This window comes from Alosa pseudoharengus, unplaced genomic scaffold (genome assembly GCF_046254945.1).
Source record: "Alosa pseudoharengus isolate Yale_2024_CS ecotype anadromous, Long Island Sound unplaced genomic scaffold, YU_APseudo_1.1 YU_APseudo_1.1_scf_17, whole genome shotgun sequence".
Classification (NCBI taxonomy): domain Eukaryota; kingdom Metazoa; phylum Chordata; class Actinopteri; order Clupeiformes; family Clupeidae; genus Alosa; species Alosa pseudoharengus.
In genome coordinates this window covers 18,645,791-18,765,278 of record NW_027468640.1, presented here as the reverse complement: position 1 = coordinate 18,765,278, position 119,488 = coordinate 18,645,791, and the positions used below count along the sequence as shown (strand labels likewise).

Sequence of the window (119,488 nt, the reverse complement as noted above, 5' to 3'; positions counted from 1 at the left end):
TGTGTAAAATGTGAATAAAAACAGAATGTAATAATCTGCAAATCTCTTAAACTCATATTTAGTTGCAAAAAGGACACAGACAACATATCAAATGTTAAAAATGACAAATTTGACTATTTCATGGAAAATATCTGTTAATTTTGGATTTGACACCAGTAACATGTTTAAAAAATTGGGACGGGGGTAATAAAATGCTGTAAAAGTTGTGTAATAATAAAGAAAACAAAATGAGTAATGTTTGAAAACTAATTAGGGTAACTGGCAATACGATTGGGTATGAAAAAGAGCATCCCAGATGGCACTGCATCAACACCACACATGTTTCCAGACCTGTCATTGTATGGGCTTAGGAAAACCTCTGATAACCATTGTCTATGTGTACAATTTGATACTCTATTCAAAAACTGCAGCCAAAATTGTATTGAGACATGATACAGAAAATACCACCATCTTATCTGGGGCTGAGCTTGTTTAACCCCGTATAACATGTAAATTATCTGTTTACATGTTATATTCTTTTTTGTAAATATTAATTTCATTATTTATATTTTTAAGAATGAAGAGGCCTTCTGCCTTTATTGGGACTTTTTATTTGAAAATGGGCTACTGTGAGACTGTATGTAGGCCTAGTGTATGTCTGCTAACTTTGTTTAGTGGTCACCATGACTTCTTTGTCATGTTTCTCATATTGTCATGCAGGATATATTTTTATTAGTTCAAAATACCCTCTTCAAACATTATATTGTGTTCAAGTTGTGATGGAAATTGGTTGTATGTTATGTTAAGAAAATAGGTGTAAATGCCAAAGGTGTCCAAAGGCTGTTAATTCAAAATAAAAACATAACTTGAACAAATTGTAACAATATACTGTGATGCGAGAATACTATAATGGGCAAAATATTTTATTACATTTAACATTTTTAGCACTGCCCTCTACTGGCCAGTTAGGGGCTGTGCTCTTCATATTCTTTTTTAGGATTTAGTAACAATCCACAGAGCCCACAACAGCTTCAGGGATATTTAGCTGGGACATTTATTTAGCAGCAATTCAGTTTTTCAATTTAAAAGCAGACCATGTGACACCTGGGTAGGGTTACTTTTGTATTGACCTGATGTTTTTTTTTGTGTCCTTAGTTGAGCTTCATTCAGATACAAGTATTGAGAAAAGGGGTGTTAACAAATACATTATTACTCATAATCTTTAACAACAAATTACTAAAATCACTGTTTGACAACGCCAAAGTATGACAGTACAACTCCTGCTGTAATGATAAAGACAGAGGAGACATAAAAAACTGCAAGATTGTTTTTTTTTGCAAACAAACACATTTTTAAGGGTTATTCAGAACATCACAATTATGCTGTGTCAGTGTGCACCAGCTAGTCAATGTCTTAGCATCACTTGACATCACAGTTAATCAGTGTGAAGAAAAAATGCCTAACCATTTTTCAAATTCATTTTTTTTCAACATCTTATGATCTTTTTTCATCTATTTCATCTAGCCTATTACATATATTTTTTGTCTTGTACTGAGATATCTGTTTTTTATATACTGCCTATGGTGTAATGTGGCATTTCTAATCGTTTAATAATCCGGACTGATGACTGAGACCTAACGCTATAGGCTACCCTACTACGTACATGGTGGGAGGAAAACTATCCCATTTGGTGAACGCACCTGACAACACTCAACCAGTCAGTCAGCATTTTTTGCGCTCAGGTGGAATAGGGACAGACGCATTCAAACAGGAAAGCCTACTAGGTAAGGGTCAATCAGCTGTGTATCGGTGTAGAGGCAGAGTTAATCACGGCAGGTCTAACAAGAAAAGGCTACAGTACGTGCATCAATCTAAAAAGAGAAGAAATACAAGACTTTTAATTTGCGGACATCACAATCAAAGGAAACAAACGCGGTTGGTAACTTAAATGTTTTTGTTGAGTAGCCTACTATGATGTTCATGTTACCTTTTCTAATTAGTAGCCTACAATTGACGGTCAATTTCACCAGGCGTTTGACCAACCTCTGGACGTTCTATTTGTTCATTTACCCATGCTATCACTTGATTTCTGACCATCTCCTTCACGCTTTCTGGTCTTATTTATAATTTCACGTGAGTAATGGCAATTGATAACGACAATGTTATTTGAGAAAACTTTAATATAACATCATGTGTGCCTGTTAGCGACTAATGAAGCCATTCCAGCGTTTCCAATACCTTGGACAAACATATAGGCTACTAGGTCTACTGAACGAACGGACACATTTTTCTGATGCCCTCCTCTTGTTGTGAAACTTATCCTACTTGTTTTGTGTGTGTACCTTGTCAAACCAGTGACACATTCCAAAAGTTTCTGTAAATTTACAGCCAGATTCCAACATTATTCACCGGTTTCCTTTAATAAACAGGACTTTCAGGTCATTAGTAAGACAAATATGTAAAATCAGGCTCCAACGCTGTTATTTACCACGCCCGTAATGTTTATTCTTGAACACACGTACTTCCTGTTATCTATTAACGTTACCTTCGTTCTGGTGATGGGATGCTATCTGCTGAGAGAAGAAGACGATATGTTGGATATTTTTTACAGTATATGGTTGGAATCATACCCAAACCCATCGAAAGCCATCAACACAATAAGGTGAGTTTATCTGTCATCTTTGACCAGAAATACAACGTTTGAAAGCACACTGGTCGTGTTTATATTAAGTTGTATGATACAACATCTCTGAATGTTAACGTTACCCTGCTGAAACGAAGTTAGTAACTTAGCAGTGCTATTCAGCTAGCCAAGACCGCGCTTTCGCCCTTCTTAAGCCATGCGTTATCGTTATCACTTGTCGATCAAATTTTACGATTCTTCATTGCAATCTGAAGCCATCTAAATGTATTGGTATGCGTAGTTTTTGAAAGTTTAACTCGCGTGATTTACCTGCTATAACACGTGCTTGCTAGCAGCTAGCTAAGTCTGCTTAGCATCATCAGTTTAATAAACCAGTGGCCAAATAAACAATATGGCACAAACGGATCAGTGTTGACTGCTGCTTTCAGTGTTTACTTGTATGCATGGATTTCGCCCGTGCTGGTAATTACTTAAAGTTGTGTTAAGTCCTTCAGTTTAGAAAGCTAATGCTAATTAGTAGCCTAGCTAGCTCTCCATAGCAGAGGTGGTTGCATGACACGCGTATGGTATTCCTCCTGAGTTCATTTGAGCATTGGCATGCAACAGGAAGATGTTTACATGTCAGATATGTGGGCATCAGTCCACTGCGTCTATTTATGTAAGCCATACCTAAATTCATGACGATATACCCAATATAGACCTTCCATGCTGTGTTCCAGATTGCCAAATGAAATTTAAGAGACATGCAGGTCTTGAATTTCCCCTGGGGATCAATACAGTATCTATCTATCGCTATCTATCTATCTATTTATCTATCTAGGTCTTTAGACGCACATATATAGAAACCATAAACAATGTGGTTTTGATAAGACAGACACAATTTCAAAAGCAAGCACCCTCACTTTGCACACACATACACACATTCCTCACACAAACATCTTTATCACACCCGCCTCATCACTTCTAATCATTCAACGGAAGACACACACACACACCTTTCATACTCACCTTGCAGACAACTCACATTCACTCACTCCTTACATACTGAGAGTATTGGATTCAGAACTTATTATTATTTTTCATGACATGAAGAAATCAGTTAAATCATATATCTAATCATGTACCTGCTTATTTGGATCTGACTAACTTTAATGAAACAAGTGTATAATCATTTATATTTTATATAGTGACATTATTTGATTAAATGTTCCAGCCATAAAGGCTGAAAAAGGGGGACTGAGAGAAAGTGGAACACACACACACTCACAGAGATTACATTCACTTTCTCACTCACACACACACACACACACACCATGAAGAGTTGTTGAGTGCCTTTCTTTTCTTTTGCTAAGGGATGTGCGACTGTAGCTGATGAGTCTTCCAAGCCTACCTGTGACGCCTCGCCTGATATTACTAGGTATGTTTGTTTTCATTCACTAGAGTAATAATTAGGGTTGGGTATCGTTTCAATTTGAACGATTCCGATTCCAATTCCGATTTCTTATTTCGATTCCGGTTCCTAACGATTCTCGATTCCGATTTTTTTTAAAGGCAGGGTCAAAAAAAGTTTAGGATATTTTAAATGAGCTAGCTAACCAACGGTCTTTCTCAGGGTATCTGCACATTTTCCAAGTGCAAATTTAAAGACTTTTAAAGACCTTTTCAAGACATCTAAATGAAAATTAAGACTATACCACGGCAAAAAGATATATAAGACTGTTTAATGCAATAGTTTTTTTTTTCCTACTAATTTTAACCCCCACCCCATTTTGGATGTCTACAGAAGTTACCAAAAATATTTTGGCGAAAGAAAATAATTGTGTGTGAATTACCTTCACAGCTATAAATGCCCAATTTTAGGGTCTGGACTGCTTGCTTTTGAAGCTGGCTGTACTGTACATATTTGGTTTTGCTTACTGCTGAGGCTGTTCTTCACCTGTGTCTGTAGTAGCCTAGGGCTACTTGCCAAAGACATGTGCACTGGACTGGATTCCCTTAAATATTTTTTTCAAAGTTAACTAAGCTATTTACATATTTTAATAAGCCTACTTTATATAATTTACTATGTGCATCTATTGTCCATATGCAGCACAGCAAATTAAAGTTAATCCACTACTTTACATTTTGCATACCAGTTGTATCTAAACCAACCAAAGCTTGACTGAAACATTGTAAAACCATTGACTTGTTTTAAATTAATTAAGAGACAGGTCCTCTTCGCATGATCCTGCTGAAAACTGCTGGTTTCATCTCAAGCACGCACGTTATGAACGCACGTATTTTTATGTAGCAGTCGCCGACATTCAAAGCATATGCGGTTATATTTCACAACTTTTGCTAAGTAGGCCTAGCCTACTGGGAAACGCTGGCAAGCAAGCTGCTGGCAGATATTACAGGTAGGCTATTATAACTTAAGACAGATATTTTCTTCCCTAGGCTAGGCCAGCAACACACGCTGGAAAGATGCAAACAGATCAACTTAACATACCGGTATACAGTATTTCCTCCTGATTGCGAAGCACTGCACATAATTTCACCAGCAGTCTTCGCGTCCATAGTTTGTGAAACGATGCTGCGTCCGAGCAAAGACTTTAGATGCCAAGCGCAACTCCAAAAAGGAGAACAAATAAACGTCCGGCTTGAGGCTGCGCCGGACGCCGGACAGGGCTTTTAAAATCCATATGTCCGGCCTAAATTCGAACATATGGCCAACCTATCGCTAACTGGCTTACCAACTCTTTCTCCCGCTCATTCTACCGTAGGCTCCCTCATTCCACGTAGGCTACCCTGTCTATCTCTCAGGCCTCAGCTACACCACGAAAACGCCAGGCATATTATTTTGTACATAGGCCTACTGTATTATTACCGTTTTCACACCTTTAACCAAACCCGTGAAAAACATCTTCACTCTGCAACCACTACACTTCCTCCCGTAGCCTAATAGCCTATCACGTATACAATTGCGTTTTAAATACACGAAACTGGATGGAGACATCACTCGCTCTCTTGCACTCGCTGGCGGTCCCATACGCACATTTAATACCTCTCTTTCGAAAATTCAGTTGTAGCCTATTTAAGACTTTTTAAGGATCCTCGGGAACCCTGCTTTCTGAATGAAATAGTCTGACCTTCTCCATGAATTTTAATTCTATTAACTATGCGCTTCTTCGTTGGTGTTCAGACGTTTCTTCTTCCTGTCGGCAGACTGGGAATCGAAAGTAGGAATCGAAATTTAAACTTTTGAACGATTCCGGGAAAATCGCAAAGATAGTCCCGGTTCCAACCAATACTCGATATTCGATACCCAAGCCTAGTAATAATGATTAACATATACATATTTAAATCAACTTTTGAACACTAAATGTTTTTTTTCTGTATTGAATTTTGTTTGGACAAAATCCTAAAAGGAATCTAATCATAGTTGACATGTGGATCTATATCTTCAATTGAATATGATAAATTCTTTTTTTCAGGTGAACGACAAGGTAATCATCAAAAGTGGATGGTCAGCATTGAATCCTTAATCGTTTGTGAAGGGTCCAACCTCGCCACATTTCTAACAGGCCTTGCGACATGTTTCTCCACCTTCTACATTCTGAATCTGCAATATCAGGAGGAGGCAGCGTGCACCCTTGAATTCATCCAGAGGTAAGTTCATGTCACACTTTCGAACCAGAATTTGTTTTATGTGTGGTATGTATTGGGGGGGTTATGTAGTAGTCTACTATGTAGTTATAAGCACTACTATGCAGGATTACACCCTCTGAAGAGAGCAATCATGTATAGTACTGCTGTAATAACCACAGAACACTATACTTCTACTTCATACAACTGATTAAATCAAATATAAATGCAGTTACAGTAAGTAATAAATGTCAGTTAATTTCATTGTGAGAAAGTGCACTCAAAAAAATATCTTGTTGGATTTAATTAAAAATGTTTTGTCAAGTGGTTCCACGAAACTGTATTAAATAACTCTAAAGATACTATATTCTTTACAATTGACTCAAATAAATAACATTAACTGAACAAGAGCGAATAAAGTAGATGGTAAGTAATTGAATTCCTTTATTTTTATTTAGTGTTCTTACATTGAACCAACTTAATATGGCTGTGTTCAACCAACTTAATCCTGTTATGTTCAATTAATTCAGCATTCTTACATTGACTCAACTTAATACTGTCCTGTTCAATCAGTCACATTGTTATGTTCAATTAATTTAAGTTAAAAAGATATCTAGCACACATCCACATTAAGTTACGTTTAAGTGATAGTTACGTGGAACCACACTTGACAAAACTTTCTTATAGACAAGTGCTATTTCAAGAAGAAGTCCTTGTATATGGGTCTAGAGGCATTTCTTAGTAAAAGTTGGGAACAGGACTTTTTATCATAATTAACATGTGCTGAATCCAACTAGCCCTGTTCCCAAGCTGAATTTTGAGTTTTTGACCATCTAATTAGCATAAACAAAATGGCTGCCAAAATGGCGATTTTGGGCACTTTCTTCAGACGGGCATCATTATACCATGTACATAAATTAATATTGTTCACATCTGTGCATCTCAGAAATCTCTTGTGGGCAATAAATATAAAGTAAAGGCTATGAAAAAAATAAAAATGCAAAAAAAAAACCCCATTATGCTAATTAGCATTTTTATCACCTTATTATACTCTTGACTATGTTTACGGTCCTCTTTGGCAAAGAGTGTGGCCTGACTTCATTGGTAAACATCTTCTTCGTGGTGGGGACACATGTTTGGAGTTTAAAATCATTGGAGTTCCTTTGAACTAATCACGAACAACCGTAGAAATATCAGTAGAATATCGCTATGTTTAAGTGTAATAAAGTGTGTACATTTATAAATATAAATAGAATACTATGGGTGGGATAGGGGCAAAATGTTCGCCTCCTTGTTGTCCCTGTGAAAGTTGCCATCGACATGGACACCTCAACAGGCACAGGTAAGGAGGCACCGGGGGGGGGGGGGGGGGGGCGTTGATGGAGGGGTGTGAGGAACCAGTGATGCGCTGAGCAGTTTTCACCATCCTCTGCCGCTCTTTCCAGTCGGAGGCAGAGCAGTTGCCATACCATACTGTGACACAGTTGGTGAGGATGCTCTCAATGGTGCAGCGGTAGAGGTTTAGAAGTTCACTAGGATCTGAGGAGAGAGGTTGTGTTCTTTAGTCTCCTCAGGAAGAAGAGATGCTGGTGAGCCTTCTTGATCAAGGTAGAGGTGTTGAGGGTCCAAGAGAGGTCCACAGAGATGTGGACACCCAGAAACATGAACTGGTGACATGCTCCACCTCAGTCCTGTTGATGAGGATGGGGCTTGTGTGTTAGCTTTTGACTTCCTGAAGTCCACAATGAGGTCTTTGGTCCTCTTGGTGCTCCGCGATGTTAGGTGCTGGACCGCCTCCCTGCAGGCTGTCTCATTATTGTTGCTGATGAGAGCAATCACCGTAGTGTTGTCTGCAAACTTGACAATGGTGTTAGAGCCATGTACAGATGCAGTTGTAGGTGAAGAGCGAGTAAAGGAGGGCTCAGCACACGCCAGTGTTCAGGGTGAAGGTTGAGTGGGTGATGTTATCTAATCTAACAGACTGCGGTCTGTTGGTTAGGAAGTCCAGAATCTAGTTTCAGAGGGAGGTATTGATGTCCAGTTCACTGAGTTTGGTGATCAGTTTGGAGGGGATAATGGTGTTGAATGCTGAACTGAAGTCAATGAACAGCATTCTCACATAGTTGTTGCTATTGTCAAGGAGGGACAGGGCAGAGTGAATTGCCATAAAGATGGCATCCTCTGTTCTGGCAAATTCTCTTGAAGCATTCTATACTGCAAACAAAATCTACCTCTGGGTACAATTAAAGTAACTTAAACTTGAACTAGTTATAAAGTTATTCATCTAGCTATTAATTCACAGGACATGCAATCATTTTACTAACACAAATGTTATGAAGATATATGGGTGACACTTTATGGTAAAGGTACATGAATTATCATGAATTAATGCATTAATTAATTCATGATTTATGCATTACTTCATTTCTTTATATCCTATGAATCATCAGGAATTGACATGAATTCATATACTCTCATTCATGATGACCTCATGTATGAACAACACATCAACTAAAGCATTAGGTGTGATGGGTATATCATTATGATTTATGATTTCTTAAGCATGATCATCATGATTACATGAATTTTAGGAAAATTGCTCATGCATTTATCATGTCTGTGGCCCCTCAAATAAAGTAGTGAATAATGACATGTGTTTAGAGAACTCCAAAGTTGTGTTCAAATCAGAATTTGAGCAGTGATGACCACATTTTTGGCAGAAAAATAAAGTCATGATCATGGTTTATACATCATAATTCATAATGATTTGCCCACCGTACCTAATACTTTAGTAATGTATTCATGTATGAGGTCACAAATGACAAACTATGAACTCAGTAAATTCCTGATGATTAATTAGATATTAATGAATGAATACATAAATCATGAATTAATTAATGTACCCTTACTGTAAAGTATTACCGAAATGGGTAAAGGTCTGTGTAACTTACTCCGAGACTACATACATTACCAACCCAATTCGCTTCAATTATGTAAATGTGATGTAAATAAGGTTTTATGGCCAAGTATACTTGGGTATACAAGGAATTTGGTCTCTGCATGTATCCCATCCGTGAATTAGTGAACACACAGGTCACACATTGAAGCACACATTAACCTGGAGCAGTGAGCTGCCTTGCTACAGTGATGCTCGGTGAGCAGTGAGGAGTTAGGTGCCTTGCTCAGGGGCACTTCAGCCGTGGATGTGGGCATGGGAGACTAGTGCTTAACCTTTCCACCACCCACATTTTTCCTACTGGTCGGGGATCGAACCGGCAACCCTCTGGTTTCAAACCCGAAGACCTAACCAGTAGGCCACAATTTTAAACTTTACATTTCATCACTACACATCTTTCTTGACCCTCAGAAAACATAAGTCTCATTCGTCAAATACCGTGTGCCTGCTCAGTTATAACATTTTAACAATTACATTTTTCAAAGGTTTTTTCAGGTAATTAACATGGGCATAATACTAGATTTTTTTTCTTTTTTTCACAGCCTGTATCCTTGATCTATTGGCCAAGGAAGATTTCTGTGAACAATATGAATGAATTTACATGGTATAATGACATCCGCCCAATGAAAGTGCCCAAAATCGCCATTTTGGCAACCATTTTGTTTATGCTAATTCGATGGTCATACACTCAAAATTCAGCTTGGGAACAGGGCTAGTTGGATTCAGCACACCTTAATTATGTTAAAAAGTCCTGTTCCCAACTTTTACTAAAAAATGCCTCTAGGAAGCACATATCTCAAAAATATCACCTGTCTATTAAGTAAACTCATCCTAAACACAAAGTTCTTAAGTAAATCCAAAGTAAACAAGTTGAGTTTGTTCTGCATAACATTTCTAAATAAAATAAAATGTCTAAAATTGAACAAATGTGTTGAAATAGCAAACAGACACACGGTCTTAAAAACAAATCTGCATTTATTTAGCAGCAACCTTTGTCTCCATTCTCATCAATCCATCAGGGACATTTTTTAGTAAAATAGAAATGCAATGAACAGAAAAATATCTCTGCTAAACACGGCATGTTTAGTTTTGTTACATTGTTAGTGATTCAACTATAATGTCTACATCTTCTAGTGGAGGCATTGGCACCCTCATGTTTGATTACAAAGATCCCGATGGTGGTTTTCTCCATCTGGCTCTGGGCATCAGTCCGCGTCCTTTACCAAAGACCAAAAAAAAAAAAAACATTTAATTGATGACTTTTCAAACAAAAGTATATGTTTTCAGATATGTTTGAATTCAGTGGATTAACCTTACATCTCCCACCTCCTTTAAATGAAAGCAATGGTTCTGAGTGAATTTCACCCATAAGTAAATTAACCCCACTAATAATGTCCGGAATATTACCAAACTTCTACAGTAGTACAAAAAGGGTCTGTACTCATTAAACGAGGCATTGTAAAGTTTGTAAGTAGCCTACACCAGGAGTTTATTTAAATAACACTTGCCTGATGGCTTCTACTCTCTGCTGCTACAGCTACATCGACATCACTTCCGTGATTTGTGAAAAGCCCGTAAAAGTCCTTTGGAAAACTCACAAGTGTAAGGGAAAAGCTAGTGAATTCAACACTCCATAGTCATATATTGATAACTGGATGATATTTGAAATTGTATTTTCAGGTCATTAAGTGTTGACCTGAAAATACAAGCATTTGTAAAACTTATGCATCGCTTTCTTCCAGGACTTTTACGGGCTTTTCCCAAATCACGAAGTGACGTCGATGTAGCGTTGCAGTAGGTGTTGTTTATGAGTACAGACCTTTTTTGTACTACTATAGAAGTTTGGTAATATTCCGGACATTATTAGTGGGGTAACTTACGAGATACACTTCTGGTTCCAAAAGTGCTAACGCTAAGCCATTGGGCTGAAACATAGACTGATAGCACGAAAAGATTCTGGGGGTGTGTTTGGCTCGTGGTCATCGTGCAAATGACCCTAGGGTTAAATTCACTCCGAACCATTGCTTTAGACTCTCTGCTCTACAAAATCCCTCTAACGTCTATGATTTGAACTCAAAAGCTAGTTAACCAAAGATTAAAACTTTGGGTGACATTTTACCAACACAGACTAGGAAGCTTTGTCTGTAAAGGGTATATGCGTGGTCAGTGACAAACAGACCAATGGTGACTTGTTCTGCTGTAACATGCATTCTGCTTTAACATGCATATAGACAGACTTAACAAAACATTACAAGCCCCGAAACATGAACAAGGAAATGTCCATGGGTACTAAAATAATATAAGAAGCCATATTCATTCATACCCATCTTGCCACTAGACGTACCACTGCTACTCTCGCTGCTGTAATGCTTTACTGTTTTTTTGATATTCATTTTCACTTACCAGGTATTCCTTTATGAGTTTCTTAGAGCCTTCATTTAAGTACACAAGTGCTTTAAGGTTGCAAGCTCTCAACAAGCCAATGGTATGATTCTGCAAAATAGGGAAATATGACTGAACACTACTTTACTTACATTTACAAATCTTAATGTTTACCATGCCTTACCATGCAACCCCCAATGTTAACTTTGAGATTAGGGGATTGGGATTTTGGAATGCAATTCCTGTTACTGGTCCATGGATAAATTTACCTTGAAAATCAATGTGTTTCAAAAAACTCTCAATACATTGGAAATGCATTATAAGAACATATCCTGTTCAAGAGGGAGGTGGGACATGTGGCAATGCATGTTTAATCATAGCGGACATAAACTTTCAGAAAATGTTAGTCTTTCCACTTGATTTGCCTGGTGAATCAGGTGAAAAGCCTGATTAACTTCATAGCTGAAGAAATTTAGCAAAATCAATGTCTAAGCCACTGCTAATAGTTGGGAAATTACGGTAATGCATTTCCAATGTATTGAGATTTTTGGAACGCACTGATCTTCAATGTAAATCTTTTCATGGGGTTGAAACAGGCAGTGCACCCCAAATATGTCAATGTTAACTTTCAAATTCATGTCATGTCAGCAAGGTAAGACCTTTCAAAAAAAGTTAGCAGGTGCATGGTAAGGTAGCTCATGGCCTAATATTGGATCACAGGTTTTCAAAGTGGGAGGCACAAAACAACTTCTCACTAACCTGGTCAATGGCAGCCATGATCGCCTCCCTTCCTACGCACACACAGCAGACAGCCTGGAGCAGATTATGTCGAGTTCTGACATTCTGACAACGTTATGAGGGGAGAGGAGATAGAAAGAACAACTAACAATACAACCCAGCATTTGTAAATACAGAAAGAATTACAATTAGCATATGGTATGGGTGTCTGCGACCAAAGTGACCATGAGCTTACCTGTAATACTTCAATAAATGAGCCCTTGATGACACTCCGGTCTTGGGCTCTTTGCACTGCCACATAAAGGCCTGTGGGGAGAAAGAGAAAGTATATCAAACTCAACAAATTTACACTAAAATGTGTAAAACTATAATAATATTAGATCACAGAATCAATTGAGAATTTTAATAGAATTGAACTAGGAAGAAAACCTTTAACTAGAAATGCAATTCCAAGGAATTACCAGTGCATGAAAATGCTAAAGTTGTGATGTAAAATATCATGTATAGTTAAAACAGATAATAAAGAGATGGTTACTACGGTGATGCTAGGATAGACATGGTGGTTGCATAGCTTAATAAAAGTTGATAGTTTAAAAGTAGACTGTTTAAAAGTTGAATGTAGATAGTTTAAAAGTTGTTGATAGACAGCTAGTTTAATAGATAGTTTAATGATAGTTTAAAAGTAGACCGTTTAAAAGTTGAAGGTAAATAGTTTAAAAGTTGTTGACAGACTGGAAGTTGAATGAATGTTGATATTCAAATAGTTTAATGGCTGTGCATAGGTAGATATTTGACGATAACTGAAAGTTGGAATGGCTCTAATGTTCGCTAGCAGTTATGCTAAGATTTTTAACTATGCTAACCATGCTACTTGGCTAATGTTTTATAGCAGTGCTAGCATGCTAACTACGCTAACCATGTTACTTAGTTAACCTAGCTAATAATTTAACAGTTTTGCTAAAAATGCTAATTAACATGCTAACATGCTAGCATGCTAACTATGTTAACCATGTGACTTAGCTAATCATTTTTAGTAGTTTTGTTAAAAATGTTAATTAGCATGCTAACATGCTAGCATGCGAACTATGTTAACCATGTGACTTAGCTAACTTAGCTAATCATTTTTAGTAATTTTGTTAAAAATGCTAACTAGCATGTTAACATGCTAGCATGCTAACTTGCTAACTTGCTAGCATGTTAACTATGTTAACCATGCTAACTAGCTACAGTGGGTAGGAGTCATAGTTGATGACAAGTAACAGTTATCATGGCTAAACAGTTAAGTTCAGTAGTTTAAAGGGTTAAATTGTTTAACAGTGAAATATTGTAGTGAGGACTTTTATTTTGAAACAGTTTTTGGCAGAGGAAGCAGTTTAACAGGATGTGTAGTCTTAATAGGGCCAGTTTGTATGCTTAAAGCCTGAGACTGGCAGTTGAGATCCAGGTGGCCTGAACACCTGCCATAGGATTCTAATTGCTTAATGGCCGTATTATGATGTCATAATCGGCAATGTTAAGTCTATGGGGATTTTTAAAATTTTTCTTTAATAGTTTAAAAAGTATAAAAGTTTCAAAGTTGAAAAGATATAGCAACCCGATCTGTTTGAAGACCTACGTTACAAAGTTTGAATGACGTTTCTAAGTTAAACTGTTCAAGAGAAATTGCGTCTAGAAAAAGTGGTAAGCGGAATAATAATAATAATAATAAGTTGCCTAGGAAGAACAGTACAGTGCATTTTCATGCACTGTAATTAGATTGGCTTGTTTGTGATTTAATTAGTTACTTGTTTGTGATTAACACATCATTCAAACATTGAAGAGTAGGCAGCCTCTAGCATGAAAAATGTAAAATTATTTACCTCCCGAATATAGTGGTTGACAACAAATGTGTGTGCTTAAAATGGACAAGTTTCCATGCAAGAATAGCAGTTAAATACATGAAGTCGTCCTGACCTTGGCACTTCTATGAACATTCAATTGTGTTTTATATGAAATAACCCCATCAAGGCACCACCCCTGTCTATCTTCAGTAGGGAGTAAAACTAACCTGGGAAACATGATAGAATTCTAGCCTGTGATGACTTAGCTCGCCAGCCACCATGACAGATTTGGTAGCTAGCATTAGCTGCTCGAGTTTAATAACACATTTACACTTACACATAAGATCTACTAAAATGATTATTTAAGTTGTTTTTACGACAAACTCGCTAAACTCAAAACAAAAAACACTATGAACAGCAACAAATACCTACCTTGCAATTACAGGATCCAAAAATGTTCCGTGAGCAAGCAAGGAAAAAATGGCGGACCTTCACTTTCTCAACCGTCTCTGGCGGAGTCCTCACCATGGTCCTCATAAATTGCGAAATAATGCTACGGCAACCATAGAGGGACAAATTTCCTAATCTAATGCGTTTTGTTCAAGAAACTTGTGTAGATCCAATGCAAACATGTTAAGTTAATCTGCAAACACACATTATTGATTTGAAATAACACAACTAACTCAATTTCACCTTACAAACCTAATTTTGTTCTGTAAATCCTACAAAAAGAGGATTGATTAAGATGAACAATAGTGAGATTCATTTTTTTGAGTGTGTTAACGTTACAAATTCACATCCGATTCATTCACTTTGGCACAATTTTCATCTACATGAATCCTAGTGTACCCTATCAGTTTTTGTAACTCTCTCTCTCTCTCTCTCTCTCTCTCTCTCTCTCTCTCTCTCTCTCTCTCTCTCTCTCCAGAAAAAAGGCCCAGAAGAAGCCTAAGAACAATCACTAATAAGTAAAGTGAATGTTACTTGATTTCTCATGAATGTAACTTGATTTCCTCCGATTATCATTTATACTCATCTCTGTACTTTAAATTCTTCTGGACATAATCTGTCAGTTTATTCATTCTCACATGTACACAAGCCCAATGCGATGCAATGGTATTGATAAATATCTGTGATAATTATTCTGTATCTTATTTGATTTTGAAATAGTACTACTGTAGATAACATGTCTACATTTTACATACATATGTGATACACAAGCCTAATGCGATGTTTTTATTTTCCATGATAATTCTTTTGTACCTTATTCCCGATTTTTGAAATACAACTAGATCTTGTGTCTGCATTTTACATTCATACGTGATACACGAGGCTAATGCGATGTTTTTGTTTTCATGATCATTCTTCTGTACCTTATTCCTTGTTTTTTGAAATACGATTTTCAAAATACTACTAGATAGCGTGTCTACATTTTAAACAGGCCTAATGCAATGTTTTTGTTTTCAATTGTAATTCCTCTGTGTCTTATTGCCTGTTCTTTGAAATCTGATTTTCAAAATACTACTATGTATCTACACTACATTCATACATGATACACGAGCCTAATGCGATGTTTTTTATTTTCCATGATAATTCTTCTGTGTCTTATTCCCTGATCCTGAAATACGATTATAGTCAGTCTACATTTTCCTAAATTACTATTTACTATTATCTTGCTTCATGTCCCTTCATCTTCATCTTTCAAAAAGATTACTTTACTGTTAGACTGTCAAGTGCTGTGAAATAAAATATCTGTTAAACTACAAATAAGTAACTGATGTGAAAACAACATGGATTTTTATCTTTAAAATGTTGATTTGAGAGTGGATGAACTCAATATATGGCACTCGTTTCCTGTAATTGTAAAAAAATAAAGACCTGTTGTGTAACTAACGTGAAGATCTCATTTTTTTCTTGTTACCCAACATGAAAATTATGTTATATACTTAACAGGAATTTAATGTTATGGTAGTCTGCCGTTAAACAACGGGAAGCTCCTGGAAATTCTGCCAGTTGTTTCTTGTTAATTTTACATCAACTTAATGTTAAACCAGGGCACCGTTAAATAACAGGAACTTCCTGGAAACTCTGCTGCCAGTTGATTCCTGTTTTTTTACAGGAACATTTCTTACAGTAATGCAATGTCATGCAATGTCAGACAGCGTTGATGACTGACAAATTAGGATCCCTGCTAAATCAGGGTTGACCACTGAAAGCCTGAAATGTTTTTGCAGTGAGTTTTGTCTAGAACTGCCTCTCCCACTTCTAATGTGACTGAATGGAAACTTAAGAAAAACTGAATCGTGTGTTATTGTCTCTCTTTTATTCTTCATGAAGTTTGAAACAAAAGGCATGCTGAAGTCAGTTTCACAAAGTACACCCACCAACCAGTATGAGGTATGAGCTATTTCTCTTACACACACACTCACACTCACTCTCTCTCTCTTTCACATCTTCAAACACAGCCAACTTTGAATCCGATGTTTATGTAAATGACTCCAGGGGCCTGTACTACGAAGCGGGGTTACTGGCTTATCTGGGTAACTTCGAGAGTAACTTGATCACGTGTGGCGTAACTTCCCGATTAACCCGTACTACGAAAGGTGGATAGGTTTTAACCGAGGTATGCTGCCATGGCAATTTACGCTGCTTCTCAAACCTGCTCCGAGCAGGTTATGTTCTTGGTTAACCCGAGGTTTCCGTTAACCACACCCTTTATAAGTACCACCCCTCCACTAACAATTTCTCCCGAGACATGTCGGCGTACCTGGATGATCCATACGACATTGGATCGCAAATCGTGAGGGACTCTCTTCGCAGGGCGAGGGGTTTTAGAGACCGCCAGAAAATATATAGGCCTATAGCCTACCCGGACGATATTCTCTATGAAGATATAGATTGTCAGCCGAGGGAATTCGTTATCTTTGTCAGATGATCTAGGAAGACGTTTCATAGCAATGCCCGTACGTGGACATTCATGTATTCCATTGGTGATGCTGAACATCTGAGCAAGAATAGCCTACTGTATGTCCGAAAATAAATCGGACATAGGCCTACAGTATGCTGAACATCTGAGCAAGAATAAATCGGACATATAGTAGGCCTAATAAATTAAAATCACCATTTTAACAAACGTATTGCATTGAATGTCATATTACTGTACCCTGCACATAAAGGCTACACATTTCCACAGCACCAGAATCCGACCGAATGCCTCCCTCAACCCCTTCCACAATCGGCCTTCCACTATTATTTGCGATGGCCAACTCCTCTGCTACTGTAAAACCCACAAATGGTGCCTTACAGTAGTGTTCAAAGACACCTTTTTCTTGTTAGCTGTAAAACAGAGGCCAAGTGAATGCTATAAGCATAGGCCTACATGTTTTAATAATTAAGAAATATTAATGCAAGCTATGACTATATAAACCACTATTCTGAATAATGTGTTTGTGTTTCATTTTCACCTACTGCCATGTGCGTTTGGCAATGGTGTTGCATCTGAAATGTTCACAGGATTAGGCATAGCCTACACTAAATCAGTCAATGGGGCTACTTAAACATTCAATTATCCTTATTACTGTAATCTATATGCCCACTTCTAAATTGTGTTGCATCTGTAGGCATTTCTATGAACTCAAAATAAATAAGCAATTTAATTATTTAAACTCATTAAATACATTCCGCAAGCTATTTATCCTCCGTATTTGAAGAACATGTTGACATAAAACTTTACTTTTAGGCTACCCGATCTGCAATACGTGGCCAACAGCCTTGCCTTGCTTTGTTCACTGCCGACGTATTTGATTTTTGTCGTAGAGTGGGTTTTAATTCCTCATAACTTGTCATAATAATTGTGCATTCCTCATCCGTAAAATAAGGTGAACGCGTCATCACTGAAAGTGGTGATTTGCGCTGCAACCCGCCCCTTTTATGTGAACACGCACAAACTCCAATGAGGTTAACCCCGGCTCAACAAATCAACTTCATAATCAGCGTCGTAGTACCGATTAACACCACTAAAGATAACCAGGTTTTGTCAACCCCGGTTTAACGAAGTAACCCTGGGTTACATCTGGGTAGGTTAAGCTTCCTTCGTAGTACAGGCCCAAGGTCAGTAGTTAGACTACTACCTGCAAGGTGACAACCCTATGAGCAATGCTGATGCATTTAAAGGTAATTTAAAGTCAGTAATTAAAGTCATACCCACGTTGATGGTGATGGTAATTCTAAACTATGAAGGACTGAGTATAAATGTTAGGCTACTCAGTAAGTTCCAAGGTCATACCCATGTTGATGATTTCTAAATCGTAAAGGACGGAGTATAAACATTGCCGCTCTTCGATGTGTTTAGGACAATGATTTGCTCATTGATTTCTTCACTCCACTTGACGTTGTGGAGGCGAGTCACGGACCACAGGTGACAGAAATGACTTTCTTTATGGCACTGAGTCACCCCCAGGATTGCTGTCATACATGCACACCTAACTCTTTGCTGTATGATCTGGCTAGTTGCTAAGCTGATCTGATTATCTTATTTTTAAAATATTTAATTCACATTATGGGTTGCAGCATTAGGATAATAATAATACCACTCACGTTTTGCTCTCAATCACATGCAATCTGAATACGTGTCCTGCTGCCCTGGATTGAGAGGCAGCATGCTGCTAGTTAGACTTGTATTGTCTTGCATTTCTATTCAGGTTGGGGCTGGAGGGAATTGAGGCTGGAGATGGGTAGAAACAGGTCAGGAGCAGCAGGACATGTATTAATATTGAATATTGTGCAGCATAACTGTGTTAACATTACACAATTAGCAGAGTTTCCGCTAGAAAAAAAATGGTGCCGGTGTTACATGGCAACTGGCTCCCATGTTAACTGGCTGCATTGATGACGTTTCATGATTGATGACGAGTCTTTGACAGATGTGGCCGCTTGCAGATTTGTCACTTTCTGATATACTAGAGACGCACACAAATATGTATGACATGTTTAAAAGTCAAAATTGTATGTAGTACTACATGCATTGGACCATGAATATGCCACCCAAAAAACAAACACCTAAATTAACTCCACATGGGTATCGAACCACGAATAAATTGACCTGTTTTCTTGGTAATGGCGTCTATCCACTTGCGCCACGAACCAGCTGACGGCACTCACAGAAATTGACTTCAGTTGTATGATTTAAAAGAAGTCAGCTAACGTTATTAATTGTAACAAGTTAACATAGCTGTTCATGTTATCTGGCTACCATGTTATCATGCTACCGTTGCCCAAGCCAATTAGTAGGCCTTCAAATTATCATGGTTAAGTTTTACAAACGTTTCACTGAGGCTAGGCTGTGGCCGCCCCTACCTGAAGTGTCTGTAGAGCCACATGAACGTCAGCAAATAAATTAAATTAAAATGTGTTGCCTAATTGTGTATCCTTCTGTCCAGCCAATTCTTTTAAGAATTCAGTTCATGAAACACAGGCATTAAAACGCACACTGCAATGGGCAGGAGAAGTCTATAATGTGTCCATATTGTAACAAACTGCACAGTTGCAGTTACACACATACACACACTGCACAGCATCATGGGAGCACAGTCATGAACAGCTAGGCTCAGATCATTACACAGCCCCCTGAGACTTAGTCCATGTCCCCTTGACTCAAGTCTTACCCTACGTCAGTCCATGAGCCTGACTGGGACGTGGCGCTGGCGTTGTGGGCGCCCCGCTGTCACGGCGGTGACTTCCGGTGAAGGCTGCACGGTGACCGGTGTTAGAGCCACAGCTCCATTGTCACCAAGTTCCACAGAGTCAGTGTCAGAGTCTCCACGACCCTCAGCTGAGGCCAGGGGTCGATACGGGGCCAGTCGATCACGGTGGAGAGCCACAACTCTCCGACGCTTAATCAGTCTCACACGATAGACCACATCAGACAGCTTCTCTAAGACATCGCACGGCCCGACCCACTGGCTAGTGAGTTTCGGGGAGATGCCTTTCTTTCTCTCCGGGCAGTACACCCAAAATTTATCGCCGGACTGGAACTCCTGGCCGCGACAGCGCGTATCGTAAGCTCGCTTTTGACGTATTCCAGCTTCACTCATAGCCTGCCTGGCCAGCTCGTGTACTCCTTTCAGTCTCTCGCGTAGCAGCTTGTAGTATTCCAGCCCTGGCTTACCTCCAATCTCCGCTTCCGGAGGCGAACCGAACACCAAGTCCACTGGCGTGCGTAGCTCTCGTCCGAACATCAGAGCTGCCGGTGTGCATTTCGTTGACTCTTGCACCGCTGTGCGATATGCCCAGAGCACCAGGGGCAAGTGTAAGTCCCAGTCCTTTTGTCGGCGGTCGGCCAATATGGCCAGCTGCACTGCTAGAGTCCGATTAAACCGTTCCACCAGCCCGTCGCTTTGTGGATGCAGAGGTGTCGTTCTCGTTTTCCGGATGCCCATGCGCTGGCAAACCTCAGCAAACACCTCCACCTCGAAATTCCGCCCTTGGTCGCTGTGGAGCTCTTCCGGTGCCCCGAACCGGCAGAACATCTCGGTGACCAGTCTGTCCGCTGTCGTGTGGGCGCTCTGATCTGGCACCGCATACGCCTCCGGCCACTTGGTGAAATAGTCCATGGCCACGAGCACGTAGCGATTTCCCCGCTGTGACTGGCAGTGGGCCCATGACATCGACGGCTACCCGCTCCATGGGAGCCCCGACTTCGTATTGCTGCAGCGGAGCGTGCGAGCGTCGCGTGGGGCCCTTCTTCGCTGTGCAGGCGTCACAGCAGTGAACATGCAGTTCAACGTCCAGCCTGCATCCCGGCCAATAGAAGTGGCCTCTCAGCCAACGAAGAGTCTTTGCAATGCCGAAATGAGCCGCCCCTACTGCCCCATGCACATGTTCCAGTACACAGGCTCGTAATCCAGCAGGAACCAGCAACTGGAAAATGTCAGATTGTCTATCGGGAGCTCGCCAGTGTCTATACAACAGTCCTTGACGTGCTACTAATCCCGGCCACTGTGAATAAATCGCTTTGGTCTCTGGATCGAGTGCTGATACGTCAGTCCATGGCGGTCGCTGACCGGCTTCGATCCATGACCACACTCGGCCGAGCGTGGCGTCCTCCGATTGCGCCTTCCGGATCTCCTCCCTTGACATCACGTCCACCGGCGACTGCGCGTCCGTGGCCCCAGCTGCCGCTCTGCAGTGCTGCGTTGGGCTGAGGTGCGTTGTCTCCGGTCTCTCGATCACTGTAGCTGGTAGCGGAAGGCGGCGAGACGACCTCGGGGTGCTGCTGGCGAGCATTGACTCTCTCGCTGGCGTGAAGCTGGCGAGCGGTGGCTCTCTTGATGGCGCGGCGCTGGCGAGCATTGAGTCTCTCGATGGCGTGCTGCTGACAAGCGTTGGCTCCCTCACTGGCGTGCTGTTGGCGAGCGTTGACCCTCTCGTTGGCGCGACGCTGGCTAGCGTTGAAAACAGCGACTCTCTCTCTCTGCCAGGAGTGATGCAGCCTGTAGCCGACGAGCGGGCTCCGGTTGAGCCGCGGCCAGGCTCCTCTCCTCCCTCCGGTGGCAGTGTTGCCACTGGTCTGCTGCACACGGACGCCTGGACAGGGCGTCCGCGTTGCCATGAAGGCGACCGGTGTCGAATCTCCATGTCGTAGTCCTGGAGCGCCTCCAACCAGCGAGCCAGCTGGCCCTCTGGTTTTTTGAAGTTCAGCAGCCAGGTGAGCGACGCGTGGTCCGTTCTCAGCAGGAACCGTTTGCCGTAGAGGTAGGTTCGGAAATGGCGCACTGCCACCACCACAGCCAACAGTTCTCTGCGGGTCACGCAGTAATTCTTCTCCGCTCGGTCCAGTGAGCGGCTGAAGTATGCGACCACTTGCTCGCTCTGCTCGCCTGCTTGTGAGAGGACGGCGCCGACGCCCACGTCGCTGGCGTCTGTGTCCAGGATAAATGGCAGTCGAGGGTCAGGTAAAGCGAGCACTGGGGCCTCACATAGCGCTCTCCGCAGCCGCCAGAATGCCGCGTCGCACTCCCGTGTCCACTCGAAGAGCTGGCCCTCTGGTCAATCGATGCAGCGGGCTGGCGACTAGCAAAGTCCCGAATGAAGCGCCGGTAATATGACGCCAGGCCCAGGAAGCTCCGCAGCTCAGCACCGTCGCGTGGAACAGGCCAACGTCTCACCATCTCCACCTTAGCTGGGTCGGTGGCCACTCCGGCAGCCCCCACGACATGGCCCAGGAACCCGGTTTGCCTCCGGAACAGGTGGCACTTTTTCGGGTGCAGTTTGAGCCCAGCACCTCGTATGGCGTCGAACACCTTCTCCAGATGTCCTATGGCACCGGTGAAGTCCGTTGCATGACACAGGATGTCGTCCAGGTAAACCACGCAGCATGTTCGTGGAATGCCTGCCAGGACACGCTCCATCAGCCGCTCGAAGTTCGCTGGCCCGTTGCATAGGCCGAACGGAAGTACCCGGAACTGCCACAGCCCTTGCCCGATGGTGAACGCTGGCTTGGCCGAGCTTCCGGGGCTAGCTCAATCTGCCAGTAGCCACTGCGCAAGTCCAGCGAGCTAAACCAGCAGGAGCCGGCAATGCTGTCCAGCGCATCGTCAATGCGGGAGAGCGGGTAGGAGTCTTTCCGGGTTACCTGGTTGAGGCGCCTGTAGTCAACACAGAACCGCCACGAGCCGTCCTTCTTCCGGACGAGTACAGCTGGCGCAGCCCAGGGACTACTGCTTGGTTCTATTACTCCTGCCGCGGCCATTTCCTTGATCTTTTCTTCAGCTGCTTGTCGTTTGACGAACGGTAAGCGATGAGGTTGAAGTCGGATGGGCCGGGCATTTCCGGTGTCGATATCGTGTTGGACCAGGCTCGTTCGGGTGCAGTCCTCATCTCTTGCGGCAAAGATGTCTGTGTATGCTGCTAGTAGCCTCCGCACCTGGCTACCCTGTGCTTCACTCAGCCCCTCACAGCTACGAGTGCAGAGTTCATTTACGGCTTGCTTTGTCTCTACAGAGGGTGGACTCAGCAAGCGGACCTGGATGAGACCTGTTGTTTTCGCGGGCTTGAGTTTCGCGGGCTTGTGTGGGGAAGGGCGGTGACTCAGCAAGCGGACCTGGATGAGACCAGTCCATAGCCAGGGAGGTAGTGAAACTTGAAGGTGGCATCCCTCCCGCCGTGCCACCCCCCTCTAGTTTGACTGTGGCGCGCGCGTGAGGGGTGCTGGGGCGGGACAGTACCTTGCGATGTGCCCCGGTTCGCCACACCGGTAGCATCCGTCTCCGCTGGCTGGCCTCTTCCACTCGCGTGGGCGGCGTTGTGGTGGCTGTGCTGTGGTCTGTCGCGTCGTCTCCAACTCCTCCCCGTCTTCCTCCATCGATGTCTGGCGTACGCAATGCCTCGACTACGTTGTGTGGAAGATGTTTTCCACCCGTTCGGCCTCCACGAGCGCCACGGCCAGCGAGCTGGGGGCGCTCTAGCGAAGGTGTTCTCTCAGCCGCTCTGGGTGGATGCCTCGCACAAACGCTTCCAGTGCCATTTCTTCATGTAGACTCTGGCTGTACGTTGGGTTGCCCAGTCTCTCGCCCTTGTGGCGCCGTCTGGAAGCGAGTTGTTCTCGAGCATCGCTGGTGAAGATCCTCTGGCCGAATCGTCGTTGCAGAGCGGCTTTGATTGCAGTCCAGGTTGCTTGCTCTGCCGGTGGCAGGTCTTCTAATACTTGTAGCGCTCCCCCCTCCAGGGCCAACGCCACCTGTACGCCCGTTCTCTCCGCCGACCAGCCATTCAGCTCGGCTGCCAGCCGGACCTGCACCAGGTATGTCGCCAGCGGCCTCTCACCATTGTAGCAGGGCAATTTGGCGTTGGAGCGCCCTTCTGCCGCCATCGCACCGGGGACCAGCCGATTTCCATCGCTCCCGTGTGGAGCGGGTTCCAGTGGCGGGATGCTGCCATCAGCCCGGTTCGTCTCCTCCTGTGGCCGGGGGCGGGCTTCTTCGTTACGGTCACGCTGCAGGCTGGCTCCGTCTGCTGGGCCCAGCAGGTGGCCATGGGCGAGCGCACTGTCGAAGAGCCGTCTTGGCAGGAAACTCATCATCGCCGGGGTATCGGTCGCAGCTTTCTCCTCCCGTCCAGTAGGGGTCGGCATCCCACTTCTGACACCAATGTAACAAACTGCACAGTTGTCTCAGAATGGTTTTTATTGGTTACGCACCAAAACACACTAACACATAATTCCGGGCCAGACCTGGCCCTTATGCTCCAGCACTAAACATCTATATGAGGCTGTATCTAAAACACACACCAATCAACCCTAGTTATGAACACTGTAACCAGCTGCAAACCTAAACACAACAGACAGGACATACAACATTGTCAACCCACATGGTTTAGAACATGAACATTACACACATACACACACTGCACAGCATCATGGGAGCACAATCATGAACAGCTAGGCTCAGATCATTACAATATTTTAGACAAACTGCGCACAGGGAGAGTCAAAACTCTTAGGCTTATAGGCTATTAACGTTAATGTTGCTGACATGTAAACATGGGTTTGATGTTTTTTTTTATACTTTATTTCCCAATTCACAAGTTGGTGCTTCTCCTGTGACGCAACAGGTTAATGCCTATACATTGCTTTTTCACACAGTCGACATGGGTTCAATCCTTCTTATCACACGTTTATTTTTTTATTATTTTTTTTTATTATTTTTTATTTATTTTTAGACCAGCAACGCTTCCTCAATTTAGGCTACAGATACTAGGTGGCCACAGAGAGCCTGACCAGCTGTCAGTGAAATGTTTGAAAACTTAACCATGATACTTTGAAGACCTACTGGCTTGGGCAACTGCTGTAGCAAGACAACACCATCAGCCGTGTTAACTTGCTACAATCATCAGCTGACTTCTTCTAATTGTATAGACTAAGTCAAGTAAATTTCACTATGACTTATCAGCGGATTCGTGGCGCAAGTACGTAGATGAATGGTTATCATGTAGAAGGTTTCATTTAGGAAGCAGGTTCGATACCCATGTGGAGTTATTATTTGGGTATTTATTTTTTTGGTGGCATAGTCATGGTCCAGTGTATGTAGCGTACTACAGACAATTTTGACATTTAAATATGTCATGCATATTTGTATTTGTTCGTCTCCAGTTTCCATCAGAAAGTGACAAATCTGCAAGCGGCCACATCTGTCAAAGAAACGTCATCACTCGTGAAACGTCAACAACACAGCCAGTTAACATGGGTGCCAGTTGCCATGTAACACCGGTCAAAGTGAACGGCAGAGGTTTCGTTTTCCGGACATTTTGATGATATGCCGGTCAAATATCCTATTATCCCTTCTTAATTAGTCAAATTGAGGAAAACTGGAGACAGGCTATGTAGCTTAAACAATGACATAATCAGGCTGTATAGAATGCAACATGTTCATTAGCCTAACTTAAACATGCCTAACAAGATGTAGCCAGTATCTTTTCATGGACAGCAAGAGTCCGCTTCGTTCGTTGTTTTAAAAAGGCTACGTTGTTTGTTGCTGCTACCCACAGGGATGGATTACTGCACGGGCCTACCGGGCCCAGGCCCAGGGGCCCAAGGGGTCAGGGGGCCCTGAAGCCCAAGCCTTTGCATGGAATCATTGCCTCAATATCAACAAATCAGGATGTAGGCTATGAATCTGATTTAAATTTAGTATTGGCCATCCCCAAAATGCACAAGAATACAGGAAATCACATCAAACAAATTAAAAAAATTCTGGGGGAGGACCCCCAAACCCCCCCTCCCACATATACGACAATAAGTGGGGGGCCCTTAATACATCTGGGCCCAGGGGCCCGAAAGTTCATAATCCGCCCATGGCTACCCACGTTATCTCCAGTGGTGACTGTTTAACTTAAACGCGCACACACAAGAATGAGCGCTCACACCAATACCCCATTAATGCTATGCCTCTTTATTTGATAACAGTACATTAAGAAATGTTTCCTATTCTGGGAAATGTTTAGTTTCTTTTTCTTTCGGCCGCGGTTCAATGATACCGTTTAATTGTGCCAGAAATTATCCGCGGACCAGTAATCGCCTCGTCGAGGAGGCCCTAACCCTGCAGATCATAGACAGAGAACGCATAGGCCTACTGTATTCTTTGGGTAAAGAACACTTTGCATGTCCAGTGTGTACACGGAGAAAGACAGTGTCTTGGAGCGGCCGCACCCCCGCAACTCCACTTCCAATGTCACTGATTCCGACAGATACGCCCGACACTTCTGCTTTTTATCTGGTGGTGGTGGAGTTGACCGGACATCTGAGGCTTCAGACGTTACCAATTTATCATCATCCATCGCGTCTGGCCTCAGAAAAAACGTTTAAGGCTAGTCTGCCTGGGCCTGCATGTTTGAACCGCCTCACTCATTTGTTCGTTGTTTAACATGGGGGCAGTTCCAGCGTTATGGATGTGACTAATATTGGACTCATATTGGTAAACAAAATGCCTTAGAGTGGGGGCAAAATTAGTATCAGTGAATTAACTTGCATAACTTTTAATGTAACCTCTGTCCTCTGAATACTGAGAAATCCTCAAATTTCATATAATCAATTTCATCCTAAGAATACAAGGCATTTTATCAGCGTTATGGATGTGACATGAAATGGACACACTTTTGTGAGAGATTACAGGTTTTCTTCAAACTCTGTGAATTTTGAAGGAAACTGCCGAAACTATGATATTTGAAGATGAAGATTTTAGCAACAGTTCTATTTGCGTATGCACAACTTTTTTTTTCCATGGTAAGGATGACCTTTGCATGGAATTGCCCATGGACGTTTTAAGCGTGCACTTCCTATTTGAAATGCAGCATAGGCTATATGCGTGTTGTTTGATAGCTTACTTTTCAAACGGTAGAGCCTGTTCATTTAAAAACATAGCCAGAGGACGTATAATATAGGCTTACATATTAAGGGTTATTCTCAAATTCAGATTGTGTTAGGGGACGGGATTATTAGCCAATTTCAATCGGACAATTTGACCGGAGAGATTTAATTTTGTCGGACATTTTTTTTTTTTTTAGGCCAATGTCCGGTAATTACCGGACAACGGAAACCCCGAATTAGGACCTTTTATGATTATGTTTCTATCACTCACTCGCTCACTCACTCACTGGCTCCCTCACACACTCACTCACTTCCTCACTACCCCCCGCTCTCTCCTTCTTTCCCTCTGTTGCTATTCTTTGCTACTGTAATGATGCAACTGTACATCACAGGAGGACTAAGATGGATAGATAGATAGATACTTTATTGATCCCCAGGGGAAATTCAAGGTCTCAGCAGCATACAGACAACACAAACACATTCTTTAACAGCAGAAAGAGTAATTAAAGTATATAATATAAAAACACAACTATGCAATAAGGACAGTAGAAGATAAAGAATATGCTAAATATACTAAAATACTAATTATACTAACTAACACTTAATCTAAATCAATTCTAAAAACAGTATCCACATAGTGATTAATCAATCAGAGGCGCTTGCAATGACTGAGGCAGCCTGTGATTCTCTGCATAGTAAGGTATGGTAAGGTGCTCTAAGGTGCTCTGTGTGAATGAGTGTCATGGTGGTAGTGCAATGGTGATAGTGCAAATGAGTAAGTCCAACAATGCAGAAATAAAGTAAAGTAAAGTCTATATATCTATATATTTAACTATTTAAAGAAAATGTATAAGTGTGGCCACAGTTCGGCAGTGGCATGGAGGGGGGGGTTATGCATATGTGCTAATGTGCTAATATAGCACGCAAACAGTGAGGCTTGAAGATGTAAGGGAAAGTATGGTAACGTATATTTGTAAACAAGACAGAAAAGACAAAATCTTTCATATATTCCCCATTTACTGTACAGAACGTCATATTAATTGGACTGAATATGACTGGTTGATGATTGGCTGAGATGGTAGAGGAATAATGAATCTAATAAGGTAACAAACACCTGAATATCTGCAGACAGTAGCAAGACTACAAAATGACCAGAGTGTCATTGTACATGCAAACTTTAGAAGCTAATTATTTTAATAGACCAGTATTTTTTGCATTTCTTGAAGGTCATCAGGAATACTGGAACTTTATAGAGGTGCTCTGTACTAGGTACAGATTAGCTACAGAATTAATTAAAACCAATGTCCTCCTGGTGGAACTTGCACCTAAAGCTATAGTTCACAGTACACACCGTACTGCCATAACTTATGCCGTAACAATTCCAATAGGCCTACACGTGTTATGTGCATACAGTATATATGAATAGGCACATCTATATCTACAATAGCAAATCTATTTTAGTCTACCAAACATAAGGCAACATCAGTAGGTCCACAGATGGAAATCTCAGGCATACCTCTATGCCATAGCTTTAACTGACTCCATGTGGGGTATCTCTTTCTTCTTCAGCATGTGGGCACAGGTGTCCAGGACTCCCCTTTTGGCTCAACCACTGGAAACCCCTTCACTGCAGCCATGAATGTATGTTACCCATGAGTGACCGATTACAATGATTTCCATTTGCGTTTCCAATGATTTCACGTTTGGCAGCATGTAGGCCTAATATAAAATACAGTAAGAGTAAATTTATCAGGCATCAATAAAATACACTGTATAATGATGAGTGAGAAATATGGATGTCATTGGAGTAGAGTATTTGATCTATTCAATGTGTCATCTCAAGTAGAGCTGTTTACCTTTTGTGATATATTTAACATTCTCTAAGCAGATGTAGCAAACAAATTCACATAATCCATGCCGTAACCCACATAGTTCAGGGGGAACCTTCTGTCTCATATGGTTCCATATGCATTCCAGAATCTGTCAAGTGTGAACACAGATATGTTCCAGAGAGAGCCCTTCAATCAGAACACGGATATCTTCCAGTCCAGTACAGACATCTTCACAACTCCCTCATCCAATTGGGATACAGATGTCTTCCGGCCCCCATCACCCTTTGGGAACACAGACATTTTCCAGACAGCCTCATCCAATGGAAATGTATCGGCTCTCTCCTCATCACCACCCACCAGTCCTCATGTTAACCTCTTCCCACCACTCTCATACAATGTGGGGGGAACTGACACAGCTATGAAGCCCTCCAAACCACCATTTGAGATTTACCAAAGTCCACCATCCACACAAGAAGTGGACATCTTCAAGAAGCCAAAACCAGAAGTCCCTCAGAGACCAAAAACTCTTAAAATTCATCTTAGAAACGGCACCTCTTTCAGCCAAAGGACACCATCCCCTTTGTCTTCCACGTCTGCAGATCAGAAGGCCTCACCTGCGTTGGACATCAGCTGGCAAAATGTGCTCCAAGCCACCCCTACTGGAACATCAGACGAGTACCAGACACCGCCCTCCGCTAGAGACGACCTATTTAGCTCCTTCCTAAACAACCCCCATGACCTCTCCTCGGCTACTTCCTCCTCTGTGACCTCTGACCTCTTCAAGACTCCGTCCACCAGTTTTGCCGGTCAGTCGACACACTCTTCTCAGGCCCACTCCTTGGTCCAGTCCTCGCACACACCTGGCAACCCCTTTTATCCCCTCCCCAACGGGAGAGCTGTCACTGCGATGGCGGAGGCTGCTGAGGGAACGGTGTCCGCAGACCGAAAATTGAACCTCCTTCTCATAACCCCAGAGGGCACTGAACACAACGTCCTTCAAAACAGTCCCTCGGATGTGACAAACAAGGCATTTTCCTCCTCTCCCTTTCAAGAAACTGAAGCATCCACAAGCACGCCGTCTGAGTTCTCCAGGGTAAAAAAAAAGATAGAAATATTGAAAGTATTTAAAGCAAAGTTGCAAGGTCTGTTTTGTGATATGTTTAATAACATGTGATGGTTTTCGTAGCCCAAGCCTTTACCAAGAGTTCCTCCTAGAGCACATCCAAGAACCAGGGTCCCCATTAACACCGTAAATCAGGTAAGCACCAGGCCAGTCGGATGTCTCACATTAATGTTAATATAAAGCTGTCTTCAATCATGTGTATTGTATACTGACAGTGTAACTAGAGTGGACAGTTGCAATAGATTGTAACAAAACTAGTCTATTGTGTTGAGTAGAGCCAAGATTAATTGAAGACTGTGTGACCACATGTAAACTACTGCCAATCAAACTGCTGGCTTTGTTGATTTCCCCTGGTATATTTACCCTGCTCAGTTACATTGTTAGGAAGTACTTGGGGCCCAGTTTGTCAGCATAGGACATTTAATCTGGGAGTTTAAAGGTCTTGCTCACAGTTGGCTTGGACAGACATGAGTGACAGTTGAAATTTGAAACTGCAGACTTGTGGTTACGGTTGTGGTTCTCATTCTTGTGACTGGGTGTGCTGTGGTTTTATAGGAAACTGCCTCACCGGTGGAAGAGGAATCCTCAGATGTGAACATTGTGTTCACAGGCGAGGTGAGTAATATATGTGTGTGCGTGTGTGGGTGTGTTTCTTTTTTGTTTCGGTCAGTAACTGTAACTGTCTAATTTACAGGAGAGGTGTGTAGAGGACTGGCCAGAGGACAGCCCACAACTCTCCTCCAACTGGAAACCAGTAAGTGTGTGACACTTGACACAATAGGCACACATCTTTAAGGAAGAGTTTTTTATTATTATTAATTATTAGTATTATTATGGTTGCCTTACCATGCTTGCCTTAGACTAGTCTTCATAGACTTAACTTAATTCTCTGTGTTTGAGGCTTTGAAAAATGGTAGTCTAAAGCTCTCTTTTAGCTATCGTCTAGATACTGTATATGCTAACTGGAATAACCCACATCCAGTTAATTATGCTCGGCTAGGCTTACTGGGTCACTGTCACTGGGTACTACATACACATAGAGGAAAAGGTAACAGATCAACAGATCTAACCGATAAAAGGCAAATAAGATATTTTTTCCAGAAAGCTGGCCTGTCCGTTTAAGAGTTTGATTCTTCAGATAGAAGTGAATAGTTTTTGTGAATGGTAATGAACTGATTTTCTTTCGCGTTCAATTACAGTCTGGCACACTAAGACTGAGGAGGGAGTCCATCGTGGTGAGTCGACTACACTTCACAGCATAGCAATGGCCTACTCACTCTCATATAATAGAAATTTTGGTCTTTATCTGAAGCAGATCTTAGAGACCTTGCATTCAACCACATCATGGCAACAAAATGTTTGGAATGTTTGATCAGGGCTCTTAACATTACTCAGGTCACAAGTGCTGATGAATAATAGCCTGGCGGGCCATCCTATATCATTGAAATGTATAGTCTGGAATCGAGCCATTCACCTCGCTTAATCCAAGGGGCGGGCAGAGAATTGTCTTTCAAACTGCCTAGGCATGCAATAGGCCAGCGCTACGACCATATCCGTATCCGATCCGCATAACGGCAAATACATCCTTCTTTGAAAGGAATGACTTGCGTGCATTGTGTTGGACTTGTGCTCAACTTTCAAAGAGAAGCACAAGTCCAACTCCTCCAAAGTTGACGCCAATGCCGATTCAAACAACCGCTCTCCGTTCGCCATAGCCACCTTCCTTGTTGTTCACCGTCGCAGGACTGTCGTCATCCTGTTAAGCCCGCCTTAAGACTCTCTAACAAAATAGAGCACTGTGATTGGATGACGTCCACGGCGTCAGCCAATAGAAATCCCTATGGTTTGATACTAGACAGGCTGAGCAAATTAATTTGCCGTCGCTCGGGTGCGTCTAGATTTCTAGGCTAGATGAATAACACTTATAAAACCTAAACTATAAAGCCAAACATGCATCTACATGTATGCACAAATTTCAGCATGCTCTTCATTTATTACTAAGAAGTGGAAGTCAGTTTGTGGTGTTGCTATTGTGGAGTGGGCTTTAACTTGTCGCAAATGGGCATGCTAAAACTCCCTCACTTTTCATATTGTTGTCCTGCAAAGGAAAAGGAGAATGAAAGCAATGGAGGAGACAAAAGTGGGAAGAAATCCTTGGTAAGTAACTCTTCGCTAATCTGTCAGTGCAGACCTAACTGCAGACCTTACTCTCCTGTTTCTTCATTTCACTTATCTTTTTTTATTATTATTATTTCTCAGAGAAAGTTGGCATTGTCGATTTCAACTCGAAGACGATCAAAAGTGAGTGACATTATGCTGAAAATATTCGTATCACTCCGTATGAATGTATGAAACGATAAACAAACAATACACTCTTCCCCTTCCAACCTCCAGGATAAACTGCTAGATGATGTAAAACATGGAGACAGTCACATGTCTCACCAGCGATCTGAGGTATTCTTTCCTTCCTCTTAACGTGTGTGTGTGTGTGTGTGTGTGTGTGTGTGTGTGTGTGACTGACTAATCTCCAAATCTACATTGTTGACATGTTTTCCAGCTGCAGTCAGATACCGATTCCTCTATTCAGGTAAAAGTCATGTGATGTCACAGTGTGGTCACATTTGTAATTGACAACTAATGCTACCCATACATCAGAAGACTTTGACACAATTTGGGAAAGTTTCTTGAAAGAAGTCTTTTAACTAATTCCTGTTATTATGGAAGCATACTGTATATGTTACATAATTGAAATGGCAATGCAATTGTTAATTTGCCATTCAGTAAGACATTACATTATGCAATTGACAATTCATTATGCAATTTAATCATGCAATTTGATAATACTTTGTACAAAGTGTACTTTAATATGCAAAGGGGCTATGAAATCCTCAATGAAATCCTCAATTCAATTTGAATTGTTTCGATTAAAAAACAAGATAAAGTTGGATTGAAATGTATTCCATTTTGCCATGGTACTTAATTCACATAATTAAGTACCATGTACTTAAGTACTTAAGACACATAATTCAAATGTCAATTCATTTCACAATTTGATGTTCAATGTGGGCTTGCGTGTTAATATATTTGGCAAAAGTGACAATGCCACCCTAAAACCATTCAGGATTACTTTGGAAAAAGTAGAATTAAAGGGGTTCTAAGCAATGTTACGTGATTTCTAAGCTAAAACATTTTTTGTCACATACATCAAACATCACCTCACCATCCGCTAGCTGCCTGTGCTCTGAATACATTGTAAAAAACGCGGCCTCTGTGGACAGCCTAGGCTCTAAGAACAGCAACAAAAACAACTTTGTCCAGCCTGCACCATAAAAACATAACAAATTGTTCCAGACAATCACCAATAAGATGCGCGTTTAGCAGATTTTGAATTGCACAGGAGGGAGGGGGAGAGAGTAGCGAGCTAGCTCTCTGATTTGTTTGAACGTCAACACAAGTGACGTTACCCATCATCGCTTAGAGCACCTTTAACATTTTTACACAGTTTTTGATGCATTTATTGAAATGGAAATTAAATCGTGCCCCCTGTGATTGCATTGCACTTTGCCACGCTCTTTGTGTTGCAAAATTGAAATGGCATTTCGATCGGCAAAAGACATTGCAATCTGTCAGCCCTCACATCAAGGCGGGATCTACGTCAGGTCTTTGTTATTCGATACAGATCGATTGGTCAGTCCTCTCATCAAGGCGGGTCTACCTTAATCACGTCACTTATCGGACAGATAGGTGTCTGATGCCAGTGGTATGTTAGCAAGCAAACACCCCAAAGTGCTGATTTCAAAACATTACTGACAAATAGACACTTTACAAACGGGTAACCCTGTCATTGTAACCAAAATGTGTCTGGGTTTATTTGCCAAGCTTATATCTGTGAACTAGCATGTTGCTACTCTCCACAGTAGGCTGCTTGAAGCAGCTGGCTATCAACACAGGGCGAGTTGATCAATCACAGTCCTTGCAAATGAATGGTCAATTACATAATGCAATTTCTTATTGAATTGCAAATTGCATTGCCTTTTGAATAACACTACATATATGCTCCTATACGATACGCCATTCAAGTTTTACTCAAAAGACTACAATCTCTCAATAATCTTTCCCAAATCTTGTCTAAGTCTTCTGGTGTAAGGATGGCTTAACTCAACTAACTAATGTGTGTTTTCTGTAGGAGGGGCCCCTGATAGATGTCTTTTCATCAGATAATGGTGAACAGAGTCAGGGGGAAGAATCAAAATCGGTAGGCTGTTTACAGTTGTTTATCGAAGTTTATGTATTTCTGGTCATATGTCATGTTTCTGTTTCAAAAACAATACAACATTATCGGTATTATGCGTGACTACCGGTATTATACATATGACTTCATGTATTCCTTTATTTTTCCCTGCCAGGCCAAGAAATCGAAGTTTAAAGGTTCTAAGGTTTTTCGTAGAAAGTCAAAGGTGTGTGTGTGTGTGTGTGTGTGTGTGTGTGCATCCTGCCAGAAATATGAATGCATCTGTGTGCAAGATCATAGTACCCAGATTACTTGTTGTGTCTCTCTTTTTGACAGAAGTTGATTGTTGGTCAGAACACAACTGAAAACCTCTCAGCATTAGAATTATATGAGGTGCAGTATATCCTACATGATACTATGATAACAGTTCAGTGTGTAAAACATGTCTGATGGAAACACAGTGTAAAGCCTTAGCTAATGTCACCGTTTCTCTTTCAGGGGCCTCTTGAAGAAAATACAGTAAGTGTGTTTTTTATTGAGGCACATTTCTCTCTTGAAGATTACTTTTTTATGTATATTTTTAAGTTTAAGAAAACAGTATATTAATTACTGAAACTGAACATAAATATTATCTTAATAAGTTAAGTTTAGCTTCCTTGTCTTAAATAAAACCTCCTGTGCCTATGCATGCCCACGGAAACTTATTTCTCTCAAACTCCCCAATTTTTCACAAGTCACATGGTATCCATAATTTACATTGACTGCTATCCTGTTGGAACAGTCTTAAAGAATAGATCCAAATGGCATTTATATTTTTGTTCAATGAACATTAAAAGTATTTACTGTTCTTTACCAGGAGATCGCTCAAGATGAAACAAAGGTGACACCGGACTTTCCATCCCAGAAGAAGAAGGTTCTTAAGAAAAGACTGTCAAATTTGAATTGTCATTCTATTAAGGTAAAGGACCGTTGTGATCTTTAATGTTCAGATTCAGATTTTCAGTTGTGAGTGAACTTGAAAAACACTATATTAAAAAGTCCAATGACACTGTTAGGATATGGTTGTATGTGTTTGTAAACTCTCTTGTTACAAAGGATAAACAAGTTCATCATCTGAACACATATGACCATTTAGTGCATAACTATTTAGTGCTACTTTAATTGGATTGGACTCATTTATTAGATAGAATACTAATCTTAAGAACAAATATAGTATGACTTGAATTGAGCCACCAGCTTGAAGTACAGGATTTGGGATATATTAACAAAGATTCAGAAATATTGTTTCATTTCCCAAATAAGATGACAGAAATGTGTGTGTGTGTGTATGTATATACATAATTGTTGTTATTATTATTATCATTATTATTATTATTATTGTTAATAATAATATTATTAATATTATTATTGTTTTTTAAGAAACAGGGAGTTCTTCTCAATGAAGTCCCAGCTTCGTATCCACATAAATCTGCATGGCCTCAGGTATGGCATATTATGGGCTGGGGCAATGTCCATATTACCATAGCATCTTTTCATATGATCATAGGGATGTTTTCTGCATGTACTTTCTATCATTCATGTCCTCATACCGATTACATTCTGTCATTATTTTGTCTCCTGTACCTCCTTTCAGGAAGGAAGGTTTCAGGAAGAGCAAAATGCCAGTGTGCCCAAAGAAATATTCATGACTCACAATGGCCATTCAAAGGTACCAAACTCAATGAATAGTACAGGAAACTTGAAATAGAAACTTTCCTTTTGGATTCTCTTACTAAGTGTAGTGCTTAACAGGACACTCAACTTCATACGAATTGGATCATGATCAAGGACCGGAACTATCCGTTTTAGAATGACCTGTATATTATCCTAACTTCATTTTGGCATATATGTATATGTATGTACCACTCATGTATTTTTTTAGGACTTTTCTGAGGAGGACCACCCAAAAAGTGATGGTTTGCATCATGATGAAGATGAGGAGAAGGAAGTGCATGGCAAAAAGAAGGTAGACCATGTATGTTAACAATAGTCTGCTCATTTGAAGAAAGTTTACAATGGTCTGCTCATTTGAAGAAAGCTTACAAACGGTATTTTTGTTTTCCACAGAAGAAATCACTCAAAATCATGGTTCCACATTTGACTTGGAAAGACTATACGGTATTTTGTTATGTTTGTGTCTTTGCCAGTTGTGTTTTTAGTGTGTGTGTGTGTGTGTGTGATCTCTGTCTATGTCTATGATCTATGTTTGGTGTTGCTGCTGTTGTTTGGAGTTGCTGTTGTGTTTGCGTTGTTAATTGCATTGTCATTTGTTGTTGTGTTTTCATTCTCATATACAGAATAATAATCACCCATATGGCGCCTCCTCAGGATCACCTAGCAGGGACTATTACCCGCAAGAGGGTGCAAAGGTAAAGAAGCCTCACTTGACTTGCTAGTGACATGTGTATGTGTGTGCGTATACAGTATGTGCTTTATTGCGTAAAAGAAATTCACTAATTTACTTGCTACTTCCACTATTTACTTTTTCACAGTTCTTTTCTCCCTAGCTGTTGTGCTACTTGCATTTTGTGTGTGTGTCTGTATGTGTCTGTATGTGTCTGTGTGTGTCGGTGTGTGTGTGCGCCTAAGGGGCTGAGCTAGCACGTAGTAGCCAGTAGCCTGCAAAGTTATGGGTTCAATTCCTGTTTTCCTCCGTTGTGCCCTTGAGGCCCTTAACCCTGAGCTGCTCCGGGGACAATGGCCCCTGGAATATACAGTAATTGACATATGCAAGTCAGTTAGGATTGTACTGGAATATACAGTAATTAACATATGCAAGTCAGTTAGGACTGTACTGGAATATACAGTAATTGACATATGCAAGTCAGTTAGGACTGTACTGGAATATAATTAACATATGCAAGTCAGTTAGGACAAATTTTCTGTGTGTGTGTGTTTAAACATACAGGGTTTAGGATATGAATCACCTGAAGCAATGACGAGTGATTACTACCCATCAGCTACAACAAAGGTAAAAGAGGTGTGTGTGTGTGTGTGTGTGTGTGTGTGTGTACCACAGCTTGAGATACCTCACCAAGTGCAAGAGCTGCACCCGCTTTAGACAAAGCACATATTATTATAGTGTAGTAAGCATCAGAGAAAACAATACAAACTTTTTTGGCACTCCTATGGGCATTAAGTCAAAACATCTGCCAAGCAAAGCCTTAGTTGATTTTGGTAACATGAATAATTCTTTATTAGACCAAATTAGGATGCTACAACAAACACTGTTACAAAACAATGGCAAGCGAATACATGGGAACCCCTTTCTCCTGCTGGACTACAAAGAAAAAAGGTGCTGTTAATTAATCCTTACTCACTACATATTTTACTTTTCTTTTTTTTTCCTGTCCAAGGATCGAGACATGTTCCTGACAGTAGGAGAAGAGCGACCAGAGTTCACTTCTATGGTTAGTCACACACACACACACACACACACACCATACACACACCATACACACACACACACACACACACCATACACACACACACACACACACACACACACACACACACACACAAACACAGAGAGAGAGAGACATCTATGTATCCACTCAGAATGTGTTATTCTCCTTTTTTGTCATACAAATGACCTTTATTGCCTTTTCAGGGAAACCCTGCTTCTTTAAAGGGAGACTATGGAGCCATGTCTAGCCCAAGATACAAGGTACAGACAATAAATCATGTACAGTTCACAGTTGGGTTTAAAGATTATGTTTGATTCTTCTTCCTTGTCCATCTTTGCGTCCACCCATCTTATGTAAACCCATCTCTTATAGGAGGACTATCCTCACCCAAGCATTACACATAAAGGCTCAGACCTCTTCACGGCTGTTGACAAACATGGTGAACACACTAATAAAAAAGAGGATTGTAAACCGGTATGTTATTGCTTTTAATGTATTTCTAACCAAAATAGCTAGAATGTGAAGAAGGGAATATACTGTATGGAATGCATAGGATACATTTATATATGAATTTGAATCCATATATAAATGAAAGCACAGTCAAATTTCTATTTAATTCGCAGTACTATGCACTGTTACAATATGTTGCAATAGGTGCTGTTACAATATGTTGCAGTGTTTAAAATATCTTTGTTCCTTGTTTCAGAAAAAATCCTCAAAATTTACTGTTAAACCTCGTCAGAAATCAAAGGTCAGTTCTCCCTCTTTTTTCTTGTGGTTCATAATTTTTTTGGGGGTAGTAAAGTACCAAAGACACAAGGTAAAACTATTTACAACAGGGGAAAGTAAACTCATCAGATGATATTCTAGCAAAACAAAAGAATTATGAGATCAACAGTACTCAAAATACAAACACTTTCTTGTTCTCCTTCATTTTCTTGTACAATGTTCCAGGAATTGCTGGTGTCAGGTTTTGCTGAGTGTAGAGAATTTAGTAGATCTTTTTTTTTCCCCAGAAAGTCGATTGGAGTTCATGGGTAGTTGTTGGCCAATGTTTTAGGAAAGTTATTTTTGGCATCCTGCATGGTACACTGTTGACTAATGCTGTTGACTAAAGATCTAAAGAATGATCATAATTTAATACACATATACAGTACGTTACATGATATGTGGATGATATTGTCTGTGATACAAAATCACAGAAAATTACAATTTGAGGGTATTCCCATGAACATGTGAAAGACAAAAAGAATACATGTATCCAACCATGATTTACATATGAAGGAGGTTTATTATTAGTCAAAACATTTTTGTTCCATGTAGGCGACTGTTCAGGAAATCTAGGGGAGTTGTCCACAAGTCAGTTCTTGTCCTAATCAAGTTTTCCCAGTGTCATTTCCCATTCTTGGAAAATTGTTTGTTTGTGGTTGTTGCTCAGCTGTGTATTGTCTATTGTATTTTTTTCTCCTAGGATAACTTATTTGAGGAAGGAACAAAGCGGAAGTCAGGACCCTCAGAATCAGGTTATCAACCATCACCTCAATTTAAGGTGCATTTTTGACTATCTTTAACACTTACCTATATTTTGTTTGTTTGCATGCTCACAGCACTATGCATAGATAAATAGTTCTCCTCATCTCTGGTTGCAGTTGGACCCGATGGAAGACGAGTTTTTTCGAGGCGATGCAGATGTTTTCCAGGAGGGACGATGCGGAGGAGAAGACAAGTGGAGGACAGGGGACTATGAACCAGTATGTCCTCTGTGCACATCTCTGGCAGTCAATCACTCACTCTTATTCATTCGCTCACAATGAATAACTCACTCACTCTCACTTAGTCAACACTAACTCACTCACTCAACTTACTCAACTCACTCCACTCACTGTTCTGTTGTTTCATATTCTGTTCCGTTTGGTGGTTAGGAATTTCTAGAGGATGACTTCCCAGAAAAGTGCACTGTTCAGGAAGAGGAGGATGAACAAAATGAGAGAGAACCTGGCAAAGGCAGAAAGGTATAGCCCCCCCCCCCCCTTTCAGAAGACGTTATGTAAGGGATAATGTATAGAACGCCGGTCATTATTGGGAAAATAAGTCCCTTCAGGGCGAAGCAAGACCCCTCCGTTGGTGCGTCGGGGTCCGGTTCGCCCTGTCGGGCCTTATTTTCCCAATAATGACCGGCGTTCTATACATTATCCCGCTTATTATACGGCTACTTGCCCAAAAGAAAAAATAAACTCCACGATATGTCTCTTTACACTTATTTGTTACCGTTTCGTCGTGGCTTTTGCTGAGAAACAAATAGTTCGCAACACACGCTGAACTTAAATCAAACATTCTTTAGAACACACACTTTCACTTTTGAATAAAGTTCCAATGCAAGAAGTGAGCGGACTACTTGCGGAGTGATATGAAAAACTTAAATCAGCAGCACAAAACCCGTTGCCATTGACAGCGGTAATTATATGTTTGCAGCGGTAATTACATGAAAATATTTTACCGTAGAACATTGGGAAATCCCATTCAAGTCAATGGAGCGTTCTACTAGCATTGTGAAGAGCCGTATAATAATTCATTATATAGACATTATACGTTTTCAATTATGTTTCCTAATATTAACCTATCCCCACTTCTGTTTCACAACAATAGAAGTCAAGAAAGATGTCAATTCCACACTTGACTCAGAAAGACCAGAGGGTAAGTCGTTATCTTTGTGTATGTAAAATATGTGACCACTTCTTATTTTTGTGTGTTTCAGTTATCCTTTTGTATTGCATCATTGCATGTCCCAGACCATCTTTTTGACTGTTCTATAAGCCTGCACAAATATATTCTTGCAGAATTGTTTCATACTGATTTTTTTTTTCAGTAGTGGGGGTATAGTACCCTCTCCAATTCTGTTTTCTTGACTGTGTGTGTGTGTGTGTGTGTGTGTTTTACCTGAGTACAGAGGAAAGCCCAGCAGTATGAATATGAAGATCCCCCTGGAGCAACAAGCAGTGACTACTATATGTCAGATGCAGCAAAGGTAAAAAAAAGAAGAGGAACAGAAAAACTATGGGAATGTCTTAACCCCAGTAACTGTGAGGTGATGATAGATGCGCAAGAGACATCCAACACATACACAAGTATATTCCTGATACTTATTTATGCTTTCTTACACAACACCTGAAATAGAACCACCTAGGGCCATAGTGGTGGAAAAACCGGTTCTGTTGGTGGGTGATTTAGAATGTGAGATCAGACCAAACTATGCAATGAGACTTATGGAAGACCATAATCTAGAAAACAATTTGAAAACCACACTCTTACGCATCAGCTCTTCAAAAAGTATTTATTGGAACATGTCTTTAAACGTACGTGTTTTGGCCCTAGGCCATCATCGTGTTGTTTGGCCTAGGGCCGAATGTTTGAAAATATGGTCCAAGAAAGACTTTCAAGAGCTAATGCGTCAGAGTGTGGTTTTCAACTTTGTTTACAATCTTTTTCGAGCTCGCACCCTAAGAGGGAATTTTATTTTGGAGTTGAGCGTACCTGTTCCTATGTACACCATAACCTAGAGACGTCCTAAAAAATTTAAGGCTACTCCCAGAACCAATGAAACACACACAGTCATTCGTAGCAATTCAAGAAAAACAAGTAAGCATATTTTTGTTTCTCTCTCATCTTGTTCATCACCTATCTAGTCTGTTTATTCCCTGCCAAAAATAAACTTGTGACTGACATGCACAGTCATTATAGTTTATCTAGCTTTATTTTCTCCTCTCCCATCCAACTAAGGCTGTTTATTCTCTGCCAACACATGTCCCCCCGAACCTGTAAGGCTGGTTTAGTCTTTTCCTGTTTCATAACTGAAATGTCAGCCCTCACATACCACAGGACAAATGAGGAAGCGGCTGGTTAAAAAAAAAACATCAGAGTCCGCCCTCTTGTGGGGAGCCTGTGCGGTGTCTCGCAAAGTGTCTGTGAGAGTAGAGTATAATGATAGGTTTGGTGTTGCTTGATCTGGTGATCTTAATGTCTGCATATAAAGATTGTGCCGATGCTACCACAAACATGACACACAATGCACATGTGCAAAAGTTAGCATGAGTCAATGAAACATTAGCATCAGCAATGGGTTGCAAGTTGGAATATACACAACTCCAACACATTTTTAGAGGGTTGTAAAAATTTGCCTTACAGTACTTCAATTCTAAACCATGTTAGCATAATAGTTATTCATGCTCAATTACCCTCTGCACTGTTTTCTTTCTTTCTTTCTTTCTTTCTTTCTTTCTTTCTATCTGTCCATCTGTCAGGCGGATTGGACAGCATCTCAGATGGACGTGAGGAGAACATGTGCAGAAGAGGAAGACGAGGAGGGACTGGAAGTGCTGCCTGAGGAAGATGAGGGGGTGGGATGCTTTTTATGTTTGTGCAACATGTCTTAAGTCATCATCTCTGATATTAAAAGTTTATTATTAGTCAGAAGATTTTTGTTCAGGAAATCTCGAGGAGCTGTCCGTAGGATATTCCATGTCATTTCCATTAAATGGAGGAGCCAGTTCTTGCCCTAGTCAAGTTTTTTCAGTGTCAGAAAGCACTCAAGTCAAGTCAACTCAAGAATATTAACTGTGCAAAGCATGATGACACAAAAGGATTTGTTCATTTATACAATGGACTGGCAACCGTTACCGTGGTTATATGAAAGTTAGATATTGCACCAGTTGGTAATAAATTGCTCATGACATTGTTGAAACTATGAACTATGAAGTTAAGTGTTAATGCTGATGTAATATAAGCATTAAGTCAGCTATATGTTTTATACAGGACACTGACAGCCTGATGGAGTGGTGGAATACAGTTGAAAGTGAGTGTCTGTCTCTCTTTCACTTGCGCTCTCTCTCTCTCTCTCTCTCTCTCTCTCTCTCTCTCTCTCTCTCTCTCTCTCTCTCTCTCTCTCTCTCTCTCTCTCTCTCTCTCTCTCTCTCTCTCTCAAACACACACACACACAGCCACACATATTCCCTCTGTGACATTGTTGCTGTACACACGTTCCTCATTAACCTTGTCTGCCATGTGTTCTGCAGTGTGGGATGAAATACCTTCAGATGAAGAAAGCACTTTGAAGGAGGAAGAGACAAAGTAAGATGAGCCTCCCGATTATTCCTATTTTTTAATTCAAAAATTGTTTGTACTGATTGAATGTGCTTCATTTACGTCCGGTATTAATTTGAGTTGTTTGGCCTCCCACTCTTACTTTTGCTATTTTGGTCTATATCTGACATCTGATATCATTTTATTTTCTCATTATTTTCTTTCTTTTTCTTTCTCCCTTTCTCCCTCCCTCCCTCAGGTCCTTCACCCAGACAGCAGACCGGGTGCACCGGGGCCTGCGCGTCTTCAATAAGGTGTTCATGGAGCAGGCCGAGGTGCTCTACCAGCACGTGCTCATCCTGCACGCCATCGCCGACGACCTGAGCAGCTTCCACCGCCGTGCCAAGGTGGGCAGCATCACCGGCGGCACCACCATGGCCGTGGGCGGCGCGGCGGCCATCGCCGGCCTGGCACTGGCACCGCTGACCTTCGGCGCATCGCTGGTGGTGTCTGCTGTGGGCCTGGGCGTGGTGACGGCGGGCGGCATCACCTCTGCGTCGGCGGCCCTCTCGGACAAGCTCAACGATGTGCAAGACCGCAAGAAGATCGAGCTGGTGGCCAACGACTACCTGACGCGGCTGAGCGAAGTCGGCCACTGCCTAGGCTACGTGCGCGAGGGCATGCGTCGGCTATCGCGCCACCCACTCCTGCGCCGCAACAACTACTACGCCAGCAGCGACTGGGAGGTGCGCCGCGCGCTCCAGATGGTAAGCCTGGTGCGCGAGCCTGCTGACCGGGCCGCTGATGTGGCCGAGCGCGGTACCGCCGCCCTCTCGAGCCTCTTTAAGCACATGGACCGCTTCTTCGTGGACCGCAGCGGCAAGCAGGAGCTGCGCAAGGCCTGCAAGAAAGAGGCTACGGGGCAGGTGCACTCGGTGGCCACCGTTCTGCAGGAGGGGCTGGTGGAGCTCAACTCCATCCGGGAACAGATGCTGGATGCCTATGGCAACATCTGAAAAGACTACACATCCCACAATCCCACTGTGGAAGTATGTAGTTGTTCCAACATCAAAAAAATATATATTGCAAAATGTTCTTGGGACACAGAATGTTGATATGAATGATAATGTATTGAATTGTCTGGCAGTGTCATGTTAATGAATAACAGGTCACATAATTACTTTAAGTAAGCTATGATCTGTAGACCTAGAAGAAGAATTGTAAGGGAGAGAGATTGAACAATATAACAAGTTACAACCAAAGAATATACAAGGATTCACATTCAGAAAAAAAAAAAAACTCTTGGGAAGTTTTTGGTGATATTTTAAAACCTTTCTTTTGTTAATTCATTATCTTATCTCTGTAAATGTGTAATGGATTCTATATTGGCTGATTTGAGCTTTTTAAAATAATTGTGTGTGTGTTCGCATATATGTGAGCAGTGTTTTTCTTGATATGTTTAGATAATAATGTATTGTAAAATGTTCAAATAATAAAACACAGGTAATTCAATTTTGCTTGGTTTATCATTCTTAATTCTACACACACACACATGGAAACTACAGGGAATTGGTTGTTTAATTTATAGGCGAACTTGTCCCTTTCTGTAATAGATGTTTGCTGTATTTTTCCAAATAAACAATACAAGAAACTGTTTATGTGACCTCATGGAGTCAAGTAGGTCAGACAACACTATCTAGACACACCCACATCTCAGGTGCAAGCAGAGAATCTGAGCGGCAGAAGAGGAGGGATTTCCTATTCGTATTCTCAACCAGAAGCAGTGACTTATTCCCTGTGGGCATGTAGAGTTAGCCCAAGTTCCTGTATTTGGTTTCGGTCGCTCTCTCCCTCAGAGAGAACATATTTCATCCAACACCGTAGTCTGCTGAATCGTAGCCAAAACTGCGCATTGCTGTCCTAGATGTAGCCTAAATTTCCAAATCTTGTCTTATTTGGACTTTCTGAAGTGAGACTGTAAAAGTTTCGCCACTCAACAGGTAACGCTGTAAGTGCTTAAAGCTTTACAGAGATATCGTACTTTCGGGAGAACAGGACCTAAAACCCTTACGTAAGGTTCTCTGTTCTCCATAAAGGTAAGCTTTTTGATTCTAACGCAAGGTTGTAGAAGAAAGTTAAATCCAAGTTGTTCCTCTGCTGTGCTTTTTCACAGCCAAACAACCATGAACGCTAACGTTACCTTCTTTAAAAGTCAGAACGCTTACAGCCCGACAGCTGTATAGGCCTACCCATAACGTAGCTAAGCCTACCTATTTATTATAACCTTAACAGGAAAGCAAGACCTATTGTGAGAACATATTTTGTCACGCCTTTTTTATGTGGGTGAATAACTTTCCGATTGTTTGTACCCTACAAGCCTATTTGATGCCTTGTCATGTGATTGAATACCTGTAGAGGGCATGGCTTCACCACCAAAACAGCTGAAGGGGAGGGGGGGGGGGGGTTGCATTGGCATTTATTAAATAACAGTAGGCCTAGACTGTGTTTTTCTACTGGAAAACCTAGCCTATTCATGAAACATGGGTTTTAATTGTGTCTTATTAAAGCTGATACATTTTCCATCTCAATGATGTGGTGGATTATACATGGCCTACCTTTGGCTTTGATGAGTTGGCAAACTACAGCATTAAACTTAGCATATTGAATGCATCTTTAACCACATGATGGCGCTCAAAGACCGATTAAATAGGTCTTTGGTGGTAATAAATGTTGCTGTAGGTGTATGTAAAAAAAAAAAACTTGCCTATGAATATTGACACATTTCCCCCTCATCTATGCACAGTTTTAGTCTTATTTTCTTATACGTTATTTGAGTGTGTTTGTAATAATTAGTGTGTGGGTAGTGTCGTTCATAATGCAGAGAGAAAATACAACTCCCTTGGTTCCTCCAAGGCCTACCAAAGACGTAAGTCCATACCCATTGTACAGGTTGCAAATTTGATCTGGGTCGGTCTGTGTGAGTGTGTTTGGACACTGAAGTTTGTTTTAACTTTTCGCCAACAGGAGCTTGATAATCCCGTCAAACACAGCCTGGGAATGGATCCGGATATTGAATACAAGACAGAAGTAATTACTCCATCCTGAAATCCAGTTTCTCCCATGGTTTCTGGTTTTCTGTGCTTGATTCCTTTATCTCCATGTGATTCCCTTGCCTCTTGTATCCTCCCTCCTCTCCACTCCTACCTCCTCTCTCATCGCCCCACCATACCCACCGTTTCATTGAGTCAACTGACTGAAATGCTGTCTCCCCAGCACACAATTTTGTCCACTGCTTATCTTGATTATTTGTTAAGTAAAGTAGAATACAATTTACATGGTATGTCAAGCAATACACATTTACACACCCTACAAGCATAAAGCAGGGCTCTAAACGTACATGTTTTTATTGTCTTTCCAACATGGCTGCTTGACCTTCACAGTGGTACTACCCGCTGAATAACAACGAAGGAAGTAGTGAGCTTGCTCCAAAAAAGGTATTCTTAAGTACTAACCTCATAATATTTATTTGATTAAATTATTTTATGTTTTATAAATGTGTTCTCCTCCTTTGACAATGGCATGTGTAACAGAAAGGGTGTGTCCTGTAAAAGGGTTTTACCCTCCAGTATATCAGGCATGACAACTTTTCACATTGTTATGTTCTTTTATCATCCTCATTGCACATTCCAATAAACATTATCACGGTCCACATTACGTATGTGTTTGTAGCTGGTGGTAGGTATGAGTATGTGGCATTAAAGTGGCCGCATTCTTGGACATCTTGTGTCTGTACTGAATTGCACAATGGATAATGATCTGTGTGTGTGCGTGCGTGTGTGTGGTGTGTGCGTATTTGCTAGAAAACAGGTATGATGGGGATGATGCAGAAAGTCAACCCATTCAAATCCTCCTCACAGGTAACCAATCATCATCCTTTCTCTCTGTACACATTTTACACATGAAACAAGACTCATTTAAATGGCAAAGGTCTTTTATATAACACACAACACTCATTTAATCACTTAGGCCTACAGTATTGTGCTACTGACTACTCATACACTATCCCACTTTTGCTTCTTCAAAACCTTGTTGTCATCCTCATCCTCCTCTTCCGCCTGCTTGTCCTTGTGCTCACCCCTCTTACTCTCACTTACCTCTGTCCAATGCTCGCTTTCATTGTAATCAAAATCAAAAGTATACGTGTTGCTTATTTACTGTGTTTTAACATATCAATGTGGAAAGAATATTGGCACAATAGTGTAGCACTCTAGATACTAATGAGATGTTTGCAGAGTGTGTTGTTAAACAGCTAAACTATGTGCAAAGTTGTATTTACTGTCTTTTTTCGTCACACCTTCCATAAAACATGGACAAAAATAACCTCTCATCAACTCATCAGACAAAAATGATGATGAAAATGCAAATTCAGAGAAATGTCGTGTAGATACATCAGTTTGTAATGCTTTTGCTCATTGCTTGTGTCCTGTATTTGGTGCCTGTGTCATTAAGAGCTCCTCGGCAATGGAGGCTACAGCGGTGACTGCAGAGGGACAAGGCCCAGATACTAAACAGGTCAGCCATGTGGCCTCCTCCACCTTGTGTCAGTGGCATGCAAGAGTGGAGAGATGGTTTTGGAATGTGTATCTGAGAGAAACATCTCTTTTTCTAAGTCTCTATCTAACTCATCATCTCCCTCTCTCGGTCTCTGTCTCCCTGATCTCTCTCTTCATTATTCTATCACTCACTCTTACTGTGTGTGTGTGTGTGTGTGTGTGTGTGTGTGTGTGTGTGTGTGTGTGTGAGAGAGAATGAATGCACTGACATCTGATATTTTTGTTTTGCATGTTGTGTTGCAGAATCCTGGAATGTTTGTGGGACAGAAAGTCAACCTCTTCAAGTCATCCGCAGAAGTATGTGTTCCAGACTCAGTCTTATCGCCTGAGATATCAATCATTGTGATAGCTGTGTATAATTTAAAATGCTTAGCTATTCAGTTTCTGCAGTGTGCTATGATATGCTTTAATTTTCTCCACAGACGAGAAAGGCCGAACCCTTGCCTAACAATGTAGAGGATCGGACAACAGACAAGGTGTGTGTGTGTGAGAGTGAGAGTGTGTGTGTGTGTGCATGAGAGTGAGAGTGTGTGTGTGTGTGCGTGTGTGCGTGTGTGTGTGTGTGAGTGAGTGTGAGAGAGAGAGTGTGTGTGTGTGTGTGTGTGTGTGTGTGTGTGTGTATGTGTGGGAGTGAGTGCTTGCGTGTGTGCATAATATGTATGCACGCTCCTTTTCATAATGACACAAATGATGTCATTCATTTAATGACACGAATGATTGGCTGTGTCAATACTCAGTCAATGCGGTCTTTCAGAAGACTTTTTATCATGATCCACATTCATAATCCACCAATGATTAACACAGATCACATTACTGTACCGTCAGAAACATGACTCAGTATTCCCTCATACTGGGGCATGCACATAAAAATGGTACCAGCAGTAGGTCCACATATTATCACCTAAGCATAAACTAGGTCTGTCTGACCTGTCCAGTTTTTTGCAGTATATTATAATACTATATAATTGCTTAGTACAAAATAATAATGGTATATTTATTTGAATAATAAAGTTGATAAGTAATGATAATGAAAGTATAAAATAAAAATTCAGATAGGACTTGTAACAATATGTAGCACACACAGTTAGTCAATGTATAGGCAGCAAGTTGCATATTACATATCAACCCTTAAATCTAGAACTCCAGAACTATCACTCTTAAAAGCGCTAATCCAGTCATGTCACAACTGAACTTGGGACTTCCAACTTTGAAATTGACACACAGACAGATTTTATAGTGACATATAAAACAGAACATGTACTTGTTCCATGCACATAAGTTTCTTCCTTTTTTTATTATGACCGCCGCGCAGTGAGGCGGCGGTCATATACTGTAGGTTTAGTCAGAGTTTTTTTCTTCTGTTTTTTCAGTGATTTTGAGTCAACGATTCCCGAGAGACTGAAATGCCGGAGTGCACAAAACTTGTTTTGGGCATGTAGCCTCACAAGGATGACACAGAACCATTGTTTTACGTTTTGATCCGTGTCCGCCCTCCCCCCCCCATGCACAAATGCACACATGCACACACTCAATTGCAGACACAAAAGTTTCAAGAGTAGGGCATGGAGTAGGACATGGAGACAAATTGACAAGCGTGATTTATTTTTTGCAGAAGGAATGTGCAGGACTGAGTGGCGGTCATATAAGTTGATTGTGGTCTTGAACAATACTTCCCAGAGCAAATAAGTGATGTTCGCCCTCTGGCTATCTAGACTATGGACATTAGCAATGTTGCCAGTTTGTTGTTGAGAGAGTCAAGTGGACTCTCAATTCAGAAATCTTGAGTTTCAAAGTGGAAATCTTCCCACATCCCAGATGCATGAACACATAAGAGCAGCATAAAAACGAGCCACTTCTCTGACATTCATATGGAGCACAGGATGAAGTATATTAGTTCATAATAGTGTCACATGCGTTCATATCTTTGTCTATGGAATGTACAGTTTGTAAGTGGTGGGTTTTGTGTTTTAGCAGAATTCTGGGATGTTCATGGGGATGATGCAGAAGGTCAATCCATTTAAGTCATCAGCTCAGGTACAACATCTGTCTGTCTGTCTCTCTCTCTCTCTACCTCTCTGTCTCTCTCTCTTTCCTGCTTATTGAACACATTAACACTTCTTCTACTCTTTCCTTTTTTACTATCTATTTCTAGACCAAAAGAGATGAACCGGAGCCATCTGCACACCAAGCAACAGAGAAGGTTGGTCCAATAGGATTTGTGTTGTGTTCTTTCTGCTTTTTCCATGTGAAGCATGAAGTGCAGATTGGTCAGTGAGGCAGGTCATCCATTTCTGATCAGAAAGAGTGATATTGAGGGTATTATAAACATGTCTCTTTGTACCCATTTGGTATCAATCGTTATTGTTTTCTTCAAATACACAATTTTATCAACACCCATATTTATGTTATCCATATATAATGAGCATGAAGATATTAAGGATAAAATTAAGGATAAAACAAGGGGCGCTTATGTTTTTCAAAAACACACTACCATTCAAAAGTTTGGAGTCACTTAGAAATGTCGTTGTTTTTTATCATTGTTTTCTCTCGCCATTATTGTTGGGAAATTTAACAGCGGCAAACTCAATCAGGAACTCCCTAAATACAGACAGCATATCAAGATTCCCACCAGGGACAAAAACATACTGGACCACTGTTACACAGTTTTTAAAAGATGTCTATCGCGCTGTTTCCCGGGCAGCTCTAGGAGTTTTTCTATGCGCAGAAAGAGAACACTGTGCTTTGCCATATTGCGGGGAATTTACTAAGCTGTCACTTCATTACGTAAACAGCGCTCATCACCGCCCATCCCCGCCCCTTCTACAACGTTAATTCTGTGCCCACTGCTGAACCACAAGTGCAGTTGAACCGGTTCCCATACCTTTCACCATACCTAGAGATGGCATGGTGTTATTTCAGTTAGCCTATTAGCTGGTTTGATGCTCATTGAGCTCAATACAAGTCATACCAGTTAATAGGCTAAAATCATGCCAATCTCTAGGTATGGTGAAGGGTGTGTGATGATATGGGGCTATTTTAATTCCAAAGGCCAAGGGAACTAGCGCAAATAGCCATTCGCAGCTCCCACGACAGGCAGTCTGCGCTTTTCCTCAGTGTGGCCTGTTTGTACATACCTCGTCATGTTTTTACGTGCACATTGTGAATCGAATACGCCTGAAGTGGGCGCAAAAACGTTAGTACATCTGGCCCTCAGACCACTGTCTGCTTCATCTTATACCAAACCTACAGGCAGAAACAAAAAACTTCTAAATGTTTGGCAAAGACGATAAAGAAATGGGACAAGGGAATCAAAGCTGGAGCTGCAGGCTTGCTTTGACTGCACCAACTGGAGCATTTTTTAAGCTTCAGCTACAGACCTCAATGACCTCACTGATACTGTAACATCTTACATCAGTTTTTTCGAGGACATCTGTGTGCAAACCAAGACCTTCTGCACATACAATAACAGCAAACCATGGTTCACTCCTAATCTTAGGAACCTACGCCAAGCCAAAGAGAAGGCCTACAGGAGTGAGGACCGGGACCTATACTGTATAAGCAGGCCAGTAACAAGCTGACAAAGGAGATCAGGGTAGCCAAAAGAAGCTAGTATATTGTAGTCGGGTTAACCTCACGGCGGTGGAAAAACTGGAGGCAGTGCGTCAGATGTTTGGGCAAAGGCAGTTGTATGCGTTTTATTTTCTTTTGCCGCAGGTAAGCATCAGTAAGTCAGTCAGGAGAAAGGAAAAAAAAATAACTAACTGAAATAAACAGAAAAAGGAAAAAAAACTCCAATGCAACGACTCTCAATTAACACTAAAACTTAAACTTCCAAAACAGCTCCAATAATTACAACTCAAAAATATAACAATTCTCCCCTCACAAGGATTGACTGATGTGTACCGCTATTCAATGTCTACAGTAGGTGTTGTCTCAAGCTCACTTCAGACCCTTCTCTCCTTTAGACCCGTTTTGGCCAAGAATATATTTCGCATGGCCTAACCCACCATCATAACCAAAATCAATTATCTCTACGAACATACATTTCTGGTTCAAATATCACCATACATAGTCAACACAATACTCATATCACATATTTAACTGCCTAGCATCATTATACATCCTCTGTATCCCCCTTAAATATTCCCCCAACACATGAAAGCCAAAAACACCCCTCTTATCCCACACACTTGATCCCCGCACCTCTCTGACGTCACACCCCCCAATGCACAAAGTCCTTCCCGACTTCATGTCGGGTCCTTTCCCATCCTACAGCACCCGGAAGCAAGCGCGGCCGCAGCGTGAGTGTTTCCCAGTCTCTGTCCATGTTTGTGAACTGTTCGTACCGTGTTCCATTGTCTTTGGCCTTTTATAGTAACGTCGCGATTTATGTTTGTGTTGCAGGCGGCGTCCTGAATGCCTTGGAATGTCATGTTTGCGTGTGCGCTGGAATACTATGTTTGTGCTAACGTGCTAATAAAAGGGTGTTTGTGAACCACGGTCTCAGTCCCGTTCGGATCAGCTGTATTCACTTTAGGGGTAGCGGGCAGCCGCACCGCTACATATATATAAGTATATATATATATATAGCTACAGTGAGAAGCTAAAAAATAGCCTCTAAGCCAATGACCCTGCATCCGTTTGGAAAGGCCTGCAACAGGTCACGAATTACAAGAGACCATCCCCCCACCCTGCAGAAAATCCCAGACTGGCTGATGACCTGAATGATTTTTACTGCAGGTTTGAAAAGCACCCATTATCACACCCCTCATGCACAATAGCCCCTCAACACTCAACACCCAACACCCAACCCCCTTCCCCACCTGCGCTAACAACCTGCGACAAGGATGTGTGCCGGTTCTTTCAGAAGCAGAAGATCAATAAGGCCTAGTCCACACGTACCAAACCGATCTTTTTTTCCTCCGTCTTCCCTGGAACAGTATCAAGAATATTTGCGTCCAAACGGATCCATCTCAACACGACTCAACACGTTACTTCATACCCCAGGCCTATAGGTGGCACTGTTTCTTTACAGAAATTGACCAAAACTTGCGCTTTACAAACAGACAGAATAGGCTAAGACGAAATGGCTAGTGCAAGGAAACCAGAATTGTTTGTGTGGACTGATGGTGAACTGTCAACTGTAGTCAACTGTAAAACTAATAAACTTTATTTTACGGTTTGTGAAGGGTGCAGTCCCATCCTTTATTTGGCTAACGCAGGTAGGCCTACTAATCACCTTTACTTTCTTTGGTTGTAGGATAGTCCGTGATTCACATTAGTTTTGGCTATCACCGCAATTAGGCTACTAAACGCAAGGCTTACCCAAGTTCTAGGCTATTCTGTCGCCACATTTATAATATTGCTATAAAACCTTCGTTAGTAACAGTCAATACGTTTGCCTGCATCAAATCACGCATTTGCATTCAGTGTGCTACCATCGGCTTAACGTGAGTTCTAAGCATCTTTGTATGCTTATATCTGATTTCACTCGACTGTGAATGCATGTATGTTGTAAGACATGTAAAATAAATGAATGACACTGGCACTATGCACAAATTAATGTAGCCTAAACTTACACCGCACTTTCCTAATAACTTAAGTTCTCTCGTGTCACTGACAGTAGCTAGAATGCATAAAAAAACACCGGGAAAAATAGTGTTCAGTCCACCAAGTCATAAGCTATCGGCGCTGCGCAGCACCAGTTGTGATATTTATCTTACGGAGTGTAATCGTAGGTAATGTCATGTATGAAAACTAGTATTGTTAGGCAATACTATAAGTGCAAGTCCAGGGCAGCTGAGGTGTGGCGATGACATCATCGATACGCAAGCAGGATGTGCGGTTTCGCTGTCTAAACGAATTCAAACGGGCTACGGTTTCAGATTTTTCCACTCTGGGACCAGGTTTCAGAAAAGTGCGGTTTCGGGCAGTGCGTTTACAGGATTCGTTTGGACGCTCGGCCAAGACGAAGTAAAACCTCTGCGTTTAACCTAAAAAGCGTCTCCGTGTGGACAGGCCCTAAGGCTCCAGGACCTGATGGTGTGTCTCCCCTCTTGTCTGTGTGTCTGTGCTGAACAGCTCCACCAATCTTCATGCAGAACTCTAACCAGTCCCTGGAGCTGTGTGAAGTGCCCTCCTTCTTCAAAAGCTCCACCATCATCCCAGTACCCAAAAAAACCCTCCATCACAGGATTAAATGACTACATGCCCGTCACCCTGATATCTGTGGTCATGAAATCCTTTGAAAGATTGGTGTTGTTGAGCCATCTGAAGGACATAACAGGACCCCTGCTGGACCCCCTGCAGTTTGCCTACAGGGCAAACAGGTCGGCGGATGATGCCGTCAATATGAGACTCAATTCATTCCTGCACCACCTTGACTCCCCAGGGACATATCCCAGGATCCTGTCTGTGGACTCCAGCTCGGCATTAAACACCATCATGTCTGAACTCCTACATCAGAAGCTCACCCAGTTCTCAGAGCCTGCCACCACCTGTCAGTGGATCATCAGCTTCCTGACTGACAGCATGTCAGACTGGGGAGCATCTCATCCAAAACCCGGTCCATCAGTACTCGCTCCCCACAGGGGTGTGTCCTCTCCCCACTGCTCTTCTCCTTCTACACTGATGACTGCATCTCAAAGAGCCCATCTAAGTATAAGTATGTATACTGTTTTGATCCCGTGAGGGAAATTTGGTCTCTGCATTTATCCCAATCCGTGAATTAGTGAAACACACTCAGCACACAGTGAATACACAGTGAGTTGAAGCACACACTAATCCCGGTGCAGTGAGCTGCCTGCACAACAGCGGCGCTCGGGGAGCAGTGAGGGATTAGGTGCCTTGCTCAAGGGCACTTCAGCCGTGCCTACTGGTCGGGGTTCGAACCGGCAACCCTCCGGTTACAAGTCCGAATCGCTAGCCAGTAGGCCACGGCTGCCCCAATCGGCTGCCCCCACGGCTGCCCCCATCTGTAAAACTCCTGAAGTTTGCAGATGACACCACCGTCATTAGTTTGACCCAGGGTGGTGATGAGTCTGCTTACAGACAGGAGGTGGAACAGTTAGTCCAGTGGTGCAATCAGAACCACCTGGAGCTTAACCCCAAGAAGACTGTGGAGATGACAGTGGAGATGGAGATGACAGTGGATCCCCCCCCCCGCCATTCAGAATGACAGTGTCCAATTTGGATTTCTTTAGGTTCCTGGGATCAAACATTTCACAGGACCTAAAATTGTCTCCCCACATTGACTCTATCCAGAAAAATGCCCAACAAGGAAGTTTAATCTGCCTAAGGAGCTGCTGACCACTTTCTATTCAGCCATCCATCATTCAGTCTGTCATCTGCACCTCCATCACTGTCTGGTTTGGGGCAGCCACCAAAGGGAACAGGGCCAGACTGCAACGGACAATTAGGGCTGCAGAGAGGATCATTGAAGCTGAACTTCCCTCCATCCAGGACCTGTACCGGTCCAGGGACAGGAAAAAGGCAGCAAAAATCTCTGCAGACCCCTCACATCCTTGTCACAAACTCTTCAACCTCCTTCCCGCTGGTAGGCGATACAGGGCTCTGTTCGCCAAAACCAGCCGACACAAAGACGGCTTCTTCCCCCAAGCAGTCACTCTGTTGAACGCTCAGAAATACAGAAATAGCCCCCTCCATTACACTGAACAAATTCAATCAACACTGTCCATCATCCCCAGCCGTACCCCCCCCCTCCACACACATACTGTGTTTATACTTATACTTATACATAGCCATATTCTACTGCCCTTCATTCTATTCTTACTGTTCTGTTTTTATTCTTGTATGTTTTTTATTTTTTTATTCTAATTTTATTTTTAAGTGAGTGTTGTACTTTGAGAGCAAAGATTAATTCCTTGTTTGTTTATGCAAACCTGGCCAATTAAGCTGATTCTGATTCTGTTTCTAATGTTGTAAATGACTGTTGTGGAAAGAAATGGCTGATCTTTAATGCAATATCTACATTGCCCATTATAAGCAACCATTAATCCAATGTTCCAAAGGCACATTCTGTTTTCTAATCTGGTATCATTTTAAAAGGCTAACTGAGAAAACATTGGAGAACCCTTTTGCAATTATGTAAGCACATAATGTAATCTGAAAACTACTGCCCTGATTAAAAAAAACAATGCAACTGATCTCAGCTGGTATTCTGTCTATAATGGAGTGGAATGGACATTTCTAAGTGACCCCAAACTTTTGAACGGCAGTGTAAGTTTTTAAAAATTACAAAAATGGTATGTGGGGTGGCTAGATGGCACATTAAAATCTATGTGGAAGTAGCTCAATGTAAGGATATTCAGTGTACACAGTGTCAGTGTTGCACCACAGATAAATGGATAGAGTTAAAATAATTAGACGCATTTCCATGGACGTTTTTATTTCAATTCGATTGAAAATAATCTGATTGAAGATTTCAAGCGAACTGTTTACATGAACGCTAAATAATCTGATTGGCGTTTAGTCTGTGTTTACATGGAACAAGCTTTCAATCATTTAGAAGCTCCTAGTTGTATTGCTGCCATGGAAACTCAATGTTTAGATAAATTGGCCAAGCTAATAATGGAGGAATGAATGGAGGTCTACCTCAAAATCCACTTTTCTTGGGATATAATTTTTTGTCTAGAAATGTGAATGTTACATTTGAAAGGGGGGGGGGGGGGGCACACTGCTGAGCATTCTGTCTGACACCGAATGACCCTATAGAGGTTCTCTAAATTGACCCCAAACGGAGAAGGCTGTGGTGTGCGAACTGAACTCAAGGAATCTGTTTGGGTGTTCTATGGGGTGAAGATTATGATGTTAATAATATGTTCCTTAACATTATGTTAATAACTTGTCCTTCGTTGTCCTTAAACACAGAGGTTCCCTTCCACAGAGGAGATGAGAGATGACAGAGATAGCAAACAGGTGTTGATCAATATTTCCACCTTTGACAAACAGAAATCCACACGCACACTCACACCCACAATCACAATGGCACAAGCCACATACACTATAAAGACTGAATTACTTTATTCCTAGCTTCTTAAAGTCTACTATCATAACTGCAGTCAATAAATGTTATTTTATGGCTGGTACGGCGGCCTCTGTTTATTTAGCCTCCTGGAATGTTCATGGGTGTGATGCAAAAAGTGAATCCCTTTAAGTCATCACAGCAGGTAATGTTCTTGTCATTAAAAGCAGTAGCTCTCTTCACAATGTGGAATATTGTGTGTGTGGGTGTTTTTTTGTGTTGATATTAAGTGTGTGTTTTACTTGCAGGGTAAACAAGATGAGCAGTTAGTTGATCCTGCTGAACCAGCTGAGCGGAAAGTAGAGGAGAAACAGGTGTGTTTGTGAGTGTGTGCGTGTTTGTGTGCGTGTGTGTGTGCTTCTACATGTGTGTGTGTGTGTGTGTGTGCGCGTGTGTGTGTGTGTGTGTGTTTGTACATGTGTGTGTGTGTTTGTACATGTGTGTGTGTGTGTGTGCCATGTTCAGCCTTTTGCTATACCACCAGGTCTTTCTGGGCACGCATACGCACTACAGTATGAGTCCCTCACATAACCTCACCGCATAGCAACACACTTTATTTTTTCCCAGAACCCAGGGATGTTCAGGGGTGTCATGCAAAAAGTCAATCCATTCAAATCCACCACCCAGGTACTTAAGCATGCATGCACTAATACCATGCTACCACCACCAATTATTAGATATCATATTAATCATAATCATAATAAGCCAACAGTAGAATTCTGTTGATTGATGCTTTATCACATCATTATCACCATCATCATAAGTGCACTGCAAAAAATGAATTCTAACCAAGTGTTATTGATCTTATATTAAGATTAAAAAATCTATTTGGTATTGTTTTTAGTATGAAAAGACTTACCTAGCGCCCTCTCAAAAGATCATTTTCACTTAATTTAAGAAGACTTTAACTTATTTTAAGGAGTCTTATCAAGACAAATTTTCTTAACGCACTGGCAGACAAATTTGCTTGTTTTTAGGACAAATTTGCTTAACGCACTGGCAGACAAATTTGCTTGTTTTCAAGATGAGATGTCTTAAAATAAGTCAATTTTTTTTTTAATTAAGTCAAATGATTTCACAAGAAAGCGCTAGGTAAGTCTCTTTATACTGAAAACAATACCAACTAGTTTTTTTTTATCTTGATATAAGATTAATAACACTTGGTTAGATTTTGTTAGATAAGCAGTTTTTGCAGTGTGATGACAAGTAACAACTCCTATCATCTCTGTCCATCTGCTAATCAGGACAGCCAGTCATTGAAGAGTGACTCGTCCATTAGCTCTGATAGTTTGGCGGAAAATAACAACACTGCGACCAAGCAGCAGGTAAGCAGCGGGAGGGAAAGATGTGCTGTCAATGCTGTTGTTTTTAACCCTTAAAGGTGTAACTGTCACACCGGTGTGATGGGAATGTTGGAAAATGAACGTTCTAAAGAATATCTGGGTTCATTGAATTCAACATAGAATTTTAGGACCTTGAACTGTTGCGGAACAGAATCTTATGTTAGAATGTTCAAAAACCCACACCTTTAGGCGGGGATCACATCAGCCAGCAGCAAGCGGCAGCGGCAAACGTAACGTAACGCAACGCTCAGACCAGACCGTTTTATCTCGTTCCTAAGCAACACAAACGGTTTGTCAATTGAATACGCTCAAGTTGCGCTTTGAAATTTGAACCAAGTTCAATGCTCAGCGTTGCCACCGTTCCGCTACTGAACCATAGTGAACAATAGGAAACCTGCCGCTTGCTGCTGGCTAATGTGATCCCCACCTTAAGGGTTGAATTGCTTAACAATGGAAGTCACCCACACAGTTGACATTTTCGGGTAATCTTTCAACATTTCTCTGCCTTCAGACAGTTAAGGGCGTGACTGATGGAGAACTGCAGCCAACTGAGAGGAATAGGAAAAAGAAAGGGGTTTGGTCTCCATTTATTCTCTGTGCACAGTGGTGTATAATGTTGTTTGACATGTGGTCCCGTGTACAACATATGCATTTGGTGAATTAAATAAATGTTTTGTAATGCTTTGTTTTATAATGACATCATAAGTATTTTCTTCTATATTGTGTGTGTGTGTGTGTGTGTGTGTGTGTGTCTTTCTTTCTCTCACAGACTTTCATAATCCGAAGGATTCTCCCTGGTGCTTTGTTTGGTTCTGCCTCAAAGGTGACCTTTTTGTCTCTTGGTGCATCACCGTGCTTTGCATCGATTTTGGTTTTACTCTGATTGGATTTGCTTGGCAAATCGGTGCTCTTCCACAGTACATATTGAAATCACACAGAGCAATGTTTTTTTTTTTTTTTTTTTTTTTTTTTTTTTGATACTGGAGGCTTGTTAGTGTTGTTTGTGGTTGATGACATTTTTAAATGATTTTTTTTAGGAGTGTGAGCACCAGCCATCTGAACCTGGAGAAGAGCAACCTGATGCACAGGTGTGTGTGGGTGGGTGTGTGTGTGTGATAGAGAGATGTGTGTGTGTGTGGGGGGGGGGCAGCTTTGGTCATATCATCACATGTCAGAAACAGCTTAGCTACTATAGCGTAAAGGAATGAAGTTGTTTGTGTGAATTCCTCCATGAAAGATTGGCACAGAAACTAAATTAGCAGGTTTGTGTGTCTGTGAGACCGTTTTTGTATCTTGCCTACACCAAGGCATACGGTAATTACACCATACCTGCAAAGTATATGGTAGAAAAACTATTTGGGTCGTAAAATCTGAAAAGCAGTTAGGGCATTCTACACATCTGATTACTTATAGTTGAGGCTGATGGATTATGATAGATAGATTATGTCTTAAATTATTGATTTTGTTTTGAAATTCTAGGGTTAAGGTTGTGTGTGTGTGTGTGTGTGTGTGTGTGTGTGTGTGTGTGTGTGTGTGTGTGTGTGTGTGTGTGTGTGTGTTTTCTGTATGGTACTGCAGCTGTCACTAATATGTGTGTGGGCAGGTAGCTGTGTCTGCTCATCCTCCTATCAAGTGTCCTCAGGTTGATCAAGCTTATGTAATTACTTTAGAATTTCCATACAGCATAGTCCTCATGTTACCCACCCCACCCTAAACTTCATCCTGGTTGCACTTGTCCAGATATACTGTATATCAACGTGTTTGTATGTGAGGGGATGGTCTTACAAATGAGAATTATTAGAAGATTAACTGAAATTTCAAAGCTAGTGTTTTGTGAAGATAAATTCCAAATTGAGGCATTCGATCTGATTTTACATGACAAAGATGAGTGAGGGTTTGATTAAGTTATGGGTGGGTTTCAGAGTTCTTGTGAGAGCACAATTTCAATTTGCTCAGCGAGTCACTATGGCAATCACTAATGATGCTCAGTACCCATGCCTTTGGAGCCGAGCTGCACCAATCACATCTGTGTATCTGATATACGTGGACCAGAGGCGAGTTAAACATGACGACAGTGCTGCGACGTCGAAGTCCGGAATCATTCAGTAAACATTGGTCGTAGTGTTATCCAATACATCGAAATCCGGAATCAGTCAGTAAACATTGGTCGTAGTGTTATCCAATTGCATGCAGTGATATTTTCAAATGCATGCTTGGTGCCGCCCCTCGAGTTGGGCCATTTTCATTACTCATAGTCAGACCCTAAATCTTTCTAGATGTGGGTCTGGATTTCCAGGCTCGTGACTGACATCCCACAGGTTGTGTTCTGAATTGGTTCAGAGGTTCTGAAAAGGTTCAGAGTCACGTCTGGTCATGCTTCCCTAGGAACTAATTCCACTTACTTTCAACACCTTTGCGTTAATCACCTTTAACACCTCATGGAAAAGGAGAATGTGTTACACATGTGACATTTCTAGCATACCTAAAGTGTTGGATTCGCATGAGAATGCCCAGACCACATAGCAAACATTGATTGTGGGTATGTGGGTAAAATTTCCTGGTGCATAGTTTATGTGTATGGCAATGGCCCAAATGCCCTGAGTGATTTATTATTAGACTGAAAATATTCTCCCTGACAGTTGTGCATGTATCATGTGAGACTTTGTATGGAGTACAGACACTAGCCTAATCCATACTTCACCTCAAAGTGGTTGGTTGTTCAGTGTTCTATAAAATCCTGGAGTGTAAAATCCTGGAGAAATCAAGGCATTTAGTAAATTCATTGAACGTTTTGGAAAGGTCATGGAATTGAATTTTGTCATACCAGCGACAAAGGAGGTAGCATACATCATGTAACAGAATTTGATCGCTTCCGTCTTAGATATAAAATGGTGGGGACATGGGTGTCGCCTTCAGCCCCAAATGTGTTACATGTTTAAGTTTAACTATTAGTCTGGCAGTCAAAGGCCCGAATCTTGGTGAACCTGGTTTTGTCTGTAAACATTTTCTTTGTTGTTTTTTGCTGCTTGTGATGGTTTTGAGAGTGCTCCACATTCAAAAATATGCATTTTCCAGTTGCTGTATAAAAATGATCTGGTGTTGTTTCATCAGTAGGAAATAATTGGTGACAAATCTACAAGTTACTGCTCTAGAGTGTAATTTTTTGACAAAAAATCGGTTTACAAGAATATTTTTTTTTAAAAAGTGGTACACATAAAATACTGGCATTTGGTGCAGTTTTCTATGTCATGTCAATCCATAGTTGAAATGGCATAACGTTATCTCAGTAACAAAATAAGATTCAGAGTTCAGGCTAAGACTCTCATTTTTTTAGCCTGGGTGCCAGTCGAATTTAGTCACGCCCACAACATTTGAGGGCGGGAACGTCAGGCTATCCTTTTATAGTCATGGGGGGCTGTTTTAGACTGGGGTGTCAAATCCAATATTTATATACTGTACTAGTGCAGTGCCCGTTCAAACATGCCATTCCTGAAGAAAACCCGTAGCCCAATTACATGCCCACAGGTATGCCTGCTTTAAAAATAGGATGATAGGGAAACATCATTCCAGCTAAGCATTCAATAATGAATACTGAATATATAATATATTAGCCTATAATTAGTGTGGCCTCTAATAAACGTGTAAATTTAGGCATGCTGCATGTGACATTTTAGATCAGAATGACATGTTCTAACAACTGTTTTGAGTTAAGGCTAAATGTGTGGTAAGCTTGCTGAATAACTTCCTAATACTGAAGACAAACCATTTTGTGGAATGATGCATCATTGTTTGAAATTTGCAACGTGGAATGATGCATCATTGTTTGAAATTTGCAATGATGTGACTTTAGCATAAGTGACGTCGCTCAGTCTGCCACTTGTTGTCTATGTGTCATTAGCCTATCGCTCGTTTCAATTTGGGACCTTGCAGTCGGAATTGTCGTCTGTTTAGTCAAAGTCTCAAGTCCAAAGTAGCCTGGGCTATTCGAAGCGTCAATTTATTGCATACTTTTATTTTGAGTGGTCACTACATAACCTACCCCGTGTTTGTTGGCATGTTGTTGCAAAATCCGCGTCATCATTTTATGCACGCAAACTGCATACAGGGAGTCTTTATTGTTGAGGTCAGACATGATAATCATCTTGCATCTTAACCCACAAGCGGTTCCCGAGTAATCTGTTTTTAAAATTGCGACTGACTATCATAAAAAGTGAGACCTAGCTGTCAGTACACGATCCATAGGGTGGAGCTCCCCTGAAACTGGTCCCCTTGGAAACAGTGCAGTGCAGCGATTAACGTCCTACGTAAATAAGCATATTTTGAAATATGCATTCAAAAATCTTAAAAATCGAGTGCACACCTTTGTGCCACGCGCGAGCCACATACGAAATCTTAGGTCAGTCTGACAAACGGTCAGCGAGATATGCGTGCCACAGACACACACACAGACGCTTCTTTCTTTATAGATAGATGACCGCCACTAGTGTAGTAGTCATATAGGGATATGAAATGTTTTTTTTTTTGTCATCAACTTCCTGAAATTTTGGTCTACAATTCCCAGGACACTGAAACACCCTGCCACAGTAGTTCCACTATTTGACTTTTACGGTAAAATTTTGTTTGGTCCCGGGGGGACAATTACAGGTGATATCTGAAATACAGATATTCATTAATTGAAATTCTAAAACATAGAAAATGGTTACAATTTCCAAATTTGAATGCGTAAAATACTGTCTGAAAATACATTTAGTTGAAATTGTGCATTTAATTAAGTGTTTTGAAGATTTCCGTGCTAAACTCCAAATGTTATGGGATGTTAGCATGTTTGCATGTTTGTGAGATAGAAAGCACATTTTATCCAATCTCATTGTTTAAGTCATATTTTATAATATGTATATGTATATAATATATATACAGGAGCAGACTGTGGAGATCCTGCCAGTGGAGATGGCAGAGGTACCAGTGCCAGGTCAAGGCAATCCTCTGGAGAATGAGGCTGTATGTAAAATATCTGTAATCCCTTTGTGTGTGCACATGGGCCCTGATTGGGCCCAGAATGATGGACAAAGAGATCAGTAAAGAGATTTGTATCTTTTCTCAGGATGAAGATGGTCTACTGCACTGGTGGAGAACAGTTGAAGGTGGGTAATTACTTGTGTTTGTTTGTGGGTGCGAGAGGGTATACTGTAAATAGCATGTGTTTTACTGTGCTTATATTCCTGCCAGGTTGGGAGGACTGGAATGAGTCCACAAGTTTTGAAGAGGGCGAGGAGGAACTGTACGTCCACTAAGACTTTGCACTTTGTGTTACTTTTTAGTTACTTTAAAGGTACACTATGCAGGTTTAGGTATTTTTGGCGACTGTAGAGCTCCCTCTAGAGTTGCGATATATTTTACTCTGCTGTTGTAAAAAGCTTATTAGTTACTGTACGTATCCCCCCTGTACACAATGAAAATGCTTTTGTTGTGGAGGTGAAGGATTAAAAAAACTGTCCAAAGAGCTGTATTGACAAGGTGATGTTTCACACTGTTTTTGAAGTTGCATGGCTGGTTTTCTCGGTAGCGACTCGCTACGTCTACTGTATGCTGTATAGCTATGCTAGCTCAATGATTTGCCTATTACCAGTTCGTTTACCATCAAATTGGCTTCGTAAAGGTGAACATCTTGCATAGTGTACCTTTAACTTAAACGTTCATACAATTTCACTTTAAATATTGTATTTATCTTTTCATTTGTCATGTGTTTCATGTTCCTCTCTTTCCTTCCTATCTCTCTCTCTTCTTTATTCTCCTTCCTTTCTTATTCCTCTCTCCTTCTCTTCCCTCTCTATTCTCTCTCTCCCTCTCTCTCGTTTCTTCCTCTCTCTCTCCTCTCTCTCTTTCTCTTTCTATCATTCCTCTTTCTCTCCTCCCTCTCCCTCTCTTTCCTTCCTCTCTTTCCTTCCTCTCTCTGTCTCTCTCTCTACCTCTCTCTCTCTCTCTCTACCTCTCTCTCTCTCCCTCAGTGCTGTGGAGGCAGCAGCTGACCGTGTCTTCATGGCGGCGCGTCTCTTCGTGCGCCTCTTCAACATGCGTGGCGCCTCTCTGCAAGGCCGCATCCTTGAGCTGCTGGCCCTGGCCGACGCAGCCGACACCTTCCATAAGAAGACGGTGACAGCCAGTGTTGGGGGCGGTGTGGCCAGCGTGGCTGGCAGCATCACCACCATCACTGGCCTGGTGCTGGCGCCCTTCACCTTGGGCACCTCGCTCATCGTCACGGCAGTGGGCATCGGCGTGGCGACAGCCGGTGGACTCACCTCAGCCTCAGCCAACATTACCGACACAGTGCACTCCAAGACCGACCGCAAGAAGGTAGAAAAAATGATCCAGGACTACCAGGAGGAGATCAAAGACATCAAGGAGTGCCTGGAATTTCTGCAGGTAAGGGGCTCACTCTGAGGGCAGGAACACTATTATTACTAAGAATTGAAGTATATCTTATGTAGCTTTTTTTTCCATTAACCCGACATTGTGAACATTTATGAATGATACTCTTTCTCTCCCCTTCTCAAATCTGTCCATCTCTCCCTCCTCCCTGCCTCTCTGCAGACGGGTATGGAGACTCTGGAAGAGTGGCACTTTGAGCAGTACATGGAGAGCCTGTCCAAGCGTGCAATGAATCAGAACGTCAAGCATGTTATGAAGGTCTCATCATTATTGTTTTGTTTTTTTCTTTGTTCTGATTGGCATTTTCTCTTTTTGCGTGTGTGTGTCATATAAGCTACTGGACGCATGTCTAGCTGTGACTGTCTGCCTGTCTGTCTGTCTAGCTGTGACTGTCTGTCTGTCTGTCTGTCTCTATATATGTCTAGCTGTGACTGTCTGCCTGTCTGTCTGTCTAGCTGTGACTGTCTGTCTGTCTGTCTGTCTGTCTGTCTGTCTGTCTCTATATATGTCTAGCTGTGACTGTCTGTCTGTCTCTATATGTCTAGCTGTGACTGTCTGTCTGTCTCTATGTGTGTCTAGCTGCGACTGTCTGTCTGTCTGTTTATCTATGACCTTTCTATTAGAGGTCTGCGCGGGACTGATTTTTCAGTCCCGCGCCCGCCCACTCCCTCAATATTCTGTCCCGCTCCTGCCCGCTCCCGCATTAATGTGTCATTTTTAGTCCCGCTCCCGCCCGCATCTGTAACATGATGTCCCGCTCCCGCCCGCTAAAGCCCGCATGCAGGAGGGATAGCCTATTTTTCTTTCTGTCTCTCGAAAGGAGCACACACACCTGAGAAAGACTCCAGATGTCAGTTTCTTGGTTCTGAATGTAGGCTAACAACTGAAGTAGGCCTAGTCTGGTGCCCTCTTCCTCTGTCATGCTTTCGATTTCAAGTTTTGACAATGAGCAGCAGGAACTAATTGAACCCACGTAAACGACAATATAGGCTATAGGCCTGCTATCCGTCAGTTATGCTTAAACCCCGTTTTTAATGCTGCCTAACAGAACATCCAGCTGAACTATAGTTATGAACACTACTTTAATCATTTCCATATTTAATTTTATGCACATATTTAATTTGCGGGAGTGCAGTAAATAATCGGTTTGTCCCGCACCCGCGAACGCACCTCTCTCATCCCGCTCCGCACTCTTTTGCGTCGGGACCCGCGGGTCTACCGCGGGAGTGCAGACCTCTACTTTCTATTTATTATCATTTATTTATTGTGATGTATATTATTAATATACCGAAATGTCTGTTTTGTGTATACATATATGTCTGTCTATGCATCCATCAATCCATCCATCTCTCCATCTCTGTCTAAGGAGGGTGGCCGTGCCGGTAAAGCGCTGCTCATTAACACCGAGTCCCTGGTGAGCACCGTGCAGGTCCTTAGCGTTGCCGGTAGTGCCGCCAAGGCTGCCCAGGTGATGAGCGTAACCACGGGCGTTATGTCGGGTCTTTTCCTGGCGCTGGATGTCTTTTTCCTGGCCAAGGACTCAGTGGAGCTGCGCAAGGGTGCCAAGACGGAGTTCGCCGCCAAGCTGCGCGAGGTCTGCAAGGACCTGCAGGATGGCCTGCTGGAGCTAAACCACATCAAGGAGGAGCTGCAGAAGACCATGGACGGGATCGAGGTGGACGTGGAGGAGGAGAGTGAGAGTGAGGAGGAGGAGGAGGAGGAGGAGGAGGAAGATGATGAGGGTGATGAGTTTTTGAAGTCTGATGCAAAGAAGCTTGCTCAGCTTGAAGAGTAGTCGTGGATGTCCCTGGTGTTGAGTGGTGATGGAGGAACTCTCTTTCCTACTTTCCCCTTTATTTGACTCCTCTTCTCTCTCTCTCTCACACACACACATACACAAATTCTTCTTGGTAATGACCCTGTATGTGTTTCCGTTTCAATGAACCTCACTGCCTCACATCACTGAACTGCCAAGCAGAGACAATCTTTGGGACAATGCAAATGGAAACTAAATTCAAAGAGCACACAAAGCCATTTTCTACGCACACATCTTGTGCCATTTTTCATATTTATCTTTTCCACACACATACTGGACAAACACCAGTGTTACTCATGCAGTCATAGCTTTAATTGTCTTTGATGATGGTGATGTAGTGAGAGTGGGTGTGGTACTCATGAAGTGGATGCGACATCACTTATGGACTCCAGCCAAAAGTAGTTTCTTGAGTGTTTCATGTGACCCTCAAACAGGTCCAGTTTCATTCCAGATCTTTGAATGGAGCCAAAGCCGTCACACACATAGTTAATGTGTTAATCATGCTCGTCATAGAAACCAATTACAACATCAAGAAGAAAGGCACAAATATTGCGACATTGTGGAAATTGTAAAGATGGCCCTTCCTAGGTAGAACATCAGCACACTACATTTGCGCAATCACCAGTTTGTCTCTAAAAAAAAACAAAAAAAAAAACTTGACATGTCTGATTGAAACTTTGACCCAGCATTTTTGCTGTGACCAAATAGGAAGGGACGACAACTTTGTATGATTATTAGTACTCATCATCACACAACAATAATTTATATGAAGCAAGACTATACTGTTACGGACTTGTGGGGCACTGGGATAGAGCGTGTGATGTGGATGGTGTTTACCACGATCAGCACTGGTGACACACTTGTGTGTATGAAGTCATACATGAGATGAAACTCCTCTACTTGTGAGGGTTCTGGGTAGGCTAATGTACGTAGGCCTGTCACAGATCACAATAGTCACTGTAGGCCAGTGTTTCCCAAACTTTTTTTCTGGCAACCCACTTTCTAAAAATGACAGACCATCGCGACTCATTTCACTTCAAATCTACCCTGCAACCACCAATATTGTTTTAGGCCACAGGTTCTCCAACTTTTCTATGCGTCCCCCAACCATACATTGCTATAGGATCCCTGCTTTGAACACGGTTGTGTTGCATTTTGAGCACCATCAGCGTGAAAAGTTGGAAATGACTACCGAAAAGATACGTTTTAATGCGCATCCGAGAGTAGGGGAAATTTTCGCATGTTGTGCAGTCGTCATTCGTCAGCATAGTAAGCTGTTCCTGTATTTCTAAAAAAAAATGTTTTAGGCTACGTTGCGTTACAGACAAATGGGTCCATAACACTGTGGACGTCAATTCCAATGTAAACAGCAAATAACTCAAGTCGTTATATTGTATTGTTGTATTATATTATATTGTATAGTCGTTATATCAGAACAAGAGGCGTTTGCGCAATAGCCGGAAGAATGCACCTTTACTTTGTAGTTAGCGAAGTTAGAAAACGAGAGGAATAGTGTTTAAAATGCCCATTTAAATTGTAAACTATAATGCACTGTTGTGCATTTTAAATCAGAAATAAGAATGTGAGGAGGTTGCTATTAACTTTAAAGATTGCATCTGCAATCGAAACTGTATGCAAGTTGAATGGCCTTATGTCCGGTCTATGGATGTCTGCTTTAGTTGACAGCACGGTCACTAGATTTGAATCGGTAAAGTTGAGGAGCTGGTATCTATTAATGTTCGTGCAAATAGGCGGATTCATGTCCCTTGCAGTTTGCAACTGCGAGGTACATGGCAGGCGCCCCACAGAACGGTTTCATTTTGAGAGGTAGATATCCATGCTGGCACCCCCTCTGCGATGCGTTCGTCCCCCAGTTTCATGCGCCAGTTTCATGAGCTTTTATGACAAAACCGTGACTGTGGTAATTAACAATCTACATCCTAAAAGAAAACTGTTAGCTTTCCTGGTATCAAATGACAAATGGTATCAGTTAGGCCTATAACACAACATAAATTGTGCTGGCGACCCAAATAAAATCTCCTGCGACGACCCAGACTTTGGGAAACACTGCTGTAGGCCGTTGCAAGTTTAGAGTCTGAGTCATGACATTGATTGAACTATCCTGTTCAGTAAAAAAGAAATATCGGTAGGTGTGAAGTTGTCTGAGGGTGTGCATAAAATATGCTAATCCATCTGTTTGCGTCCATGTCTATTTGAAGTAGACGAAAAACCACAGGTTTGTTACATGAGGGGAAACTATAGTTACACCAGTACGACGTCAGATTTTTCACTGTTATTGCACATTTTTTTGTTGTGTCACATTTATTCCAGTTGTTATATGATGTCTAGATTGTTTGTGTATCAGTTTTTATGTCTTGATTTGTTATTTGTCCAATCTACATTGCACATTGGGTTGTGATTCACTGAAGTGCCTGTTACAGGATGTAGGTTATGTAGATAGAAACAGCTCTGTATTTGTAGTGCCAATTTTTTTTTCCTGGTGTAAATTGGGGAGAATTACTTAAATATCAACACCTGAAAAGCTGAATATGATTTTCTGTTTGTGTATGATGCAAAATGTATAATTTCATAATGTATTGACTTCATTTTGTGGCATCACAACCTCTCAGAGCTATATTTTACTAGATTGTTAATGAATAGGTTTTACTCAAATTACCATAAAAATGATTTGCCTGATGTCACAAGTGAGTAAAGATCATTATCCTCACTTCTGAAATGGGTTTGAAAATGTAGAAGTAGAAGTTCTGGGAGATGTTCTTTGTGAAGAATCCCATCTTCCTATCCTAAGCAATCATCAGATTAGATTTTTAAATTATTTTGTACTGTATTTTAGCAACTGAAATTTGTACAATGTTTATGTATTTGGAAATAAAAATAAACTGTTTAAATGCTAGTTAAATGCTATAAATGCTTCATTTTTTTTATTGTATGTCTGAGAAAACTTTGACTTTCACATTGTCCACACTCCAGTCAAGCAAAGCAGATTTCTTTAATGGTCAACTTTTTTATAAACAGCATTTATACAATTCAGACATGTAACTACACAGAGTTTCTGTCCGAAATTCAGTCCAAAAACTCCTTTCATGCTCACACCCTCCTTCAACTACAGATTTTCTGAAGATCCAAGCACTTGTTATCCTCACATCACTCACATTCATCTAAGGAGCACGGATAGGAAAATATGTATTCCTATATGTGTTGCACAATACATGTTCTCAGCTTCCCTTTACGTGTAAGTAGTCTGTCTTGTTGTCTGTACCCTGATAGGCTAGTGTGTGAACTTGTTCATTTTGGTCTTAATGACCACCTGTAGGCTAAAGACAAACAATTGAACAATTCACAATCACATTCGCATGCGTGGTATTTGTGTGTGTGTGTGTGTGTGTGTCGTGATATAACAGCCCATTGCGTACACCTGCTCATGTGGATGGCATTTAGGTAGTCGTCATCACATGTATCACAGTGGTGAATTCCTTATCATTTGTCTTATCACTTTCCTCATCTGTCATTGAGTTCCTGTTTTTTTTTTTTAATTGCCATTATGTTTTTTTTGTTATGTATCCTTTAAGTTTTGTTTTTGGTGACAGTTTAGTTTTATGTTTAGTTTTAAACAGTGGAAAGTCTGATGGCAAACAGGATGGATACTGGAGGATAGCTAAAACTAATCTGAGCCGTGTTGGGAAATGCCAACAGCATAATTATAGTACAAAGAAAAATTCCCCTGAAAAGCCTTGTCTATCAGGTTTAGGAAAGAAATGGCCCGCCACATTGTGTGTTAAGTTGATGGCTTTTGTCTTTATTGTCTCAGTGTAATCTGAAACGTACTTTGTGCAAAACAATTTTTTCCCACACAGTCATGGCTATATGGGTCACATCAACTGGACTGGTGCCAGGCCCATCTTGTAAATGGGGTTTAAGATACATGAGATGTTCTAGGATTGATATGATGTCTAAGTACTGTATGCTGATTACATTTTCTAACAACAATATACAACACTGTGAAAGTCATATTTCCAACCCCAAATGTTAATATGTATCCTATTTTAAGTGGGTATACTGAGATGGTGACGCTTTTTAAGTGGTTAATTTATATAGCACATTTTTGTATGCACAGAGTGCAACCCAAAGTGCTCCACAGTCCACACACAAGACTGACACACAAGACAAAAGATGTACAACGTAAGTAAAAAATAAAAATAAAATAATATAAAATAAATAATAAAAAAAAGAAAATTCCATGTTAAATTAGTCCAATTGGTTTGCGTATAACCTGCTGAAAAATATTATTCAGTCCATTGCGACGAGAGTGAGGCATGCGGAGCGAAGAGAGTTGCTGTGTGGTGTAGTGGGAGACAAAAGGTGACACTCCTCTGCTGGACGTTGATAGATGTGGCCAAAACCATATTATGCACAGATAACAAGTTAGACGTTGAGCTGGGCTTCAGATGTATGAGTTTTGTGTGTGTGTGTGCCCGTTCCAGTCATTCTTCCAGTCTTTCAAAGAGTGCTTCTTGGCACACCTGTGGATAATAATACCCCAAATAATATCAATGTGACCCCTTTTAAAACAAATACGATAAGTTGTGTTTTGAATCCACAGCTGAATTTAAATTGATTTTGGTCTCTGAGACTAAGAAGTTCTAATGAGTGATGACAGATTGCTATTTCATTGTCTCTTGTTTTCTTTTACTTTTATTGTGTCCACTTATTTGTCATGCTTTTTTGATTGTTTTCTAGCCTTTTTTCCCTTTTATCTATCTTGTAGTCCTTCCTCCAACCTATCCCTCTTTCTTTAAATTCACTCATCACTCTTTCTCTCTCTCTCTTTTTTTCTATTTCCTTCCTGCTCATACCTGTCCTCACATTTTGCTTCCTCTTCTCACTGTCTTTCCTGCTCATCCCCCACCTTTTCCTCTCACTCCTTTCAACCCTCTCCTCCCTTTCTTCTCTTCCTGTCTCTCCCTATGATACCCGATGCTGGGTAACGTCACTTCTATTGACTTTCAAACAAAACAGAGAGCTATCTCGCTACTTCCTCCCCCTCCCTCCCGTGCATCTCGTCTGTGATTTGCTGGAACAGTTTGTTATGTTTTTATGGGCTATGTTTGCCCAGGTTGTTTTTGTTGCCGTTTTTGGAGCTGTCCACAGAGATCGCGTTTTTTTTACAGTGATTCAGGATACAGACAGCTAGCGGTTGGTTAGGTGATGTTTGCAGTAAGTGACATAAAATGTTTTAGCCTAGAAAACGCATGGCATCACTTAGAGCACCTTTAACATTGGTCTATCCTTGCTAAATCACTCCTGGCCTCTTCCAGTCTGAATGAGGCTGAAGCATCCTCAGCTGTGTTTCAGTTCTTCTGAACATCTCTGTGCACATTCTCCTCCTTCTGTTTCTACCATTTTTCGCCATTCTCTCTATCCCTCCATCTCCTTCATCTCTGTTGGCTGGTGGTACTTGAATTTCCCCTTGGGGATCAATAAAGTATCTATCTATCTATCTATCTATCTATCTGGTACTGATGAGTGGGCATCCCCAACAGCTAAGTCTCTCTCTCCCCGTTCATCACCCTACCCTTTCCCTCTGTCCATCCCTGATGTCCTCCTCTGGTATATAATGTGAAAAATGGTGTCAGATTTTAAACAAGGCTTCCCTGGACCTCACTGTCCTCGTCATTGAACATTCTAAAAAACACCTGACCTCTCTGGAAACGGAGATCGACAATCTCTCATCCCAACTGGAATCAATGACGCCGACTGAAGATTTCAGCAAACTCAAGGAGGAAATGAAAACCGCTGTGGAGAGGTATGAATCAGAGCTTAATAAGAAGAAAGTGGCCAAGTTCAGACGAGACACTATGGACTATAAGAACAACAATGTTTATCCATGGCTTAGAGGGGACATCGAACCACCCTGCCGGCGGGTCCGCTTTGGAGACGCTCTCACCTCTGAATCCTGGCCAGTGAACTTCTCTCTGACAGCAAAGGGGATTTTTTTGACCAACCTGGCACCGACAGAGAAACGTTACCATCCCATCCCCAAGCCAATGCGCCCCGAAGACCCACAGGAGGGACAGGAGGTCGCGCAATGCCAAAAGGGAGAGGAACATCGACACGCAACAATCAGCCGACACGTTGGAGCACCAGACCCCGGAGAGAGAGAGTCTACTATTGAACCTATCTGATGTGACATTCAACCAGGATGAGACGGAACTTCTCAACAAAGGACTCTCTTTAATCCCTACACCCCGGGCCAACCCGTTCCAGACCAAAGTGGAGTTATTCAAGTTTTTCCGCACCATCAAACTGAAATATTTCTTCCACAAGGACAGAACTGGCCTACCCCTCACCACTGACAGCTTGGACAGAACGCGTAAGGCTATCTTTAAACCAAAGAGCACTTTCACAGCACCTGTGAATAATGCCGCCATAGACACTTTTTGTAAACTGGTTGATAAGGACATAGATTCCATATATATGTCGGCACCCAATTACAAATGGTCTAACTGCACTAAAGAGCACTTATTGTCATTGTCTTCTTTGAGCAATAATAACAATATTATCTTTAAAAGTGCTGATAAGGGAGGGGGACTATAGTATGCATGAACCGTACTGACTATGAACATGAGGTCTTAAGACAACTGTCTGACGCTGATTCCTATAGAAAGCTGACTGGTAATCCTACAGCGTCCTTCAAAAGGGAGGTTGACATTTTTAATTTACACATTGCCTAAGGTCCACAAGCAATACCATAAAGTACCTGCTGGTCGTCCCATTGTGTCTAGTAATGGGTCTCTCACTGAGCCCCTTTCTAAATTTATTGATGCACATATTAGACCCCTGGTCACCAACTTACCGTCCTACCTGAGAGACACAGGTGATTTCATGGACACCATTAATAAAGTTAGTCTAGATGAGGTCGACATCCTCTTGGTCGCATGGATGTCACTAGCCTCTAACATTCCCCATGATTCTGGACTCCTAGCGTTAGAGTTCTTTCTGAACACACACACACAGTGCTATCCTCCCACGTCTTTCTTGACTGAAATGGCCAGATTGGTACTGACTAAAAATTACTCTTGTTCAACAATTATTATTTCGTACAGATTCGTGGCACTGCCATGGGTGCCACATTCGCGCATGATTATGCTAATCTGTTCATGGGTTACCTTGAGCATCACCACATCCATGCTGCAATCCATTTCCTGACAACATACTGCTTTACAGGCGCTATATAGACGATTTATTTTTTATTTGGAAGGGCACAGAAGCATATCTTCGTGATTTTCATGACTATTTTAATGGTCTCATTGACTCCATTAAATTCAGTCTTGAATTTGATCACAAGTGCATACATTTTCTTGACACCCGCAATCTACACACCACTTTATACAAGAAACCCACAGACATGAACAGCTATCTACATGCGTCAAGTTTCCATCCTGCACCGAGTAAGAAGGGACTCCCTTATAGTCAGTTTTTACGCATTAGACGCATTTGTCATAGAGATGACGACTTTGAGTCCAAAGCACTTTACATGGATTTCTGTGCACGAGGCTATACCTCCGAGGTTCTTGATAGTGCCTTGGAACAAGTACGCAAACATGTACATCTTGATCGCTCCATATCGAACACCCAGCGTAGCGATCCACCTTTGATTTGTTGCACAACTTACACACCCCTCAGCCAACAAATCAAACATGTCATTAGACAGCACTGGCATGTTCTTCAGGCTGATCCCAAATGTGCTGAGCTTTTTCCCAACCCACCCCTTTTTACTCACTCCAGATCTGCTAACTTAAAAGACAGGCTGGTCCACTCGGACACCTTCAATCACTCAATGCGTCCCCGCGAACGCTTGGATGATCTGACGGGCTTCTTTCCCTGCCGCAATTGCATTTCCTGTACTTCGATCACTAAGACCAGCCAATTCACTAGCTATTCCACTGGCAAACAGTACAACATCAGAAAATTCATTACATGCAATTCCACTAATGTTACTTGCTATATTGCCCTTGTGGTTTGCAATACACAGGCTGCACAAGGAGACAGTTAAGAGTCCGACTCAATGAACACCGCAGTGCTATTAGCAGGCAGGACCCTAAATCGCCAGTTGCGCGTCATTTCGCAGAAGCTATAACCACTTCGTTTCAGAGCTTAAATTTCTAGGAATAGATAGAGTCTCTTCTACCCGTAGGAGAAGCTGTACAGGACAGATGCTCCTTCAGTGTGAAGCGCGCTGGATCTACTACCTCAAAACATTACATCCACATGGGTTAAATGATGACTTTGATTTGACTTGCTTCCTTTGAGCTGGTTTATCTGGGAATGTTCAATCTGCTGATGATATATCCGAATATCCATCTATTTTTTTTAATATTCACTTGCTTTTTGTTAATCTTGTTTCCTTATGTTTTTCTTGTTTTTCTATTTTTCATGTGATTTTTATTTTATTTTATTCATTATCTTGACTACTGTCTATGACTATGTCTACTGTAATGAGCCTGAGGGCCTTGTTATCTCATGATTCTCTGAATCTACACTTCAACCTAGCTAGGGGTCAGGTTGATTGACAGAGCTGCCACCAAGTAGACGCAGACTATAAATAGGCGTCACGTCATTGTGTATGGTTTGCACTGATGAAGGTCTGAGGACCGAAACGTTTGTACATCACCTCACTTGGTAGCACATTGGTTGATGGATTAAACACTTCGTTTATTTATTTTTCAACGGCAAACAATGGTGTGCTCAAGTGCCCTTGAGCAAGGCACCTAACTGCTCCTGCACCTAACCCCTCACTGCTCCCCGAGCGCCGCTGTTGTTGCAGGCAGCTCACTGCGCCGGGATTAGTGTGTGCTGTGTGTTCACTGTGTGCTGAGTGTGTTTCACTAATTCACAGATTGGGATAAATGCAGAGACCAAATTTCCCTAACGGGATCAAAAGAGTATACTTATACTTACTTACACCCGCACGGCCTTGAGTATACGGCGCGAGACCTTACCTGTCTAACCTCCTCTGGTAGGACCCTGTGGCACTAATGAGGCTGATGAGTCAGCCTCTTGGACAGTGCGATGGGTATCGGAGAGCATGAAGAACCGGACAGACGTGTGTCATGAGATGCAGGGTCATGTGACTAGTCGGCTACTAGTAAGGGCACTGTGCACCTGGCAGGGAGCACAAAGAGTCCTTGTGGTTTCATTCAGGATTTTTTTTCTTCTACTTACATGTGATCAGTAAACAGAAACATTCAACAAGACATGGCCTTGTAGGTGCAGGTTTGTCAGGTTTATTCTGCGTTCAGGAGGGGGACATGAAACAATGTTGCAGTGAGGTTATGGCTGTCGTGATTCATCAACTTTATGAAATCAACCTTACTTTATCTGTAATTCAGAGATTAATTCTCCCTAGTCTTCCCATCCAGATTGACATGCTGCTATTTCCAAAGATACTAATATTTCCCTGAACAGACTAGTCCTGTGTTTTATGTAGGTAGGCTATCTCTGAGAATGTTATTTTGGTCTGTCAAGAGCCAAGAAAACAGTCAGTTTTCATGGACAGTTTCCATGGGCATTGCAGTCCTTGCGATCTTGTCATGCCTGCAGAACAGCTACTACTGGATGTGTGAAGGGGATGGCCCTAAATGTTCCTTTACAACAACACATTTATATGAGTCATGAGATATTAATACAATTATTATTTTTGTCATGTGAGAAAACAAGGCAAGAGTTTCATTGTTAAAATACGGTCGTTCAATTCCTCTGTGAGACACAATTTAGAGCTAAATATATTACTATTCTTCTTCTTCTTCTTCTTCTTCTTCTTATTATTATTATTATTGATGGTATCTGTAGTAGACGCTGTAACATTATATGCAGTAAATGGCAGTAACATTGGTCGTCCTACTTGTAGTGCTTCTTATAGGCTACCTATTATTTGGCACACAAGTGTTACGATTAGGCCTACATAAATTGAGAGATTTGACACTGTGCTGGTCTGTGGAATTGTTCATTGTGGATAATCTTCAATAAGTGAAGCCTGGACGTAACTCGATCTCACTTCTTTCCATGACACGTTGAGAACCACCCAAAGTCCACCCCTCGCGTACGTATCATGATGTCAACCAAAAATAATGCAACGGGGATGTGACGCAATGTCACACCTGTTAACATAAATAGCGGACCACGGGGAAGCACACCTCAGACTCAACATCTAGTGCACTTGGTGAACAACGCGCAGCGAATACAAGCCAACTTGGAATTTTACACATATCCTATATTTAAGCAAGACAAAATCATTTTTGGTAAGATAACTCTTTGTAATTATATACTTATGTACCGTTAGTTTGCCTCTCTTTGTTAGCTCGGTTTATGTCTTGAATTTCCTCCCTTTAATCAGCAATATTGGATATTAATGAAGTCTGCTGACCGTTTAAGGACATCTTCATACTGTTGCATCCATGTTGGCGTTTTAGACATCACATATATTCTATATAGACCAATGTTGTCCATTAATGCTGTTGCTACGTTCACAATCATCTTAAGTAGGCCTACTGGAATCAATCGGCAGTAGCCTAATGATAGAAAACGAAGTTGTTATAGAACATATACATAGGCTACACCTATGTATAAGTTATTTTAAATAGGCCTAATATAGAATTGTGGAATTAATAATAATAATAATAATAATAATAATACAATGTTCCTTCACAGAGAGATGGATAGACTTTTCCGCATTTTTCTTGGACTGTGTGTGATGCTGGCCGCGGCGCAGGCGTCCACTGTTACTGTGTCCACACTCAATGTAAGTTTTTGTCTGATTTGTCTTCTATTTACGTTCATGTTTTCCCTAATGCTGTAAATATGCGCTACTGGTATACTCAGAAGTGTCTTAAAAGACATGTTTCGATTAAAAAAAAAGAAACCATATTGGCCTTCAAGCAGAAATGCCATCTCGGTGTTACATTTCTTTCTGATTATTAAATGTCGTTAAAAATCTATTTTTCTTTCTCAGACGACCGTGAACAACTCCACATGTGGGACAGGTCGCGCATGTTTCTCTGATCCAGTGTCCTGCAACCCCGCGACGGATAGATCATGTCTGTTCGTCTCCACAAAGTCCGAGGGCAGTGGCAACCTGAATTTTGAACTCCGTGGAGAGTCCAGCGGCTACATCGCCGTAGCTCTATCAACTGACATGAACGCGGTAAGGAGGCCTACATTTCCCTTCTTCTGCATGCATATCAGATACGTCTTTCAAGTGAACGTGTGAATTCATGGGATTCATCCATGGGCGTAGATTTGCGTGGGGACCGAAGGACGTGTCCACACCAATGTCAAATTACGACTGAAATGTCCCCACCAATATTCAGGTTGAAATGAGGGGGAGCGCTCACATGCGCTAGAGTTAAATAATTTCTCACTTCAGTGCTGCGAATCATCTCGTACAGATCTTGTAATGTGCAGTAGCTTATAAGGGTAAATCACGCTGATTTGAAGTTACCTATAATAACTACCAGTGAGCCGCAATCTCCTGCGCATGGCGCAGCGCTTCACTTTTTGACACTACAAGGCTATGAAGTGCGTCCAAATTCACACATTCTTCTCTGTTGAACTCCTCGAGAAGTAGGCTAGGCCTACTCATCACACATGTCACATGAAAGAGCCTTTTCTCAGCTTTTAAATGGTGCTAGCCACTATTTGCTGTGATAAACAGTTCGCGAGAAAACTAACTCAAAGAGATTTAATAATTATTCTCTGCGCCCATGCATCTCCACATCCATTCATCTCCGTGGAATATCGTACACACTCTTCACGCAACACATGACAAACCATATATCAGAAAAAACAGCAGACCTTACCGAACACAAAGGTGTAATGCATTCCCGTGTATAGTTAGCTGTTCCAGACTAATGCGGTTTTGAAATAAATTGTAGCAAAATTCAACATGGTCTTTCGGCTTTAAGCATTTCTTAAAACTGAGCTGTGCTTACATCACCTAGATATCTGTAAATATTAGAATCAGAGAATATACAGGCAGCTCATGGTTAAGAGTTTGTCAATGTAGCCTTAATGATGTCTTTTCACAAATGCTAAGCATGCATGTATTTTAAGTTTCTTAAAACTGAGCTGTGCTTAAATGGGTCAATGCATGATTTCATAACAGACCAAATAGAAAATAAATGTTTAATGTTAAATATAGCCTATATATATATAGTAGGCTACACAGTATAGTTAGATAAAGTTGGACAGCTCCAGAACTCACAAATGATTGTCTTAAAGGAGCCACACCACTTGTATGACACTATGGCATATGAATGCTGTTCTATTGACCTTTAGTTTTGTTGCTATTGTGCAGGCCAATTATGAATTCGGTCCAACATTGGTGGTAGGTTTAGCACATTTTAATCATTTTATACTGTATCTATAGTGGCTGGTAAAAGAGTTGAGTGGCTTTTTGGCTTCATCACGTCCCTTTCCACAGGTGTATAAAATCAAGCACCTTGATTGTCAACGCAGACTGCATGGTGCTTGATTAATACACCTGTGGAAAGGGACCAGATGAAACCCATGGATAGGCCTACCTACGCAAAGCTGCGCACGTGTTTTTCTCATCCAACACCCTCTATTATGAGTAGAGAAGAGGATTCACATTCACCATTGTGGATTTTGTTCAATAAGCTAGACATTGATGTATAGTGTTTTTGTTATTGTTGTCAAACACTTAAACACTTCGTTGTTCTAACAGGGAGGCAACGACAAAACCTACATTTGCGCTAACAACAACTCTGCTGTCCTGTTTGTCTTTGCCCTGCTGAACAACAGTGCACTAACCACTCAAAGTGACGTAGTGAGTACAAAACAATATTAAATCACATTTATTAATTTACAATGTATTAATATTTTATATATCAACTATACCAGATTAAAAAGTGACACCTATCTCTTTGTCTCCATAGTCAAGCATTGCTAATGTCAGTGGTTCAATCAATCAAACCACCATTCAGTGTGTGTTTAACGTGATTGGCCTGAACGCAACATCCCGTGCCAATGCTGCAACCACCTTTTCAATTGTACTGGCCAATGGGACTGTTTCTGCTGATGGTAAATATACAACACACACACACACACTTTTTTTCTATAACCTACAGTTTTTGTACAGAGCCATGTTGTAAGTGATCTTACCACCAAACTACAGACCATAGCATTCAACCCATTCTCATGTAAATCCACAGGTTCACTTTCAAACCCGACTGTGCGAACGGTCACTGCACAGCTAGACCTGTCCAATGTCAGTAGCACCAACACAGCAACAACAACTGTTGCTCCTAGCACAAACTCAACAAACGCCTCCAATGTCACCACCACCATCACTACCACCACTGCCAAAACCACAACAGCCTCAGGGGCCAACATTTCTCTGCAGCACGGTCTTTCACAAGGTAAGAGTCTCTATCTTTCCACTTCCTCTATCTAGCCAGTTACGTGTTACGCTTGTGGTCCAAAGGTATGGAAGCCAGTGTGAATTTATCCTTCCCACAAAATTTGAGGTCTGTGGCTGGAGTCGCTCCATTATATAAGTATAAGTAAGTAAGTATATATATATATATATATATATATATATATATATATATATATATGTATATGTGTGTGTGTGTGTATATATATATATATATATATATATATATATATATATATATATATATACTCTTTTGATCCCGTGAGGGGAAATTTGGTCTCTGCATTTATCCCAATCCGTGAATTAGTGAAACACACTCAGCACACAGTGAGGTGAAGCACACACAAATCCCGGTGCAGTGAGCTGCCTGCAACAACAGCGGCGCTCGGGGAGCAGTGAGGGGTTAGGTGCCTTGCTCAAGGGCACTTCAGTGTTTGTGTGCAGATGAGCAGTCATCCACGTTGTCTGAGCTCCCTTGAGTTGATTTTGTTTACAACAAAGTCGCTGCCGCTGGATAAGCGAGACATTTAGATTCCTGAGTTAATGTAAATTCTTTTTCTCAATCAAATCAATCACTTTTTTTTCACACAGCTGTATTGATCCTCCTCGGTATCCTGGCCATCGGGATGATGTGAGTTCTCCCTGGTAAAGCCCCACCCCGCCTGAGCTGTGCTGAGACAATGCACTGGATCGTCACTATATGATGGTTATCATCGCCATTTCACTCTAGCCATTCTATTTAATGAGGTGTGTGTGTGTGTGTGTGTGTGTGTGTGTGTGAGAGATGATGGACATAACCTTGAGGTGACTTGCATCCACTTACTGTACTTAGACTAAGCAGACTGTGTGTTTGTGTGTGAGAGAGAAAAAAAAGACACTGTGTCTAGAAACATGAAGCATGAAGCCATTGATTGGTGGACAATTACATAAATATGTTTTTATAAGGTTTATTTTTCTGTATTTTATAATAAATAAATATTATCTATTGATATTAACATGTGTTGTTACACATCATGGACAATGCATCACATCCCCTACACAGTACACTGGCAAAACAATAAAGTGTTTTTAGTTGGTGGTTTCGGCAACTCAGTTGCAGTAAGGACAGATATAAGAAAACCTTCTTACCCACAGCAATAGCACTTTACAACAACTCTCCTTTGAGTAGAGAGAGACAACTTATCTTTTAATCTTTTATATCTAATATGGAAGCAATTGTCTTGATTTATGTCTTATTAGGCAGTTACATTTTGGTACTTGGATGTATATGGTACCTTGACAGCTATGCATATGCTATGTCTTGTGGGTGAAAGTAATTTCTTGTTGTAATGTAATGTATGTGGACTATATATGTACGTGTGTGTGTGCTTGCTGTATGTTCTTAAGGCTGCTGAAACAACTGAATTTCCCTGTGGGATAATTAAAGTATATATCTCTATTTATCTATCTATCTATCTAATGGATGCACACTTTTTTTATTTCTTTCTTGGTAGTTTTTAGTGGTTATCTGAAACAGCCATACTCCTTCCATTTCTCAACATTTGTCAGCACAGCCAAATTAAAATGGAAAACTTAGCATTATAATCTCTGGTTCAGTGTTACCTTGAAATCATAGCTGTAAAAGGTACCAATTACTTCACATTAGAAGAAATTGAATGACGGCAAAAGTTCCCTACAGAGATGGGGCAAATAAGGCTACCTGGGAAATTTAGTTAAAACTCAAATATATGAGGTATAAAACTAGTGTTATACAATAAAGTAACATGCCAGCATGAAAATGCTACTCTGCTAAATTGAAGAACCCCCCCCCCCCCCCCCCCCCCAATTTATGTGAAAGTGCAAGTAACAACCACATTGATTATTTTATGATGTCTGTTATTCAAACTATCAGCCATGCTAGAGTCCAGGTGGAGGCATTGCACCAAGAATAGTTACTCAGTCAGATAAAACAGTTTTCAGGTCTAGCTCCAAATTACCTCAAGGAACTAATTACCCCCTAATGCCCCCCAAGACCAAAGTTGGAGACATGAATGTAGACCTTGCTTGCTGCAAATTACATGTTTAATTTAACCGGAATACTCTGGAACGGATTACTGTACAGGGGACTGCTTTACACCTTTGTGTTCGGTAAGGTCTGCTGTTTATTCTGATATATGGTTTGTCATGTGTTGAACGAAGGGTTCGTGAAGTATTCCAAAGAGATGAATGGGTAGGGAGATGGGCATAGAACCTTTTGTAGACGTTATGATTAAATTTAATAATATTATTTCAGGGCTCGAATTATCTTTTTGTCTTTAAAGGAACACGCCACCCAATGTCAGTAGTAATATATGTTCTTACCTTAACTTTCACGAGTTGAGTCATACCTCTCCCGTGTCCGTACGTGCACTCAAACGCTCTGGTGCGCGGCTGGACTGTGTTAGCATGTTGCTATGCTAGCGGGCTTTGACGGCAACTAAGCGTAGAAGTAATCAAAAACATCCACGTTTTACCGACTTAAATACAGTTGCACGAGTAGTTGATAGAAATGCTACGGCCACGCAACGTGAAACGTGGCGATTTTCCAAGCGAATAAACCGGAGAACTACAATGTGTGGCGCAATAGCACTTGGGAGTACTTCGACCTAGCGTAGTAGTATTGTTAACACCTAATTGTAGATCCTATCCACCACAGAGTTTAGAATCCATGCTGGATCGACCCTCAGCCTCTCCCTCCCCTCTGAGCGAGAGAGAGGCACAGATGCGCTGATGGGCTATTATTTCAACCATAACTGCATAGCGAAACTTATCATCCATCAGCCATCCATCAACACCAAAGTTTTTTGACCAATTTTCGAAACGGCACCCGCCCACCATCCGCTGGTTGTTTTAATGTAGGCTATATGGGTGATACAGCGCTGCTGACGTGAGGCTAGAAAGCCCTTGCCTGTTCTAGGAAGACTGATCCAATGCAGCAAATATATTAAAAGGCTAAAGTCGTACATTGGCTATGTTGTAGCCTATCCCCAGAATATCAGCAGCAAACTCAGTCTCTGTCTCGCAAAACAGTCTCCAAATAAAACGCACATCGGCCTGTTGCCTATACTGCCAGCTTGTGACAATATATCGTCCAAAATGCTTGATTGCATTGCATTCTCCACATTTTTAGCTACATTTTCATGTACCACATCAGCATTTTTGTTCAGTGAATCTTTTGTAAATTGCTTTAAAATGAATTGCGCTGTCTGTCTGAAAAAGACGCGCTCGTGCAGTCAAAATGAATGGGAGTCTTCAGAACAGGCTTTCAGTCACCCTGACATAACAGTGTGTAAAGTAGCCTATAATGTGAATGACTTGTTATTTTATCAAGGATTTCTTTCTTTTTGCAAAAAATAAAGTACAATAGGCATTAATTAGTAGGCCAGGAGCATGTTGAAATTATGTGGCAAATTGCGTTTTTTATTACAATGATAAAATTGTAAAAGGACGTGACCGAAGCTGAGGCAAGCCAGGCAATAGGCCTATAGGCCCGACGGTAATTGTAAAGCAATTTACAAAAGATTCACTGAACAAAAATGCTGATGTGGTACATGAAAATGTAGCTAAAAATGTGGAGAATGCAATGCAATCAAGCATTTTGGACGATATATTGTCACAAGCTGGCAGAAAAGGCAACAGGCCGATGTGCGTTTTATTTGGAGACTGTTTTGCGAGACAGAGACTGAGTTTGCTGCTGATATTCTGGGGATAGGCTACAACATAGCCAATGTACGACTTTAGCCTTTTAATATATTTGCTGCATTGGATCAGTCTTCCTAGAACAGGCAAGGGCTTTCTAGCCTCACGTCAGCAGCGCTTTATCACCCATATAGCCTACATTAAAACAACCAGCGGATGGTCGGCGGGTGCCGTTTCGAAAATTGGTCAAAAAACTTTGGTGTTGATGGATGGCTGATGGATGATAAGTTTTGCTATGCAGTTATGGTTGAAATAATAGCCCATCAGCGCATCTTTAGTGTGTGTGCCTCTCTCTCGCTCAGAGGGGAGGGAGAGGCTGAGGGTCGATCCAGCATGGATTCTAAACTCTGTGGTGGATAGGATCTACAATTAGGTGTTAACAATACTACTACGCTAGGTCGAAGTACTCCCAAGTGCTATTGCGCCACACATTGTAGTTCTCCGGTTTATTCGCTTGGAAAATCGCCACGTTTCACGTTGATTGGCCGTAGCATTTCTATCAACTACTCGTGCAACTGTATTTAAGTCGGTAAAACGTGGATGTTTTTGATTACTTCTACGCTTAGTTGCCGTCAAAGCCCGCTAGCATAGCAACATGCTAACACAGTCCAGCCGCGCACCAGAGCGTTTGAGTGCACGTACGGACACGGGAGAGGTATGACTCAACTCGTGAAAGTTAAGGTAAGAACATATATTACTACTGACATTGGGTGGCGTGTTCCTTTAAGGGGGTCTCTCTATCTCATAAAAAGTTGGCTATACAATTAAATAGCCTAGGCGCGAGTGGCGCTTTTGCGCAGTATATGCGCACGGTAGGCCTAGGCTTTACTTTTACACACGCATACAACAGACAGAGATTTTTCATAGAAATTGATTCCTTTTAATTAATTTCAACATATTATTGATTGTAATAGTCCATATTTCATTTCAATTTCACAATACAAAGAAATAGACTAAACGATTTAGTCTGAGTGCCATTCTCTATTTAACAATGTAACTCATTTTAACCAGACCACTGTCTCAGATAGGCTATCCTCAGTGTCAAACGCAATAATGCATGTATAACTTATACACAGGGAAAATGAACTAACTGGCAGAAATTAATAAAGCCATTGCAGCCAAACTATGTTCTAGTATTATAGGCTAATGTACACATAGTAATAACAACACCTGGGTGTTCAGTCGTCTCGTGTGTTGAACCGTGGCAATAAATAGACGAACAATTTTGATATTTGCTGAGAGGTTGTCGGGTAGCCATTAAATATTCCGCCATCAGAGATTGCTAACAGGTGTTTCAAAATATCTGTGAACTTTCCAGAGCTCTGAATGGCAGAGGATAGCTACAGATCAGTTCACACAATCATTGAAGTAGGCTGCATTATGGGTCATAATTTATGGCTTTGTCAATCAACATTGAAGAGGTGAAGCGCAAGTTCAACAGCAAACAGGACTTTTCAGCACGTATCGAACCATGTAGGCTAGCCCAATAAACACCTATGTAAATAGACAACACACTCGCATCAAAGCAGGGTGACTTCTTCAGAATTGCGAGTGCTGTCAATCGTATACGGTTTGTGTCGTGGCCTTTATTGAAATATATCCTTTAAGTTTATATATATCTTTTATGTAGTATCTTTATTCTGTGTAATATCATTGTTTTGTGAAACTGAATTCTGTAGTATGTTCAGTGTGGGAAAGGAAGACTGGTTTAAGGAAAGAGCAGGCCTGGCAGAAAATGGCATAGATAAGGTTTGGTGACAGGAAATGTATACAAAACCTAAAGAATGTATGAATGACAGGATGAGAGGGCAAAGGTGAAGTACCATACGTTACTTGGTTAGTTATCTGTAAACAAAGTGGGTTTTGTCTGGGATGACTTGAAGGGGTATAAAGGCTGGACAACAGCCAGAGGATGTTAGCTCACTTTGCTCACTGCTCACTGCTTACTTTGCTTTCACTTAATTGCTTCACCAATGCTCCGGAGTGCATTAAAGCCATCATCTGCAGTATACATCCACGGTGTGCGGACTTCTTTTGAGTTGTATTATTTAATGTGGATTTGACACCACATTTGCTCATATAGGCAGTCATGCTGCGTTCAAGAGAGAGCGTAGGGTAGGTCTACGTCCCGTAGTAGCCTATATTTTAATTGAACGTTTTTCATGGTAAGAGATCGCACAGGGAAGGATAATGAGCGGTTGTTTAAGATTAAATTACAATGCCAGACACCTTCAGATATGAGAGACCCCATCAGATTTTTGACTTTGTTGCTTTCATGGGAGCCAGTCCTCACTCTATGGGAGCTCGGCTCCCTCTGGCTCCCACGTAATTCGAGCACTTTATTTACTTTTCTCGCGAACCGTTCACCACAGCAATATAGCGGCTAACATTGTTTAAAAGCTGAGAAAAAGCTTTTTCATGTGATGTGATACATGTGTCTGTGTGACGAGTAGGCTACTTAGCGATCGTGAGTAGGCCTAGGCTATTTCAACTGAGAAGAATGGGTGAATTTGGACGCACTTCTTTCTTGACATGCGCTGTCATTTTCTCCACTGCATAAGACTGAATTAATTTGCGCTGTGATGCTAAGATTATTTTGACAGGCCATAGGCTAAATAAAAATCGCTATTAAACGGACGCAAAGCAGAATATTGAAAGAAGGGGGCACCAAGGCCAGTGGCCTGTAAACCTCTGATTTTCAAAGGGGCATCACGGCCAACGCAAGGGGCAATGACGTGGCCACCTTGAAATTCCTACCCTGGTTAGGCTTACAGATGGCAGTATCTTTGCATTGCACCATAGGATGTCATTTTCAAATAATGCCCGCCAACATTGCATTTTAATATTATTGTCGTTATGTGTTTTGTGGGTTTTTTATATGAACATAAAAAAATGCGTTGGTCTCAAAGACTCGGTCTGAAATTACGAGTCCTTCTCCTCCCACTGTGGTCCGAGACCGAGTCAAGACCGAGTCTTTGAAGGAACAAGTCCGAGACGAGTCCGAGAAAGCAGAAATCGGTCTCGAGACCGGGTGGAGGAGAGTACAAATGACATGTCACCATACTTGGATCTATCGTCTATTTTAATCAGTGTCGTTGTTTGTCACAATTTAAAAATACCCTCAAGCCGAATTACATTATAATTGTGACATTAGGTCGCAGGCCGGAATTGGGCCGGGAGTTTGAGACCCCTGTAATGTAGAGGGTCACTTGGCTGTGTCTGGATTCAGGAACTGATAATAAGACCCCAAATAATATCAATGTGAAACCTTTTAAAACAAACACGATAAGTTGTGTTTTGAATCCACAGCCGAATTTAAATTGATTTTGGTCTCTGATACTTGGAGGCTGAAGCTCTAATGAGTGATGACAGATTGATATTTTATTTTGTCTCTTGTTTTCTTTTACTTTCATTGTGCTCATTTTTTGTCATGCTTTTTTGTTTATTTTCTAGCCTTTTTCCCTTTTATCCATCTTGTAGTCCCTCAACCTATCTCTCTTTAAATTAATGTGTAACCTGGGAGTGATGTGGTTTACGTCACTCACTGGTCAAGTTGCCATAACCTTAAAACTTTATTTACTTCCGGGGCGCCCGTGTTTACATTTTGGCCTAGTAAGACCTAAGCTTCCTGCTACACACACCTGACGACACTTACACTGATTAGAGTAATTGCAGCCACACACAATAAAACCAGGAAGCAGCCGTAACAGGGCTGCGTGTTCTGTCTTTCCACTTTACTCCGAGCTGTGGGGATTTAATGGAGATCCCGGCAAGGTTGGTCTGTTTGTGTGTTAAGATTACCTTTTTATAACGTAACCTAACTGCATTGTACTTCCCTACAGTTGCGGGTATCCTCTGCGGTGTTCAGCTTCTGCGTGAGCGTTCACGGACATTGATAACGACTTGCTGTTATTCCGAGAGGGGCTACATATGTGCGTGTGCTGTGCGGATGTTAAATGTAGGTACGGAAATGCAAGTATGGCGAACTGGTTCTTGAGTGGCATGCACTATACATGATTAACATGTTGATTCTGATGTATTGAGGCTGTGCTGTACTAATCTGTTTGGCTGTGTGTTTCAGGAGTTGCCATTGCTGTTTTGCCTGTTTCTGTTTGTTTAATTTTATTTTGTTTCTTTGTCAGTTATGGATGTGCGTCTTTACCTGTGATGCTAAGACAATGATTGGGCAATGATTGCTGTTTCTCTGCATAGGATTCCATCTGCACTCAGCTTGGGTACTGGCGGTCCAAATTCTTGGTTGCATTAGGCTAGTGTCATCTCTATTCTCTCTCTCTTTGTGTTAACAGAGCCTGTGAACGTGGTACTGGTGTTGGGATGCTGGGTTGTTCCTTTTCCAGCACTGCATGAGGTGAACTAGGCATAGGGCTGATGAGCACCCCCATTCTATTTTGTAGTTTGCTGTGTAGCCTATGTGTGTGTGTGACACATTTCAGATATTGGAGCACGTGGCGTGGTTGCTGTGTTGAACTTCCCCCATTCTCCCTACATCCAGGTAACCACTCTCGTTGGCTGTTAAACTAATTGTTGCTTAGCGCTGCTTATTATATGAGACCGCCAGTACTTCAGCCTTTACTATTGCTTGCGAGACCTTGCTTTTATCTTTTCATACTGGAATAAAGTGATTGCTATTGATGAATTTATCTTGCTGAAGTGTTTTAATATAATCCTGTTTTTTCTAAATAAACATTGCCCAGTCACTGGAATATCAGTCTTTGTCTTTCTGTTTCATACAACTGTACCTGTGTGGGAGTTCTCTACACTAATTACAAGTCTTAAGGGGCGGGGCCTTAAGTGGCGTAGTCTGGTCTTTTTACCTCAAATAGTAACCTGGGTTACACATGCATCTCTCTCTCTCTTTCTTTTTCCTATTTCCTTCCTTCTCATACCCTGCCTCTCTCATTTAGCTTCCTCTTCTTACTATCTTTCCTGCTCATCCCCCACCCTTTCCTCTCACTCTCAACCCTCTCCTCCCTTTCTTCTCCTCTTCCTGTCTCTCCCTATGCATCCCTCTCTCTTTCTAGCTTCCAGTGTTGCTAGCTAGCATCTGTGTCACAAAGACTGAGAAGTAAAGCCTCATCACCCCTCGTCTGAAGTGTTGAGATTAGTTGAAATGTTGTTGTTCAATGGTTATTTCAGCTGCTCCAAGTTTCTGAATTTCATTAAAATACAGTGTTGGGAGTAATGCGTTACAAAGTAACGCGTTACTGTAATTCCACTACTTTTAGTGGTAACGAGCATGTAACGAAGTATTTTTGTAAATCCAGTAACGCAATTACAATTACTGAAATTTCTAAGAGTTCGTTACTTGCGTTACTCTGATCTTGAATGAACGACTGCAGACAAGATGCACATTTGCTGCTTTGTCTCCCGACCTTAGCTGTGTTTCCAGCGATTGTGTTTCATGTTTAGATTGCAGATGCATTCTTTACAGTTAATAGGAGCCTCCTCACATTCCTCCTTATTTCGGATTTATGCTAAAACACACAAGAGTGCATTACGCTACAATTTAAATGGGCATCTTAAAAGCCTTTTCCCTTTCGTTTCCATCTCGTAAGCTCCACTACAGTAAAAGCGCATTGTTGTTTATCTCCGCTCTTTTTCGCCTATTGCGCAAAAGCCTCCTTATATCAATTTCTCATTCTTACAACATAGCCACGCCACAACACCAATAGGCTACGGTAGCCTATATATAGCCTTGGCACAAGCAAGCACACGTTTAACTCGAGAGGAAAATGCAGATTTCACTTACCAGATAAAGAAACCTCCAAACAGCCTACAAATTAATACAGTGAGGTTATGTATTAATACAGCGACTGATTATGAACTACTGTCCCCCTGGACACAGATGCATAAGGACCCTCTCCCCCTACCCTGTTTGTGCAAATGTGGGTACAAACGGGTGTGTGTGTGTGTGTGGGGGGGGGGGGGTTAGATGTGATTTCCTGTATTCTGGTGCATTTTTGGGATGGTCAGCTGGAGAAGGGCAGTACCTAAATTTGTTCAGATTCATAGCCTTTTGCTTTTTGACTTATTGGTAGTGAATTCACACAACTACTTGGGGTTCAGGGTCCCTTGACCTCTTGGGCTCAGTAGGCTCATTCAGTAATCCATCCTTGCTCACATGCCAAAAATGTTTTGGGGCTCCAATCTAGACTTCTGGCCCCATGTGCTTGGTAAACCAATGTATTAATATAGTTGTTATTTACACCAACCCTGTCACCAAATCTTAGAGGGTACTAAAATCACAGATTTATTTGAAACATTCATATTCAAAGTGAAGCACTAAGGGTGGTTTACTGAAGTTGTATTGACAAATAACAAAATACAACAGCATTTGTATTTGTTGTAAACAAGTATATCAGTTTAATGACTTGTTTTTCAACAGATTTGCTGAACAAATCCGCAAATGTGCATTAAATGAGCAATTTTCAACTACAAAATAAAAACAAAATAGACAAACATTAATAATCAAAAATAAAATGTCCCAAAAAATAGATAATTATTCCTACTTCGTTCCTGGTTTTTAGGCATCTGCAACTCTGCAGTGGACGAACCTGCAATGATTAAATAAATACATAAATAAATTTAAAAAAAAACAATGTTAAATGTGTCGTGTCATATTAACAGGCTATGTAACCATTTGCCATCAAGAAAACCTCACATTCTGGTAGGTAGAGTTAGGTAGAGGTAGAGATGTGCTCCAAAGGACTTCAACAGTGTCTCTGAAAAAAAAAATATTGCATAAGTGCATAGTTGATCGAGCATAATGAGTTTATTTTGCTATCATTACTTACACTCAAATAACAAGCAATTCCACATGTAACAATTCATATTCTATTGGCAAATGAGGCATAATCAAAAGAGTATACTTAATTGCAGTATGGTGAACCCTTAACATGGTGATCTACTGCAGCCTAAATATTAGGGTAGCACCGCTACATCACTTGCCACTATCTTAATCAAATGTAAGTTTATTTTCATCACAGAAGTCTCCCCACCCAACATGGTATATTTTCTCAAACACTACCATCTCTCTCCAAAGATCTTAGAGCAGAGCGCACTGCTGTTCCATCTTTGCCTATGAAGCTGGAACGTTACCGATGCCCAGAGTCGCGCTAGTCAGTGGGTTGGGTTGGGACTGGGAGCCTGGGCTTAGTCTGTTGTTGCTATCAGACTTACCACTATGTCACATATTATAGAGCAGTAATAAACTATCAACACTTTCAGGTGCGAAATCAGAAACAATCCATCTGTGGTAAATTTGCCTTCAGCTACGTTTTCATGTAGCTACTGTAGTGCTAATGTCCACTTCAGTCAGCTAGCTAACTTTAATTTACGACATAATAAGCCCACCTAGAGCTAGGATACATGCTTGATTGAACATCCAAAACAATCCCAATATCCTTGACATCTGAAATACATCTAGATAAATATATATTAATGGGAGACATTTCTCTGTTGATGGCGGAGATTTAGCTCTGGTGATGGCTTATATTAGATCATGACAGCTAGCTAGCTACCTCAAGCACAAAACATACTGAAAATAATCATGCAAAACATACCTGTATCTTGCTCGTTTTTCTCCTCCTCTGTCATTTTCTTCGTTCTGTTTTCGGCACCAGAGGGATACGTCCTTTTTTGTGACTTGTCTTAACATTACCGTCTCTTCCGATTGTTGAACTTGTTGCAGTGTCTGCACGAATTGTCTATCCACCGAGGTGTCTACTTTATGCGCGTGACTCAAAGGCTGGCAGACACAGTAGCAGTAGGCAGGCATATTGATCATGAAATCATAATTTTCTTGATTTGAATGATAATTGTTTCATTTATTCATTCATTGATGTCACTTGTTTACGTTATTTATTATGTAAAAAAAAAAAAAAAGAAACTCGATTGGGGGCCCCCTGGTGGCCAGGAGGCCCCAAGCAGCCGCTTAGTTCGCTTATGCCTCGGGCCGGCCCTGGTCATACGTATGATTACTGTGAATGTGTGTGTGTGTGTGTATCTGTTTGTGCACATGTGTGCACATGAACTGGGTTAACATGACCCCTGGAGGCAAATATACGGAAAAAATGGTCATCCTAGGCCCTACAGTTCTCAAGATATTCACAGAGAACTGTGTCTGGTCTACCCTCCTTTCGGGGGGTCCAGTCCAGCGGGGGGGCTACAGATCAAAACGAAAAATGACAGTTCCATGCTATCCATGTGGGGGTACATGCCCACCAAGTTTTGTGTACCCCGGTCTTTCAGTGTCCCGGGAATCTTTGTTGGTGTACGTCACTAAATGTACACATAAATTGTTTTATTGTAAGGCCCCCCATGAACGAAAGTACACAAAACTTGGCATGCATTCGGAGGGTGTCATAATGATCCTACACTTTCAATTGCGTGCAGTTATGACCATGTCAGCCAGAGATATTGTGATGAAAACACCTAATTTTTTGCTTTTTAATTTTTAACTAGGTGGCGCTATACATGAAATAAGTGGTAATGGGATGGGTTGACATGGCCCCTTGAGATCAACATACAAAAAAAAGTTGGACCTCCTAGGCCCTACGGTTCTCGAGATATTCACAGAAAACTGTCTCCGGCCACCTACAGGCCAGTTGGTGTATATTAACATAAATGAATTTATTGTGTGGCCCCCCATGAACGGAAATTCACGAAACTTGGCGTGCATACAGAAGGTCTCATAATGATCCTACACTTCCAATTTCGTGCAGTTTTGACTATGTTAGGTCACAGATACCTGCGATTACAACACCTCATTTTTACTTTTTTGTGTTTAACTAGGTGGCGCTATACATGAAATGAGTGGTTATGGAATGGGTTGACATGGCCCCTTGAGATCAACATACAAAAAAAAATGGTCCTCCTAAACCTTACGGTTCTCGAGATATTCACAGAAAACTGAAAAACGATGGTTCCATGCTATCCATATGGGGTTACATGCCCACCAAGTTTCGTCTACCCCGGTCTTTCAGTGTCCCGGGAATCATTGACGGAAATTTGGACATGCGAAAAATAAAAAAATAAAAAAATCTGACTAAACCTATATGACCGCCGCTTAATAATAATAACTTATTACTATATTGCAGAAGGCAAGTAGTAGGCAAGCAGTAGGCAGTGTACTGTACATATCTATCAAACCACCTAGATGGTGAGGGTGGCGCAAAACAAGGTCAGGGAGGCCTTCATGCATTGTAGAATGTTTTGTGGTCGGAAAAAGTTTGAGAACTCATGCACAAGGCTATTGATTTGAAGGCCCGTTGAAACTACAATAAATAGGTCCAAAAATTAGGTTTATTGTGTGTGTGACTGTTCAGTACTGTTCATATTGACATTTTAAAAGCAGACTTAAAAGTAACTCAAAAGTTACTTTCTCTAGTAACTAATTACTTTTGATATACAGTAATTGGTAACGTAATTGAATTACTTTTGAAAGAAGTAACTAGTAACTGTAACTAATTACTAATTTTCAGTAACTTGCCCAACACTGTTAAAATATGCTCTAAGCGATGCTGGGTAACGTCACTTCTGTTGACTTTCAAACAAAACAGAGAGCTAGCTCGCTACTTCCTCGCCCTCCCTCCCGTGCTGTTCTCGTGCATCTTGTCTGTGATTTGCTGGAACAATTTGTTATGTTTTTATGGGCTACGTTTGCCCAGGTTGTTTTTGTTGCCGTTTTTGGAGCCTGGGCTGTCCACAGAGATCACATTTTATTTACAGTGTATTCAGGACACAGACATGCTAGCGGTTGGTTAGGTGATGTTTGCAGTAAGTGACATAAAATGTTTTAGCCTAGAAAACTAGGGATGTCCGATATTGGCTTTTTTGCCGATATCCGATATGCCGATATTGTCCAACTCTCAAATTTCGATTCCGATATCAGCCGATACCGATGTCGATATATGGGTTATTTTTCCTCCAAACTAATTTAGGTAACATCACATATCTCCTGTTGTGGAATTAACACAACATGCTTAATGTTATTGTGATGCCCCACTGGATGCATTCTTGAATGCAACAAGGCTTTCCAAATGTTAACATTGTCTGTGCAAAATAAGAAAAATACTTGCAACATAGCAGAATGTAAAGCCAACTAAAATAACAGGCATAGTGTATGACAGGCTACCCTTTTTCTGTGTTAAATGAGCCTGCATTTGTAGGATGCTTCATGAACTGTTTCTTTAACTAAAACTCAATCACCTTAATTGAATGAATGCACAAATATGAGTCAATTACAATGTGGCAAGCAACTATACTGCACAATTTTGAAAACATTTGTTTGAGCTACAAAAAATACTTCAGGCTTGAGGTGAAGTACAAAAAATAAAACATTTTAAGGTGTACAAATCTAAGCAGCCTTTGTCCCTAGCCCATTACTTGGGCTAATGCAATCATTGAAATTATAAACTGGGCTCAATCAGCACTGCTCTACATGAGCAACAACAAAGAGATGCAACATTAAGGTAGTGTGCAATAAGAACAAGGAAGGCACAAAGTTTCAGTCCAGACCTTCCAGAGTAGTAAACAAAGTCCTCCTTTAGTATTAGTCCAATGAACGGGGCTAAAAGACTGACTGGCCTTCATAACGGGCCATACCCACAATCAGGCTTGGAATTTCACCATTTTAGGGGCAAGGCCACTTGGCCTTCAGTTGGGCATATTTGGTGGGGGGCACAAAGGCCACATGTCAGGACACCAAGGCCAAAGTTAACTATAGTAGGCTATTAAAATTATCAAAGTTGTATTCACTGCAGTAGACCTGCATCACTGTATGAAACATTACAAAAACATAAAACATGACATATAACTGTAAATCATCTGATCATCTAATATTTTCAGATATCTAGGCTATATTTAACATTTATTTTATATTTGGCCTGTTATGAAATCATGTATTGAACAATTTAAGCACAGCTCAGCTTTAAGAAACTCAGATGCATGCTTAGCATTTTGTGATCATTAAGGCTACTTTCACAAACTCTTATAGTCAGCTGTCCTCTGATTTACCGATATCTAGGCGACATTTGTAATATTTGTTTTGTATTTGGCCCGTTATGAAATAATGTGGAACAATTTAAACACAGTGTAAAACTTAAATCCCAAATTTGGAGACATCCATGTATGTTGAAATTTACTGCAAATTCAAAACGGGATTAGTCTAGAACGGCTAACTGTACAGGGGACTGATTTACACCTTTCTGTTCGGTAAGGTCTGCTGTTTATTCTGATATATGGTTTGTCATATGTTAAACGAAGGGTTCTGAAGTATTCCACCAAGATGAATGGGTAGGGAGATGGACGCAAAACCTTCAGTAGAATTTATGATTAAATTGAATGATATTATTTAATTTTCTCGCGAACCGTTCACCACAGCAATTAGCGGCTAACATCGTTTAAAAGCTGAGAAAAAGCTCTTTCATGTGATACTTGTGATGTCTGTGTGATGAGTAGGCTACTTCGCGAGTAGTTCAACTGAGAAGAATGGGTTAATTTGGACACACTTTCTTGCGCTGTCACTTTCTCCACTGCGTAATTTGGCCATAGGCCATAGGCTAAATACATATCGCTATTAGTAGGACGCAAAGCAGAATATTTAAAGAAGGGGGCACCAAGGCCACCGTGGCCTAAACCTCTGATTTTCAAAGGGGCGTCACGGCCAACGCAAGGGGCTACGACGGCCATGGCCAATTCCAAACCACAGACATAATGTTGAAACAGAGCGAGCAAGTTTGTTACTGCAGCCATCCACGCTTGTTTGTATGCTTCAAGACGCAGCTTGATGAAGTCATCATCTGTGCGCCGGTAAACGCTTCAGGAGCGCATAGGCACTATTTGGGTGTAACGCAAGGATTATTTTATCGGTTTTAAGGCAAAAAAAATCCGATAACGATATTAACAGATATTACATTTTTATGCTAATATCGGGCCGATAATATCGGTGGGCCGATATTATCGGACATCTCTATAGAAAACGCATGGCATCGCTTAGAGCACCTTTAACATTGGTCTATCCTTGCTAAATCACTCCTGGCCTCTTCCAGTCTGAATGAGGCCGAAGCATCCTCAGCTGTGTTTCAGTTCTTCTGAACATCTCTGTAGACATCCCAAGTCTCCCGAAAGTTCTGTGAGTCTCCCGCATATTGATAACGGTTCCCTGACGCCCACAAATTAGATAAAATCTCCCGGAATCTAGAGCGAGCGATCAAGAGCGCGCACGCGAGAGGGAGACCTAAAATCGCGTTTGCATCTGAGTGTAGCGCGCACACGACAGGGGGGAGAGAAAGGGGTGGTGCATGTCATCCAAGATGGTGCTTTCAGGTTGTCTCGTAAATCCGCCGCCCGAGTTGGAAAGTGTAAATTACCCAGCTTTCTTGCGGCATTTTGGGCAGACACGCCCACTTTACCTCGGAGTACTTGAGGGTACCCTGAGGTGGACGTACGACCTTACAACAAACATGGCTGTGCCCATAGTTGAGATAAGATGGCATGTATTTTTTTGGCATATGTACTGTGTTGGTAATGTCAATGTTGATGTAATGCTCTTACACACTAGATTACATTGCTGCTTCAATCCGGTCACCAACTCATGCATTGCACAGTCTTGCTGTGCCTGCAATACAATGTAACAATTTGTTTTCCAGCTGTTTAGCTAGAGGCTACATGTAGCACAAAACAATAACAATGACTAGCCTCCTGCTAATGCCCCTCGTGGCTCGAGAGAAAGGCGTTCCTAAAGCCACTCATTCCTACATGTTGTACGGGTGGGTGTACGATGATTTACGAGACAACCCGAAAGCACCAATAGAGCATCCTGATTTGCCAGTTTCGCTAAATCAACCAATCAGTTTTCAGTGTAGGTGGGCATTTTATCTCTTTTCTCCCGAACTAAATCGGTTCAGTGTATCTAGGAAGAGGAGAGCCACATCAGTCAGTGGCCCAAAAAAAGGAAAATGTAAGACCCATTTCAAAGTGTACCCTTGTTTATAAGAGTAAAAAATAATGCTAGGCCTAGTTTTGCACACTGCACTGTTTGTAACAGTGTTAGCATTGCCCATGGTGGGTTAAATGATTGCAAGAAACATGTTGAGGTGAGTTTAACTAATGTCAATTCATGTGCATTATTCAGGCCTATACTAGATGGCTACCCAGCTAGCAAGTAGGAGCGGGCCGCTTCCGTAAAACCATCTTAAAGTTGGCTACAAAGAGCATCCATAGCCTAGAGAAAACGATACATTTTTCTTTATCTGCAATGTTCCAGGAAGATAGGCTTACATTTATAGGCTGTCCCTCTTTGTCCCTCACAGGTCCAAGAAAACGAGTGGATATAACGTCAATGCATTCTATGTTCCATGTACTTATTTCATGTTGAGTTTTGCTTCCCAGCATGCATTGCGATTCATTTAGTATTTTTGGCTATTATTAGTTTTTAATATTTTGAAACAATATGGTTTGAACAATTTATCTACTTGACCTACTCTGATGATGTTTTGAACAATATGCTACGGGATATGCCCATTAAAACGTCGTATTAGTTTATTAAGAAAATGACACCGTAGATGTCAAAGCAGGACATCCTAGCCCGGTATAAATATCCAAGTCTACTCATCATTATTGTAATGCATTCGGAGGACGTGATTTCATACATGCGTGAAAATATGAGGTGAGTAAAGTTGATTGTGTAGTTGTAGAACAAGTCATTAATGCGTGTTCATGTTCCGTCTACCTCTCTCCCAGCAACGCTGAGACTTACAGGATGTAATAGCCTACCGTACTAAATCGCGCTTCATGTTTTTTTTTGTTTTTTTTACCATCGCGGAAATATAAACGTCGCGCGCATAACGTCGCGGTGACCATAACAGGACGTCCTCTCAAAGTCTCGTGGAAGTCTTTTAGACCTCCCGAAAAGAGGTCCGCGGGACGTAAAGGGAACCCTACACAATGTCGAGGAGGTGACGTTCGCCAGGGGACCTTTAGGGGACGTCGCCAGGACTTTATTTTGTTTACTGGGAAATCAGGGATGGACAGAGGGAAAGGGTAGGGTGATGAACAGGGAGAGAGAGAGACTTTTAGCTGTTGGGGATGCCCACTCATCAGTATCAGATAGATAGATAGATAGATAGATAGATACTTTATTGATCCCCAAGGGGAAATTCGAGTACCACCAGCCAACAGAGATGAAGGAGATGGAGGGATAGAGAGAATGGGGAAAAAAAAAAACTTTAGCCTACTTAAATACTGAAATACAGATTAATATGTTTGTTCAATTATGTCTAGTCAGTACACCAAATAAGGAAGGCCTATAGATAATTGTGAAAATAAAATATGTAGATCTTGCAGTTTGGTCTTTTCATGCTTGGCAATGTTAGCTACCTTGAGCTAAATGGTGTTGTTAGCTGGATGCGTTCGCTCCATAAAAGTACAACTAAGCCAGCTAACTTTTTGTTCCACTTTATTTTCTTCCACAGGTCAAAGACCGTGCTCTATCTATCGATCTACATATTTTATTTTCACAATTATCTATAGGCCTTCCTTATTTGGTGTACTGACTAGACATAATTGAACAAACATATTAATCTGTATTTCAGTATTTAAGTAGGCTAAAGTTTTTTTTTTTTTTTTGTATTGTTATTTATTTATTGTATTTATTTATTTAAATGGAGGGGGGGGGGGGGGGGGTCTTCGTGATACCTCCCTGAAATGACTTTTTGCAGGTTGGGATGTCTGTCTCTGTGCACATTCTCCTCTCCTCCTTCTGTTTATACCATTTTTCCCCATTCTCTCTATCCCTCCATCTCCTTCATCTCTGTTGGCTGGTGGTACTCGAATTTCCCCTTGGGGATCAATAAAGTATCTATCTATCTATCTATCTATCTATCTGATACTGATGAGTGGGCATCCCCAACAGCTAAAAGTCTCTCTCTCTCCCTGTTCATCACCCTACCCTTTCCCTCTGTCCATCCCTGATTTCCCAGTAAACAAAATAAAGTCCTGGCGACGTCCCCTAAAGGTCCCCTGGCGAACGTCACCTCCTCGACATTGTGTAGGGTTCCCTTTACGTCCCGCGGACCTCTTTTCGGGAGGTCTAAAAGACTTCCACGAGACTTTGAGAGGACGTCCTGTTATGGTCACCGCGACGTTATGCGCGCGACGTTTATATTTCCGCGATGGTAAAAAAAACAAAAAAAAACATGAAGCGCGATTTAGTACGGTAGGCTATTACATCCTGTAAGTCTCAGCGTTGCTGGGAGAGAGGTAGACGGAACATGAACACGCATTAATGACTTGTTCTACAACTACACAATCAACTTTACTCACCTCATATTTTCACGCATGTATGAAATCACGTCCTCCGAATGCATTACAATAATGATGAGTAGACTTGGATATTTATACCGGGCTAGGATGTCCTGCTTTGACATCTACGGTGTCATTTTCTTAATAAACTAATACGACGTTTTAATGGGCATATCCCGTAGCATATTGTTCAAAACATCATCAGAGTAGGTCAAGTAGATAAATTGTTCAAACCATATTGTTTCAAAATATTAAAAACTAATAATAGCCAAAAATACTAAATGAATCGCAATGCATGCTGGGAAGCAAAACTCAACATGAAATAAGTACATGGAACATAGAATGCATTGACGTTATATCCACTCGTTTTCTTGGACCTGTGAGGGACAAAGAGGGACAGCCTATAAATGTAAGCCTATCTTCCTGGAACATTGCAGATAAAGAAAAATGTATCGTTTTCTCTAGGCTATGGATGCTCTTTGTAGCCAACTTTAAGATGAAATAAATAGATTCCAGATGTTTCTATTCTATATCATTGTTTTATTAATAAACAGTAAGGCTCTGGTGAGGCAGAGAGCTTCTGCTCCCCGTCAGAAATCTCATCGGATACGTGCACTCTTTGCTGTTTCCACAAGGAGCTGCTGTAACATCGTGGACAGCTATGCGTGACACTTTGAAACGCGAGCATGCGTCAAATAAATTACAATGACATTTAAACAAGTCATGAAGAAGCAGTAGCCTATCCTTAATTCTTCTGCAATGTAGCATTACATCTAGATCGTTTTGCTTTACAAATTAAGTAGTCACTTCTGTTGCTAGACAACCCTAAACAAATGCTACGTGGTCTGTTTTTAACATTTCTCTAGTTTTATTGCATCGTATTCAGCTCCAAAAGTCGGTTCAGTCCCAAATCGGCCGTGTGTGTGTTTCTGAAAATAAAACAGATAATAAGTAGGCTACGTGACTACGTTAAATAAACCACTGTCTATTTAGAGCATGTTACATGAATCACGTAATGACAGTTATCTGAAGAAATGCGCATTGTAGGCTAAGCTAGAAGCTAAGAACAGCGACTTTGCTAACGTTACACCAAGCATCACATCAGCTAACATGAATTTGATAAAATCCCTTCCCTAGTTTGTAACGTTATACATTAACGTTAAACTCAAAATGTATGTGCTACATACATTTTGTATGTGCTACATACATTTTGAGTTTAACGTTAACAACAACCCTTTCCCAGTTTATGAAGTTGCGCACAACTTCATAAACTGTATGATATGTTGCCTTAGACTACGGTAGGCTAATGCAGCTACTGCTAGAGAGACTAGATAGATACTTTAGTCATCCCGACGTGTAACGTGAAGTCGTGCATGGATGTGATGTCTTCGTCCTGCAGGCGGTAGCCAGAGCGCTCTCAACTCCGCTGCCATGTGTGAATAAACAAACGTCCCCCCCATGTCCCCGATATAACGTTATTGTCGGGTCCTTAGGAGGTATTTGAAATGACCAAATGCAAATGTCATCCGAGGGACCTGACAGTGACGTCCCCAGAAAGTCCTGCACCGGACGTCATGCAATATCCAAACGATAACTTGCTCCGGATGTCAATAAGGTCACCGGAACGTCCGCTAGAGAACATGACGTTCGGGACCAATCGGGGACGTAGTGAATGTCGGCATAAGGTCCGGGGGACGTCCCGTGTTTGTCGGGTTCCTCATCTGGTAGGACCCTGTGGGACTAATGAGGCTGATAAGTCAGCCTCCTGGACAGTGCGATGGGCAGTACGGGCGACGTGGGGGACATGTCCCCCGCAGTGCTGAAGAGACGGCACGGGGGACGTGGGGGATATGTCCCCCGCAGTGCTGAAGAGACGGCCGTCGTCCCCCTCACTTTTGATAAGGAAAAAAATCCTTATAGGTACGCTAAATAAATAATAACCTATAAGGTTTGAGCTAATTATGTAAAACTCCCCATTAACAGCATCACATCACTAACCACAGCCATCTACAGTACTGTAAGACTGCACAATCTCATATTCACTCTGTTGGATATCTGAAGCCAGTTTGTCTACTAACAACGAGGGCTGTAACGATACACCAACCTCACGATTCGTTTTCACGATTTTTGACCCACGGTTCGATACGAATCTCGATTTTTCTTTTTTTCCCCCCTTTTTTTTTGTGGGGAGGGGGGGGCTAGACATTTTATTAAATAACATTTTAATAGCCTCCCTTAGAACACCAGAGGATTACAATATAATATATCTATTATTTTATATCCTGATATAAAAATATTTTTCTGAATGACTGATATTTATGACAGCACACTTTATGCAGATTAGCCTATAGCCTAGGCCTACTATTTTTTATTACAACTCTACCTCTTTAATTCAGCTGTCTGGTTGAAGCCTGGAAATATTGTAAACAAAGTAGCATATAGCTTAGCCTATCATAGTGTACTGATTGGACTGTTCAGTTTCCATGTGTGTTTAAGTTTCAAGGTAATACTAGTTCTCTTTGGGACAGGCCCTTTTGGGAAACGTTGGTATTGAGATGATCAGTCAACTTCAATGCAAGAGTTTTAAACAAATATGTGCAGCATGCTAATGATGCTAAGCGGATTTAATAGTAATTTAGCTAGTCGTCTTCTATGCGTCCTTGCTTTCACGATTGTGAATGTTTTATTTAAGTCGCGCGTGTTCATTGAGCAGGAGAGGGAGGGAGAGTGAGAGGGAGGGAGCGCGAGAGAGAGCGGGGCAAGGAGAGGGGGTTTACTTCTATACTGTTTTGTAAAGTTGCACACATAGTCTACAATGAAAGCAAGGAGAGGTATGAAATGATTATTTATTTATTTATTTGTTTTTTGACAACGTAGGCTACCGATAAGTAAAGCGGGAGTTGTGGGTTGCTTTTGCGGCTGCCTAAGCTGCAATGCACTGAGTGAAACACTAGAAAGGGTGTGTCGCGATTCTGCCTTTTCACACCGCGACACAGTATCGTGGATATGAATGTCGCGATTTCGGTTTCGAATCGTAAATCGTTACAGCCCTACTAACAACCATCATTAGAGATGCGTTTCGTTTGGAGCGGCATACTGGTAGGCTATCAAAAGCATAACATTTTCGGTTTGGTTTGGGATTTAATTTACTTTTGGACTATTTGATTATATTGCTAAATGTTGGGACTGATGGGCACTGAAATCTGGGAGATATTTGATGGTTCACTCTTATGTTTCATGCATTTGAAAAAGTGTCAGGATTTCCACCGTTGTTTATTGCGAGACAAGGCAGCCATTCATTGAATAGGGGTTGTGCTGTAATAGAAACCTTTTTGCATAGCCAAGTAGCCTAAATTGAGTTATTGTTTAATTATGCATGATTTAGTCGGCTACTTTTTATTAAATTCGTAGACTGAAATGCCTTGAGTCACGCAACAATTGTGTTTAAATGTAGTAGGCTTCAGCCTCTGGCAATTAGCTTGAAAGGGGCGGCAAGACAATGAGCTTGAGAACGTGTGTTGGAGACCCATGGTAGGAAAACGACTTTATTAATCCAACCAACAATATAATAAAATATTAAGAAGAGGTGTTATTTAATTGACCTAAATCGAAGCAATGTCTTTTAGTGCTGGTGGACTGATGGCAATTGTTGTATGGTATATGCAAATACGGGTAGGCTACCTGCTATAAATAGAATCAATCCCGGGCATAATTTGAGGATTTATGGTAGCCTAGTCTCCTGTTCAACATGACATTATCTGATCAACTCGTTTTCACTAGCCTAACTATAAAATACAAGTCTATACCCAATGTTTTTGTTCTAAGACATTTATTTCAAACATAATTTCAAGACACAAATTGGATACTTCAGTTACCTTGGTGCATAAATCCCAGAGAGTAGGCTACCACACCCCAGAGTGATGGGCGTTTCTTACGTGTTCAGTGTGGGGTATAAACAAGCTGAGAATTTAGCGGTGTCACGTCTGCCTGTCACAGACGTGGGGAGCTCTTTGTAGCTTGGGATAATGTGGTACAGTTACAGTAACAGAATTTTATTTTACTTCTTATGTAATATATATATATATATTTTCAATTTTATAAATGCTTTGTTTAAATGCTGTTGGAACAAATAGTTGATTATAAAGGCAACTTTCTGTTGCAATTTTCTGTGTGTTCTGGTAACTTGTTAAGCCAACATGTTCTAACGTTGCATAAATATTAACTGCAAACACAGAGTGGAGAGTTGATTTGGTTTATACCAGACAATTTAGGTACTGTAGGCCTAACTAGGCTAGGTTTGATCATGTAGTCTATGTTTGGATCATAGGCATGATGATTCATTCATGGCTTCATAAAATATCAACATCATGTTGCTTTTAGAGTATTCTACCATTGGCCCAAGTAGTGTGAAATAAATCTAAAATAAATAAATAAAAGTAGAATTGCACGTAGCAAGAAGCTGGTCTGAGGGCAGATCTGGCGTTGTGCTCATCTCACAGTTTCGACCATTTTTACAGTATTTTTTATCAAAAAATATTTTGAAAACAATCAATGGTATTATCTTAATATTCTGGCAAGTTTAAAAGATGATGGTCGAAAGTGGGCCAGAGGTGGCGATCCGATATCTGGAAATCTGATCTCACTATGGGTTTGTGTTCACAATTTGGTCCCCCTCACTTTCAAAATATCTCCTGCGCCCCTGGCGATGGGTATCGGAGAGCATGAAGAACCGGACAGACGTGTGTCATGAGATGCAGGGTCATGTTACAGTCGGCTACTAGTAAGGGCACTGTGCACCTGGCAGGGAGCACAAAGAGTCCTTGTGGTTTCATTCAGGATTTTTTTTTCTTCTACTTACATGTGATCAGTAAACAGAAACATTCAACAAGACATGGCCTTGTAGGTGCAGGTTTGTCAGGTTTATTCTGCGTTCAGGAGGGGGACATGAAACAATGTTGCAGTGAGGTTATGGCTGTCGTGATTCACCAACTTTATGAAATCAACCTTACTTTATCTGTAATTCAGAGATTAATTCTCCCTAGTCTTCCCATCCAGATCCAGGGGGGTGGTGACGGATCAAAACGAAAACAATGGTTGTATACTATATTCTTGTGGGGCTATGCCCACCAAGTTTCGGCTATAATTGAGAGATTTGACACTGTGCTGGTCTGTTAAATAAGTGAAGCCTGGACGTAACTCGATCTCACTTCTTTCCATGACACTTTGAGACCCACCCAAAGTCCACCCCTCAGACTCAGCACCCAGTGCACTTGGTGAACAACGCGCAGCCCATCTGTGGAGCGAATACAAGCCAACTCAGAATTTTACACATATATTTAAGCAAGACAAAGAATAATTTTTGGTAAGTGAACTCTTTATATAGACTAGTTATTCTGGTAACGTTAGTTTGCCTCTATTTATTAGCTCGGTAAATGTCTTGAATTTCCTCCCTTTAATCTGCAATATTGGATATGAAGTCTGGTGACCGTTTAAGGCCATCTTCATACTGTTGGCTCCATGTTGGCGTTTTAGATATCATATGTTGTCTATTTATGCTGTTGCTACGTTAACTGTCATCTTCATGGGATCAATCGGCAATAGGCTAATAATAGAAAACGAAGTTGTTAGAACATATACATACACCTATGTATAAGTTATTTTAAATAATATAGAATTGTGGAAATAATAATAATAATTGAATGTTCCTTCACAGAGAGATGGATAGACTTTTCCGCATTTTTCTTGGACTTTCTTGTGTGATGCTGGCCGCAGCGCAGGCGTCCACTGTTACTGTGTCCACACTCAATGTAAGTTTTTGTCTGATTTGTCTTCTATTTACGTTCATGTTTTCCCTAATGCTGTAAATATGCGCTACTGTAGGCCTACTCAGAAGTGTCTTAAAAGTAGGGCTGTCAATCGATTAAAAAAATTAATCTAATTAATTACATACTCTGTGATTAATTCATCTAAATTAATCGCATATATAATTTTTGCTGTGAAAGTATTTAAAATATTTAAATTCAAATGAATCATTGAATAATCACATTAAAGTTCAAAAACTCTTTTATTATTATTTTCACTGTTCAAATAATTGCCATAATAATCTATGATATGACCTAATATGCTGAGGAAATAAATTCAAAGTGCTTCAAATTCAAAATAAAGTTTTTTTTTTCACATACAAGGCATTTCAGGCCACAGATATTATGGGGACACAATGAAAATAAATTACCACTCCCCTCAATATCAACACTTTGCATTGATGTGCGATTATAGAGTTGATGAACTCCGGTGATATGCAAATTCCTTGCTGCAGACATTGCAGAGGACTTTATTTTCAACACTTTATTTTTTATCAACACCATCAGGCCGTTTTTTAAAAGTAAATGTTCCAATCAATGATCCAGGCAGCACGTTTTTCTTCTCTCTCCTTCATTTTACAGTCTAATTTTTACTGACTAGAACGGCTCGGGTCAAAGGTCATACGGAATCGATTAATCTGCGCTAATTATTTTAATCAGTTATTTTTTCTCAAATTAATTAATCGAAATTAATCAGTTATTTTGACAGCCCTACTTAAAAGACATGTTTCGATTAAAACAAAGAAACCATATTGGCCTTCAAGCAGAAATGCCGACTCTGTCTTGCAATTCTTTCTGATTATTAAATGTTGTTAAAAATCTATTTCTTTCTCAGACGACCGTGACCAACTCCACCTGTGGGACAAGTCGCGCATGTTTCTCTGATCCAGTGTCCTGCAACCCCGTGACGGATAGCTCATGTCTGTTCGTCTCCACAAAGTCCGATGGCAACGGCAACCTGAATTTTGAACTCCGAGGAGAGTCCAGCGGCTACATCGCCGTAGCTCTATCAACTGACGACAGTGCGGTAAGTAGGCCTACATTTCCCTTCTTCATGCATATCAGATAGGCTACGTCTTTCAAGTGAACGCGTGAATTCATGGGTTTCATCACATCCCTTTCCACAGGTGTATAAAATCAAGCACCTTGATTATCAATGCAGACTGCATGATGCTTGATTAATACACCTGTGGAAAGGGACCGGATGAAACCCATGGATAGGCCTACCTTCGCAAAGCTGCGCACGCGTGGTTTTTTTTCTTTTTTTTCCCTTCTCATCCAACAACCTCTTATGAGTTTGAACCGGATTCACATTCACCATTGTGAATTTTGTTCAATACATTGATGTATAGTGTTTATGTTCTTGTTAATTCCTACAGGGAGGCAACGACAAAACCTACATTTGCGCTAACAACAACTCTGCTGTCCTGTTTGTCTTTGCCCTGCTGAACAACAGTGCACTAACCACTCAAAGTGACGTAGTGAGTACAAAACAATATTAAATCACATTTATTAATTTACACTATTCATATTTTATATATCAACTATACCGGATAAAAAAGTGACTCCTATCTCTTTGTCTCCATAGTCAAGCATTGCAAATGTCAGTGCTTCAATCAATCAAACCACCATCCAGTGTGTGTTTGACGTGATTGGCCTGAACGCAACATCCCGTGCCAATGCTGCAACCACCTTTTCAATTGTACTGGCCAATGGGACTGTTTCTGCTGATGGTAAATATACAACACACACACACACTTTTTTTATAACCTACAGTTTTTGTACAGAGCCATGTTGTAGGCCTAAGTGATATCTCCACCACACTACAGACCATAGCATTCAACCCATTCTCATGTAAATCCACAGGTTCACTTTCAAACCCGACTGTGCGAACAGTCACTGCACACTAGCAGCAACACAGCAACAACTGTTGCTCCTAGCACAAACTCAACAAACGCCTCTACTGTCACCACCACCACTGCCACCACCACAACAACCTCAGGGGCCAACATTTCTCTGCAGCACGGTCTTTCACAAGGTAACGGCTCCCACACACATCTGCGTTCCGTCAATGCATGCCAGTGGGTGTTCCCGACGGTAGCTATGCAAATGACTTGAAGTAAAACCGTAATGTGATTGGTTGGTGCCGTCCGTAGATTGGCTTGATTGGCCGGTGCCGTCTGTCAGTGCAGCAACAGCTGAACTCCTCAACGCGAGCGGCGGGAGAAACGCGACACGACGGACCCACAATTCAGTTCGGCAACGGATCACGTGAGCCCATGTAAAGTGAATGGGATGCGTCTCCAGCAACGCGAAGCACGCAGCTGTGTGTGGGAGCCGTAAGAGTCTCTATCTGTCCACTTCCTCTATCTAGCCAGTTATGTATCCACGTGTTGTGCTTGTGGTCCAAGGTAAAGGTAGTCTGGGAGCCAGTGTGAATTTATCCTGCCCACAAAATTTGAGGTCTGTGTCTGGAGTCGCTCCATTGCGAAATTTATATGCCTGGTTAAGATGTTTTCTGGCCAATCAAACGTTTGGGTGGGCTTTATACGTTTGTGTGCAGATGAGCAGTCATCCACATTTTCTGAGCTCCCTTGAATTGATTTTGTTTACAACAAAATCGCTGCTGCTGGACAAGCGAGACGTTTAGATTCCTGAGTCAATGTAAAATTTCCATCAATCACTTTTTTTTCACACAGCTGTATTGATCCTCCTCGGTGTCCTGGCCATCGGGATGATGTGAGTCCTCCCTGGTGAAGCCCCACCCCACCTGAGCTGTGTTGAGACAATGCACTGACTTCTCCCACTGCCAAAGACTACTAGCCACAGGATCCTCACTTTATCATCGCCATTTCACTCTAGCCATGCTATTTAATGAGGTGTGTGTGTGTGTGTATTTATGAGATGATGGACATAACCTTGAGGTGACATTATACCTGCATTCACTTACTGTACTTAGACTAAGCAGACTGCGTGTGTGAGACAAAAAAAAGAGAGACTGTGTGTGTCTAGAAACATGAAGCATGAAGCCATTGATTGGTGGACAATGACATAAATGTTTTTTAAAATTTTTAAAAAAAAATTTTTTCTGTCTTTTATAATAAATAAATATTATGCCATTTCTCAACATTGTCAGCACAGCCAAATTAAAATGGAAAACATAGCATAATAATCGCTAGTTCAGTGTTGGGGAGAATACTACTAAATCATGGGTACCAATTACTTCACATTAGAAGAAACTGAATGACAGCAAAAGTTCCCTACAGAGATAAGCCAAATAAAGCTACCTGGGAAATTTAGTTAAAACTCAAATAAAAATGTACATGTGGTATGAAACTAGTGTTATTCAATGAATTAACATGCCAGAAAGAAAATACTACTCTGCTAAATTGAAGAACCCCCCCCCCCCCCCCCATTCATGGGAAAGTGCAAGTAACCATATTGATTATTTTATGATGTCTGTTATTCAGACTATCAGCCATGCTAGAGTCTAGGTGGAGGCATTGCACCAAGAATACTCAGTCAGATAAAACCTTTTTTAAGGTCTATCTCCAAAGTACCTCAAGAAACTAATTACCCCCTACTGCCCACCAAGACTTTTGTTCCTAAAGTGCAAATAATAGCAATAATATCCAAAAGCACAAGGTAGAGTGTGCCATTATTACCATTCATCACCATCATGCTATTCTTCATCCTGTTCCTGTTCACTGTTGCTGCCCAACCAGACTTGACTGCTATGCATCTGCATCATTTAACTACTCAAATCACCATGCAAATATGAATGTAGTTCAACTATCAGCAATCTTCTATTACTTAATGTGCTCTCCAACTCTGCTCAGGTCACAGTAAAATAAGAGCACATTTATCTGTTGATTTCCTTTACAGAATTGTATGAAACTTCATTTCAGTCAAAATTAGGAGTGTTCTGATGACTTTAACATGGAACAAGGAAGCAAGGAAGAATTTGTCAATTTAACATCAAAGGAGGCAAGTAAGAGAGAATGGCGAGGTTACACACATGAAAAGGCTAGAGGAAGAATGATGGAACAGGAGTTTCTAGTCAACAATGAAACTGTGCTAACAATGAACAGGTGTGTCCAAACACCAGAAATGTTCCAGAAAATCTATCAAAGAAATGACAAAGGAACATATGATGAATCCATTTTAAACTAGATGTACCGCATAGCGGTACAAAATATGACCGCCGCTCAGTCCTGTACATCCGTTCCGCGAAAATAAATCACACTTCAATTTGTCTCCATATTTTACTCCATCCCCCACTCTTGAAACTTTTGTGTATGCTTGTTTGGCATGCCTGAGTGTGTGTGTGCGGCTGCACAGAAAGTAGCCTACTGGTGCTGAAAAGGTGAATAGATTGTAGAATAGCCAAAGAAGATGTAGCATTGTTATAAAACCTTTAAAATCTCTAAACAATCACAAGTAGGGCAGTTCATCACAGTTCATCCATTGCAACTGGATTGATGAAAGGTCACTTACACCTGTAGGCTACATTGTATTTGGGAAAAGCAAAAGGTATCAGCATAATGTTTATTTATTTATTTATTATTTATTTATGAACAAAATCATCTCTGTCAGTTCCATGCCGTTTTCAACAGCTATCAAAAACAAAGGTCATTTTTGGATGGATGGATTTTTTGTGAATGTTTCTTCTTCTACATAAGATTTTAGTCATCTTTAGTTCATGTAATACTTTATTGTCAATGCACAAATTAAGTAACAGTAGTCTGAAACGTTATTGTTAATGCACAAATTAAGTAACAGTAGTGTGAAACGAAATGCTGTTTTACATCTAGTGGTGCAAATAACTGACATGTCCAAATGGGCCTTGATGAAATGTGTCGCTAGACTGTTCATACACATTTTAACGGGCCAAAGTTGAAGAGATGTTGTCCGTTATTGTTCGTGCAAATATAGGCTGATGTTCCCTTGCATTGTGTAACTGAGGTCCATGGCTAGTCTGGCTTTCACCAGACCAAGCTCAATTGTTTAAGAAATCAAAAAATAAATAGCGGGCAGATCAGGCTGGGTTCACCAAGCCTAGTCCATAGGCACCCGATATTGTTCACGCTCTGGCTATTCTAAATGCAAAAATGCATCAGGGAGTTATGACAAAACTGTAACTAACAAACTAGATCCTAATAGAAAGCTGTTAGCTTCCCTAAGCTACAGGTAGGCTTATAAGGTAGGCCTATTTACAACATAAATTGTCAATAGGCTATGCTGGCGACACAAATAAAATCTCCTTTGGAAACCAATGGCTTACGCCTTACAGTAGCAAGCGGACTTAAACTGCCATATCGTGGCGAAAAGTTGTAATAAAATTCACGCAGCTCCATGAGTCAAGGAAAGCGCGAATGAAGTAGCCACTTCTAAATGGGACCCACTACACCATACATGGGCAACATACGGCCCGCGGGCCACATCCGGCCCGTGGGCTTTCCCTGACCGGCCCGCGTAAGGTCCGTGAAAGAACAATAGTCAAGAGCCTAGCATAGAGATAAAGCATGCAAATCAATATCGTTGTTTTTATTTTGAAAGCGACTGCTATTTGTACGCCCATACATTTGTGCGTGGATGCATACGACGTAAACACCCTCACTGATGTGCTGGTGAACAGAATTTATGCTTCTGCGTCGACACAATGCAGTTGCCTTTACGTCGGCGTAAACCTTTCAAAGTTTTGTGTCTCTTATGTCTGCGTCGCTCACCACCGCAAAGTTGTTAGAACGACTGGAACTCCTACTGCTGCTCGTTGGCGATACGAAGCGTTACTGGCAGATAGACAGTTTACAATCGGATAACCCCGTAATTGTAACCAAAATATGTCTGAGTTTATTTGCAAAGCTTATGTTAGCGAACTAGTATGATGCTACTACCCACAGGTTGCTTGAAGCAGCCGGCTCAACACACAGAGCGAGTTGACCAATCACAGTTATGTGCATAAAGTTAAAGCAAAAAATAGCCTACATTTTTAAAAAAGTTTTCTTTGTACATGTTGATTAACTAATGACAGCCTACTATTGTCTGCTCCACATTTTCGTAGTCTAATTCTGCATAGAGTTAATTTAATGATGGTAATGATTTAATGATGAAATATTGCTAAGTGTTGATGAAATGGTGGCACAGGCCTATCGGTTTCATGACCTAGCCTAATTATGACCGCCGCGCTGCGAAGCGGCGGTCATATAGGTTTAGTCAGATTTTTTTTTTTTTTTTTTTTTTTTTTTTTCTTTTTCGCATGTCCAAATTTCTGTCAATGATTCCCGGGACACTGAAAGACCGGGGTAGACGAAACTTGGTGGGCATGTAACCCCATATGGATAGCATGGAACCATCGTTTTTCGTTTTGATCTGTAGCCCCCCCGCTGGACTGCACCCCCCGAAAGGAGGGTAGGGCAGACACAGTTTTCTGTGAATATCTCGAGAACCGTAAGGTTTAGGAGGACCATTTTTTTTTTGTATGTTGATCTCAAGGGGCCATGTCAACCCATTCCATAACCACTCATTTCATGTATAGCGCCACCTAGTTAAACACAAAAAAGTAAAAATGAGGTGTTGTAATCGCAGGTATCTGTGACCTAACATAGTCAAAACTGCACGAAATTGGAAGTGTAGGATCATTATGACACCCTCTGAATGCACGCCAAGTTTCGTGGAATTCCGTTCATGGGGGGCCACACAATAAATTAATTTATGTTACTATACACCAACTGGCCTGTAGGTGGCCGGAGACAGTTTTCTGTGAATATCTCGAGAACCGTAGGGCCTAGGAGGTCCACCTTTTTTTTGTATGTTGATCTCAAGGGGCCATGTCAACCCATCCCATTACCACTTATTTCATGTATAGCGCCACCTAGTTAAAAATTAAAAAGCAAAAAATTAGGTGTTTTCATCACAATATCTCTGGCTGACATGGTCAAAACTGCACGAAATTGAAAGTGTAGGATCATTATGACACCCTCCGAATGCATGCCAAGTTTTGTGTACTTTCGTTCATGGGGGGCCTTACAATAAAACAATTTATGTGTACATTTAGTGACGTACACCAACAAGGATTCCCGGGACACTGAAAGACCGGGGTACACAAAACTTGGTGGGCATGTACCCCCACATGGATAGCATGGAACTGTCATTTTTCGTTTTGATCTGTAGCCCCCCCGCTGGACTGGACCCCCCGAAAGGAGGGTAGGCCAGACACAGTTCTCTGTGAATATCTTGAGAACTGTAGGGCCTAGGATGACCATTTTTCCGTATATTTGCCTCCAGGGGTCATGTTAACCCAGTTCATGTGCACACATGTGCACAAACAGATACACACACACACACACATTCACAGTAATCATGACACATACTCACACAGTAGACATATGTACGCTTCCATGCACAGGCACATACGCAGGCACGCACACACACACACACACACACACACACACACACACACACACACACACTCACACACACACACACACCCACACACATAACATAAACATAACACAAACAATCAAGAATTTCTCATAATTATGAACAGGCAAGATGGAGGTGGGGTTGTATAAAATGAATTTTACATGTGAAATCTATGAACTAATCATGTTTTGGTACTTGTTGTCTAGCACATACCAGTGAGAATTGAGTGTGGATAATGCAATTTAGTGAGACAGTTAGAATCATATAGGCCTTTCAGCGTGATTTCTTTTTGTGGAAAAAATGTGCTGGACTGGGCGGCGGTCATATTTTGTACCGCTCTGCGGTACATCTAGTTATATAGATATTGTAGTACTTTTTTATATCAGTCTTTGAAAACTGAAAAAAATGTCAATGTCAAAAAATCATTTTGGAGAATGAGGATTAAATACTGGACATAGATTAAATATTGCTGTTTTTCCTTTGTCTCCCTCATATTTTCGTCTGTTCTTACGACTAGTAAACAAAACCATATGATTTACTTAATGTTATACAAGAACAGAATAGAATTGAACAGAATTGAGTTCAGACTTGAGTTTGGTATTTTGGGTCCGGCCCTCCTCAACAGTCCCAGTTTGTCATGTGGCCCCTTGGGGAAATTAGTTGCCCACCCCTGCACTACACAGTTAAGGTGTGTTGCTAAAGCAGCCATAATGAAATGAAGGTGTCATTGTTTGGATACTTCACACACACGTGCATTTTAATTTCACAGACTACTACCAAGCTGGAATTAAAGCACATCGATTCCCCTCTCACACCCTGCACGCACTTAAAACAAAAATAAACAGGCGTCTCAGTCTCACGCATGTATAGGCAAAACTGTATCAGACCGGTGTAACGTTGGTAAATCTTCCATTGCACAGAATGATTTTTGTAGCACGTGCAACAAATGACAGTCGAAAGATACAATTACAGTGCTGCTATAAATTTGCTTGGTATAACCACATTTATAGTTTTCTACAAATGCAATCAATCAAATTGGCCTCCATCACTCAACCAACGCTAACGGTAACATTACCTAGGACTTCTCCCACTGCCAAAGACTACTAGCCACAGGATCCTCACTTTATCATCGCCATTTCACTCTAGCCATGCTATTTAATGAGGTGTGTGTGTGTATTTATGAGATGATGGACATAACCTTGAGGTGACATTATACCTGCATTCACTTACTGTACTTAGACTAAGCAGACTGCGTGTGTGAGAGAAAAAAAGAGAGACTGTGTGTGTCTAGAAACATGAAGCATGAAGCCATTGATTGGTGGACAATGACATAAATGTAATGTTTTTTAAAATGTTTATTTTTCTGTCTTTTATAATAAATAAATATTATGCCATTTCTCAACATTGTCAGCACAGCCAAATTAAAATGGAAAACATAGCATAATAATCGCTAGTTCAGTGTTGGGGAGAATACTTTGAAATCATAGCTTTAAAGGGTACCAATTACTTCACATAAGAAGAAACTGAATGACAGCAAAAGTTCCCTACAGAGATAAGCAAAATAAAGCTACCTGGGAAATTTAGTTAAAACTCAAATAAAAATTTACATGTGGTATGAAACTAGTGTTATTCAATGAAGTAACATGCCAGAAAGAAAATACTACTCTGCTAAATTGAAGAAACCCACCCCCCCCCCCCCCATTCATGGGAAAGTGCAAGTAACCATATTGATTATTTTATGATGTCTGTTATTCAGACTATCAGCCATGCTAGAGTCCAGGTGGAGGCATTGCACCAAGAATACTCAGTCAGATAAAACCTTTTTTAAGGTCTATCTCCAAAGTACCTCAAGAAACTAATTACCCCCTACTGCCCACCAAGACTTTTGTTCCTAAAGTGCAAATAATAGCAAGAATATCCAAAAGCACAAGGTAGAGTGTGCCATTATTACCATTCATCACCATCATGCTATTCTTCATCCTGTTCCTGTTCACTGTTGCTGCCCAACCAGACTTGACTGCTATGCATCTGCATCGTTTAACTACTCAAATCACCATGCAAATATGAATGTAGTTCAACTATCAGCAATCTTCTATCACTTAATGTGCTCTCCAACTCTGCTCAGGTCACAGTAAATAAGAGCACATTTATCTGTTGATTTCCTTTACAGAATTGTATGAAACTTCAATTCAGTCAAAATTAGGAGTGTTCTGATGACTTTAACATGGAACAAGGAAGCAAGGAAGAATTTGTCAATTTAACATCAAAGGAGGCAAGTAAGAGAGAATGGCGAGGTTACATGAAGAGGCTAGAGGAAGAATGATGGAACAGGAGTTTCTAGTCAACAATGAAACTGTGCTAACAATGAACAGGTGTGTCCAAACACCAGGAATGTTCCAGAAAATCCATCAAAGAAATGACAAAGGAACATATGATGAATCCATTTTAAACTAGATGTACCGCGTAGCGGTACAAAATATGACCGCCGCTCAGTCCTGTACATCCGTTCCGCGAAAATAAATCACACTTCAGTTTGTCTCCATATTTTACTCCATCCCCCACTCTTGAAACTTTTGTGTATGCTTGTTTGGCATGCCTGAGTGTGTGTGTGCGGCTGCACAGAAAGTAGCCTACTGGTGCTGAAAAGGTGAATAGATTGTAGAATAGCCAAAGAAGATGTAGCATTGTTATAAAACCTTTAAAATCTCTAAACAATCACAAGTAGGGCAGTTCATCACAGTTCATCCATTGCAACTGGATTGATGAAAGGTCACTTACACCTGTAGGCTACATTGTATTTGGGAAAAGCAAAAGGTATCAGCATAATGTTATTTATTTATTTATTTATTTATGAACAAAATCATCTCTGTCAGTTCCATGCCGTTTTCAACAGCTATCAAAAACAAAGGTCATTTTTGGATGGATGGATTTTTTGTGAATGTTTCTTCTTCTACATAAGATTTTAGTCATCTTTAGTTAATGTAATACTTTATTGTCAATGCACAAATTAAGTAACAGTAGTCTGAAACGTTATTGTTAATGCACAAATTAAGTAACAGTAGTGTGAAACGAAATGCTGTTTTACATCTAGTGGTGCAAATAACTGACATGTCCAAATGGGCCTTGATGAAATGCGTCGCTAGACTGTTCATACACATTTTAACGGGCCAGTTAAGAGCTGTTGTCCGTTATTGTTCGTGCAAATATAGGCTGATTCATGTTCCCTTGCATTGTGTAACTGAGGTCCATGGCTATTCTGGCTTTCACCAGACCAAGCTCAATCGTTTAAGAAATCAAAAAATAAATAGCGGGCAGATCAGGCTGGGTTCACCAAGCCTAGTCCATAGGCACCCTATATTGTTCACGCTCTGGCTATTCTAAATGCAAAAATGCATCAGGGAGTTATGACAAAACTGTAACTAACAAACTAGATCCTAATAGAAAGCTGTTAGCTTCCCTAAGCTACAGGTAGGCTTATAAGGTAGGCCTATTTACAACATAAATTGTCAATAGGCTATGCTGGCTGGCGACACAAATAAAATCTCCTTTGGAAACCAATGGCTTACGCCTTACAGCAGCTCCATGAGTCAAGGAAAGCGCGAATGAAGTAGCCACTTCTAAATGGGACCCACTACACAGTTAAGGTGTGTTGCTAAAGCAGCCATAATGAAATGAAGGTGTCATTGTTATACTTCACACACACATGCTTTTTAATTTCACAGACTACAACTACCAAGCTGGAATCAAAGCACATCGATTCCCCTCTCACACCCTGCACGCACTTATACACAAAATAAACAGGCGTCTCAGTCTCACGCATGTATAGGCAAAACTGTATCAGACCGGTGTAACGTTGGTAAATCTTCCATTGCACAGAATGATTTTTGTAGCACATGCAACAAATGACAGTCGAAAGATACAATTACAGTGCTGCTATCAATTTGCTTGGTATAACCGCATTTATAGTTTTCTACAAATGCAATCAATCAAATTGGCCTCCATCACTCAACCAACGCTAACGGTAACATTACCTAGGTCCTTATTGATATTATAAGATTAACGTACCTGCAGTAAAAAACAAGCATGTCCGATAAACATCCTCAGATTTATTTCGGCTTCAAGAAGAAATGGGAATTACATTTCATGTGAACATCATCCTATCCTTATTAGACATTCTCTGCGGTAAACTATAGTCCTTGTAGGAAGCGTCCATTGTTATTCCAACCCACGTTTAACTTCCAACAAAATTACGTCTCACTGCAACGATGCGCCATCTAGTGGACAAACGACTACTTATCGCCAATACTGGAAATGCAGCCATGATGATGATGATGAATATATATTTTGGCTTTCTTTTAATCCTACTGAATTTGTAATTATGTATCGGCCGTTCTAATACCGATAGTATGTGGGTGCCTGTGTGTGTGTGCATGTGTATATGTGTGCACCGCCATCTACAGGCCAATGAGTGTACAGTCACTAAATGTACACATAATCTATTTTTTTATGCAAATGAGTAATTATGGGCCAGATTGATGTGGGCCCTTGAGACCAACATACCATAAAAGATTCTTCATCCTCGGTGCCACGGTTCAGGTAGTTATTTAGGAAAAACTGCTTTTTTTGCGGTTCGGGGGGCCCAGCACGGGGGGGGGAGTGGACCCCGGGGACGAAACGAAATTTTTCCGTAAAAGTCTAGTGGGGCTACATACCCACCAAATTTCATGTGTCCCGGTGGTTCGGTGTCCCGGGTATCGTTGACCAAAAATTCAGGAAGTAGATGACGTGGAAAAAAAAAAAAAAAAAACTTTTACAATCCCTATATGACCGCTTCGCTAGCTTCGTTAGCGGCGGTCATAATTATTCTAAGGCTCATTGTAGACAAATCATTGTAAGACTTTTTGTGGGCCTGTATGCATTTCTGGTAATTTTCATATTATACTGTACATCACATAGGAAGTAAAAGCTACCAGGTCATTAATGTGGCCTGAGTGTTACAATTAAGCCATTAGCTTATGGTGAAAGTTATTCCAGGAAGGAGTTTATTTCATCCTTTACCACTAACCATTCAGCAGCTTGTGCTTGTCTTAAAACTCTTGTGCTATATTCACCTCTGCTGCTTTTTGTGTATGTCACAGTCAGGATTAAATGTCCATTAGTATTATTATATTATTATATCTCTGCCTCCTTTCTGGCTTTCTGGTAGAAATGTGTTTGTCTCCATATATTGTGCTTGTAAGAAGTGTGAATTAAGATGGCTATTACTGGACCTCTCAGTGAAAGATAACTCTAAAGCTTGGCAAAATTTGGCTGTGTCCAATTATGATGTAATTTGCAGATACATCTGATATATCTTGCTAATAATTTTTTTTAAAGTGTCACTGTGTAAAAGAGCTATCAGGTAAAGAATTGTTTCATTCGCATCACTCTAGTCTACCGTTTACTTTGACAAGTCTGTCTGGTATATGCCAGGCAGACCTCTACCTTCATGTTGGGTCACCATCATCTGCACTGGACCCCTTGAGTCTGAGGCCCCACAGCTGTGCCACCTATAGTTACACACCAGATTCCGAATGGCATGGCTGGAAAAGAGATCACCATCCAAATTGACGAGATTAAGCAAGGAGTTGAGTATTTGCCTATACTAGCCCCTGTCTGGGCAGGATGCAAACTCGTGTATTTGTTGTTTTCATTAAGGTGAACCTGGATATTTGCCAAGATTGAAGGTCTGTATGCATGCCATAGGGAGGAAAATGGATTTTACTATAATGCAAATAGACTTACAAATTAGTGGTTGTTTACCGAATCCCCAGTTTGATTTATTGGGGATTCCCAGGCCCTGATCACAACCAAATTGTCTGTTTTGTTTATTCAGTTCCACTAGCAGGAACTTCTTAGGATGCCCTGACCACAACCAACACAAACACACTTGTATACAACAGTCGGGCCCAGTTGAATGATCTATTATTGGATATTGATATATTATTTCCGATTACACTATAGCTTTCTGTAACAAAAATACCACCAACATTGTTGTGTGGCAATATAAAATTATCTATCTATCTATCTATCTATCTATCTATCTATCCATCTATCTATCAGACAGATCCTCAAATCTCATTTGAGATTGTGTCTGGGGACCTTTTATTCACTTCCAATTTCCTAGGGGAATAGACAAATCACTAGTGAAAATAAACTTAAAGGAGAATTCCGGTGTGATATTGACCTAAAGTGTGTTGAAACATGATACCGAGTGTGAACGTATGTCTCATAGCTCATCTCGGCTTGTCCCCTGCACACGGAATTCTCCTTTAAATTGTAATATGAAACTCTTATCCAAATTTATATATAAAAAATCGAACTACAAATTGACTGACTGCAAATAAAGTCATGTAGTTGTTCACACACTTCCAAAGAAAATACGCATCCATGCAGTTTACACTGACAACATCAGAACAGCCATTAGTTCTGTTGAACAGCACTGGTTAAGCGGTTATGATTGGTTCCTGGGCCTTTGTTGATTATGAAATCGGCTTAAGTGGTGAGGTCGATATGGAACTGCAGAGCAAATACAAATGGCCATCTATGTGAGTACACAAGAAATGATATCACTCTCAAGATGAATATCTTTAAAGCTGACATACCCACAGCTATACGTTTACATACACATGTTGCTATGAGTTACATTACTTTCTTTAGACAGCGATCATAACGGAAATGAACAGCCACATGCCATTATAGCCCTATTTTAAATGCAGTTGTTTACTCAATCCCAAAGAAAATACAAGTCTGTCGCCATCAGTGTAACCATTGGTTGTGTTAAATTCAATTTCAATTCAATTTATTGTGCTTATAGAGCGCCAAAACATTACACATGTATCATGGCGCTTTACAGAATGTAGGCAATCAGAGAAGGAAAAGAGGAAGAAAAGAAAACAAAGGAAAGAGAGAAAGAAGGCCCATGGGTAACAGGGGCGAGGAAAAACTCCCTAGAATTGGAGATAGATATAGGAAGAAACCTCGAGCAGATCCATGACTCAAGGGTCTGACCCATCTGCCTAGGGTCAATACGGACAGTAAGGTCTGTACACATGACAAATGCATATGATAGTCAGGTGTGGAGAATAGGACATGGTGTTTAAAGCACCTGAGGTGAAAGTTATAAGAGGTGGGATGATTATGTATCCGGTATGATAATGCATTAATCATGATTTAGTGAGAGAAAGTGCAAATAGTCTGGCGTTGGAATTGTCCAGGGAAAGAGAGTTGTCAGGGGGAAAGTGGTGGGTCGGCAGACGGGCCAGGAATCCGGGCAGAGTTATCATAGGCAGGTGATGGGGCTGTACGGGCCAGGAATCCAGATAGGGACAGTAATAGGGCAGTCAAGGATGGGACTTCAGGTGGGATGGGTGAGAGGAGGGCCAGGTGAGGTACAGTAAGGGGGAAGAAAGAGAAATGTAGAGTGGGTTAGTATTACTGAAAATCAAAATGGTTAATGTCAATGAGTAAACAGTGGTACTATATATTGTTACAGTAAATCATAGTGAGAATAGGCAAGAGAGGGAGAGTTGAGAGAAAAAGTCCATGACAGCACTATGCTATAGCAGCATAACCAAGGCATGGTGAGGGGTAGTCGACACCAGCGCAGGTATGGTCAGTAACCACCATCGCACGCGTGACTGGGGTGCCAATCACATGAGGACTCAGCAGGGTGGTCCATTCCAAAAATCCCTGAG

The 119,488-nt window shown here is 41.2% G+C and overlaps 3 protein-coding genes and 3 long non-coding RNA genes across 19 annotated transcripts; 5 read left to right on the top strand and 1 right to left on the bottom strand.

Moving 5' to 3' along the window:
* Positions 1-1,712: 1,712 nt before the first annotated feature.
* LOC143127344 (uncharacterized) lies at positions 1,713-44,222 on the top strand. 9 transcript variants are annotated; one of them, XM_076288786.1, is made up of 36 exons: positions 1,713-1,914; positions 16,481-16,540; positions 28,572-28,643; positions 28,980-29,927; positions 30,021-30,092; positions 30,513-30,572; positions 30,652-30,711; positions 31,157-31,192; positions 32,064-32,114; positions 32,217-32,258; positions 32,352-32,411; positions 32,515-32,544; positions 34,144-34,212; positions 34,364-34,414; positions 34,528-34,581; positions 34,687-34,707; positions 35,045-35,146; positions 35,608-35,670; positions 35,822-35,896; positions 36,110-36,202; positions 36,295-36,345; positions 36,525-36,596; positions 37,136-37,198; positions 37,584-37,637; positions 37,838-37,894; positions 38,007-38,108; positions 38,341-38,385; positions 39,106-39,183; positions 39,284-39,385; positions 39,557-39,646; positions 40,281-40,328; positions 40,582-40,659; positions 41,933-42,028; positions 42,444-42,483; positions 42,704-42,758; positions 42,970-44,222. In XM_076288786.1, exons 2-36 carry the CDS (start codon positions 16,496-16,498, stop codon positions 43,724-43,726), a joined length of 3,792 nt encoding a protein of 1,263 aa, XP_076144901.1. In that variant the 5' UTR covers positions 1,713-1,914; positions 16,481-16,495; the 3' UTR covers positions 43,727-44,222. The 9 variants fall into 9 exon arrangements, with proteins under 9 accessions (XP_076144901.1, XP_076144902.1, XP_076144904.1 ...); XM_076288787.1 differs by having other exon boundaries at positions 34,525-34,581; positions 35,614-35,670; XM_076288789.1 differs by having other exon boundaries at positions 34,525-34,581; positions 36,110-36,193; positions 36,298-36,345.
* LOC143128004 (uncharacterized) lies at positions 10,134-15,026 on the bottom strand. Its single transcript, XR_012987775.1, has 5 exons — positions 14,576-15,026; positions 12,559-12,629; positions 12,345-12,428; positions 11,607-11,696; positions 10,134-10,420 (listed from the first exon to the last, which is right to left on the bottom strand). It is a non-coding gene; the product is annotated as an uncharacterized LOC143128004 (long non-coding RNA).
* Positions 44,223-44,466: 244 nt separating the features above from the next.
* LOC143127343 (uncharacterized) lies at positions 44,467-68,871 on the top strand. 4 transcript variants are annotated; one of them, XM_076288781.1, is made up of 24 exons: positions 44,467-44,806; positions 45,575-45,636; positions 45,735-45,797; positions 46,151-46,204; positions 46,571-46,627; positions 47,220-47,282; positions 47,567-47,620; positions 47,746-47,799; positions 49,298-49,357; positions 49,476-49,523; positions 56,213-56,260; positions 56,452-56,511; positions 56,615-56,680; positions 56,934-56,993; positions 57,611-57,691; positions 58,221-58,283; positions 58,479-58,532; positions 58,747-58,797; positions 62,627-62,707; positions 62,811-62,850; positions 62,936-62,987; positions 63,715-64,129; positions 64,298-64,393; positions 65,502-68,871. In XM_076288781.1, exons 2-24 carry the CDS (start codon positions 45,586-45,588, stop codon positions 65,928-65,930), a joined length of 2,100 nt encoding a protein of 699 aa, XP_076144896.1. In that variant the 5' UTR covers positions 44,467-44,806; positions 45,575-45,585; the 3' UTR covers positions 65,931-68,871. The 4 variants fall into 4 exon arrangements, with proteins under 4 accessions (XP_076144896.1, XP_076144895.1, XP_076144897.1 ...); XM_076288780.1 differs by having other exon boundaries at positions 49,295-49,357; XM_076288782.1 differs by lacking the exon at positions 62,627-62,707 and having other exon boundaries at positions 49,295-49,357.
* Positions 68,872-76,161: 7,290 nt separating this feature from the next.
* Positions 76,162-80,873, top strand: LOC143127342 (putative ferric-chelate reductase 1). The gene is made up of 7 exons (XM_076288779.1): positions 76,162-76,270; positions 76,680-76,770; positions 76,981-77,172; positions 78,715-78,816; positions 78,926-79,070; positions 79,202-79,408; positions 80,017-80,873. Exons 2-7 carry the CDS (start codon positions 76,684-76,686, stop codon positions 80,058-80,060), a joined length of 777 nt encoding a protein of 258 aa, XP_076144894.1. The 5' UTR covers positions 76,162-76,270; positions 76,680-76,683; the 3' UTR covers positions 80,061-80,873.
* A 21,612-nt stretch (positions 80,874-102,485) lies between these two features.
* LOC143128003 (uncharacterized) lies at positions 102,486-105,349 on the top strand. Its single transcript, XR_012987774.1, has 3 exons — positions 102,486-103,828; positions 104,180-104,273; positions 105,163-105,349. It is a non-coding gene; the product is annotated as an uncharacterized LOC143128003 (long non-coding RNA).
* A 360-nt stretch (positions 105,350-105,709) lies between these two features.
* On the top strand, positions 105,710-107,357 carry LOC143128002 (uncharacterized). 3 transcript variants are annotated; one of them, XR_012987772.1, is made up of 5 exons: positions 105,710-105,808; positions 105,916-106,060; positions 106,194-106,365; positions 106,484-106,666; positions 107,027-107,357. It is a non-coding gene; the product is annotated as an uncharacterized LOC143128002 (long non-coding RNA). The 3 variants fall into 3 exon arrangements; XR_012987773.1 differs by lacking the exon at positions 106,484-106,666 and having other exon boundaries at positions 107,027-107,041; XR_012987771.1 differs by lacking the exon at positions 107,027-107,357 and having other exon boundaries at positions 106,484-106,682.
* Positions 107,358-119,488: the final 12,131 nt, after the last annotated feature.

Excerpts from the sequence above, each read along its gene's own strand:
- LOC143127344 (XM_076288784.1), top strand. The coding sequence starts at position 16,496 with ATGCTGAAGTCAGTTTCACAAAGTACACCCACCAACCAGTATGAG. Across the intron at positions 35,147-35,607 it reads TGAATTGTCATTCTATTAAG|AAACAGGGAGTTCTTCTCAA; the intron begins GTAAAGGACCGT and ends TTGTTTTTTAAG. Across the intron at positions 40,329-40,581 it reads TGACTCAGAAAGACCAGAGG|AGGAAAGCCCAGCAGTATGA; the intron begins GTAAGTCGTTAT and ends ACCTGAGTACAG.
- LOC143127343 (XM_076288780.1), top strand. The coding sequence starts at position 45,586 with ATGCAGAGAGAAAATACAACTCCCTTGGTTCCTCCAAGGCCTACCAAA. Across the intron at positions 47,800-49,294 it reads AGGATCGGACAACAGACAAG|CAGAATTCTGGGATGTTCAT; the intron begins GTGTGTGTGTGT and ends TTTGTGTTTTAG. Across the intron at positions 64,130-64,297 it reads AGTGCCTGGAATTTCTGCAG|ACGGGTATGGAGACTCTGGA; the intron begins GTAAGGGGCTCA and ends GCCTCTCTGCAG.
- LOC143127342 (XM_076288779.1), top strand. The coding sequence starts at position 76,684 with ATGGATAGACTTTTCCGCATTTTTCTTGGACTGTGTGTGATGCTGGCC. Across the intron at positions 77,173-78,714 it reads TATCAACTGACATGAACGCG|GGAGGCAACGACAAAACCTA; the intron begins GTAAGGAGGCCT and ends TTGTTCTAACAG. Across the intron at positions 79,071-79,201 it reads TGGGACTGTTTCTGCTGATG|GTTCACTTTCAAACCCGACT; the intron begins GTAAATATACAA and ends GTAAATCCACAG.